The sequence below is a fragment of the Heptranchias perlo genome, chromosome 16 (genome assembly GCF_035084215.1).
Source record: "Heptranchias perlo isolate sHepPer1 chromosome 16, sHepPer1.hap1, whole genome shotgun sequence".
Lineage (NCBI taxonomy): Eukaryota > Metazoa > Chordata > Chondrichthyes > Hexanchiformes > Hexanchidae > Heptranchias > Heptranchias perlo.
Genome location: NC_090340.1, coordinates 22,101,646 through 22,228,257, shown reverse-complemented (window position 1 = coordinate 22,228,257; position 126,612 = coordinate 22,101,646). Strand labels below are relative to the sequence as shown.

Genomic DNA, 126,612 nt, shown 5'->3' with positions numbered 1-126,612 from the left:
TACCTCTAAATTACATTTTCAAGATGACAAAACTGAAATTATTTCTTTACAGTAAAGAGAATCAAGAAAACTTCAGGATGTCAACGGAGTACCTGAGCCATACAGACCAAGATCAAAGATTCAATTCCCCCCTTCTGTTAAATTAGCTTACGTCAGTTGGTATAGTTGTAGGAATACTGCAGTTATCCTCAGTTAGCAAGGGTTCCTGCTCCCAATTGCTATCCAGCAACGACTGACCGAGACAGACATATCTATCTCTCACATACACACAGGGCAAGAACAAGCTTAAGATTGACTGTAATGCCCTCTACGGTCAAAGAGTCTGCTGATACTTAATCAGCAAGGCATTACATGAATAATTGCTATTTGAGTTAGGAATGAAGGAGAACTGGCAGTTGGGGATCTCCATCCCAGCAGAGTCACGAAGGAGAAACTTCTCATGACAATTCCAAGGGCAAAACAGGACTGAAGCCAAAGTGATCCACAGACTATTTCAATATCAATGCTATACTGAGTATTTTCAGTCTCTTTCACAGCCCAATACCCATCAGCTCATTTTCCAATCCCATTTTCTTCTCTCCCCTGAAAGCATTGACTACTTGCTGGGATGCAATTCCATGGATCGTGGAGGCCTCTGCTACATCACCCAAACCCAGCAAACATTGGAAAGCTGTTCAATTGCAGGTCTGCACTGCTGTAACCAGCTGAGTTCCTGACAGAGCAGAGGAGGTCCTTAAATCTGGAGTAGATCACAACTTTATAAATTCCCATTCATTTTCCACTTGGCACAATTCATCAACAGATCAATTTTCATGTACTGTTGAAACTATATTGTTTTCCAAAACAAAAAAAAATGAACAATTGATAAGGAATGTTTATCAATCTTGACTGAAGAATGAACCTGCATTATATGGCCTTACATCCTCACCCCATCCCAAAGCACTTCACAGCCAATGGATTACCTTTGATGGGTACTTAGTTTTGTAACATTGCCTGTCTCCGCCCTTACCTCAGCTGATATGCTGAAACCTTCATCCAAGCCTTAGTTAGCTCTGGACTTGACTATTCCAATGGCCAGTCTCCCGTCTTCCACGCTCCATAAACTTGAGCTCATCCAAAACTCTGCTGCTCGTACCCTAACTCACACCAAGTCCCGTTCACCATCACCCCTGTGCTTACTGACCTACATTGGCTCCCAGTTCAGGAACACCTTGATTTTAAAATTCTCATACTTGTTTTCAAATCCCTCCACGGCCTCGCCCCTCCCTATCTCTAACCTCCTCCAGCCCTACAACCCTGAGATCTCTGCACTCCTACAATTCTTGCCTCTTGTGCATCCCCGATTTTAATCGCTCCACCATTGCATTCAGCTGCCTAGGGCCTAAGCTCTGGAATTCCTTCCCTAAACCTCTCCACCTCTTTCTCCTTCTTTAAGATGCTCCTTAAAACCTACCTCTTTGACCAAGCTTTTGGTCACCTGTCCTAATATCTTATGTGGCTCAGTGTCAAATTTTGTTTGACAATCGCTCCTATGAAGCACCTTAGAATCATAGAACGGTTACAGCATGGAAGGCGGCCATTCGGCCCAGCTAGTCCCATTCCCCCGCCCTATCCCCATAGCCCTGCAAATTTTTTCCTTTTCAAGTACTTATCCAGTTCCCGTTTGAAGGCAATGATTGAATCTGCCTCCACTCCCACCACAGGCAGTGCATTCCAGATCATAACCACTCGCTGTGTAAAAGTTTTTCCTCATATCACCTTTGGTTCTTTTGCCAATCACCTTAAATCCATGTCCTTTAGTTCTTGAACCTTCCACCAATGGAACAGTTTCTCTCTATCTACTCTGTCCAGACCCTTCATGATTTTGAATACCTCTATCAAATTTCCTTGCAACCGTCTCTGGTCCAAGGAGAACAACCACAGCTTCTCCAGTTTATTCAAGCCTTTGAACGTTTTACTATGTTAAAGGCGCTATATAAATACAACTTGTAGTAGGCAAATGTAGGCAATTTGCATGTAGCAAAGTCAACAATCCATCATGTCTGTGCCAGCCGAAAAAGAGCTAACCAGCTTAATCCCACTTTCCAGCACTTCGTCCGTAGCCCAGTAGGCACTTCAAGTTCACATCCAAGTACTTTTTAAAATGAGTGAGGGTTTCTGCCTCGAGCACCCTTTCAGGCATTGAGTTCCAGACCCCTACTGCCCTCAGTGAAAAAATTTCTCCTCAGCTCCCCTCGAATCCTTGTACCAATTACTTTAAATCTATGCCCCCTGGTCACTGACCCCTCTGCTAAGGGAAATAGGTCCTCCCTATCCACACTTATCTAGGCCCCTCATAATTTTATACAACTCTGTTCCAATGAAAACAAACCTCACCGATCCAATCTTTCCTCACAGCTAAAATTCTCCAGTCCTGGCAACATCCTCGTAAATCTCCTCTGTACCCTCTCTAGTGCAATCACATCTTTCCTGTAATATGGTGACCAGAACTGTATGCAGTACTCAAACTGTGGCCTAGTGTTTAATACAGTTCTAGCATAACCTCCCTGCTCTTATATTTTATGCCTTGGCTAATAAAGGAAAGTATCCCATCTGCCTTTTTAACCACCTTATCTACCTGTCCTGCTACATTCAGGGATCTGTGGAAATGCATTCCAAGGTCCCTGTGTTCCTCCATACCTCTCAATATCCTCCCATTTATTGTATATTCCCTTACCTTGTTTGTCCTCCCCAAATGCATTACCTCACACTTCTCCAGATTGAATTCCATTCACCACTTTTCTGCCCACCTGACCAGTCCATTGATATGCAACATGCAGTTTTGCTGAGACTCGAGAGCATTCTCAATGCTATTTATATACTTGGAAGAGGCCAGTCTTGGTAGCAATGAAGGCTAGTGCTAGCTCTTACAGCATTTCATTTATAACTCAGCTTTCAGGCACCTCCATGGGATCCAAGGTGAGGTAGCCAATTGGATACAAAATTGGCTTGACGACAGAAGACAGAGGGTGGTTGCAGAGGGTTGTTTTTCAAACTGGATGCCTGTGTCCAGCGGTGTGCCTCAGGGATCGGTGCCGGGTCCGCTGTTATTTGTTATTTATATTAATGATTTGGATGAGAATTTAGGAGGCATGGTTAGTAAGTTTGCAGATGAAACCAAGATTGGTGGCATTGTGGACAGTGAAGAAGGTTATCTAGGATTGCAACGGGATCTTGATAAATTGGGCCAGTGGGCCGATGAATGGCAGATGGAGTTTAATTTAGATAAATGTGAGGTGATGCATTTTGGTAGATCGAATCGGGCCAGGACCTACTCCATTAATGGTAGGGCGTTGGGGAGAGTTATAGAACAAAGAGATCTAGGAGTACAGGTTCATAGCTCCTTGAAAGTGGAGTCACAGGTGGATAGGGTGGTGAAGAAGGCATTCGGCATGCTTGGTTTCATTGGTCAGAACATTGAATGCAGGAGTTGGGATGTCTCGTTGAAGTTGTACAGGGCATTGGTGAGGCCACACTTGGAATACTGTGTACAGTTCTGGTCACCCTATTATAGAAAGGATATTATTAAACTAGAAAGAGTGCAGAAAAGATTTACTAGGATGCTACCGGGACTTGATGGTTTGACTTATAGGGAGAGGTTAGACAGACTGGGACTTTTTTCCCTGGAGAGTAGGAGGTTAAGGGGTGATCTTATAGAAGTCTATAAAATAATGAGGGGCATAGATAAGGTAGATAGTCAAAATCTTTTCCCAAAGGTAGGGGAGTCTATAATGAGGGGGTATAGATTTAAGGTGAGAGGTGAGAGATACAAAAGGGTCCAGAGGGGCAGTTTTTTCACTCAAAGGGTGGTGAGTGTCTGGAACGAGCTGCCAGAGGCAGTAGTAGAGGCGGGTACAATTTTGTCTTTTAAAAAGCATTTGGACAGTTACATGGGTAAGATGGGTATAGAGGGATATGGGCCAAGTGCAGGAAATTGGGACTAGCTTAGTGGTATAAACTGGGCGACATGGACATATTGGGCCGAAGGGCCTGTTTCCATGTTGTAACTTCTATGATTCTATGATTCCATAATGTGTCTTACTGCTTTCAGAGTCTGAGCAATTAAATACAGGCTGCACTTTCCTGTGCCCTTACACTAGTGAACTACCATATCGTTTGCTTCACAGTTCCTGTCACTCACTCCTGACAAGCCTCTGAATGGGACATAGGTAACTTGCAGAATGCCCTTGCATTACTGCAAGCCTATGAATAATATACTTTTTGGTCTTTACTAAATCAGAAAATTGACTAAACACACAGTAGCAAAGTAGGAAGAAAATAGGAGCTTATCTACCACAGCTGTGACTAATTATTCCTCATTAGTGAAACAAAAGCACTGAAAATGATTCCGTTCCTTTGAAGGATGCTCATCGAGTACTGCACGAAAGAACATTGCAGTTTCACCTTCCAGTCACAAAAATCTGCACTCGTACCTCTTACAGCTGGGTTAATGATAGAGGCATCAAACTGGCCCCAGTTTAGTGCAGGGAAACACAGCCTGGGTTCCACTTGTGGTTGGTTCTCCATCACTGCCTGTTAGAAGTCCTTGTTTGTGTATATTGGGCAAGGAGAGGATCAAGCTCAGCTGTGATGTCCTTATGGTTGAATATGGCTGACATCCACTGTAGACACACACATAATCCACTGGGACAACATAGTGGAGTCATTTGGATGGTGTGGGTGGATTACAGTGCTCTCATTGTTATCACAAACTGCGTTAAATGAAAGCAGACACCAAGAAAACTGGGACCAAAAAGGTCATGGCAAAGTTACAGGGCTTATTTTAACTCTGCAGTTGAACTTTTTCCTGAATGCAGTAACTAGTCCTCTCCCAGTCATGATGGGCACAATTTCCAAGTTGTCACGAAGGGGTTCCAACAGCAAAAGCTTTCTTCACAACCACAGTTTTGCAAGAGTAATGGAAATCAATACAGTTTGAAATTTTAATGACAACTGTGATAAGGTACTGGACTTCAGCACCAGGGAAGGTAATTGTGACTACCTGGTAGAAGGTTAATTTCTGCTCATAACAGATTATTCAGTAGCTTGTTTTTACATGGGAAGAGAAGGGTGAAAAAAACTGATCAAAATTACATGCTTACTTTTAGCCAGAATAGTCATAAATGGCACATCCTTAGTTCATACAAAATATTCATTCTAATAAACAGTGGAAGTAAATCAGGATGTTGTACATGTTTTGTCAGATAAAATATACAATGGGAAGTTCAATGGGAATGGATCTAAACACCAATACATTAAATGCAGAATTGGGTGTGAAAATGTCTTGGGACTCATCATTAATGCACATTTTACTTTGTCTAATAAATGTGTCATAAGCCTTTAAACATGTTTTTCTGTATTCAAATTTTATTATGCAAATAATTTTCTGAAACACCAGTTGTTCTGATGTTTGACAACGGGCAAAGAATACCATTATCTGTTTTTTTTTGTACAGTGGTAATAAGGAATGTTGTGAGATTTTCCAAAGTACTTTTAGGTGCAGTACAATATGATCAAGAGTCAACCATTTAAATTTGAATTTGCCACCAATAAAACCCAACATGACATACCAAACTAATCCAAAATGGCACTACTGATCCATTTTCAAGTCCACTTATTCAACAATTGTTGCTCAAACTGGTTCATATAAACTCCCAGCAAAACTTGCCATATCCCTTTCTTGGCCTTCAATTGTGAGAATTCTTTCAACTGCACTGCATTCAAAACATCAGACACAATTTCATAATTCATTACTCTAGCAAGTGCGTTTTGGGTCTGATATAAAATATGGGGGGAAAAAAAAAACTCAATCTGTTGCATTACAAAACATGGCAAATGCAATCATTAAGATTAAAGATGGATGAAGAAAGTCTTCTTGCATCAGTAAATCACGCACTGTTTCATTAAATAAATAATTTATAATTTTGCTATCCACAAGGCTTGGTTCTGTAGACAGATTACAAATGTTTTTGTGACCAACAAAACAAAACTTGCAAAATATGTTGATTACCACAGATGTTTTATGTTTAAAAAAGTTCAATGTTCTTTGGAATCATCAGATCTCAAATTCTACCAATTAATTTGGCAATTCATGCAGTTTTGAATAGTTCAGTCTTCCATGTGTTACTTCTCCAGCAAAAGTTGATACTGCTATTCTTTTGTCACATACCTGGGGCCTTGTGGAACACTGCCTACAAAAGTAAACATTTCTGCATAATGGAAAGATGAAAATTTCTCTCATTATTCACAAACACTTTGCTTCTAGATTTGTTGCTGTTGCATATATCCTTGGAGTCGTCTTTAGCCCTTCAGAGCTACTGATGTGTTGGACAGTGTACCAGACTGATGCCAAATAAAAGTAGTATGGTGAGCACCACCTTGTTTTAGTCAGAGGGCAAAAAACAAAACAAGTGGATCTCTTTATTCTTGAAACAAGCTGGAATTTGCATCTTTAAAAACGTAGAATCTTTTTGTGCTCATCAAGGTGAGGGATGTTAAGTGTTGAGGATTGGAACACTTTCCATTTCAGATACCCAATGTCCGTGTCAAGCACTCTCAGGTCAGGTATTTTATGTTTAGATGCAGAGTAAAGGTTGCTCTACACTGCCCCAACAATGTGCCTCACCCCCAACAATGTACCTCAACCCAACCTCAGAAGAGCACGCTACTGCAGCAGTATGACATTTTACCATTTCCCACAATAGCCATCCTGTGGCATCTGTGAGATTACCAATTTAGTGCTAAAATGCAGCCAGGTTTGTGCTGTGGGTCCATGTGCATTAGGAACGTTGCTGAAATTGCCCAAACTTGTTCCTGTGGAATCTATGCCAAATTAGCCCTTTTTGGCTATTGGAGTAATACTAGTATCCACACACATTGCATTTTGGACGGTACATGTCCCAGCTGGAGTGTTTTCATTTGTTAGCACTTGGTGCTGATGTTGATCAGAACAGGTCTTAGAGGCAAAAGAATTCAGGAAATGTGTGAAATCAACCTGACCCGGGTCTTTATTTCTTGACGACACAAGGGACAGGTGTCCAGTTGCAAGGCACATTCCATGCATAGGTCACTGGTAAAAAGATAGAAGATCAAATGTTAAGTTAAGCTTTATCAAATATCCAGGTGACCATTGTAGAACCACACAATTATTCCAAAATTAGTTTATTCTCATTCAAAACTGTATATTTGTAAATTAAAACATGAATACACATCACAGAATAAAACACTACACTGCCCCTATGATTAGTGCCATTTTATCCATCCCAGCACAAATAAAAGTGCAAGTTTTGGGAATCAGCAAGTCCACTTTCCCTATTTTCGTAGTTTCTTCTGGAGGTACCATCATAGAGGACATCAATGGGCAACCTATAGCTACAAGAACTTTGGTTCAGCCAACAATTAACTGCATATGAACAGCTATATAAAATGAATAGTGTTCCACAGGGAGGTGGGTCAGTTCATAAAGCTATACTGATGGTAATCTTTTCAGGTTGCTATAGCTCCTGGGATGAACATAGAGGTCCAGCTCAATTGTTAAGAACTCTTGTAGGGCTGTTCCAGTCAAGTCAGTCATTGGCTTAGACAGGACTAAAAGCTTGTTATCCCTTCAATGTCGTACAGGCATAAAATGTATCAACCTCACCCAATCCACTGATCTGCATGATTGTGGACTGGACTGAGTCTTGAAGAACTGATGAGTTTTCTTTTACAGTCTGCTTAACAGGGGTTAAATGTTCTATCACTGCATATGATGTTAACAACTGACAAAACGGCCTTTTAAAAAAAAAATTCCCATTCCTCCAGCTATTATTGCTACTCATTTGCGCCCGAATAGATCAGGTGCAATTACTAGGCCACGGAGCTGCAGTTCATAACTGAAGAGACTTTGCAGCCTTTATAAAGTGGAGATGCTGAACACTTGGTCATCTTCCTTCACTTCATGACCTCCTTGGCACTTAATAAAATAAACTGCAACTTATGACTCAGGTTCAAACCCCACACAATTTCCTCTTGTTAATGTTAGAAATGTGTGGTTCTGCTGAGAAGAGTTTAAAATAAAGTTCAGACATACATTTTATTGAAGGTGGAAATTTTTCTGTTTATCTCACAATTATCTCCAATTTCTTAAATGGGTTTCCAAAGAAATTAAGACTACTATATGCATATTAACCCCAAGAGGAAACACTGCAAAAAACCACGCTTGTACACAAGAGCTTTTATTTACACACAAAACCTGATGTAAATATGATTTACAATGTACACTCCAGTGAAGTAGTTAGCAAGCCATCAAAAGGCTTTTATTCTTTGGGAGGTGGAAGGGAGTTGCCCAATAAATTTTAATCTATTTTGAATTGACGAGTTTATTGTGGGAGTTGGTAAAGGGATACATTGGCCCAGAATTTACTGTGAAAATAACAGGCTAACAACGCTCACCATTATTTATGCACAAATTGGACAGCAACTTCCAGCGAGTGCATATTTGCAGTTAAATGCAAAAATCCAGAAGTTGCTGTTCGAGATGCGCTGCCCCTCCATCAGCTTCACGAAAACAGCCTCTCATTGTCTGACTCACCATTCCAATACATTGAACGGTGTGATGTTCCTGTACTTACGTGGTAGATACGGACTAAACTCACCACAAAGTTAGGGCTTGTCCATTCCAGTCTAAGCACCCTTTTAACGGCATGATAAGCCTTAATTACTGCCAAACAACCTTTCTGGACTGAAAATTAACTTTTACAAGTGTGGAGTCTCATTCCTTCAGCTTTTAATTGTTGTTGGAGATTTAAAAATTTAAATTACTTTTTTTTTAAAAACTCCAATTTTTTTTCCCCTCTCTCAATCCAATCTTTCTTTCTCTATTTCACTTTCTGCACTTGATTTGACATTGTATTCACTATTCTAACTTACACTTCCTGGTTCAGACTTCGCTGCTCATTAAAGATTCTTCAATTTGATTGGTTAAGTTGATATACAGTTGCTTGTGCTGTTCACTAGCCCCAGGTGCCCTGTAGAGGGCGCTCCACTACTTGGATCTCGAACTTACAACACAAAAGCTCATGGAACGTATATGGGCAAGGGCAAGGGCAAGGAACAGCAGGCACCGTTGGTTTGCCGCTCACAGTAAATTCTGCCCATTAACATGTGCCTCCTCATACAGATTACACCACAATATTTTTCCCCTAAACCAAGTTCCTTCCCATAAACTGATGGGCTACCCTTCACTAACAGGTATGTGATGTCTTGCCCTATTTAAGGGAAAATCATTCAAAATACATCAGGCAGTGTCCAGTGAATTAACAGACACTACATACTAGTAATCAAAGATTACTTAGCGACATTGCCAGATCACTTCAGCGGAGGAATGAGCCATCAGAAATTTGGGGACAGATATATTAATTACATGTGTTCAGCATGCTAAGGGGTAAACAGCAATGGTTGTGAGCAGCAGTGATTCAGAATCTGATTTAGTGAAAAATCCAGTCCAAATTGGGACAGGGTTGCTTTTGTTTCTGGTGCATACGGAGAGAAAATTGTAATGTAAATGTTGACAGAAGTCAATTTTACAGTTAGTGTTTAAGTGCATTAACAAGAGGTAGCTAAAGCGGTGTGCGAGGAGGAAGATCTTTGAAACTTTTAGCATTGGTCTATGCTTAAGAGGATTTACATCGAAACTACAGCACAGAAACAGGCCATTCGGTCCAACTGGTCTATGCCGGCATTTATGCTCCACATGAGCATCCTCTCTCCCTACTTCAACTAACCCTTCTATTCCTTCCTCACTCCCTCATGTGCTTATTTAGCTTCCCCATAAATGCATCTGTTATTTGCCTCAACTACTTTTTGTGGTAGCACGTTCCACATTCTTGCCACTTTTTGGGTAGTTTCTCCTGAATTCCCCACTGGATTTATTAGCAACAATTTTATTTCGGTCATCCCTCAGCCTGCTCGTTTTTAAAAAGAGTCCCAGCCTGTTCAGCCTTTCCTGATAAGGATATCCTCTCAGTTCTATCATCCTTGTGACTCTCTTTTGCACTCTTTTCAATGCCTCTATATCCTTTTTATAATATGGAGACCAGAACTGTGCACAGTACTCCAAGTGGGGCCTAACCAAGGTTCCATACAAGTTTAATGTAACTTCTTCGCTTTTCAATTCTATCCCGTTAGACATGAACCCAGTGCTTGATTTTCCTTTTTTAATGGCTTTATTAACCTGCGTCGCTACTTTTAGTGATTTGTGTATCTGTACCCCAAAATCCCTTTGCTCCTTTTTCCATTTTAGATTATTATTCAAGCAGTATGTGGCCCTCATATTCTTCCTACCAAAATGCACCACTTCACACTTATCTATATTGAAATTCATTTGCCAATGACACACCCTTTCTACAAGTTTATTAATGTCCTCTTGCATTTTGATGCATTCTTCCTTTGTATTTAATGTGCACATCTGAATGTACATCAGTGGAATGCTTTTAAATATCAATAAAATTCTGAATTTAAAAACAAACAGTCAAAAAGTGGGAAAGAAAGTAATTTTGTTTGTGAAAAATAAGGTCAATTAAGAGCTGGGTAGATGCTGCCAGAGTTGCATTCATTATCTTTGTATCTAATATCTACGTGGAAAAGAGCAGTACCAAGCCACAACATATGGTTGTACATTTAAAAAATCAGGATACTTTTCAAAAATGTTTGTTTTAAAATTAATCATGAGAATTGTAGAAAGAGTATCTGAGAGTCAAGAAGCAATCGTCATAGGTCAGCCACTACTACTATTTTTTTTAAAAAATACTGTACTTTGAGAAAAGATGTTATTTACAAGCAGGCAGTGGCAAGAAAGAGTCAGGAAGCACAAATAATCGTGCCCATGCATTGAAGATGCTTGGAAAAAGATTTCGAAGTTCCTCCTAAAATCAGCAAACTTAACTCAAATCCCTTTCCCTTTGAGGATTTTGGGCCTTTGTCTTTTAAGATACGATGCATAATATGAATTAGCATCACTTTTCCACTGCCACAAACATGCCCTCCAAAAAATTTCATTTATGCCACTTAATCTGTAGTAGGTGGTTACAAGAAGCAAATAGGCCAATGTTGTACAACTGATCATTGAAGCAACACATGTACAGTGCACAACAGTCACCAATATTATTTGATAGGGCCTCTCTCTTCTGGGAAAGGCAGAAGGGACAATTGCTTGGAATAATGCAAAGAGCTACCATCATGAGGACAGTATCCAAAATACTGGAAAGTTATGAAAATCCTACAAAGGGCAGTGTTTCAAATCTTAGGAAAAAAAATTCAGACTTGCAGTCTGATTCCATAAATAATGCATACATTAGTAATTACATAGGATGGTGGCTTACATCAGTAATTTTCAATTTGCAAACAAGAAACTCCAACCATGGACAACTATCATCACAAACAAGCACAGAGATGCTTCAGCTAAAACAAGACTGCAACATACCTATGTCCACATGGTCTAAGTTCTGTATCAGCCATCTCATCACAGCAGAGTGTGCAGCAGTTTTCCCGTATGCTCACTTGTTTCAATAAAGCTAGACGTCTGTGCCTTAAACACAACACAATTTTGTCTGTTTATATATTATACCAGATCTCAATTCACCCACATTTCTAATGATTACACCCATATATATGCATGCTGTTGAAGGCCCGAGCATAAAACACCCAATTGGTTATGAAAATTTAAGAGAGATCATTTTTATAATACCATAAGACCTTTAAATGCAGCATAATGCAGTAAGGTTTTATGTTGGATATTGAATGTACTCACCTTGGAAGAATGATTTTTTCTTCTGGCGAGAGGGAGGCATATTCATTAAATGTGCTGAATTTGACGGTTGGAGGATACTTAAATGGTTTTGCTCCAAAATTAAACTCACACTGTTGGTAAGACATGAAACTGGCAGCAGCAAAGAAGCCAGATCTGCAATTAAATACAATTAAAAAAGTAAAATACTAAGCCGCACTCAATATGTGGCCTGTACAATTTTGGAAATGGTTTCTTCTGCAATAAGATGCCAAAACAATTTTTAAAAAGCATACTATGTATATATAAAAAAAGTATTGTCCTTTTTAATGGTGATATTTGCATTTTGATGTTGATAGGACAATAGCTCATTAAGTTTAAGGAAAACAGGTGCTGACATTTTCAAAAGGAGACAACACAAAGTCAACTAGAATTTCTGACTTCACCCAAAACTGTTGTAACTGTAGCTCTTCAGTGGGCTGACAAGTCTGAAAACACTGGAACAAATCTTCTAAGTTCAGAAATTGGACAGCCTACAACGCTGGTAGATGAAGTAGAAAAGCAGTGGACCCAATACCCTAGGGTATGAAGTCATCATCCTGCCACAGGCCTTCAGACTTCAACTTTGGACTCTATCATATTGTATCCTCCCTGTCCTCTGTTTATAAGGACATGTTTTGCTTGGTTTAAGTTAATCTAATAAATTAATGATGTGGAGATGCCGGTGATGGACTGGGGTTAACAATTGTAAACAATTTTACAACACCAAGTTATAGTCCAACGATTTTATTTTTAATCCCACAAGCTTTCGGGGGCTTTCCCCTTCCACACCGCCTGAGGAAGGGGAAAGCCCCCGAAAGCTTGTGGGATTAAAAATAAAATCGTTGGACTATAACTTGGTGTTGTAAAATTGTTTACAACTAATAAATTAAGGCATGGCAGAGCAGCTCAGACCGGTTGAATACACAACCCGTGCCATGTGGGAACTCCAGGATGCTTCCCATGTCCTGGACAACCACATGTGCAGGAAGTGTCGTCAGCTGGTGGAGCTCGAGCTCCGGGTTTCGGACCTTGAGCAGCAGCTGGCGTCACTGCAGTGTATCCGCAAAGCTGAGACTTTCGTGGATAGCACGTTTCAGGATGTGGTCACCCCGCAGATTAAGAAAGTGCAGGCAGAGAGGGACTGGGTGACCGCCAGACAGACAAGCATGACCAGACAGGTAGTGCAGGAGTCCCGAGGGCATCTCACTCTCCACCAGTATTCAATTCTGGGTACTGGTGGGGGAGAGGGTTCCTCTGGAGTGCAGCCAGAGCCAAGTCCAAAGCATCATGGGTGGCTCAGCTGTACAAGGGTGGGGGGAGAAAGATCGAGAGAGCAAGTGATAGGGGATTCTGTAGTTAGGGGAGCAGACAGGCGTTTCTGCGGCCGCAATCGTGATTCCAGGATGGTATGTTGCCTCCCTGGTGCCAGGGTCATGGATGTCACTGAGCGGCTGCAGAACATTCTGAAGGGGGAGGGTGAACAGCCAGAGGTCGTAGTCCATATCGGTACCAACAACATAGGTAAAAAGAGGGATGAGGTCCTGCAAGCAGAATGTAAGGAGTTAGGAAATAAGTTAAAAAGCAGGACCTCAAGGGTAGTAATCTCAGGATTATTCCCAGTGCCACGTGCTAGTGAGTATGGGAATAGGAGAATAGATCAGATGAATGCGTGGCTGGAGGGTTGGTGCAGGAGGGAGGGACTTAGATTCCTGAGGAGTTGGGATCGATTCTGGGGAAGGTGGGACCTGTACAAGCCAGACAGGTTGCACCTCAACAGATCCGGGACTAATATCCTTGTAAGGGGGTTTGCTACTGCTGTTGGGGAGGGTTTAAACTAGAGTGGCAGGGGGATGGGAACCTAAGCGGGGAATCAGAAGAGAGTAAAGTTGAGAGAAGCAAGAGAGGGGAGGACCCAGGGGAAATTTACAATACAAATAGTTGTTCAAGAACAAGCGAAGGGGAAAAGCGTAGCGCAGCAGAAAGTGTACTTTAGACACTACAGATAAAGTGAAAACTAGAAGGGAGAAAGCAATTAACCCAGCATCAAAGCTGAAGATCAAGCTAGGGTGTGTGGCCCAACTAAGAGTTCTATATACAAATGCATGGAGTATAAGGAATAAATTAAATGATCTACAGGCACAAATTCAAATTGGAGGGTATGACATGATAGCTATTACTGAGACATGGCTGCAGGATGGTCAGGATTGGGAACTAAATATACCAGGTTATAAGGTCTGCAGGAGAGATAGGGAAAATGGAAGAGGGGGAGGAGTAGCCTTAATGATTAGAGATGAAAACACTTCAATGATAAAGGGGGATATAACGAGAGGTAAGCAGCCAACAGAGACCTTATGGGTTGAATTGAGAAATAGGAAAGGATCGAAGACTATAGTGGGAGTTGTATATAGGAGCCCTGGCAGCAGCTCTGAAGTGCTAGATTGTATAAATGCAGAGATTAGACAAACGTGTAGCAAAGGCATAGTGGTCTTAATGGGGGACTTTAACCTTCACATAGATTGGGAAAAGCAGACCAGCAACTGTCAGAAAGGTAGTGAATTTCTTGAGTGTGTCCGGGATAGTTTTCTACAGCAGTATGTCCAAGAGGCAACAAGGGGCAAGCCATACTAGATTTAGTAATGAGTAATGAACCAGATTTAGTTAACAGCTTGACTGTGCATGAACATCTAACCAATAGCAATCATAACATGATCGAGTTCAAGGTAGTGTTTGAAAGGGAAAAAAGTGAGTCAGCTGCTAAGATTTTAGACTTGGGTAAGGCAGCCTTCAATGGGATGAGACAGAGACTGTCCGCAGTAAACTGGGCAAATCTGTTAATGGGTAAAATGACTGATGATCAGTGGGAAATGTTTAAAAGAAACATTTAACGTCATAAAGAATCTGTTTATACCCCTGAGGGGCAAGAACTCTACTTGCCAAAAAAAAGCCATGGACAACTGAAGAGGTAAGGGACAGTATAAGACATAAGGAAAGGGCATACAAAAAGGCAAAAAATGTCACAGATCCTGGCGAATGGGAAAGATACAAAGATCAACAAAACAGATAATAAGGGCTACAAAAAGAGAGTATGAAAAGAAACTTGCAAGGGATATCAAAACCAATACGAAGAACTTTTATAGTTATATTAGGAAAAAGAGGGTGGTCAGGAGCAGTGGTGGCCCCTTAAAAACTGAAAGTGGGGATATTGTCATTGACAATGGGGAAATGGCGGACATGTTGAATAATTACTTTGCGTCAGTATTTACAGTAGAAAAAGAGACGACCATGCTGGAAATCCCAAGAAAACTAATATTGAATCGGGGACAGGGGCTCGAAAAAATTAACATAAGTAAAGCAACAGGAATGAAGAAAATAATAGCACTAAAGAGTGACAAATCCCAAGGAACAGATGGTTTCCATCCCACGGTTTTAAAGGAAGTAGGCGAGCACATTGCAGATGTCCTAACTATAATCTTTCCAAGTTCTCTAAACTGGAAAATTGCACGTCACTCTGCATTTTAAGAAAGGAGGGAACCAAGGGAATTATAGACCAGTTAGCCTAACATCTGTTGTGGGGAAAATGCTGGAGTCTATAATTAAGGATAGGGTGACTGAACACCGAGAATTCTCAGTTAATCAGAGAGAGCCAGCATGGATTTGTGAAAGGTAGGTTGTGCCTGACAAACCTGATTGAATTTTTTGAAGAGGTGACTAAAGTAGTGGACAGGGGAATGTCAATGGATGTTATTTATATGGACTTCCAGAAGGCATTTGATAAGGTCCCACATAAGAGACTGTTAGCTAAGATGGAAGCCCATGGAATCGAGGGAGAAGTACGGACTTGGTTAGGAAGTTGGCTGAGCGAAAGGCGACAGAGAGTCAGGATAATGGGTAGGTACTCACATTGGCAGGATGTGACTAGTGGAATCCCGCAGGGATCTGTCTTGGGGTCTCAATTATTCACAATATTTAGGCATAGAAAGTCTCATATCTAAGTTTGCCGATGACACAAAGATTGGTGGCATTGTAAACAGTGTAGATGAAAACATAAAATTACAAAGGGATATTGATAGATTAAGTGAATGGGCAAAACTGTGGCAAATTTTTTTTTTAAATTCGTTCACGGGATGTGGGCGTCGCTGGCGAGGCCAGCATTTATTGCCCATCCCTAATTGCCCTCGAGAAGGTGGTGGTGAGCCGCCTTCTTGAACCGCTGCAGCCCGTGTGGTGAAGGTTCTCCCACAGCGCTGTTAGGAAGGGAGTTCCAGGATTTTGACCCAGTGACGATGAAGGAACGGCGATATATTTCTAAGTTGGGACGGTGTGTGACTTGGAGGGGAACGTGCAGGTGGTGTTGTTCCCATGTGCCTGCTGCTCTTGTCCTTCTAGGTGGTAGAGGTCGCAGGTTTGGGAGATGCTGTCGAAGAAGCCTGGACGAGTTGCTGCAGTTCATCCTGTGGATGGTACACACTGCAGCCACTGTGCGCCGGTGAAGGGAGCGAACGTTTAGGGTGGTGGATGGGGTGCCAATCAAGCAGGCTGCTTTATCCTGGATGGTGTCGAGCTTCTTGAGTGTTGTTAGAGCTGCACTCATCCAGGCAAGTGGAGAGTATTCCATCACACTCCTGACTTGTGCCTTGTCGATGGTGGAAAGGCTTTGGGGAGTCAGGTGGTGAGTCACTCACCGCAGAATACCCAGCCTCTGACCTGCTCTTGTAGGCACAGTATTTATATGGCTGGTCCAGTTAAGTTTCTGGTCAATGGTGATCCACAGGATGTTGATGGTGGGGGATTCGGCGATGGTAATGCCATTGAATGTCAAGGGGAGGTGGTTAGACTCTCTCTCTTGTTGGTGATTGTCATTGCCTGGCACTTAAGTGGCAAGTAACATTCATGCCAGACAAGAGCCCAAGCCTGGATGTTGTCCAGGTCTTGCTGCATGCGGGCTCGGACTGCTTCATTATTTGAGGGGTTGCGAATGGAACTGAACACTGTGCAATCATCAGCGAACATCCCCATTTCTGACCTTATGATGGAGGGAAGGTCATTGATGAAGCAGCTGAAAATGGTTGGGCCTAAGACATTGCCCTGAGGAACTCCTGCAGCAATGCCCTGGGGCTGAGATGATTGATCTCCAACAACCACTACCATCTTCCTTTGCGCTAGGTATGACTCCAGCCACTGGAGAGTTTTCCCCGATTCCCATTGACTTCAATTTTACTCGGGCTCCTTGGTGCCACACTCGGTCAAATGCTGCCTTGATGTCAAGGGCAGTCACTCTCACCTCACCTCTGGAATTCAGCTCTTTTGTCCATGTTTGGGGCAAGGCTGCAATGAGGCCTGGAGCCGAGTGGTCCCGGCGGAACCCAAACTGAGCTTTGGTGAGCAGGTTATTGGTGAGTAAGTGCCGCTTGATAGTACTGTCGACGACACCTTCCATCACTTTGCTGATGATTGAAAGTAGACTGATAGGGTGGTAATTGGCCGGATTGGATTTGTCCTGCTTTTTGCGGACAGGATATACCTGGGCAATTTTCCACATTGTGGGGTCGATGCCAGTATTGTAGCTGTATTGGAACAGCTTGGCTAGAGGCGCAGCTAATTCTGGAGCACAAGTCTTCAGCACTACAGCCAGGAAGTTGTCAGGGCCCATAGCCTTTGCTGTATCCAGTGCACTCGGCCATTTCTTGATATCACGTGGAGTGAATCGAATTGGCTGAAGACTGGCTTCTGTGATGGTGGGGATATCAGGAGGAAGCCGAGATGGATCATCCACTCGGCACTTCTGGCTGAAAATGGCCTTTGAGGGAGTGCAGCGTAGGTTTATTAGAATGATACCCGGACTTCAAGGGTTAAGTTAAGAGGAGAGATTACACAAATTGGGGTTGTATTCTCTAGAGTTTCAAAGGTTAAGGCGTGCTCTGATCGAAGTTTAAAAGATATTAAAGGGAACAGACAGGGTGGATAGAGAGAAACTATTTCCGCTGGTTGAGGATTCTAGGAGTAGGGGGCCCAGTCTAAAAATTAGAGCCAGACCTTTCAGGAGTGAAACGAGAAAACATTTCTGCAAACAAAGGGTGGTAGAAGTTTGGAACTCTCTTCCGCAAACGGCAATTGAGCTTAGCTCAATTGCTAAATTTAAATCTGAGATAGATAGCTTTTTGGCAACCAAAGGTATTAAGGGATATGGGCCAAAGGCAGGTATATGCAGTTCGATCACAGATCAGCCATGATCTCATCAAATGGCGGAGCAGGCTTGAGGGGCTGAATGGCTTACTCCTGTTCCTATATCTCTCAATCTTTGCCATACCTATGCAACCTGAACTCCCTCTGTCCATTTGTGTGTCCATTTTCGCAGTCACTCAACGCTCAGCTCATTTTTTTTTTATTCGTTCACGGGATGTGGGCGTCGCTGGCAAGGCCGGCATTTATTGCCCATCCCTAATTGCCCTCAAGAAGGAGGTGAGTCACTCGCCGCAGAATACCCAGCCTCTGACCTGCTCTCGTAGCCACAGTATTTATATGGCTGGTCCAGTTAAGTTTCTGGTCAATGGTGACCCCCAGGATGTTGATGGTGGGGGATTCGGCGATGGTAATGCCGTTGAATGTCAAGGGGAGGTGGCTGGACTCTCTCTTGTTGGAGATGGTCATTGCCTGGCACTTATCTGGCGCAAATGTTACTTGCCACTTATGAGCCCAAGCCTGGATGTTGTCCAGGTCTTGCTGCATGCAGGCTCGGACTGCTTCATTATCTGAGGGGTTGCGAATGGAACTGAACACTGTGCGATCAGCATTACTTCTATCTTCTTTTTTCTCCCCTCGACAGCTCTTGGGCCATTCTCTCCCATCTCCCCCCTTCCAGTCACCCTGTCGTGCCTCGTTTTATTTCTTCCCCAGGGTTACTTTGTCCCCTCCCACCAATCCCGACTCCTCTGTTGCTATCCCAGGCTTAAAATCACTTGGACAAGGCCACAGCAAACCCCTGTGCACTGGCATTCTGCAACCCCAACTGCCCCATTCTCCTCTCTCGCTGACCTTTCTGCCCAGCACGACTGCAGGGAACTAATGTGGCGAAAATCTTTTCCGTCCTGCTCACCCCACCCCTCTGACACTACAACTATCACCGCCCTCTCCACATTTCCCTCCAGAATGTCCATTCACTCCTGAAAAAAGACCTTATTGTGAATTATTGTATTGACATCCTGGCTTTAATAGAAACCTCTCATCGGTTGTGACACCTACTGAAGCCTCTCTGCCTCGTTACACTTTCACCACCTGCCCTGGCTAAACTATCATGGTGGTGGTGCAGCCCTCATTACAAAATCACACCTTCATCTTTCTCCCTGCTCCTCTGGTACCATCTCCTTCTTCGAATACCTCACCTTGTTCCACCTCTCACCTCCACTTTAAAATCCTGGTTCTTTACCTCACCACCTCCTAAGCCCCACCCTGGATTTCTCAAGATATCCTCCCTCATCCTCACTGATTTCAATCTCCATCTCAACTCAGCTTGCCATCTCTCCTCTGACTTCACTGTCCTCCCACCAATATTCACGGACACCACCTCAACCTTGCTATCATTTGTTTTCTCTACTCCCCTGGTCTCAATCACAGACAAGGCCATCTCTTATCACTGCTTTGTATCCCTTACCACCCACATCCCCTTTCCAAACCCACTTCCTTCTGTATCCACCCCTGGAAAAACCCTCCGCCATGTCAATTAGAATTGCATTTTCAAGCTGCAAACTACCTAGCCTTTGGCCCTCCATTCACCACAACACTTCTGCAGCCATTAATCTGCTCAACCACTACCTCTCCTCCATCTTTCATGCCCTAGTCCCATAAAACTTTTACTCTCACCCATTCTGATAATTCCTGCTGTTATGGCCTCCCATCTTTGCTCCTTCAAGTACAAGGGGTGCAAACTTGAGCATATCCAGAGCTCAACTGATTTAGCCATCCATTACTAGATCTGCCTAGACCACATCAAGTACTATTTGGCCTCGCTCTCCTCTACCAAACTGCCCACTAATCCAGGATCATCCCAGAAAGGAAAGATAACCTCTGTCTTATTTTCTCCCCTATCAATCATCTCCTTAAACCCCTGTCCCTGCCCCCTTCGCCCTCCTTCAAACAAGTAAGAGGAGCTCATGGACTTTTGACAGACATCTATTAAGTTCACTCTGCTGGTTCCCCCCTTTCCCACCAAGCTGAAGCTCTCCCAAGCTGCCCACTTCCCTAGCCCTGCACCCATGTCTTTCTCGAACTCCTCTCCTATTCTATTCTATTCTATTCTTGTCTCATGCCCTCTCATAGACGCACTTCTTGTTTCCTTGATTCCATTCCCACTAAACTGCTCACCACTCAACTTCCCTTCCTGGCCCCCATGCTAGCTGACATTATAAATGGTTCCCTCTCCTCAGGTACTGTCCCCCTCCCTCAGCAAACCTCAGTCATCACCAGCCTCAAAAGTCCCGTCCTTGAAGAGCCTGTTTTTGCAAACTACTGTCCCACCCCCAAACTCCTATCTCCTCCAAAGTTCTTCAATGTGTGGTCACCTCCCAAATCCATGCCCCTGCCAGAGGTAGAAAAAGACTTCACAACCTGGGCATCATACTCAACCGAGTTGAGCTTCCAACCCCATATCCTCTCCATCCTAAAAACTGCCTACTTCCACTGCCATAACATCACTTGCCTCAGCCCGTATACTGCTGAAACCATGTCATTGTCACCTTTAAATTGGACTATTTTAATGCTCTCTTTGCCAGCCATCCACCTGCCACCCTCCCGCCACCCTCAATAAACTTCAGCTCATCCAAACCTCGGCTGCCTGTATCCTGTCCTGCACCAGGTCCTGCTTGCACATCATTTACCAATGACTTAGATGAAGCAATAGAGAGCCGTATATCCAAGTTTGCCGACGACACTAAGTTAAGTGGCACAGTAAATAGTCTAGATGGGAGCAGAAAGTTGCAATGGGACATTGATCGATTAAGTGAGTGGGCAAACGGAGTTCAATGTGGGGCAGTGAGGTCATCCACTTTGGACCCAAGAAAGTTAGATCAGAATATTTTCTAAATGGTGAGAAGCTAGGAACCGTGGGAGGATCAGAGACATTTAGGGGGCCATGTACAGAAATCAATAAAGCCACGGATGCCATCTCAGTTGAGATATGTTCAAAGGGAGATAGATGCTTACTTCAGAAATAAGGTTATTTAAGCATCTGAAGCAAAAATGGCAAGAAGTTGGGATGAAAAAGGTAGAACTGCCATAGCTAACAAAGTGACAGGAGGAGGCTCTACTAAGAACACCCACATACAGCACCTGATAATGGTCTTCAATTGCTTCCAAAGAAACTCCAGATACAATTTTACATGGGACAGAATACATTATATTTAATAAACAGTATCTGTAAAAAAAAAAGCAAAAACAAAGCAGTACTTGGCATCTCTCCACAGAATCGTCCAGGTCCTGCTTCATATATCCAGCTTCCCCATATCCTTCTAAGGATGGAAAGAACCATCACTCCACCTTCCCACAATTGAGTCCCTCAGAATTGTTACACTCTAGTTTCTGGAGTTCTAACTTCACCGGCTTTCAGCTGGGCTGCTGAATGCAACACTGACATGGCAGCAGAAACCAATGTTTGAGATATAGATGTGAATCCTTTTTTAAAATGTCATCACACCAAGTAGATTACTATCATCAATACACAGGTCCTTCACAGTATTTTAAAGCTAACTGCAATTATTTTTTCTACTGGGTTTATTCCATATTATTTATACAGGCCTAATCACTCAACCCTTATTATGCAAATAACCATTTTATAAAGGAATGCTGAGCAAATTAGAATATGTCTGAAGAGCACATCAAACATTTTGGAAACTATTCCAATTAACTTCTTATATTGCTTTCAATTTGCTGTTGGTTTGTAGACTTCAAACAATTATACAACTCACAAATCACTTTGGATTGTAAACAAAACACTGGCAAAAATCATATACAAAAGTATATACAAAAGCTGGAATATGTTTGAGATTTTCAATTTCTATTCAATTAAAAATATTTTAAGTGCAGTAACCTGCACAGAAAAATATATTACTTTGCTATCTGGAAATTTTCTGCATCAAATCAACTGATATGAATCAAGATGTCTGATAAGCGATTAGTATATTTTAGCTTAGAATTTCACTACTCTAGAAGCAGCTGGTTTTATCAGGATCAACTCAAAGCAGTTCTTTCCAACAATGTACTTACGTGGCTGATGAAAAGACTTGCTTCTCTGGGGGTAGCTGGTTTCCATTAAGATAGAAGATCATCACCTTCTTATTCAAGTCCAAGAGAAATCCTATTGTGTCCCCTGCATGGAAAGAAAGAACAAAAAACTTCCCAGTTAAAATCTAAACAATCATAAAATACTGGTCATTTAGAATTCACAATGGAACTGTGTTTAGCACAATTAAACAGGAGTGAAATGAGAGTTATTACTCAATCATACTTCAGGCTCAAGTTATATAGCTCTGGGTCACAGGTGGCTTATTTTCCAGTAAAGCCAAGTCCAGACGTGAAATTTGTCTGAATCCTCTCCCACCCCACATGTACTTAAAGTCACTACAGAAAAAACCTATTTCCCATTTCATTGTTTATGGGCAGAATGGGGGACTGGCTGTGATATTTAGTCAAGATATAATCAGCATTTAAATCTAGCCAGTTCCTTTTAGGTCACTATTCAGGTATTCATTGTGGGAAAGTCATCTAAATAGGTGCATCCCATGATCCTTTGAAGACTAATTGCTGAGGAACATTTCTGCAGATTGGCACCTACTTGTAAATGCCAGGCTAATGTCCTTTGGGAGAGGCCAAGTTATCAAGTTCAGAGCAGTTCTTTTAAAAAAAACTTTTGGACCTCTGAAGTGTGATGGACATACAATGTACTCAAAAATATATACATTCCTACATTCTACTTTACCTAGATTAGTGCTTATCCTTATAGAAGCAGCACATTCTCCAACTTACTGGAAGCAGTGCCACGTGAAATTGATTAAAATGAGGCACTGAAAAATAGTACAGAATATCCTATTGGGTAGAGTCTTCCATCCTGCCATCAATTTTGTTCAGATTGATTAGACAGGTTATTACAAACAGAAGATGCAAGGGCTTATGAGAGTAATCAAAACATTTAAAATGAAAGTCAGCTAAGTTTGCAAATAAACTGGTACTTTTATTTCAAATTCTGTAGCTTTAAGCTTGTATAATCATTTTGTTATACCCCAACCAGTGCAAATAAACATTAGTATAACGTTTTTGCAAATTGTGAAAAAAGTAGTCACATTTACAGCTGATCTTCACACTTCTACATTTTGTAGTCATTAACCCTTAGGCTACCAACATTCATAGAAGGGACTGGCTCTCCAGGCTCGCAGCTTAAAAAGTTTATCGCTCATTAACCGCAATACTGAAACAAAATACAAACCACTACAGATGCAACTATCTTAAATCTTCAATGAGTTTTCATACGTCAGCACACGGACAAGTGCAGCACTGGAAGGATTAACCTTTTTAAAAGGATAGGAACATTTTATCCTCAACACTATGCAGAAGTGGTTTTATGCCGTTTCTTTATGAAATCCTCCTCTAGAAGGCATCAGCTTCTTGCTGGTTATTGCTCCATGGGTGGTGCCTGCCCTCATTTTGTCCAAATGGCCATTATTCATTTCCAAATCTCGATAACGAATGGTGGGGGTTATTCTACAATGGTACTTTCACAGCCAAGCCTGATCCCTTTATCACCCAACATCCACATGCGTACTTCCAGCAGGGCTCATTAGATAGCAGTCAGTAGCAGAAACCTGGCTGACTTTGCACCTCACGATCCAAGGACACTGAGCCAACTGTAACACCCCCACCGCTGCCATGATTGACCAGTATAACTCAGCACAGGTCAAGGATAGAGCTTGGGACCTTTCTGGTCTGCTTTGGTCAGCTACTTATTGACTTTAAAAAGCACATGCAGAAATGTTTCATTATATTCCAATTTTAAAATTAGCAAATGAGATGAATTAAATCCCACTTTTTGTAGTAATCAGAAGTTGAAAGCTACAAAATAAAATTCAGTACATCAGGCTGTGCAGAATTCAACACTGTACAGTACCTTCTTTCCAGCAAGGGTGGATGTGTGGTTCACTTCTGGCATTGTACCAAATCAGCTGCCGGCAGCCATCATATGCACATGAGTATTCATCATCTCCAATCCCATAACCCTCCTTTAAAAGGAACATACACAGTTAGTAACTAAAGTCCACTTTTAAAATAGTTTGTGGTTGTTTCAGTGTAACCCTGATAAAAATCCTGAAAATATTCGATACCTTTACTAAAAGAACAGGAACAAAATGTTTAATGTATTAACTTACCAGGAAATTCAGCACTGAAAGAGTTCAACCAGCTAAATTTATTCAGTGTAATAGTGCTGATTGTATGCAAATGACCACAGATTGTCACTTTGACTGCATTATCTTATTTTAAAAAAAAAGGACTTCCAATGTCTCAGTGAGCTAATCCAATAGCTGAGTTACACAGACCAGGAACGTTCCAGGTTAGATTGCTGCGTTTTAGGGAATTTGCTGATCTCAATTGGAATGGTGTAAGGGAACTGAAATGCCCCCAGGTAAGAAAAAGAAGAATGATGAAGTTTACCACTCCTAACTACTATCCAGCTACCCTTTCTGGAAGTGTGTGTGTGGATGGTCAGGATTGGATTATGTACAGATATGTTGTGTCCTTCCCTGCTACAACAATTTGCTGACATCACTTCCCTTGCAGTCAAATTATCAACACTCAACAAACAAAAGTACTTCAGTTATTCCACATTTTATGAATTGACTCACTACATTTCATTTATTGGAATTTAGTGATTTGTATTGACATTTAAAATTTACAAAATGTGAAACAAGAGTCTTTGGTTCATATTTTTTTTTTGATGAAAAAGCATTTTGATAACTTACATGATTAAGAAACTTGCTATTTTTGGTCGCCCAACCAATCTGCATTACGCCAGAAGTAATTACAGTTACTTCATAGTACCATACTCCAGAATCTACACAGAACGTACACCGGACACTCTCAAATGAAGATGCATCACATCGAGCCTGCATGAGAATAAACACATTGAATACTCAATTTATGCAATAATCCTGACAAGATTCAGGCCTAGGATTCTGTGCACTAAATCCTAGTACGAGCAACACTGGAATTCAAAAGTGAGGAAGTGATGCTTCAGTTGTACAGAGTCTTGGTCAGACTCCATCTGGAGTACAGTGTTCAGTTTTGGGCACTAAACAACAAGAAATATATATCGGCCTTGGAAGCGATACTGAGCAAATTAACCAAAATGATATCAGGACTTAAAAGGGCTAAATGAGGACAGTAGGCATAATCTTGGTTTGTATTGCCTTGACTTTAGAAGGTTACGGGGTGATCTAATCGAGATATTTAAAATGATAAAGGGATTAGAAAGGAGTAGGTGCAGGCAAACTATTTCCCCTGGTGGGAGAATCCAGAACAAGGGGGGCATAATCTTAAAATTAGAGCAAGAAGTGAAATCAGGAAGTAGGTTTTCACACAAAGGGTAGTGGAAATCTGGAACTCTCTCTGCCAAAGGTCTGTGGATGCTGGGTCAATTGAAATTTTCAAGACTGAGATCGATAGATTTTTGTTAGGTAAGGGTATCAAGGGATATGGAACAAAGGCGGGTAAATGGTGTTGAGATGCAGATCAAACATGATCTGATTGAATGGCGGAACAGCCTACTCCTGTTCCTATCTTTCTAAAATACAACCAAGGGGTCACCCAAAAGTCACATTAAAAAGTAAGGAATATCAAGTTTATTTTGCATGGAAAATTGTTCCTTTCATCACTTCAGTCTCTGCCTCTCTCTTCTCCTTTAAGACACTCCTTAAAACCTACCTCTTTGACCAAACGTTTGGTCACCCGTCCTAATATCTCTATATGTGGCTTGTTGTCAAATTTTATTTGATAATCACTCCTGTGAATCTCCTTGGGACATTTTACTATGTAAAAGGCACTATATAAATGCAAGTTGTTGTCTCTGTGTAATTAATTACTCCAGACCCACAGCAATGTGGTTGATTCTTAATCACCCTCTGAGATGGCCTAGCAAGCCACTCAGTTGTCAAACATAGAAAATAGGAGCAAAAGTAGGCCATTCAAAATGATCATGGCTGATCGTCTAACTCAGTACACTGTTCCCGCTTTTTCCCCATATCCCTTTAACATCAAGAAGGAGATAGATATATTTCTTAAATACATCTAATGACTTGGCCTCCACTGCCTTCTGTGGTAGAGAATTCCACAGGTTCACCACTCTCTGAGTGAAGAAATTTCTCCTCATCTCAGTTCTAAATGGCATACCCCATATCCTGAGACTGTGACCCCGCATACTGGACCCCCCCAGCCATCAGGAACATCCTTCCTGCATCTAGTCCTGTTAGAATTTTATATGTTTCGATGAGATCACCTCTCATTCTTCTAAACTCGTGAATATAGGCCTAGTCGACCCAATCTCTCCTCATAAGTCAGTCCTGCCATCCCAGGAATCAGTCTGGTAAACCTTCGTTGCACTCCCTCCATGGCAAGGAGTCCAAAACTGCACACAATACTCCAGATGTGGTCTCACCAAGGCCCTGTACAACTGCAGTAAGACATCCCTGTTCCTGTACTCAAATCCTCTTGCAATGAAGGCCAACATACCATTCGCCTTCCTAACTGCTTGCTGCACCTGACTGCTCGCTTTCAGCGACTGGTGCACAAGGACACTCAGGTCTCGTTGCACCTCCCCTTTTCCCAATCTATCACCATTCAGATAATCTGCCTTTCTGTTTTTACAACCAAAGTGGATAACCTCACATTTATCAACATTATACTGCATCTGCCATGTTCTTGCCCACTCACCCAACTTGACTAAATCACATTGGAGCCTCTTTGCATCCTCCTCACAGCTCACATTCCACCCCAGCTTTGTGTCATCTGCAAACTTGGAAATGTTACATTCCGTTCCCTCATCCAAATCATTGATATATATTATGAATAGCTGGGGTCCAAAGCACTGATCCCTGCGGTACCCCACTAGTCACTGCCTGCCACCCGGAAAAAGACCCGTTTATTCCTACTCTGTTTCCTGTCTGTCAACCAATTCTCAATCCATGCCAGTATATTCCCCCAATCCCATGTGCTTTAATTTTGCACACTAACCTCTTGTGTGGGACCTTATCAAAAGCCTTCTGAAAATCCAAATACACCACATCCACTGGTTCTCCCCTATCTATTCTACTAGCTCCCGCCTCAAAAAACTCCCCTAGATTTGTTAAGCATGATTTCCCTTTCATAAACGCATGCTGACTTTGTCCAATCCCGTTAATGCCTTCCAAGTGTTCCATTATCACATCCTTTATAATAGACTGGTGGCTCACCACCACCTTCTCAAGGGCAATTAGGGATGGGCAATAAATGCCGGCCTTGCCAGCGACACCCACATCCCATGAACAAATGAAAAAAAAAGTGTAAAGTTTGATGACTAATTTTAGCTTGAATATCGTCTGACACCATGGTGTTTTCTGCCTTTTTAAAATGGCCAGGAATGCATGGTGGGCAGTCTGTGTAATCTCCTGGTGAAATCTCACAGTAAAAGTACAACTTAAATGGTGTGGCACATTACTCAAACTCTCAATTGTATCAGAAGTATGCCTGAGAACTTTTTTCTTAAAAACTTGAGTTGAATTGGGAGACAAAAATGAATTCTACATTTTAGTATTCGCAACAAATAATGCATTTCAAATGGCAATTTGACCAAAATCTAGATGTCATATTATGATCTCACAGACACCCCCAAGGGACCCTAGTGCCTCAAGGGTACAAAAAACACTTTTAAAGGAAATAAAATGAATTTTACTGTATCCCAAGGCAAATAAACACTCACCTCTAGCCCATCTGGTGAAATTTTGAGGTATTCACTAACATCATTGCTATTCAACATAGCATTAATGTGGTTGAGATTTACTTTCTCGTACGTGAACTGCCTTTTCGGTTTTAAAACTGCATTAAAAAAAACAATTATTAGCTTTAAAAGGAATAGTATCCACAAGCATTATGCATTCTTCAGATCAGTAGCAAGGATGTAAAGAGTCAGACTCAATGCTAAACTGTGTCTATTTATGATGTGGAGATGCCGGTGATGGACTGGGGTTGACAATTGTAAACAATTTTACAACACCAAGTTATAGTCCAGCAATTTTATTTTAAATTCACAAGAAGGAGGTAGCCTCCGAAAGCTTGTGAATTTAAAATAAAATTGCTGGACTATAACTTGGTGTTGTAAAATTGTTTACAATGTGTCTATTTAGACAGTTGTGCGCCCACAGCTGACATTTAAGTGTATTTTGTGGCAGTGAACTGTAGTGTTGTATAATTGCATTTTACATCATCTAATGTAGTTGCTTTTGATATTTACTTAATTATATTACTTAAAGTTAGTTACAAACTACAAGAACAAATGCAACTGCGAGAACAAACATAAATGTGAGAACAAAGGAATTGGAAGAACAAATGCTTGTTCTCAGTGCTTATCATTCGTAAACAGATGACAAGCCTGCAGGTGTTTGCAAAACTAACCAAAATCAAAGGAAGCGTGATGAATAAAAAGAATCACTTTGGACTGCCTTGCCCAGACAGGGAATCCCCCAACGCCACTAGCAGCTGGATCACTGAAGGGAACTTGCATCCGAAGCCAGTGAGTTCCCAATGCCGCTGATAGGAGGGTTCCAGGTCAAAATAGGTGTTTGTGAGTGCAGATTAAGTATTATGATGATCATGCTAAGCAAGTAAATGAGCTTTGACTAGTAAATTTGTTGGGACTAAATAAGTGTTGCTTTACAAGACAGAGTGGTCTGGTGTAGTTGTCTTTGGGTCCAAACTAGGGTCACAGCTGAAAGCTGGATTCTCAGGACCCCAAATTATAAACTTAACTATTTCATATCCTTGATGTATTGGTGTTTATGTACAGTCAGCAGATTCCCCTTACATAAGTATATTCCTTTCACAAATGTATCACAACTGCACTTTGACACCTTTCACAATAGTTCAAACTCATCACGGATTGGTCCCTGCAGTCCATTTCTATATACAGAAATATTGCCAATGACCCATACTGTCCCCATTGTTGCCAGCAGTCTAAACAAGAGACTAATTCTTAACTATTGAAAAAAAACACTTTTGAAAAATTCCACTTCAGTTAGCCGACTCCCAGTAGGTTTATTCAAACAAAAATTCCTATTTAAAATTTAAGCTAAGCACCTTGAAAGCGTAGATCTCAGTAGTTTCATCAATGGAAATTTCCAGGTTTAAAACTTTCTCTGCAACTTTACAAAATATACTTGGAATTATATGAAAATTACAAGTCCTGAACTTTAACATTCTAAGTGGGTGGGTGGAAAGAGTTGAGAAATAGGACAGGGCAGACATCTGCTCAGAAGTTACTTCTGATTATACTGGTTTTCACATTGTTCTGCTGCACTAAAATGGCCATTTCACTGTTACTGCAAAACACACTGACTTTTTAAAAAAAAAGTCATCTTGTTGCTGTGACTACAGGCTTTCCAGAACAGCAGAAAATTAATAGTGGTCATGATTTTGCTTTTTGTACACCTGCCACTATTATTTTTTTTGGAGAGGGGGCAAGGGGGGAGAAAATACACATGAAAGAGATCTGATCTTGTGGTTTTTAAATTATCAGATGACTACGCCACTCATTGGTTGGAGAAAAAAGCCTTCCTTCAATAATGGCTGGTTACAGATTTCAATTAGAGTTCAAAGAGTCCTAAAACTTTTATACTGCAGTGTGTGTTTGGGGGGGTGGGGGGGGTGATGGCGGGGAAAGAGAGGAGGAGAAGAGGTGAAGGGAAGAGAAGCAGGGGAGTTGGGCCAACTGTTCTGATTTAGATGTAATACTGTGCTGGCCTTATGGTGGTCTATTGCTACTGAGTTGCAATTAAACACAAGGTTTTGGAAGAAAACATCTTAACATTACAATTCAACACAGACAGACAATCTTACTCTTGTTACATCAGAGTCAACATGGTTTTATGAAAGGGAAAGAGTGTTTGACAAATCCATTTTTTTTTAAGGGTGTAACTAGCAGGGTAGATAAGGGGGAACCAGTGGATGTAGTATATTTGGATTTTCAAAAGGCATTCAATAAGTTGCCACACAAGAGGTTGTTACACAAGATTAGAACTCAAGGGATTGGGGGTAATATATTAGCATGGATTAAGGATTAATTAATAGACAGAAAACAGAAGGAAAAAACGGGTCATTTTCAGGTTGACAGGTTGTAACTAGTGGGGTTCCACAAGTGCTTGGGCCTCAGCTGGTTACAATATATATCAATGACTTAGTGAGGAGACCGAGGGTAATGAATCCAAGTTTGCTGACGATACAAAGCTAGGTGGGAAAGTAAGCTGTGTGGAGGACACAAAGAGTCTGCAAAGGGATATAGACAGGTTAAGTGAGTGGGCGAGCAGGTGGCAGATATGAGGAAATGTGAAATTATCCACATTGGTAGGAAGAATAGAAAATCAGAATATTTTTTTAAAAAGGAGAGAGACTTAGAAATGTTGGTGTACAGAGGGATTTGGATGTCCTTGTACACGAATCACAGAATTAAACTGCAGGTACAGCAGGCAATTAGGAAGGCAAATGGTATGTTAGCCTTTATTGCAAGGGGGTTGGAGTATAAGAGTAAGGAGGTCTTGCTGCAATCATACAGGGCTCTGGTGAGACCACACTACAACTGTGTATAGGTTTGGTCTCCTCACCGAAGGAAGGTGATACTTGCCTTAGATGGCATGCAATGAAGGTTCACTAGATTGATTCCTGGAATGAGGGTTGTCCTATGAGAATGGGCCTATATTTTCTGGAGTTTAGAAGAATGAGAGGTGATCTCATTGAAACAAAATTCTTAGAGGCCGTGACAGAATTGATGCCGAGAGGCCGTTTCCCCTGGCTGGAGAGTCTAGAACTAGGGGTCATAGTCTGAAGATAAAGGGTCGGCCATTTAGGACCGATGAGGAGGAATTTCTTCACTCAGAGGGTTGTGAATCTTTGGAATTCTCTACCCCAGGAGGCTGTCGATGCTCAGTCGGTGAGTATATTCAAGACTAAGATCAATAGATTTTTGGACACTAACGGAATCAAGGAATATGGGGATAGGGCAGGAAAGTGGAGTTTAAGTCGAAGATTAGCCATGATCTTATTGAATGGTGGAGCAGGCTCGAGGGGGCCTTATGGCCTACTGCTGGTCCTGTTTCTTATGTTCCCATTACCAATGATCATGGGATAGTATTTTAAAGCTGTATGACCCCATGATTTGATCAAAATCATTAGGATACACAAACACTAACATTTCAAAATTCAAGATGTTAGGAAGTGGCTCTTTTCCCAGAGAATAGTGGACCCATGGAACAAGCTTAATGTGGTGAATACTGATTGCTGAATTCCTTCAAATGAGAGCTGGACCCATGTACCGCTGGGGCAGAGATCACCTAGTACAAAAGATAGGTACTGTATGACATTATTCAGGGACAGAGTGGTCTCCTGGATTAGTTGCCATCACCTAAGGGGTCAGAGAGGAATTTTCCAGATCCCCCCCCCGCCCCACATAATCGACCTGGGTTTCCAGCTGGTTTTCCACCTCTCCCAGGAGATTACACAGCTTTCAGGTGGGGTGGGCAGTGTATAATAATTTGATGCACAAAGCATTGCAGTCGTGTGGGACAGGCAGGATGGACCAGTGGGTCTTCTCCGGAGCGTGGCTGTTCATAAGATGCAGCAGCTTTCAAACTGTTCTATTGAATGCTCTGGGTTTAAATTTCTTCCTTTTAAAATGTATATTATCAGAATTCAGTTCATGGCAGTTGGAGGGGGACTGGGGAGAGGGGATGCCATTGGAGCCAGAAATGTAATTATGGTCATCACTGGGGTAATTTCTTGAAATTAAGATCTTCAGATTCATAGCTTCCACTCATACCCCAGGAATAAGGATTGATAACTTTGCACCATGCAGTTTTACTTAAAGTTGCCAGTATATTTCTCAGGAACCTTCATAGGCTGTAACGTCACTAAAATTACAAGTATTCCATTTGAATGTTGCCAGTGACAATCAAACAAAAATCACAAACTTACACAAATTATCCAGGCTCCACTGTGCACAGAAGCCAACCTGTCGTTTCAGGTAATCTGTGTGATTTATCCAAGACTCCAGCATAAGTAGTTGATCACTAATACATGACTCAGAGACTGTTAATTTATTTTCACCTGCAATTAAAAGTTGCATTGTATGAACAATTACCTACTGCTGAAAAGCATTTAATTTAAGTAATAAAGGCGCATGCTTTACCCACTTGAACACTTACATTTGACAATGTTAGTTACATAAATCAGCTCTGAATTATAAAAATAAGCAATCAGAATTGCAGTTTTCCAACTTTTTAAAAACTAACAAAAATCACACATTTTACATCAATGGCAATTACAATAGTTTAAATAATTAAAGGGTCAGAAATTGCTTCTAAAATAACTGAGCTTAGCAGCCCTCACCGATATTAATGGTGAAATCAAAGCGCAAATTCCGGCAGCCGCGCATGCACAGTCAAACGCGGAAATCCGGAGCTTGCTCTTCCTGGTTTGGTGGTGATCTGAAAGCTTAGTGTTAAAAGGACCTCACCGGCTGCAATCAATAGACTAGCGCAAACTTGCTCGCCTGCCCAGCTCGAAACGAACTAATCTTGCCACAAAACAGGTATGCTGAAATTTTTTTTTTTAAGGTTATAAAAAGTTTTAACAGCATGGTAAAAATATTAATGACTGCCAAACAACCTCTGGCAATGAAAATGAAAATTAAAATGTGGAGACTCATTCATTGTGATTTTAATAGTTCGACATAGAACATTTTTAAAAACATTTTATTTCTGTCTTTTAATTCGATATTTCTACCCTCTCTTTCGCTTTCTTGAACTGTTTTTACAATTGATTTTACTGTTGTCGCTTTCATTTCCGGGTTTTGACCTTTGCGGCTTGTCAAGGATGCTGCAATCGGATTGGTTGAGGGGAGAGATCCTCTCATCAGCCACATAGGTCCTAGGTTCGTGGGAGTTAACTTTGGACTGTTTTCCCATTAGAGGAAGTTCCCGCAATAAAGACCGCGGATACAATATGGGTAAGTTAGTACGTAAGGAGCGGCAAGCACGAGTCGTTCGCCACACACAGCAATTTCCCGCCCAATATTTTGTATCGGCGTGCAACTGAACACTAAAGATTTGAAGTAGTGTTCCTTACATTTGGTGCCACCAATGCTTAAGGCTCAGATGTTTGGTTCTATATAAGTTTAACATTTCTGATCGCCAAACTTAACTGGACCAGCCATATAAATACTGTGGCTACAAGAGCAGGTCAGAGGCTGAGTATTCTGCGGCGAGTGACTCACCTCCTGACTCCCCAAAGCCTTTCCACCATCTACAAGGCACAAGTAAGGAGTGTGATGGAATACTCTCCGCTTGCTTGGATGAGTGCAGCTCCAACAACACTCAAGAAGCTCAACACTATCCAGAATAAAGCAGCCCGCTTGTTTGGCACCCCACCAACCACCCTAAACATTCACTCCCTGCACCACCGGCGCACAGTGGCTGCAGTGTGTACCATCCACAGGATGCACTGCAGCGACTCGCCAAGGCTTCTTCGACAGCACCTCCCAAACCCACGACCTCTACCACCTAGAAGGACAAGAGCAATAAGCACATGGGACCACCACCACCTGCACGTTCCCCTCCAAGTCACACATCATCCCGACTTGGAAATATATCGCCGTTCCTTCATCGTCGCTGGGTCAAAATCCTGGAACTCCCTTCCTAACAGTACTGTGGGAGAACTTTCACCACACGGACTGCAGCGGTTCAAGGCGGCGGCTCACCACCACCTTCTCAAGGCAATTAGGGATGGGCAATAAATGCTGGCCTTGCCAGCGACGCCCACATCCCATGAACGAATATTAAAAAATTACAAAAAGGATATAGAAGCGCTGGAGAAAGTGCAAAATAGATTTACAAGGATGATACTAGAACAGTGAGGGTATAACTATCAGGGAAGACTGAACAGGCTATAGCTCTTTTCTCTAGAAAAAACACTGAGGGGTGACCTGATAGAGGTCTTCAAAATTATGAAGGAGTTTGATAAGGTAGAAATAGAGAAGATATTTCCACTTGTGGGGGGAATCCAAAACTAGGGGCCATAAATATAAGAGTGTCACTAATAAATCGAATAAGGAAATTAGGAGAAACTTTTTCACTCAGTGGTGAGAATGTGGAACTTGCTGCCACATGGAGTAGTTGAGACAAATATCATAGAAGCATTTAAGGGGAAGCTAGATAAATACACGAGGGAGAAAGGAATAGAAGGATACGGTGATAGGGTGAGATGAATAAGGTGGAAAGAGGCTCGTGTGGAGCATTAACACTGACATAGACAGGTTGGGCTGAATGGCCTGCTTCTGTGCTGTAAATTCTACACATTAATCATCTCATTTGGACTTAAATTCTTATATTGGTTATAAGTAATTACATTACTCTATGCATTTTGAGGTACCTGCATTTTAGTGAAATATGACCACCTTTGCAACAAATGCAAAATCAAAAATACATTGTGTCGACTTGGTAACAGTCATCTTCAAGTCAGATCATGGGATCAAGGCACTCTAGTACTTCATCATATAATCCAGGCTGAGAAAAGGTGTGCTACATTGTTGGAGATCCATCTTTTGGATGAGATGAGAAACAGCATCTAAAAAGTCAGCCCTATGGTTTAAGATCCCATAGAACTTTGAGAGCAAGTAACCATACAAGAGAATGGTTGGATTGGATTGTTCACACTGAAGGCTGTAAGTGTTGACGGAATGGGAGTAGATAGCTGCCATTGGCTGCACTCCTATAATGTAAAAGCACCGAGAGAGCAAGCATTTCATCTGTTTCCACTTTAGTGGGATACATAGCTGAACTATGAAGAGGAAGCCCAAGAATTTGCTGCTGCTTAACAGGATATGTAAGAAACAGGGTGTTATACATAAGGAAAATGCCTGTTTTGTAAAAGTGCAGAGAGGAAAAAAAGGACTATTTGGCATCAGGACAATGCAATTTTCTGTTGAATCCATGAAGAAAACTACATCAAATTGGTCCTAAAGGACCACAGCTGAAACATTAATCCATGATTATCACTCGGGTCCTGACTGAACTGCTGCCAGTTTGTAGCATTCAGATTTTTATTTGCTGTCCAGCAATTGCTGTTTTACTGATCAAAGACTTGTAGCTAGAAGCTACAGATGATCAGCTTTCGTTGGACATATTCTTGGAGGTTTGATCTCACAGCATTTGATCACTGTTTGCAAATGTTATTGCATTTAGCTTAGTTGAGTATCTCAGTACTCTACTATTCCTAAGATAATTAAGATAATTAAGCTATGGTACATAAGATTTTTTTAAAATAAAGTAGATGCACAATTTGGACAGAAATGTTTTGGAATCAGATTGGAACTCCAGTACGAATCATTGCTTTTTGGATAGGAGGGTTAAGAGAGAAAATCAGGAGGAAGAAAATAAATCAAAAGGTGATATAGATTATTGGTGATGCAGCACATTAGCACAACGATAGGAGGCTAATTTGCAATCATGATTTCCCACATAGAGTTCTCAACTGTGCTGTTGTATGCTGACAGCTGGTGAGTGGAGGCCTGGCACTTTCTTAGGGAGGTGAGTGGGTATTTCATGGCCAACTCTCATTTACACCCCAGCAGCCAGCTATGGGTAGGCAATGGCAAGCCTCAGTGTATCCTGTATGGCACAGGAAGGCTTCAAACAAGAAAGGGTGGAAGGAAAGAGTAACAATTTGCACCAAAAATTTTTTTGCCCCCCACAGATTAGGTTTAGGCTTAATTCGTACGAGTGTTAAGAGTTCCCACAGTAGTTTATGACAAGCATATAGTTGCGAATCTCCTTTAACTAATTACCATAAATACATCATATGCACTGCAAGAAATAAACTAATTATGATGTTGGCTGACTAAATTTCCAGTATGCCTATCTGACGCCACTGCAAACTGAACATAGTTAGCTGGTCCTGTTCCATGCCGTAACGTCGCCAGAGGTGTGAGGTCATGGGGCGAAACCAGCTACCATGAAATTCCAGGGCGCTTCTGGGAGGCAGGGAATGCCTGAGACAGCCAGACTGGCTCCTCGAGTGCCGCCAGGTATGATGGTGGAATAGAGAACTGCAAGTAGAGACAATAGAGGCGTGCAGACGCAAACCACAAATACAAAGTACTTTTCTCCCAGGTTGCTATCAGCAATGCCCGGGAGTTGCAACCCTCAATTCTGGAAGACTCCTGGATTGGCAACCCTACTAAACTCAGTTACTTTATCATAAGGATTCTGACAAAGCAGCCATGAAACATTTCATTTTTGAAGTAAATTTCTATTTTGATCACTGAATGGTAGTGAGTTAATAAAACATAGGAAGGTAAACAACGTAACAGTAAATTCACATTTTTTTTAACACAAGATTAATCCTACCACTACACCAAAAAAAAGGTTACATTTATATTTAAACAGAAACTTACTTGTTTGTGCAAACTTCTCCAGGGCAATAAGGGAGAAAAGCATGACCGTGGGGTGAGACTGTGCACTCTGTAATATTAACAGTCAAACACTAAATATAAATTTACACAGGTTATATTGTTATACCACACAGATTGGTTTGAAAGTGCAATTTTAAAATAAGACATGCAAAGAAACAACAATTTGGACTTTGTGGATCATGTAGCATGCTATTATCTTGACAAAGGAAGTGCAAGGAGACAATACATTTTTATAGCTTGAACTGTGCATGGTCTTGAGCATAAAATTACACTAGTTCTAAGACTGTGCCATGTTTACCCATGTAATATTGACTACACTTCAAAACTAATTAATTGGCTCTGAAGCACTTTGGGGTGTCCAGAGAATGTGAAAGGCACTATATAAATGCAAGTTTTTTTTTAAAAAACTTGCTTGGATTAAAGGGGTAATGCTAATTAACTCAATTTGAATACTTGCATCTATTTAGTCATAGTCATAAAAAATAGAACCAAGCTCTAATGGTTTGTACTCAAGTAGATATTATTCTTAAATACTTTAGAAATCAAGCAGGTGAAAAACACTTGCCACATAAATACTGTGGCTACAAGAGCAGGCCAGAGGCTGGGTATTCTGCAGCGAGTGACCCACCTCCTGACTCCCCAAAGCCTTTCCACCATCTATAAAGGCACAAATCAGGAGTGTGAAGGAATACCCTCCACTTGCCTGGATGAGCGCAGCTCCAACAACACTCAAGAAACTCGACACCATCCAGGACAAAGCAGCCCGCTTGATTGGCACCCCATCCACCATCCTAAACATTCACTCCCTTCACCACCGGCGCACAGTGGCTGCAGTGTGTACCATCCACAGGATGCACTGCAGCAACTCGCCAAGGCTTCTTCGACAGCACCTCCCAAACCCACGACCTCTACCACCTAAAAGGAAAAAAGGGCAGCAGGCACGTGGGAACACCACCACCTGCACTTTCCCCTCCAGGTTACACACCATCCCGACTTGGAAATATATCGCCTTTCCTTCATAGTCGCTGGGTCAAATCCTGGAACTCCCTTCCTAACAGTACTGTGGGAGAACCTTCACCACACGGACTGCAGCAGTTCAAGGCGGCAGCTCAACTCCACCTTCTCAAGGGCAATTAGGGATGGGCAATAAGTGCTGACCTTGCCAACGACTCCCACATCCCACAAACGAATAAAAAAAAAGACTGCCCACGAAAATTCTCCATCCTGTAATAGATTATAGCCTTACAGTTTAAGTTAATCAAATCTCAGCTTCAAATGATAAAATTACTCAAACTTTCTTCTTTGGAGTTTAGATCAACTGTAGCCTCTGACTGAATCATGGCTTTTATGTTTACTTAAGGATATTGGTTAACATGTCAACAAATCTGCTGGAATGATATTCAGAGGCACAAGTCAACAGGAAATGGTGTGGTAGAGGAACAAGATACACTAATATGTATTTTTTATTTTTACCATTCATCCTGTAACTCTATAATCACTTCTACCAGCAGTTTTCAGCAAATTAGTTTTGAAAAGTGTCATGAAAGGTGTGTGATAGATAAAAAATATTTACATACATACTTCAAAAGACACACATACTCCACACTAAGGCAACAATGATATTGGAGGCTCTCCTACCCAAAGAGTTGAGAAAAAGAGTTCCAATGATTGCCTAAACATCAAGAGGATCTACAGTTGCATTCGTATTTTTATTATTGCTGTTTAGCTGTATTAATTAAAGTTATTTTTTTTTTAATCGATGCAATATTCACACACAGGTGCAGATTCTAGTTACTTGTCCGCTAAATATTTATTTAGCACTTGAGAACTAGTGCCTTGTAACAACCAAGCCAATATCAAATATAGCCCCAAGAACTAGGGCATTGCTCAATCCAATGAATTAAAGATCATGCAAAAGTACAATTAATCAGTTACTGAAGTGCAAGGGAGGAGCGCAATTTTAGATGGATCACGTCCAACTCCACTAGGGGAATCAAGTGGAACCATCACCTTACTGGGAAGAATCAGAAACCACTGTTGTACAAAAGCTGCTGTGATTCAGTCCTGAATCCTGCTTAAACCTGACTACAACACAGTTGACACATTGGCTTGATGTGGACTGCATGCAGTGTTACCAGAGTGCCTGAATGCAGTCCAGTAAATCACTGACAATAGCTTGCAGCTGAAAAGATTCTGAACACACTGCACCACTGAATTTGCTTCAATAAAAACAAGCCTGGGGTGCTGAAATTAAATGTCAGATAAACAGACAAACAGTATGTTGGAGGAGTTATCAATGTTTAAATTTAATTCTTGACAACACGTCCTTTCCTTCAGGTAGCCATCAGTACTTCAACATAAATGCTTTAAACCGCTTTGTACAATATAGACCAATGAGTAATCAGTAGGTAATTTTAAAACATAGTACCGTGCACAGAAATGAGAGAAATCTATTCCACTCCCCACAATTAAAACAAATAAAGCAGAAGCAGTCCAATTTGCAGTATGAGTGATAAATGGAAGTTACTAAATGTAATATATAAATTTAAACTATTACTTTTGCACCAGCTTTGCAAATCACACAGGACAAGTGGTCTTGCACACCAGTTTTTTTTCCTCAGTAAGGTTAGGCTTCCTATCCTTTCACTCTATGACATGATGCGGCATACTGCACTATTACATTGCAAGGACCATAAAAAGGCATATTTTTTCCCTTCCATGTTTTGGAAGCAAATTGTTACAAAAAAAAAACCTTCAGAAATGGCTGATTTAATATTATTCTTGATGCTAAAGGGCAAAGTAGAACCAGAGTCACTTACCTAATCAGCAATATAATTTAACAGCAGAGGCATTCAGCCCATCATGTCTGTGCTAGCTCTTTGCTAGGAGAAGTCCAAAATTAATGACTGGCTCACACAAACCCCACTATTCAACTATAAGTATTTAAAATCAAAGTATTTATAAAAATGTAAGACTTCAATATGGTACTGAATTGCTTCTGCACACCCTGGTCCAATTATCCCAAGTTCTGATTCACCTGAAGACTATACTTGGTCTTGAGTCCTTGTGTGCAATTAAAACGGGAACTTGACTAGTTCTTACTAATTTTTAACCACTAATTCTGCTCCCAGTCATCCTCATTTTCCCCAATTCCCTTATCTATCCTGAGCAAAGGCAGTTATTTCTAACAAACCAAGCTTGAGGAGAGAGATTTTCTCAGGACAGGACTCAGATGTGTTGCACCGTAAGCTAAAATCATTCCTTCTCTTCCCACCCACTTCTACTGCAAGAAGTTTCAAGGGGAGAAATAGAGTAGTTGTCAAAAAGTTACAAAAAAAAGTTCATGTGAGTTCTAAAGCTCATGAACAAACTCTTCCATTCTACAGGCAGAATTCTCCATTTAAGAATTAGTTATTGTAACCGACTATCCAAAATTTGATGATATTCTCCTTTCTATCAGCTCTATAACTATCAGCCCATGTCTTTCTCTTCCATACAATCTTCACCCAGCTAAAAACCCAATCATCTTATGTTATAATCAGTCATATGGCAGGCATGCCCTACACAATACAATCTTCAATTCCAGTCCATCACACAGTATTCCTTGTCCTGATTTCATTAGCACCGATTTCTTTATTCTCCCACGTTCTCCTTGAACAGTACATTCCAAAAGCACCTTGTGTACCTCGACCAAAGGCAGTTGTCACCACCATGCAGAAATGCTAACTGATAGTGTCTTTCACATCTCACAATATAGCTTCAGAAACCATAGCACAAAATTTTAGTCCAGGTACTTCCATCATCATTCTGAACTTATTGGATCACTCTTTCTGCACCCAAAATTCTCATTTCAGAAATGTTTTGAATCATCTGTAATGTTTGTTACTACAGTAACATACTGCATATGCAAAAAAAACCTCAATTTTTCTACAACACAGCAATGATTTCCGCAGTAACACTGAATGTGATGGAATACTTACAGCAGCTTTATACTGCCAAGTATTTAGAATTCTTTTGGAAAATGATCACTAAATACTCACTCGAGTTTTATACCCACTCTCCAGTGGAGTAAAATGCAAGACAGCTTATACTAGCATTGCTCACAGCATGTCAGATGATACTCTGTTTAAAGGACAGAAGTGTTCTACATGTAATTTTGGCTGCTAAGGAAGAGTTATGTTCCTTTAAGATCACAAAGTATAATTATTAAGTAAACACATGTTCAGAGCAATTGTTGTTTAGTCAGAAAACTTTGCTGGTTGGTAAATGCTTGTAAGTTTTAATGTTGTATCCATTATTAAATTCCAGACATTTATCTGGGAACTTGGTCCACTGCAAACAGGGATTAACAATTTGATCAAAGTGCAGCCCAGATAACACATCCCATCAGTTTTAAATAAGCTATAGATATCATCCAAAAGCACAAAGGTCACAAATCAGAACATTCATATTTGATCTTATGATATAAAATATCTTCCACTTTTCCCATACTATGAGGCTTATAGGTGACAGTAATAATAGAAATACCTATATATTTGACTCTCAACAATTTAATACATCTCCAGTACTCACCAAACTCTCCAGTAAATATTCCAAGGTCCCTGGGCTGAGAAGACCTATGCTGGCAGGACCTGTAAATGATAAGAAGTTTTATTAGAGAATCTGTACCTCTGTCGCAAAAATTTATGGGTCGTCATTGGAAACTAACCACAATTGCTCTTAAAGTTTGAAGAAATGTACACTGTTTAAATTTCAAAAATTGCTAATTTTTGCTGATCTCAGATCTGCCAATGCACTGGACAAGAACCAAGTACAATTCATAATTTTGGGTTATATTAGAATCTTCCCTTCCCATGGCACACGCCTGTAAGTAGGCGCACAACTTTGTCACAAGTCAAAGCTGCACTTATACTGCTCAGCTTCTTCAGAGGTTCTACAATACCCACTGCAACTCCCAATGGTGTAGCAGTCTTATTTATATATTTTTTTCTTTTACAGCACCAGAACCACACAAATTATGCATGCAACAGAAGGAAAGATTGTGGGGTTCAAAACCCCTTTAATAAAGGAGGGAGAGAAAAAACGGGGAACTACAGGCCAGCTAGCCTGACAGTCGTCAGGAAAATGCTGGAATCAATTATTAAGAAAGTAGTAACAGGGTACTTAGAAAATCATGATACGGTTAAGCAGAGTCAACATAGTTTTATGAAAGGGAATTTGTATTTAACACATTTATTAGAGTTCTTTGAGGATGTAACTAGCAGGGTATATAAAAGGGAACCAGTGGATGTAGTATATTTGAGTTTCCAAAAGGCATTCAATAAGGTGGCACATAAAAGCTTGCTACACAAGATAAGGACTCATGGCGTTGCGGATAATCTAATAGCATAGAGGATTGGTTAACGGACAGAAAAGAGTAGGGATAAACAGGTGATTTTCAGGTTGGTAGGCTGTAACTAGTGGGGTGCTGCAAGGATCGGTGCAGGGGCCTCAGCTATTTACAATCTATATATTAACGACTTAGATGAAGGGACAGAGTGTAATGTATCTAAGTTTTCTGACGATACAAAAAGGTAGGTGGGAAAGTAAGCTGTGAGAAGGACACAAAGAGTCTGCAAAGGGATATAGACAGGTTAAGTAGGCAAGAAGGTGGCAGATGAAGTATAATGTGGGGAAATGTGAGGTTATTCACTTTGGTAGGAATAGAAAAGCAGAATTTTTTTTAAATGGTGAGAAACTTTTTAATATTGGTATCCAGAGAGATCTGGGTGTCTTTATACAAGAAACACAGAAAGTTAGAATGCAGGTACAGGAATACAATTAGGAAGGCAAATGGCATGTTGGCCTTTGTTGCAAGGAGGTTGAAGAACAAGAGTAAGGAAGCCTTGCCACAATTGTAGAGGGCTTTGGTGAGACCTCACCTGGAGTACTATGTAGAGTTTTAGTCTCCTTATCTAAGGAAGGATATACTTGCCTTAGAGGCGGTGCAGTGAAGGTTCACTAGATTGATTCCTTGGATGAGAGGGTTGTCCTATAAAGGAGGGATTGAGTAGAATGGGCCTATTCTGTCTGCAGTTTAGAAGAGTAAAAGGTGATCTCATTGAAACACAAGATTCTGAGGGGTTGTTTCCCCTGGCTGGAGATTCTAGAACTAAGAGGCATAGTCTCAGGATAAGGGATCAGCCATTTAAGACTGATGAGGAGGAATTTCTTCACTCAGGATTGTGAACCTTTGGAAATTTCTACCCCGGAGGGCTGTAGATGCCGAGTCATTGAGTATATTCAAGGCTGAGATAGATAGATTTTTGGACTCTAGGGGAATCAAGGGATATGGGGATAGGGCAGGAAGGTGGAGTTGAGGCCAAAGATCAGCTATGATCTTACTGAACGACGGAGCAAGCTCGAGGGGCCGTATGGCCTACTCCTGCTCCTATTTTTTATGTTCTTAACAAAAAGACATTTGAAGGAAAGGATTAACTGTACCCCTTTTAAACAAAGGCATCTGAAAACCTGCAAACACAGTAATGTAGTAAACTGTGTTCTCACAAATCCTGTTTTCCCTCAATAACGCTGACAGCATTGGAGAATTATGGATTTCGGGTTCAAAGACATTGTACTGCAGATAGATATCTAGATTAAATAAATAAGCTAGATGAATAATACTGAGCTTAAAGGGTTGTCAGGCTTTTGGAAACACAGCAGGGGGGTATTGTAAGAGAAGGCAATAAGGGCATACATCAAAGGCTTTGGATCGGGAAAGAAATGATAGGTGAGAAAAGGCATGAGCCTCTAGGATCATTAGGGATGTCTGTGTATAGAAATTAAAGGAGCTGGGGCTACCTCTACAATCTCTGTTTACAGCCTTTCATGTAAAGGAGCCTTTTACATTGCATGGTTCAAGCACATGGTCCTTTCTACATCAAAGTGTCTTCAGTCACATGGTCAAAGCCTAAACGGTCAATCATTGGGGTATGTTAGTGATTGAGGCATAGTAACAGGGAGCAATTGGACAAAAAATGACACTCCCCAGTCTTATGTCCAATTGGTAAAAACAATATAAAAAGACAACTTCGAGGACAGTCTCTCCACCACATGGCAGTCACAAGGAACGCAAGCTGCAGTCAAACATCATGCAGACAGAAGAGGACAGAGTACTGAAGAGCTGATCAACCCCAGGCCTCGATGAGCAAAATCCTTGGTTTAAAGGTTGCACGTGTATTAACGATTTGCCTGATGTGTAGGAATTAATAAGAGTGTTATTATGTAATGACTTAAGTGTATAATGGGATTTTATAGGAGAGTTATATGTATGGTTTGATTTTGCTTCACGAATGCTCGTATGAATAACATTAAGTAATTACTTTTGATTAATGTAACTACCCCAAGGGTGACTTTCTTTGCTTGACTTTTTGTTCAGTGCCGAGAAGCACAGGAAATAAGGAATACCCTACAAGATTTGTGTTTTAAAAGAAAGCAAGTGTCTTTGCAATCTGTTCTTCAATGAGAGCAGCTTTGAAAGTAGAAAAACACCCTTCAGCAAATGGATTAGGCCGTTCTTAACATGCCCTGCTCTCCTGCAGCACCAATTCTTTTATTCATTAATGGGACGTGGGTGCTACTGGAAGGCTGTCATTTATTGCTCAACCCTACTTGCCTTGAGACAGTGATGGTGGGCCTTCTTGAACCGCTGCAGTCTGTGTGAAGGTGCTCTCACAATGCTGTTCTTGTTATTCTTTGTAGGGGTATAATATAATCGAGTGGCTTGTTAGGCTATTTCAGAGGGCAGTTAAGAATCAACCACGTTGGTGTGGGACAGGAGTCATATACACGTTTCCTTCTCTAATGGACATTAGCGAACTAGTTGGGTTTTCACAACAATCTGGCGGCTTCATGGTCACTTTTACAGATAATCAGCTTTTTATTTTGGAATTTTTGTTAAAAACGGAATTCAAATTCTCAAACTGCCATGGTGGGATTTGAACTCATGTTCTCCAGATTATTAGTCCAGGACTCTGGATTACTAGCCCAGTAACATAACCATTACACTACTGTACTTAAAGTATGCTGCCAATCACTATCCAATGCTTCATTCACCTGGCTATTATTCATATTAACCTAGGCTGTCAGTGTCAACAGGCACTCTCAGAGAACATTACATCCAAGACTGATTCTTTTTGTCACCAGATGCCACATGTGCACTTTCAAGCAGGACTCAATGGCCAAGAATCATGAACAGGATCGTTGGCTGATTTTCCCTCTCCTTAGCCCTGGGCAGTTTTATCAAATCTGGGATCTTTCGATCTGCATGGCTGACAGATACACCACCCACTGTCTTTATCCACCAGACCGCTGGGGGAAGTATGACTGTTTTCACAAAAAAAGTCCAGTGTTTGAAGACTTGCAAAGTACAAAAATCATTACGGTGATTGTACCTATGGAAGTCAACAAAATTATCCTCTGCCATCCGAGAAAAAGGTAGTAATAGTAAATGTGTTGCTTTTGAAAACCAATTTTGCTCATCAAGATTCCCTTTCTTTCTCTCCTCCCAAAAAACTGACTAGTAATTTTAATTGTGCTTGTGGGATTTTCACAGCAGCTGCTACTAGGCAAACAATTGTTGAGGGATACTAAGATATCACTTAAGTCGGACATTATTTTGGGAAAGCTGATAATTTGCCAAACTCTATCCTTCAGTTATGAATATTTACAGTGCAAGTCAGCGACCCCTGACAGCCCCAAGATAGAATAGTCCCTGCACACCTCACTTTGCTACCTCTTCCGCCCAGTGTACGGTCACCTGGCTACCTCTCCCTCTTGAGACCATTCTGATGAAGCATTGTTAATATACTCAACATGAATACATACTGCACCAGTGTGTATGCCTGCAAGTATCATGTGCACAATGTACAACTGCATCAATATGTAAAGCAGTATACAATTTAGACTTGAAATGCATGAGCATTATGTAAGGCAGTCATGATAGCATGTGATCACTGCACTAAATGACTTTAGTATCCACTATGCTACAATCGAACCCCCCTTTTCAGGTAGATCAGACGTTCTGCACTTCCACACTGAAATTTTCAACTTTCATATCTCAGCTGGTGGATATTCGGCAAATCACCTGCGCATGAGTGGTAAGAGGCTCAGTAATCAACACCAAGAACATTCAATTTTGAACATCAGCTTAATTCAGTGCTCCACTCGTGCCTTGTCCAAAAGTTAAAACCTAGAGACTACTTCACAGTAAGGCACATCTCTGCAGGTCTCATGAATTTGGTTCTTTCCCAACTTACTTTCACAGATCCTTCAGATGCTTCTCCTTTCATGGTTCTGTATGCCACAAATTCTTAAACATTCTGATTACATAGTAACTGGGCATACGTTACTGTAAAATATCATTGTGCTTATGGAGGTAATCTTAAGGACAATTCAAGTACATGTGGTAATGTTGTGTGCGCTTGGTCCAGAAAATCCAAAAAATTTAGGGAAAAAAATGTTCGCCATACCTGCTAGCTTTTCAGCCAGGCATCCCAGTACTGCAGTGGTGTTGCGGTGTTTAGCTGGATTGCAAGCATCCTGCTTTGCTAGAGATGCACTCAAATTCAACATTTCTGACAGTTTCTGTAATGCATCCTAAAAAATAGTTTAAAAATATCAAACTAGACAGCGTATTATCACATTTGCAGGGAAACTACAGAGGGGTGCAAGAACTATAGAGTAGTGATAATGGTGGGACTTCAACTATCCCAGTATAGACTGGGATAATAATAGTGTAAAAGGGCAGAGAGGGAGGAATTTCTGAAGTGTGTTCAGGAGAACTTCCTCGATCAGTATGTTTCCAGCCAAACAAGGAGGAAGGCATTGCTGGATCTGGTTCTGGCAAATGAGGTGGGTCAAGTGTCAGTGAGGGAACAGTAATCATCGTATCATAAGGTTTAGATTAGTTATGGAAAAGGACAAGGAACAATCTAGAGTAAAAATATTTCATTGGAGGGGGCTTTTAGAAACAATAATCCAGGACAAAATTAATAGTCACTTGGACAAATATGGATTAATAAGAGGAAAGCCAGCAGGGATTTGTGAAAGGCAAATAGTGTTTAACTAACTTGATTGAGTTTTTTGATGAGGAACAGAGAGGATTGATGAGAGCAATGCAGTTGATGATGTGTATATGGACTTTCAAAAGGCGTTTGATAAAGTGCCATAACATAGGCTTGTCAGCAGAATTGAAGCCCATGAAATAAAAGGGGCAGTGGCAGCATGGATACGAAACTGGTTAAGTGACAGGAAACGGAGAGTAGTGGTGAACAATTGTTTTTCAGACTGGAGGGAGGTGTACAGTGCTGTTCCCCAGGGGACAGTACTAGGACCACTGCTTTTTTTGATATATATTAATGACTTGGATTTGGGTGTACAGGGTACAATTTCAAAATTTGCAGATGACACAAAACTTGGAAGTGTCGTAAACAGCAAGTAGGATAGTGATAGGCTTCAAGAGGACATAGATGGGCTGGTGGAATGGGCAGACGCATGACAGATGAAATTTAACGCAGTGAACTATGAAGTGATACATTTTGGTAGGAAGAATGAGGAGAGGCAATATAAACTAAATGGTACAATTCTAAGGCGGGGGGGTGGGGGGGGATGCAGGAACAGAGAGATCTGGGGGGGTGGGGGGGGATGCAGGAACAGAGAGATCTGGGGATATGCACGCAAAAATCTTTGAAGGTGGCAGCACAGGTTGAGAAAGCGATTAAAAAAGCATTTGGGATCCTGGGCTTTATAAATAGAGGCACAGAGTACAAAAGCAAGGAAGCTATGTTGAACTTTTATAAAACACTGGTTCGGCTACAACATGAGTATTGTGTCTAATTCTGGGCACCACACTTTAGGAAAGATATGAAGGCCTTAGAGAGGGTGCAGAGAAGATTTACGAGAATGGTTCCAGAGATTAGGGCCTTCAGTTACGTGGATAGACTGGAGAAGCTAGGGTTGTTCTCCTTAGAGCAGAGAAGTTAAGAGAAGATTTGATAGAAGTGTTCAAAATCATGAAGGGTTTAGATAAAGTAAATGAAGAGAAACTGTTCCCATTGGTGGAAGGGTCAAGGACGAGAGGACACAGATTTAAGGTGAGTGGCAAAAGAACCAAAGGCAACATAAGGAAAATCTTTTTTATGCTGTGAGTAGTTATGATCTGGAATGCACTGCCTGAAAGGGTGATGGAAGCAGAATCAATCGTGGCTTTCAAAAAGAAATTGGATAAGTTCTTGAAAGGAAAACATTTGCAGGGCTACAAGGAAAGAGTGGGGGAATGGGACTAACTAGATTGCTCTTACAAAAAGCTGGCACGGGTTCAATGGGTCGAATGGCCTCCTTCTGTGCTGTAACCATTCTATGATTCTATTTATTACTTAATCTCATGTTAAAGTCAAATAAATCTTCCACATCAAAACACAGCATTAAATTCCATGGAAAACTTTGCTGATTGATTAAAATCCAATAATATCTCAGTCCCTTCAAGTCATTTCCAAGCCGGGGGTATTCCCTGCAAAATAAAGGAATTTATGCAGAGAGAAGTAGTAAGGATAATGGCTGCTTTCTTTTCTAAAGTCATCCCATTTTGTATATAGTTTGATTATTTTCATGTTGGTATTTTGTCCTTCATTCTCCTTTTGTATACTGTTTTCATTTGGACAAGTATTTTTTTTTAAAACCTGTAGGTAGCAGTCTACATGTGGTATTTTAACACCGGAGGTGAAAGGAGAGCAGGGTGGGCATCCCAAGCATTCTTCAATAAGTAATATACTGCAATTCAGAGTTAATAGTTAGACATGGCTAACTAACATACAGAATAAAACGGAGACTATGGCTCATAAGACTGCCTGCTTACGGAAACTAGTTTAGCCTTGAACACAAGGCAGGTATTGGGTGGACAAAAGCCGCAGCTACAACAACCCCCTTCCCCAGACCCGTACAGCATAGGTTAAGTGAAAACCTGTATTAACTAGCGCCAAATGATACCACACTTTGTAATTAACATAGGAATGATGCATAATGGGAAGAGGAAAGAAAATGGAAATATACATTCAAGTATCTCACTACAAACTGTAGAAAATTGATATTTGATTGATGGGAGCAAGGAGGACAAAACTTTCAGAACTATATGGGCCAGAATAATGCTGCTGAAATGCATCTTACATTTGTAAAGCTTCAATCTTAAAAGTTAAAGGAATATTCCTGGCTATGTTGAAAAAGGATAAATTGCAATGGACTATAATTGGCTTAAATCAAGTTTACACGTTGCCCCACCACTTCAAAAAAAATTGACGTAACTTATGAACATATATGTAGTTTGCCTCAGGCTATTGTGCCATCTGATATGCCAGTCCCATAGTTTCTTTTCCATCAACAGGGAATGCAGGAACAGATTCCAAGGAGCTGGTACATTAAATGACTAATCTATATATGTCTTGTAGGGTGGAAAGGGCTTTTGAGACGTTTAAAATGTACTGAAAAAAATTTGTAAGTTCCCCATTTTATTCAATGTTGCCTGGAATATGTTTGAAAACATCTGGATTCAATATTGATTTGTTATTCATTCAGAATGCTCCAAGCAAGTTGTTCTGAAATATATTACAATACTGCAGATAACTGTACCCCTCTACTTCAATATTTTGTAGGTCTCATCAGTGTTTATATATAAAGTTTTCTTTCTTTTAAATAGATCATGGTATATGATATTAGAATGAGTCAAAGTTATTTTTAAAAGGCAAAGACAGACAATAGCATTGGTCTGGAATATGATGTACCACTTACTTTGGTTGGCAGCGGACACTCATCGAGCAGTAAAGTAATGACAGCTGGCCCTAATGGATCTTCCAGAGGAATAACTCTAATCAGGGACTGTACTACTTCCAGCCAACCTTCATCTGTCACCAAGAAAGAAAAATGATTAGATTCAGTTTGTGTCAGCTAGGTTTAAATCAGTGAAGTATTAGAACATACATGCTAATCTTCAGAAAGTTCTCACTTTTACCCCACAAGTAAGATTGTGTTTAGGTGGTGGGTAGCTAGAACCTTTTAGTTGAATCTTTATGCACCCCAGAGAGCCTAGCATCTAAAAATATCACTATTAAAAAAGGAAATAATTTAAATTTTTAAAAATCTGAATGGTAATACATTGCATCAAGTGGTGTATATTTGTTTTGAATTCGGCTTTGATACATCTGGCTGTAATAGCTGTAAGAGCCAAGTAAAAGTAACAGTTGGTCCTCACTGTCCCACCCAGTTTTATATCAAATTACATCATTTGTCTGACCAATGCAAGATATCATCCACCTCAATTCTGCACCATGCAGTGAATGATAGCAACACATGAAAGACGTTCAATTTTAAACTCAAAAGCAGAACACAGATCAGAACGACTTCAGGACTAAACTTTCTGACAGACATTTACAATTTTCCTCTTTTACTACAGCAAACCTCTCAGAAAAGCAATCTAAATAGGAATTTCACCAAACAATCCATCAAATACAATCATGGTACAACATTACAACAACACAATTAGCTAAATTACATACAAAAATCAGCACAGCCAACTGGCCAGACAATCCCTGTTTTTAAAATCAAAAAAGCGGTGACAATGCAAGCAAATAACAAAAAGATCATTGGAATGTAGCATCTTGTTGCTTTGTACCAACATTTCAACTACTTCTCCATAAACAGACTGATGAGGACAGACACAAGCTGATAACACGATGTCCATTACTCCCTACTGCACAAATTACACATGAAAGATTATGAATTTATTAATAACCAATTGCTGCAGTCAGCCGACATAAATTACAACAACAGAGATATATCTGGGCACACATGGGTCCTTACTGTTTAAGTGAGCATCTCTCTTTCAAAGAAAACCCACTAATGTTTAAATATTAAAAGTTCAGTCTCCTGTGCTGGAGAAAGATCACTCACATTCTGTGTAAATGGATTACTTAATTGTATGAAAAAACATTAAGTATTCACACCACGGATACCTCATGCAATGTATGCAACTTGTTACTCCGCTGGTTCTCAGCTAGTAACCACCATCTGCAGCACCACCCACCCCCCATCCCCCGCCTTTTGCAAAAAATAAATCCCCACCACTCGCTCTCTAATGCAAGAATAATAAGTTTCAAATCTATAGCAACGTTTATGAAACAAGTGCTAGCCTAGATTATCAATCTGTTTTCCCAGACATTGTTGGTGTGGTTCCAAATTTATCCTGGCTTTGCAAGTCATGCACCAGATTGCCTCGGTGACAAGGTTTACAGATTCTTCTAGAAGCAACACACAAATTTTGCTTCTTATACCCGCTACAAATTAAGATCTGAATGTGTTTCCACACCATCAGGAGCAGAATCTATGCAAGGGCAGTCTGATCAACTTACACTACAATTGTAGAGTCAGTAAAAGGCAGTTTTATTTCATGTCAGTACTCGTTATATTTTTAAGTGACAAGTTTAGAATTTCTGTGAAGCAGAAGCTGGAAATGCATGTTTAGTCATGGGAAGAATGTGACTTATCCAAAACCAGCAGACTGGATCCAGTAGCATGGTCAATATGTGCATGGCTAGGGAACGTGAGCAGCACGTGGAGCTCTAGCTTCACTTTAGTGTACAAAATGTGAAGCTTAGGGCAAAACACAAAACATATCAAGTATCATATGACAGGCATGAAGGAAGCCCAGTAAATACAGTCATGATACTGTAGCAATATAAATAGTCTTGCACCTTTCCAGCTGCTCCCTGTAGAGGCAGTCGTGAATAAACGAAGAAGCCCAGTGATTTACTGCCTAGTAAACTTGAAAAAAAAAACCTGGTACTAAATTTTTGTGGGTGGATTGGTTGGGGATACTGCTGAATCTTTGCATAAACCACGCTACTTCTGGCTGTAGAGTCTCAATCAATTTCAACAATTTGCAGGAACAAACTATACGTGTCAATAAAACAAGGTCTGAAGCTCTCAGCTCCATTGAGTCATGAATGCCTCTTACATGCCAACATACAAAAACATAGAAAAAGACCATCAAGTCTGTCCTGTTCTGGCATGTTGCAACTAGGCAACACAACCACCAATGCTCCCCACCTACCAGCAGCCATGTAATCTCCTGATAGGCAATAAAAGATTATGGGGAAAAACTGGGACATTATCCTCTGACCCCCGAAGGCGATCAAAAGACTTCTTGGAGATAACAATGACCACAAAGTAAATTACCCAACAACCCACATACCCTTTGTACTCAACAATATCAGCAGCCTGCAGGAACTTATCCAGTTCACCTTTGAATGTTTGCAGGGAATCTTCATCCATTGTTCAATCCAGTAACCTATACTGTACCTGTGCACATTAATGTGTGAAAGGATTTGAAAAAGCACTTGACCTACTGTATTTCAAAATGTTTCTACCACCAACTAAATTCAGAATGTGTCAGATACTCACTTTTTTTTTAAAATCTCTTCCCATCATTACAAAAAAAATTCCAGTTAGCTGCAGTGGTACAACCTGCTACATACAACAGGTACAGAAGCTCTGTAGAAAACTAAAGACTATAAATTTAACTGAAAATAAAGTCCAATTGGCTCTTGTTCTCCCAGTATGCATCATCTAATACACAAGTATTTTACAGCAGGCCCACATGTGCAGCCATTGTTTATTCTGATATTTATATGTTTATTCTCTCATAGCATCCATTCCTCTCATTATTTCTCTGTGAAGCGCATTGAACAGTTGTTATGTTAAAGATGCTATATAAATGCAAGCTGTGATAAATTACGACATAAATGTACACACCCCCTAACGGCATTAATTTTACTTAACAGTTCTGGTGACAAACCACATGAGTGAAACTAGTTTCAGAGATGAATTATTGCCTAAGCCACTGCCAACTATTTATACTGTGCAATATTTTAAACAAATTTGATTTACATGGTGTCTAGTGTGAACACAATATTGATGGCATAACATAGTTACAAGGTAGACAGATGTGGCAGCAAAACCTGAAGTTATCTCACAGCAATTGGCACCACCCATATGCTCGTTAACACACCAGAATTGTACAAAAAATAACTTTCTCCACCCACCCCCTCTCAAAAAAACCTCATATCATTCACTTTGCTACAGGTTCATTCGCTAGCCATAACTACCCCATTGAATGCTCATATATTATCCACACATCCCTAGATATCCTTCTACCTACAAAATCTTTGACTTGTGATCAAAAAAAATTTTTTCTCCTGTATCTTCCCACTCCCAGCATCATAAACATTGTAGATCTAAGATGGGATGGAGATATGTTCCCAGGCCTCAATTCCTCAACATGACCAGTTATTGGTAAGTTACACAGTAATATCAGGGCAAATGGATGCATCCCAGGCTAAGTACCACCCATCCTCTGCTTAGTGTCTCCTTAATCTGGCATGGGTGAGAATCTGTGCCTGGAACTCTTATTCCAGTTATCCTCTGCACACTTACACCATCACCATGCCTTCCTAAGCAAAAACTAATGTCACTCCTCTCTTCAGCCCACTCAAAAAAGGGGCACATGGTATAAAGGGAATACTTTATAATTTGCTATTAAACAAACTTCACCCAAGGGACATAGGCCACTTTCACTACCACCTCTTACATCCATATACACAAATGTAGTGCAAATTATGTAATTAACAGCTTATCATTTTGCAAAAAACCCTACTTCACAACACCCCAGCAGTTTTAAGGCAATCTGTTTATCAAATGTGGAATGAGATTAAAAAAACAAACTTCATCAATGATATTTTACACAGAATGAAATTGCAGGTAGTCCATTCACAACAGTGTGCTGATCATGGCTTTAAAGAGTTACTGTGCACAACGTGGTGTGATCATGGCTCTATGGAGTTACTGAGCTTATCAGTATGGAGGAAGCAATTTAATATACATGTTGAAACTAAATTACTGAAGTGTATGGATTGATCGACTGACATTGATTCATGTATGTCATACTGTAGTTTAGCTAGTTCCTATGCAAGTTCCCCAAGTTAAGCCATTCTTTCTAAATTCTTTATTCAAAATAAGAACAGATGAAGATAATTATTCTGAAAATAGTAAATTAAATTGAATTGAATTTCTGTCGATTGGTTTCATTTCCTTCAGTTCCTCCCTGAAAGTACTGATGCATGCTGGGGTATAGTTCTATGTGGGCAGTCACCATCTGTTTCCTTGCTCAAGTGACTCATCTCCTTGGGTCAGCCTAGACAGTGTCACCACGCTGTTCAATTATGGGCGGTATCACAAACAAGCCCAATGCCGTCTGCACCCAACTGGTATATATGTGCAGGGTTAAAACTGAACTTGGGAACTTTTGAACTGTATGGCTCAGTAACACATGACTTAGCCACTGAGCTAATCCATCACCCCCTTCAACCACCAAATGAAAAGATATGCAATGCAATTGTCACTGTTGAGTCAATTAAATGAATTACCTAAACTGCTTACATGATTGGGCCTTTCTTCCCCCCACCAGAATAGAGGTCATAGGGGACGTACTCAAAATTATGAAAAGGCTTTGAGAAAGTAATTAAAGATTGCTTCACTATTCATGCTCTCAAAACAGTTTCATAATTTTTTCCCTAGTTGACAAATTGTAAATGAGGATATATAAACTCGATTATTAAAAAGTTAATGGGGGAGGGAGGAATTTAAAAAAAAAAAATAGGCACGTTATTAGAACAGAATGTTTTGCCACAAGTGGCTATGGAGACAGAGGCCACAGCATTATTTGAAAAGGAAGCATGTAAAAGGCATTGGGAAAAGGCAGGGAACAGATAGCTGCTATTAAGGCTATTAATGAGCCAAATAGCTGTAATATCGATTCCATGATATGAATGTGAAATTTAGGGTTGACCTTAAAGTTATAGGACCATAGATGATGGAAAATCTGAAATTAAAACAAAACAAAGAAAATACAACCATATTTTACAACTGAATTAATTTAATCACCTCTCTCCTAGCTAAATGCAAGCAAGCCTAACCTTAAGGTACATTGATAGTTAGTACTGTAAACAATGTTACACTTTTTTCATACACAGGACTGTTGGTTACATTACTTCAATTACAGTTAAAATTTAATCAAGATCAAAATATAGTTTCATTGTGGTGTAATGGAAACTAACCAACTTCACAATTAATGGAAGCTGTGCTACTTGCCGTGTTACTGACTGGAATACAAATAATCTGTATACACTGTTCAGTACACATTTATATTCCAGTTTAGTAGTCTGTCAGCTATAAATGTAATCTCAGTGATATCTTCATATCTCTAACCATTTAAAGATAGATTAGGTACACAATGTTGACAGACCACTTGAAAAGGTGCAGGAAACAAAATCTCCAAATTGCAGCTGGTAGGTTTTCAGCCACTAGAATTAACAAAACTGAGGAATTAAGCACTGCATCTTCAAGTACGAATTTCATTATGGACTGCTGATTCGACCAGTAAGAAGCAGACCAGGGCATAGCAAATGAATTACCTAAATTCATAATAGAACGGACTATTGCAAAGAAGCATACCGACAACTGGACAATCAGGAACACTACAGACGGTTACCCGCAGATCCGACCAAAGAACACACCCACCAGCTCAACAAACTGATCAAGACTTTCGATCCAGACCTTCAAAGCATCCTACATGCTCTCATCCCACGTACTCCCTGCGTGGGAGACTTCTCCTGCCTCCCAAAGATACACAAAGCCAACACACCCGGACGTCCTATCGTATCAGGCAACGGAACCCTGTGTAATAACCTCTCTGGATACGTTGAGGGCATCCTGAAACCAATCGTACAGGGAGCCCCCAGCTTCTGTCGCGACACTACAGACTTCCTACAAAAACTCAGCACCCACGGACCAGTTGAACCAGGAACACTTCTCACCACGATGGACGTCTCGGCACTCTACACCAGTATCCCCCACGATGACGGCATCGCTGCAACAGCCTCAGTACTCAACACCAACAACAGCCAATCTCCAGACGCCATCCTACAACTCATCCGCTTCATCCTGGATCACAATGTCTTCACCTTCGACAAACAGTTCTTTACCCAAACACACGGAACAGCCATGGGGACCAAATTCGCACCCCAATACGCCAACATTTTCATGCACAAGTTCGAGCACGACTTCTTCACTGCACAGGACCTCCAACCAATGCTATACACCAGATACATCGACAACATTTTCTTCCTATGGACCCACGGCGAAGAATCACTGACGAGACTACACGATAACATCAACAAGTTCCATCCCACCATCAAACTCACCATGGACTACTCCTCAGAATCGGTTTCTTTCTTGGACACACAAATCTCCATCAAAGACGGGCACCTCAGCAACTCACTCTACCGCAAGCCCACGGACAACCACACGATGCTCCACTTTTCCAGCTTCCACCCCAACCACGTCAAAGAGGCCATCCCCTATGGACAGGCCCTGTGAATACACAGGAACGCGATGGACACCTACAGACGCTGAAAGACGCCCTCGTAAGAACGGGATATGACGCTCGACTTGTCGATCGGCAGTTCCGACGGGCCACAGCGAAGAATCGCATAGATCTCCTCAGAAGACAAACACGGGACGCAACCAACAGAGTACCCTTCGTCGTCCAGTACTTCCCCGGAGCGGAGAAACTACGCCATGTTCTCCGCAGCCTTCAACATGTCATCGATGACGATGAACACCTCACTAAGGCCATCCCCACGTCTCCACTACTCGCCTTCAAACAGCCACCCAACCTCAAACAGACCATCGTTCGCAGCAAATTACCCAGCTTTCAGGAGAACAGCGTCCACGACACCACACAACCCTGCCACGGCAACCTCTGCAAGACATGCCAGATCATCGACACAGATACCACCATCACACGAGAGGACACCACCCACCAGGTACGTGGTTCATACTCCTGTGACTCGGCCAACGTTGTCTACCTCATACGTTGCAGGAAAGGATGCCCCGGAGCATGGTACATTGGCGAGACCATGCAGACACTGCGACAACGGATGAACGGACACCGCGCAACAATCGCCAGAGAGGAGGGTTCCCTCCCAGTCGGGGAACACTTTAGCAGTCAAGGACATTCAACCACCGATCTTCGGGTAAGCGTTCTCCAAGGCGGCCTTCGAGACACACGACAACGCAAAATCGTTGAGCAGAAATTGATAGCCAAGTTCCGTACCCATGAGGACGGCCTCAACCGGGATCTTGGGTTCATGTCACGCTACACGTAACCCAACCAGCAGGAAAAAAAAGTTATCTGTTTTTAATACAACTGGACACTCTCTCTCTGGTCTCTTTCTTTCTTTGTATAATTTGACACCTTTGATTGGTGTGATGGTGTCCCAGCCTAACATAAGATATGCGATTTGAGAACCTCATTCATTCACTCACCGGACGAAGGAGATAATCTCCGAAAGCTTGTGATTTTCAAATAAAACTGTTGGACTATAACCTGGTGTTGTAAGATTCCTTACATTTGTCCACCCCAGTCCATCACCGGCATCTCCACATCATAGCAAATGAGACATTTTCCTCCTACACCTGGAGCCTGGGGACAAAAATTCCTTTCAATCTGTGCAACTTACTTTGTTTAAACCAAGGAATTACTGTTCAGTTACACCATCTTTCACTTTAAGTGCTGCGTCACAGATTAACTACTGCAATTCCCCACACAGTGAAATTCCAACTGTAGTGAGGCGATGAGAGAAAGCCCTGAATGGGAGAATGGAGCCTAAATCATCTTAGAGTACTCACTCCTCCACAAGACTAGATATGGAGTCACATTGGTCAAGACCATGTCTGTCAGCTCAGTGTATAAACCTACAAGAGGCATATGATTTAATGAACATGTTCAACAGATTTTAAAGTTACTATTTATATATACACACAACAAATATATCTCCAATAGAGTGGAGTTTAGCAAGGACAGAGAGGGTGAATGTGAAGGGTGGGCCTCAGAAGACTGCAAGCAGGGAAGCCAATGAGCAGGGTATTGGCAAGGTCAATTGTCAAGATGAAGATGGCATGGATTAGTGTTTCAGAAGGAGTGGGCAAGAGATAGAGGCAAGAGCAGATAATGTTCCTCTAATTGGAGATGTTAGAAACTGTGTTGCAGACTTGAATTACACTGCACAATTAGACCAGCAGGAGACAGAGGAAAACAGCTAACAGCTCAGAGTCACCTGGAGTTGGGGCCAGTGTGGACGAAACTCACCCAATCTGAACATTACATATGCCTTTTTATTGGGATTTCAACTTTCAGATACTGCTAAACCATCTTATAGTTTTTCTACTTCTGGAAAATAATGGCAGTTGGTATGGTAAATAGTCTATTATAATAGTAGGTACAGGACAGGAGGAGGCCATTTGGCCCATCATGCCCATACCAGCTCTATGAAAGAGCTATCCAATTAGTCACATTCCCCTGCTCTTTCCCCATAGCCCAGTACATTTTTACCCTTCAAGTATTTATCCAATTCACTTTTGAAAGTTACTATTGAATTTGCTTCCACCACCCTTTCAGGCAGTGCATTCCAGATCATTACAACTCGTTGGGTTAAAGAAAATGTTTCCTCATATCACCTCTGGCTCTTTTGCCAACCTTAAATCTGTGTCCTCTGGTTACTGACCCTTCAGCGACTGGAAACAGTTTCTCCTTATTTACTCTGTCAAAACCCTTCATGATTTTGAACACCTCTATCAAATCTCACCTTAATCTTCTCTGCTCCAAGGAGAACAACCCCAGCTTCACCAGTCTCTCCACATAACTGAAGTCCCTCATCCCTGGCACCATTCTAGTAAATCTCTTCTGCACTCTCTCTAAGGCCTTGACATCCTTCCTAAAGTGTGGTGCCTAGAATTGAACACAATATTCCAGCTGAGGCCTAACCAGTGATTTATAAAGGTTTAGCATAACTTCCTTGCTTTTGTAGTCTATTCCTCTATTAATAAAGCCCAGGATCCCATATGCTGTAACAGCCTTCTCAACATGTCCTGCCACCTTCAAAGGTTTGTGTATGTGCACCCCCAGGTGTCTGTTCCTGCACCCCCTTTAAAATTGTACCATTTAGTTTATAATGCCTCTCCTCATTCTTCCTACCAAAATGTATCACTTCATAGTTCACTGCGTTAAATTTCATCTGCCATGTGTCTGCCCATTTCACCAGTCTATGTCCTCCTGAAGTCTGTTACTATCCTTCACATTGTTTACTGCATTTTCAAGTTTCGTGTCATCTGCAAACTTTGAAATTATATCCTGCATACCCAAGTCCAGGACATCAAAGAGAGCAGTGGTCCTAATACTGACCCCTGGGGAGCACCACTGTATACTGAAAAACCATTCACCACTATTCCCTGCTTTCTGTTCCCTAGCCAATTTTGTATCCACGCTGCCACTGTCCCTTTAATCCCGTGGGCTTTAATTTTGCTAACAGATCTATAATGTGGTACTTTATCAGATGCCTTTTGACAGTCCATACACACAACATTAACCACATCACCCTCATCAACCCACTCAGTTACTTCAAAGAGCAAATTAGTCAAACACAAACACAATTTTCCTTTAACAAATCCATGCTAACTTTCATTTTTAAGCCCATACTTTTCTAAGTGCCAATTAATTTTGTCCCAGATTATTGTCTCAAAGTTTCCTCACCACCGTTAGGCTGACTATTGAATCTGTTTCCACCACCCTTTCAGGCAGAAAAATACTAATTGGTTCATATCATTCTAACTTGAATGATAAAGGTAGAATGTGCTTCAGAGATTTCATGCTCAGCTAATCAACGTCCAACTGACACTACTGTTAAACTGAAAATCAAAATCAAACTATTATTGTATAATCCTGAATAACTTATCACCGGTTTTAACCCAACGGCAATCCTCAATTTTTTCCAATGGAAATCAGCGCTATAATAAACACTTGAGCAGGATTCAGCTGGACACAACAACTGAATTCAAGCAGAGGCTAATTTAAAGAGAACCTATTATAGTGCGAATCCCGCAAGACGTATGCATTTGTTGCCTGTTAAGACGGACCGCCATCTGCACACAAACTGCAACGAGCACGACGCAACTGCAGCCAGGCAATGTGCGGAAAGATGGCAAGTAAGAGTCTTGCTCTCTGAAAACAAAACTTCAAATTATCGATGACCTGGACCATTAAGGAAATCAGTGACATTGAAAAGAGGAAATGTCTGGTGACAAGGACGTAAAAGGCACAGAACGGAGGATTTTTTGGATTGGTTAACAAGATAGAAACAATCTACGCTGTTTAGTTTGTTTTTAAAAACAGAATAAAGCAGTGTTCAATTAAAATTGGTTGTTTTTCTGATGGCAGCAAATCACCAAACGCTACTATAGTGAAAACACTGATAACGATCTTTTCTGCTGGTCCCAAAGGGGGTTCGTTATAGTGACGTTCAACTGTGTATATCAATTCCATATTCCACACTCACAGCTATCCTGTATGAAAGTACATTAGTGCGGTGGTTACATTACTGGACTTGTAATCTAGATGCCTAATAGCCTGGAGAACACTAGTTCAAATCATCGCGGCAAATTTGAGAATTTGAATTCAGTTTAATATCTGGAAGTGAAAAGCTTCCAGATATTAAACTGAATTCAATAAATGTGATCCTGAAGCTGTTAAGATCGTCTAAAAACCCAACTGGTTCACTAATGTCCTTTAGGGAAAGAAACCTGTCGTCCTTACTTGGTCTAGTCTTCATGTGACTCCAGTCCCACATCAACGTGGTTGACTCTTAACTGCCCTCTGAAGTGGCCCAGCAAGCCACTCAATTGCATCAAACTGCTACTCGGTGGTTCAAGAAGGCAGCCCACCACCACCTCAGGGCAATAAATGCTGGACTTGTCAGCAATGCACACTCAGAATAATTTTTTTTTTTAAATTGTCCATGAACACCCCAATATCTCAGCAAGGCATCAAACGGTCAGCTGCCATGTGATGGCAATGTTCCATCCATGACCTATCCAGTCAGCAAGGGTGTGGGAAGGTCATTATTTACTTCAACCATTTCACTCAACTACACATTCTCACCCAGATCATCTCTCAAGTAAAATCTGCTACATTAACATAGCATATGCCACAAAAAAAAAACAGGTCACTTCACTTACAACTAAATTTACCCACATACAGTATTGTTTTAAATGTTATTGCCCCTTCCTCAAATGCACAGACTCATACACAGGCATGATTCACATGCTGTATTAGCATTTCAGTACATTACCCAAGAGTAGACATTCTTCATGTGTACAGCCAAGGAGTGAGTGTTGACAGGCTATTTGGTGATTTAAGGTGGAGAGCATCACATTCAAGCTTGATCCTGTTCTCACCGGATGACCACCGATACGTGCTTTTCAGCAGGAGGTCAGAGGATAGCTATCAGGTGCAGAAACCCTAGCTGATTTCCCCCAACTTCTTAATGCAGAGTCTTGTAACCTGCACGGAAGCCCAGTAGAGATCAACTGCTTCAAACCCAGGAACCTTCCAGTCTTTATAGCCTAGCAGCACACTAGTAATATTATTTGATCACTGATTGAAAGGAACTTTCCTGAATGCGATACCATCTATCCCACTGTTTTTTTTTAAAAAAGGAATTAAATTTTCCAAATAAAAACAAAGGCACAAAAACTAAGGGATATTTGAAGGTTATGCTCAGCAACTACGATTCCCATAGGAAACTGATTGCACTTTAATTGGCACCAAACCTAATAAAGGAAGCTAAGGTTACTATTGCTGTAACATTGTGCTATTGCTCCTGTACAAAGGTTACCCTGGAACACTGTTTCAAAGCAGCTCAGATTTCTTGCTTAAGATTTACAGAACTCCAACTTAAACTCTGGCAGAATGATTTATCATTTTCTCTACATAAATGCTTAGGCAATAAAAAAAGATGCAATGCTCCCATGACAGAGCTTTAACGTTGGGGGAGGAAAGAGAGAATGCAGGGCAATTAACAGGATCTAATGCAAAATCTGTAACTGTATTTTGTTTCGACATCAAACTGAAATTTGTACAGTATATTCTAATGCCAGAAAGGAATGCTGATTTGAAGCATATTGATTACTATTTAGGAGTCAAATGCTTAAGTCACATTTGGTAGGCCTTCTATTGCAACTGAGGACATCCAAAGCAACTGCCTTTTCTAAAGGTCACTCAATATTGGGAACTGCACTTTTGTAGCCTTCTGAAATATGTGCATACAACTGCAGGTATGTTAAATTTTATGAACACCATTTAACTACTCTATGCTCACATTTACTGTTTTTTTTCCCTAGGTCCATTTTGTTAAGATTTCCAGCAAAACAGGGGGCTTTCAGTGATATTTAAAGGATACAATCTGTAGACAAATTTTAATCATTCCTAATTGTATGCTGATATTTCTGAATGAATGTGTAGCTTTGGCTGTTGAAAATTAAGAGCTGTATTTTGCGTTGCAACCAATTTATATACTTTGGTAGTTTGGAAGCGTTTTTAGCAAGTCCAAAAATTGTCCTATTAAAAAATGTGCTTAAAAAAGGCTCTCTCCAAGAATCAAGTTTAGGATGCACTGCAGCACTTTTCAAACCTGCAACTTAAAAAGACATGAGCAGCAGGTGCATAGGGATACCATCACCTCCAAGTCACACACCATCCTGACTCGGACATATATTGCAATTCCAGGATTTTGATCCAGCGACAGTGAAGGAACTCCTTACCCAACAGCATTATGGGAGCACCTTCACCACACGGACTGCAATGGTTCAGAAGGTGGCTCACCACCACCTTCTCAAGAGCAATGAGGGATGGGCAATAAATGCCAGCCTTGCCAGCGACAACCTCATCCTACTGGTGGGGAAACAAAGATTATCTCAGGGTACTGGGCAAGGCAGGGTTTGAGGTAAAAACCAAGGCACTTATAACTGACTAACCAGTCATTCCACCTGCAAAGAACAAATGGCAACAACAGGATTGGAGACGGCTGTGACGCAGCTCTCCCCCCCCCCCAATCCATAAACAAACAGCCTGACGACAGACTGGCATCTCATGAAAAATGGCAACTTTGGCAAGATAACAGAGCGTTTCTGAGACCCATTAAATTGTAATGCAGCACGAGTCAGTCAGCAGCTGCACATGAAATCCGGAATTCCTTTGCAAGTCAGGGGGCAGGGAAGAAAGCAGGACAGTGAAAAACATCATGGTGAAGCCCAATTCTGTCCTGATTCAACATCAACACTTCCCAGGAGGGATAATGAATAACAAACAAAGAACCTCTCCTCCCTAGGGTTCAAAACTGGAACCTTCCTTCTCCACATGGCTCAATGCGACAAGCACATACCTTCTGAGCCATTCAGACATCGAATAAGATTTCCAAGGTTAAAGGCGTAAACTTTTATTCTATGATACTTCAATTGTAATTTGTTTTACCATCTTCTCAAATTGAATACAGAATCACCTATTTGTAGTACTTATGGCTGAAATCCTGGTCACCAAAACCAATTTGCACAAAAAGTGTGCCAATTCCAATTGCTTTCACTGATCAGTTGTACTTGATTCCCATGTTGCCCTGCAGTGCAGACAGGCACTGAACAGCTGATCAGCTTCTCACCCTCTCCCAATGGCACTTTTAATATTGACTAACTATAATTTTTTTTTGGTGCATGTTTCAACCCAAACTGTTGGTAGTTAGTGCTGAGCAACATTCCACTTCAGTGTTGGTATGGGATTAAATATGTACCCCCCCCCCACCCCCCAACAAAAAAAACAAGATATTAAAATCAATGCAAAAGCCCTGATGGCACAACAGCCTAAGAGAAGCTGAACAACAGTTGTACGTGATTTCCGCATATGCACTCTCAGTTGATTATAGTGATCAATTGGCTATTGGCCAAAATTGATTAGAACCAGATTCTATGGTTCAAGCTGTTCTATCAGTTTCCAGTCAACCATAGGGAGGTGAGTGACTGAAGAAATAAAAAACAATTGTGTGTTACTCTGTACCCGGTGATCACATAGAACTAGGATGAGTCTGCCAAAATTCACCAACATCCAGTCACAAGTTCCACTATCAGCAAAGATTCATAAAGCTGACCTGGGACATGACACTAAAACCCAAAACTGCTACTTCCCGACAGCCTCCCAAAATAGAATCCACAATCGTAACTATGATGGTGTAGAGCGCCAAAGATCAGTAATGCTTCATAGAACAAAAAGAACAAATGGAGAATCAATGAAGACTACTTGTGTACTTAATCAGGTTCAGAGCAGCATCAGTGGCTCGCTCACTTAGCCAAGAGAGCCTCAAGAGAAAATACCACCACAAAAAAAATGGACGGTCACTTAAACCAGATGTCGCTGATCCCCTAAGAGCTTCACTTTGTGTACTGACAGCAATAGAAGCACCAAATTAGTTATTTGATCTCCAACTCAGATTGTAACAAGTTAGCATCTTATTTTTGTTCAGTCTATTTCTTACCTGTTTCTGCCATTTCGTGCAAGGTGATCATTGAATATGGAGGCTCTTGATCACTAAAAGAAATAAAGAAGTTATTCAGCATATTTTACAGATTCACAGGTTAATTTTCTACCACAAAAAAAACAACCTGCAACAATCACAGTAATGTGGAATTTGAAAAAAAAGTGTAATTTACCAGTGACACAGGTTCTACTTAAATTTTCAGTTGCCTTTTTGTTCATTTTCTTAAAATTGTGTATTATACAAATTAAGATCAACTGCACTTTGCAACACACAAACCTTACCATAGCTGAGTACAAGCAGGTACTTTTCACCTATCCAAATTTTCTCAGCAAAATAGAAATGATTTTAATTAGAAAAGCCAACATAATCAAAATAACTGCAAGCACAATGTGACTAATCTATTAGACTTTACAGATAGTCACATTTAAAAATAATAATGCAAACAATTTTTGCCTACATGACCGAATGGATGCATTCATCACTGCAGCAAAAAGTGCTCAGGAATTAGAGCATTTGCCAAGTGTTACTGTGGACCTTTCAAATGCCATTGTTGAAAGACATTTTATATATTAAGATGTGTGCTTTTCAAAAATTCCCCAAACATATTAAAAAAAGGAAGGAAACTGCAGCATTTTTGCCACTTTTCTTTTTCTAGACAGGCTGGCTAGTGCAGTATGACAGCATTAGATCACGTAATTGTCTGGTTATAAATCTGTCCACTTGTTACCTAAGTGGATTTCCCCTGTAGTTTCCTTCAAGAACCTACCATAATGGGCTTTCTCCTGCTGATCAGTTTATCAGCTTTAACAAGGTCTTAAAATACATTGTATTCTCTATGGTGTAAAAGGAAAAAGTCATCCAGTGACAAGATTGGCAGTGGAGTTACAAAGTTTATCAATAGTCCATTTGTAAATTCTGCAGCTAATGGTGTTCAGTTGCCAAAGGAGGTTACTGGATTATCTGGAAGGGATTTTCAAATTTACACTATCTAAGCCTATGTTTGCTGAACAACTCAAGAAATGTCTACAGACCAGAGGAAAAACACTTCCTTCCTATATAGTAATGCTCCCAAATGTTGGTTCCACGGTAGCAATGGCAAAAGCTAAAGGAAGTTGACTGGGTGGGCAAATTATTGGAAAAAATTCTGAGGGATAGTATAAATCGTCATTTAGAAAGGCACAGATGTGTTACAGGAAGGTTGTGTCTGACTAACTTGACTGAATTTTTTGAGAAGGCAACAAGGTCGATGAGGGTAACGCATTTGGTGTCATCTACATGGATTTTAGCAAAGCTTTTGACAAAGTCCCACGTGGCAGACTGGTCAGAAAAGTAAAAATCCATGGGATCCAAGGGAAAGTGGCAAGTTGGCTCAGTGGCGGGAAGCAAAGGGTATTGGTTGATGGGTGTTTGTGTGACTGGAAGGCTGTTTCCAGTGGGGTTCTGCAGGGCTCAGTACTAGGTTCCTTGCTTTTCATGGTATAGATCAATGATCTAGACTTAAATGTAGGGGGCATGATTAAGAAGTTTGCAGATGATACAAAAATTGGCCATGTGGTTTATAGTGAGGAAGAAAGCTATAGATTGCAGTAAGATATCAATGGACTGGTCAGGTGGGCAAAAAAGTGGCAAATGGAATTCAATCTGGAGAAGTGTGAGGTAGTGCATTTGGGGAGGGCAAACAAAGCAAGGGAATACACAATACATGGGAGGATAATGAGAAGTGTAGAGGAACAGAGAGGCCTGGGAGTGCATGTCCATGGATCCCTGAAGGTAGCAGGACAGGTAGATAAGCTGGTTAAGAAGGCATACAGGATACTTTCCTTTATTAGCTGAGGCATAGCATATAGGAGCAGGGAGTTTATGCTAGAATGGTATTAAACACTAGGCCACAGCTAGAGTACTGTGTACAGTTCTGGTCACCACGTAGCAGGAAAGATGCAATTGCACTAGAGAGGATACAGAGGAGAATTACAAGGATGTTGCCAGGACCGGAGAATTTTAGCTATGAGGGGAGATTTGATAAACTGGGGTTGTTTTCCTTGGAACAGAGGAAGCTGAGGGGAGATTTAATTGAGGTGTATAAAATTATGAGGGGCCGAGATACAGTGGATAGGAAGGACCTACTGCCCTTAGCAAGGAGGTCAATAACCAGAGGGCATAAATATAAATTAATTGGTAGAAAGATTAGGAGCGTAGTTGAGGAGAATTTTTTTCACCCAGAGGGTAGTGGGGTCTGGAAGTCACTGCACGATAGGGTGGTCGAGGCAGAAAACCTCATCGCATTGAAAAAGTACTTGGATATGCACTTGGGATGCCGTAACCTACAAGGCTACAGACCAAGGGCTGGAAAGTGGAATTAGGATGGGTATCTCTTTTTCGGCTGGCGCAGACACGATGGGCCGAATGGCCTCCTTCTGCACCATAAATTTCTATGATTCTATCCCCTCAATTCTGAACAGGTGTGCAAGATATATAAAACAGAAGAAAAGTAACAGCATTGAGATAGTAACACTTTCAAATAGAATTTTTTTTGCACTTTCAAAAACATTAGCCTTCACATCAAAAAGCAAAATCTATTCACTGAAGAACAGCATCATTAGACATTGAATCATATTGCATATATTTTCACCTCTTTTATCCTCCCCTGGACGTCCTACTGGGACACAGATCTATAGGTACTATGTACTCTTACTCTCTAACAGAAGAGACCACAAGCCTAGATAGTATGTTTCAGCAGGCTATTGTCTTCACCTTATGTTCATACTTCAGCAGGAATAAGCAGAACAATTTCCCCTTCCTTAACCCAGAGGTGCCAAATACAACTGTATTGCCTCTATTTCAGCTACGATGATGTAACAGTACAAGGAGGTTTTTATGTCTCACCTACTCACTGCCTTAATTAAATGAGCCAGAATGATGATATACTTGATAGCAGATACATTACAGAAATAAAACTTTAGTTGCCAGGATGCAGAACAGCAAATAACTACAGTACTTTTAGTAATAGAATTTTGCAAAATATTATCCCCCTTAAACAAATATCAATTTTGGCACCATAAAATATAGAGCAGAGTATAATAAACTGAAAATAAAGAGACCCAGAGGAAAAGGATAGGTCAAACATGCATAGTGTTGACAATTTAATTGAAAATTGTGTTTATTTTAGATGTACAGGGTTACATTATAGTAATAAAACCACTTCTGTTTAGGTAACTATTATTGGGTCATCCTACAGAAGGGCAGTAGAAGCTGTTCATTGCATTTCTGTAAATTCGCCACACTGAAAGCTTGAAATAACGCAGTTTTTGCAAATTTAAATTACTTCAATTAAAATCATGTCTATTCAGCCCAACAACTTTCAAATTGGTGGCCTTGGGATGTTTGTTCACCCTCCCCCCACTCTTCCAATATTTCAGCATGACAGAAAACTTACAAAACCTTATAGCCTAGAAAGATGGGAATTTCCATGGACCTGTTGATAGTCTGAGGATTCCAACAAAATTGGTATCAGATCAAAAGAGCTGTAAATTTTAAGATTCCAGAAACTGATATTTGCATTGAAATGAAGCACAAACATTCTACAATATTAATTTGACATATCAGCAAAATATTACTATTTGGTAACAGAATCAATGGCTGAAAATAATTACAAGCACATTACCAGTCTAATTTGCAAATTGTTGCACTGAATAGATAAGTGACTTAATTAGTTTTCAAAACCAACTAATATTTGAAACCTGCAAAACTGTCTTACTTCATGCTTTCAATGTAGAGAATTTACAGAAATGCATTGAACATCTGTTACTGCCATCTGTAGCATGCCCCAGTTTTGAGTCAGCATGCACTACGGCAAATACAATAAACTTAACACATCTGTTACTTAGCTGACCCAAAAAAAATCACCTGAATTGCGATTAATTTCCTACTTTATAAATTATTACAATTTACTTAGTCTTTTTGCACCAACAGCAACTACTAGGATCAAATTTATAAGAATGTGTCCTTGTTGCAATTTCACCTAATTATGCCACCAAAAAAAATTCAACACATCATGAAATGTTCCTCCTCCAGTTGACTTTAAATGGTTTCCTCCAACACTAAGTGCGCTGGAGGCAACAAAACTATCCACGAAAAGGTAGTTTCACTGTATGCCACCAGAGTAATATAAATTTCTGACAATAACTCTCTATGACATTGTACTACCCCATAAAGATTAATACTTTGTGGTAAAACTCAACCGAGGATCCTATATGGGTACGTATTAATTTAACAATTGTGAATGCAAATATTGTAATGTATGCATGTGGGCATTTCTAAAGTCATTGTAAACCCGTGTAATATTGATTGGAGAATAAATAATGTAACTTTTGCTCTGTAGTTTAATCCATTTCTGGATTTATAAATTTCATACAGCACAGTATTTCACACATTATAAAAAAGACAATAGTGTCCCGTGGATATTCTACACCTGGTTAAGTAATATTTTTCTGAATCGGTCAAAATATTGCTTAACAGGTGCAAAATACCTATTACAAGTTTCAAAATACTTCATGTGTGCAAAAATTATATCCTGCAAACTTTTAGTTTGGAGATTACAAGGCACAAATGCTGTGAACAGATCTCCATTTGCAGTTTTGCTGCAATAAAGCAAAAAAAACTTACAACTCCCAAGTAGAATCTGATTTATCACTTTATCCTGTCAACAGAATTTTTAAACATAGCATTTACATTCCATTTAATTTCTCTCCCACATCACTGCAACTTTTTTTAATTGCAAGATTACCATTTGTGACAAGTTTCCATAGAAAATAAGTTACATTGCTTAATATGTTAATCTGCAAGAAAAGTTGCTTTGAAACTGGTGGCAATAATTCAAAATCCTAAATGGTAAAATAGCTGTTGAATTCTCAGAACTCATTTTGTAGATTCAAGTTTTTTTTTGGAAGATCAGTTTCAGGATTTTATTTAACAGATCTACAGTTCATTTTTAAATGAATGGACAATGCCTCCCAAATTAAACTGTTAGGCCACCATGTGAGGTTTTAATGCTTTGCCCAAAATGTTTGACCAACTGCAAGAGGCAAATCACATTTTTTTGTTTGGCACCCCAGATAAGTTGAAAATAAAGCTACAGCTGGCCTTAATGCCTCTCGGAGGTAGAAAAGTCAGTCAGGCTTTCCACTTCACAACACTATACAATCACCGTACTAGAAAAAGTGTGAATGTATGCCCAGTTAGGCTACAGCTTAGCTGCAATGCTTTCTACAATTGAATAACCCGCTGACACTGTGTCCAGGCTTACATATGGAAAATGGCCTCAAAAAGGTAGTTCCAGAGCAACATCAAGCTTCATTTCCATCAAGAGGGAAGCAATAAGATAAAATGTTAAATAAAAAACAAGTGCAGTTTCTTGTCCCACATGCATCTGATCTACATAATCAAACAGTAACCACCCTCTTCCGTAGGTAGGCTGAGACAAACATAACTTTTGTTTTTAATTCCTTTTCTAAAAAGGGGGAATGTTAGACATGTAGAAGTATTACTGTAAATTTAAAGTTAGTAGCAGTTTGAATCAGTTGGTGGCACTCTCACTGGAGTCAGAAAGTAGTGGGTTCAAATCTTACTCAATCTTCAGCACATAAATCAGGGCTAACACTCAAATGCATTAATGAACAAGTACTCCATTTCATCCTTTCTGCTGAAACATTAAACGGAGACCCCCACCTGCCCACTTCTAAGTTTCAGGAGAAAAAAAGATGCAATATCATTATTTGAAGAATGGTAAGTTTGCCTAGTGTTGTGTCCTGACAAATATTCTTCTCTCAACCACCAAGAGCTGATGAAATCATTCATCCAATAACTGTTATATTTGCTGCCACATTTGCTTACACAAGACATTCCAATTCAAAGTAACTCATTGTTTGTAAAGCAGTTAAAGACATTTGAGGTAAGGCACTATATTCTACAAATGTGGGAAGTGAAGTGTCACATTTTAACTTTTTTTGAAAAAAGTCACTAGCATCACACATTAAAATCACCTTTACAATCCATGCATATGGGTCAACATTTCCCAAACTTACATTTTTAAACTATAATTATATTATATAAAGACACTGTTATAATGATGTCTGTGTGACATTATAAACACTTCCATGTGCTCAATATAGCCAAGGTGCATCACTTTGTAGAATCTGCTTCAGACAAATATATTTTACAGCACAGCAAGGTCATAAGTTCGAGAATCTACAGACCAGAAACAGGCCATTTGGTCTGTGCTTATACTCCAGACAAGCCTTCACCCACCTAATTACCTCTTTCCACCCTGCCCCTATATCCCTCTACTTCCATCTTCCTCATCTATGCATGAAGCCTCTCCTTAAATGTACCAAGATTATCTGCTTCAATCACTCCATGCAACAGCAAATTCCACATTCTCACCACTGTGTGAAGAAATTCCTCCTAAATTCTTTATTTGATCTGTTCTTGACAGCACATCACCATACAATAACAACCAGAAAAAATTGGAGAACTATAGATAACCTGACTAAAACAGCTGTTTGTAAATCTTCCAAGGGAAAAAAAGTAATTGTATGATACAGCACTTTATAAATCTGCAACTGAAGACACAGCAAAGATAACATTTAAAATAAAATGCCGTTTCCACTACAGCTACACAGTTGCAAATTTACAGTGAACTAACGAAGTGCCATAGCATCACTAAACTGTGAAGCACTATAATTTAGATCATGAAAAATTTGCTTTAACTTCCTTGTTACTAACTAGCCGACTGCAAAATATGATTCATAAGATTGTTAGTGGCGAACAGGGTGCCAACACAGCGGATAAACTCGATCAGACCTGAATGTGATCCTAAGTATAAACGTGAAATTCGTGAACATGCTACAACCTGTTGGGTGGGGCCACTTATTTAATTCAGCAATTATGAATCATAACCACTACAGCTCGGATGTGGCAATTTCAAAGAAATCGAAAACTGTGTCAATTTCCACATCACGTTGTTTGGACGTCTTCAGTTTTCCCTTCACGCTGTTTCCTCAACATGAAAAACTAAGAATTTCAAACTGTCACATGAACTGGTTTTGGATAAAAACTGTGCACTGTATTACGACTGACAGTCCACATTTTTAAAACTCAAAAAATGGAGAAATTGCACGTCTGGGTAAAGGTTCTCTGACAACACAATACACTGAAGGATACTCTTCAAAAAGTGCCCAACTTATGACGGTGTCAGGCCGCTCTGGTTTAGAACCGAAGTGGTTGAAGTTGATGCAGAATCAATGTGCATTTTGTAGGCTTCCAGACTTTTCCCGTGAGGCAAAATGAGAGCAGTAAACGGACCGGGGACATGTCGGTTGCGGCATACCTTGCCGGGGGGGGGGGGGGGGGGGGTGAGTGCAGGAGGAGGAGGAGGAAGATGTGGAAGGAGGGAAGCCCGAACGGGCGGCAGAGAAATGCCACTTACTTGTCCACCAGTGTGCGTATGACAGCCAGCGTATCCAGCACCAGGCCGTCCACGTTCTGCTTCTTCCTGCGAGGTTCGTGGGGGCCCCGTCCCCTCCTGGGCGGTCTCACCGGGTCCCGGGAGCGGCTCCTCGGCTCGCCCTCCGCGTTATTGTGATGATGGTGAAGGGGATGATGATGGTGGTGGTGGTGATGATGAGAAGAAGAAGAGGACGAAGGGGGAGGCGGGTGGTGACGTTCGGCTTGTCCGAGAGCGACCGGGGGGCCCGGGTTCTCGTCGACGTCGCTGTCCTCCCGGCACACGCAGCTGTTACCCATCCGGCCTGTAGCGTTGGCCGCAGCGCCGAGCGGCTCTGTGGAAAGCAGTAACCCTCGCACCAGGCTCCGAGTCGCGTGGAATACGATCCAGGCCGCTACGATCATCTAGGAAGGCTCCCGCCGCGATAGGGTCACCATCCTCTCCCGGGCGCCGCCTCTCACTCCCGCTCTAGCCGCGCGCACCGCAGGCAGGGCACCAGGCCGGCCGCCATCTTAGCTCCGCCACCGAGACAAACGGCCTGAGCGCCGCCGCCGCCAACATGTTTTATAAACAACAACAACAACAGCAGCAGCCGCCGCCTTCCCCCCGCCGCTTCGAACAATACCGATCACCAACTCCCCCCCTTGCTCGGGCCGGCTGCACTAGTTCCCGGCCGGCACGGCACGGAATGTCGAGCCCGGCCCCGCAAGTCCCGGGACCGGTACCACTACCGCGCCGCTCGTGCCTTTGCTTCCACTTTGCCTCGCGCCACAGCCGCTTGTCACGGTTTATTTGGAAAAGGCCCGCGCCGCTCCCCGAGCCTCCGCCCGCTCTGATTGGCTGCAATTCCTGTCTCGCTCTCTCTCGCTTTCATTCCCCCAGGGGGTGGGGGGGGGGAGAAGAAAGAGCGCGCGATGCGCCTGCGCCAATTCTTTAAAAGTTAATTTATATAAATTCAATCTCTTGGGGTGTTTTATTTTGTAATCCAACAACGCGGAAAATCAATTTTTTTTTGTAATGATGAGGCAAAGAAAAAATAACTTATTAGTTTGGTTTGGGTTGCCGCCCGAGTGTTCCTATTTTTATATGTTTTAGGACCTTTCTATGGCGGCTCCAAGAGACTTCACATTCCGTCACTTGATGGCGTCACAATCAGTGTCCCCCCCTCCAGGCTTCAAGAGAGGTGTTTTATTGTAATTTTACACAGCTCTCTGATGTACAAGTACTGACACAATGCTCCTCCTGCATTATGTGGGAAGTCATGGATGCTACCAGTGTCCCTGGTGACCATGTGTGCAGGAAGTGTGTCCAACTGTAGCTACTGGCGAACCGTATTTTGGAGCTGCGGGTGGATTCACTGTGGAGCATCCGCGATGCTGAGACTATCGTGGATAACACGTTCAGTGAGGTGGTCACACCGCAGGTAAAGTTTACGCAGGCAGAAAGGAAATGGGTGACCGCCAGGCAGAGTAAAAGGACTAGGCAGGTAGAGCAGGAGTCCCCTAGGGCCATCTCCCTCTCAAAACAGATATACTGCTTTGGATACTGTTGGGGCAGATGGCTTATCAGGGGAAAGCAGCAAGAGCCAAGTTTGTGGTACCACGGGTGGCTCTGCTGCACAGGAGGGGAGGAAGAAGAGTGGCAGGGCTATAGTGATAGGGGATTCAATTGTAAGGGGAATAGATAGGCGTTTCTGCAGCCGCAAACGTGACTCCAGGATGGTATGTTGCCTCCCTGGTGCAAGGGTCAAGGATATCACGGAGCGGCTGCAGGGCATTCTGGAGGGGGAGGGTGAACAGCCAGTAGTCGTGGTCCATATTGGTACCAACGACATAAGTAAAAAAAGGAATGAGGTCCTGCAAGGTGAATTTAAGGAGTTAGGAGATAAATTAAAAAGCAGGACTTCAAAGGTAGTGATCTCAGGATTACTACCGGTGCCACGTGCTTGTGAGTATAGGAACAGGAGAATAGACAGGATGAATGCGTGGCTGCAGGGATGGTGTAGGAGGGAGGGATTTAGATTCCTGGGACATTGGGACTGGTTCTGGGGAAGGTGGGAAGGGTTGCACCCGAGCAGGACTGGGACCAATGTCCTCGCGGGGGTGTTTGCTAGTGCTGTTGGGGAAGGTTTAAACTAGAGTGGCAGGGGGATGGGAACCTGAGCAGGGAGTCAGAAGGGAGCAAAGTTGAGAGCAGCAAGAGAGGGGACGACCCAGGGGAAATTTACAATACAAATAGTACAAACAGTTGTTCAAGAACAAGTGAAAGGGAAAAGCATAGAGCAGCGGAAAGAAAGTGTACTTTAGGCACTACAGATAAAGTGAAAACTAGAAGGCGTAATGCGATTAACCCAGCATCAAAGCTGAAGGTCAGGCTAGGGTGTGTGGCCCAACTAAGAGTTCGATATACAAATGCATGGAGTATAACGAATAAATTAAATGAACTACAGGTTCAAATTCAAATTGGAGGGTATGACATGATAGCTATTACTGAGACATGGCTGCAGGATGGTCAGGATTGGGAACTAAATATACCGGGTTATAAGGTCTACAGGAGAGATAGGGAAAATGGAAGAGGGGGAGGAGTAGCCTTAATGATTAGAGATGAAAACACTTCAATGATAAAGGGGGATATAACGAGAGGTAAGCAGCCAACAGAGACCTTATGGGTTGAATTGAGAAATAGGAAAGGATCGAAGACTATAGTGGGAGTTGTATATAGGAGCCCTGGCAGCAGCTCTGAAGTGCTAGATTGTATAAATGCAGAGATTAGACAAACGTGTAGCAAAGGCATATTGGTCTTAATGGGGGACTTTAACCTTCACATAGATTGGGAAAAGCAGACTAGCAACTGTCAGAAAGGTAGTGAATGTCTTGAGTGTGTCCGGGATAGTTTTCTACAGCAGTATGTCCTAGAGGCAACAAGGGGGCAAGCCATACTAGATTTAGTAATGAGTAATGAACCAGATTTAGTTAACAGCTTAACTGTGCGTGAACATCTATCCAATAGCGATCATAACATGATCGAGTTCAATGTAGTGTTTGAAAGGGAAAAAAGTGAATCAGCTGCTAAGATTCTAGACTTGGGTAAGGCCGACTTCAATGGGATGAGGCAGAGACTGTCCGCAGTAAACTGGGCAAATCTGTTAATGGGTAAAATGACTGATGATCAGTGGAAAATGTTTAAAGAAACATTTAACGTGATACAGAATCTGTTTATACCCCTGAGGGGCAAGAACTCTACTTGCCAAAAAAAACAGCCATGGACAACTGAAGAGGTAAGGGACAGTATAAGACATAAGGAAAGGACATACAAAAAGGCAAAAAATGTCACAGATCCTGGCGAATGGGAAAGATATAAAGATCAACAAAGGGTCACAAAACAGTAAGAGCTACAAAAAGAGAGTATGAAAAGAAACTCGCAAGGGAAATCAAAACCAATACGAAGAACTTTTATAGTTATATTAGGAAAAAGAGGGTGGTCAGGAGCAGTGGTGGCCCCTTAAAAACTGAAAGTGGGGATATTGTCATTGACAATGGGGACATGGCGGACATGTTGAACAATTACTTTGCGTCAGTATTTACAGTAGAAAAAGTGGATAGCATGCCGGATAATCCCAAGAAAACTAATATTGAATCGGGGATAGGGACTCAATAAAATTAACATAAGTAAAGCAACAGTAATGAAGAAAATAATAGCAGTAAAGAGTGACAAATCCCCAGGAACAGATGGTTTCCATCCCAGGGTTTTAAAGGAAGTTGGTGAGCACATTGCAGATGCCCTAACTATAATCTTTCAAAGTTCTCTAGATTCAGGAACTGTCCCTTTAGATTGGAAAATTACATTTGTCACTTCGCTTTTTAAGAAAGGAGAGAGAGGGAAACCAGGGAATTATAGACCAGTTAGCCTAACATCTGTTTTGGGGAAAATGCTGGAGTCTATAATTAAGGATAGAGTGACTGAACACCTTGAGAATTTTCAGTTAATCAGAGAGAGCCAACATGGATTTGTGAAAGGTTAGGTCGTGCCTGACAAACCTGATTGAATTTTTTGAAGAGGTGACTAAAGTAGTGGACAGGGGAATGTTAATGCATGTTATTTATATCGACTTCCAGAAGGCATTTGATAAGGTCCCACATAAGAGACTGTTAGCTAAGATAGAAGCCCATGGAATCGAGGGAGAAGTACGGACTTGGTTAGGAAGTTGGCTGAGCGAAAGGCGACAGAGAGTAGGGATAATGGATAGGTACTCACATTGGCAGGATGTGACGAGTGGAGTCCCGCAGGGATCTGTCTTGGGGCCTCAATTATTCACAATATTTATTAACGACTTAGATGAAGGCATAGAAAGTCTCATATCTAAGTTTGCCGATGACACAAAGATTGGTGGCATTGTAAGCGGTGTAGATGAAAACATAAAATTACAAAGCGATATTGATAGATTAGGTGAATGGGCAAAACTGTGGCAAATGGAATTCAATGTAGACAAATGTGAGGTCATCCACTTTGGATCAAAAAAGGATAGACCAGGGTACTTTCTAAATGGTAAAAAGTTAAAAACAGTGGATGTCCAAAGGGACTTAGGGGTTCAGGTACATAGATCATTGAAGTGTCATGAACAGGTGCAGAAAATAATCAATAAAGCTAATGGAATGCTGGCCTTTATATCGAGAGGACTGGAGTACAAGAGGGCAGAAGTTATGCTGCAGCTATACAAAACCCTGGTTAGACCGCACCTGGAGTACTGTGAGCAGTTCTGGGCACCGCACCTTCGGAAGGACATATTGGCCTTGGAGGGAGTGCAGCGTAGGTTTACTAGAATGATACCTGGACTTCAAGGGTTAAGTTACAAGGAGAGATTACACAAATTGGGGTTGTATTCTCTGGAGTTTCGAAGGTTAAGAGGTGATCTGATCGAAGTTTATAAGATATTAAGGGGAACAGATATGGTGGATAGAGAGAAACTATTTCGGCTGGTTGGGGATTTTAGGAGAAGGGGGCACTGTCTTAAAAATTAGATGTGGAGATGCCGGTGATGGACTGGGGTGGACAAATGTAAGGAATCTTACAACACCAGGTTATAGTCCAACAAATTTATTTTTAAATCACAAGCTTTCGGAGATTATCCCCTTCGTCAGATGAATGAGTGAAAAGGTTCTCAAATCGCATATCTTATACTAGGCTGGGACAGCATCACACCAATCAAAAGGTGTTGTTGTTATTCAAACAGGCCAGTCACGGAGAACAGCACGTCCCAGTACACTGGATATACATTGTGTCAATTACACAGACAGGCAGAAAGAAACCCAAAATGGCAGAGAGAGAGAGAATATTAAAAAACATAATTTTTTTCCCTTTTTTGCTGGTGGGGTTACGTGTAGCGTGACATGAACCCAAGATCCCGGTTGAGGCCGTCCTCATGGGTGCGGAACTTGGCTATCAACTTCTGCTCGACGATTTTGCGTTGTCGTGTGTCTCGAAGGCCGCCTTGGAGAACGCTTACCCGAAGATCGGTGGCTGAATGTCCTTGACTGCTGAAGTGTTCCCCGACTGGGAGGGAACCCTCCTGTTTGGCGATTGTTGCGCGGTGTCCGTTCATCCGTTGTCGCAGTGTCTGCATGGTCTCGCCAATGTACCATGCTCCGGGGCATCCTTTCCTGCAACGTATGAGGTAGACAACGTTGGCCGAGTCACAGGAGAATGAACCATGTACCTGGTGGGTGGTGTCCTCTCGTGTGATGGTGGTATCCGTGTCGATGATCTGGCATGTCTTGCAGAGGTTGCCGTGGCAGGGTTGTGTGGTGTCGTGGACGCTGTTCTCCTGAAAACTGGGTAACTTGCTGCGAACGATGGTCTGTTTGAGGTTGGGTGGCTGTTTAAAGGCGAGTAGTGGAGGCGTGGGGATGGCCTTAGCGAGGTGTTCGTCGTCATCGATGACATGTTGAAGGCTGCGGAGAACATGGTGTAGTTTCTCCGCTCCAGGGAAGTACTGGACGACGAAGGGTACTCTGTTGGTTGCGTCCCGTGTTTGTCTTCTGAGGAGGTCTATGCGATTCTTCGCTGTGGCCCGTCGGAACTGTCGATTGACAAGTCGAGCGTCATATCCCGTTCTTACGAGGGCGTCTTTCAGCGTCTGTAGGTGTCCATCGCGTTCCTCCTCGTCTGAGCAGATCCTGTGTATTCGTAGGGCCTGTCCATAGGGGATGGCCTCTTTGACGTGGTTGGGGTGGAAGCTGGAAAAGTGGAGCATCGTGAGGTTGTCCGTGGGCTTGCGGTAGAGTGAGGTGCCCGTCTTTGATGGAGATTTGTGTGTCCAAGAAAGAAACCGATTCTGAGGAGTAGTCCATGGTGAGTTTGATGGTGGGATGGAACTTGTTGATGTTATCGTGTAGTCTCTTCAGTGATTCTTCGCCGTGGGTCCATAGGAAGAAAATGTCGTCGATGTATCTGGTGTATAGCGTTGGTTGGAGGTCCTGTGCAGTGAAGAAGCCGTGCTCGAACTTGTGCATGAAAATGTTGGTGTATTGGGGTGCGAATTTGGTCCCCATGACTGTTCCGTGTGTTTGGGTAAAGAACTGGTTATCGAAGATGAAGACATTATGATCCAGGATGAAGCGGATGAGTTGTAGGATGGCGTCTGGAGATTGGCTGTTGTTGGTGTTGAGTACTGAGGCTGTTGCAGCGATGCCGTCATCGTGGGGGATACTGGTGTAGAGTGCCGAGACGTCCATCGTGGTGAGAAGTGTTCCTGGTTCAACTGGTCCGTGGGTGCTGAGTTTTTGTAGGAAGTCGTACAGGGTACCCCCAGCTTCTGTCGCGACACTACAGACTTCCTACAAAAACTCAGCACCCACGGACCAGTTGAACCAGGAACACTTCTCACCACGATGGACGTCTCGGCACTCTACACCAGTATCCCCCACGATGACGGCATCGCTGCAACAGCCTCAGTACTCAACACCAACAACAGCCAATCTCCAGACGCCATCCTACAACTCATCCGCTTCATCCTGGATCATAATGTCTTCATCTTCGATAACCAGTTCTTTACCCAAACACACGGAACAGTCATGGGGACCAAATTCGCACCCCAATACACCAACATTTTCATGCACAAGTTCGAGCACGGCTTCTTCACTGCACAGGACCTCCAACCAACGCTATACACCAGATACATCGACGACATTTTCTTCCTATGGACCCACGGCGAAGAATCACTGAAGAGACTACACGATAACATCAACAAGTTCCATCCCACCATCAAACTCACCATGGACTACTCCTCAGAATCGGTTTCTTTCTTGGACACACAAATCTCCATCAAAGACGGGCACCTCACTCTACCGCAAGCCCACGGACAACCTCACGATGCTCCACTTTTCCAGCTTCCACCCCAACCACGTCAAAGAGGCCATCCCCTATGGACAGGCCCTACGAATACACAGGATCTGCTCAGACGAGGAGGAACGCGATGGACACCTACAGACGCTGAAAGACGCCCTCGTAAGAACGGGATATGACGCTCGACTTGTCAATCGACAGTTCCGACGGGCCACAGCGAAGAATCGCATAGACCTCCTCAGAAGACAAACACGGGACGCAACCAACAGAGTACCCTTCGTCGTCCAGTACTTCCCTGGAGCGGAGAAACTACACCATGTTCTCCGCAGCCTTCAACATGTCATCGATGACGACGAACACCTCGCTAAGGCCATCCCCACGCCTCCACTACTCGCCTTTAAACAGCCACCCAACCTCAAACAGACCATCGTTCGCAGCAAGTTACCCAGTTTTCAGGAGAACAGCGTCCACGACACCACACAACCCTGCCACGGCAACCTCTGCAAGACATGCCAGATCATCGACACGGATACCACCATCACACGAGAGGACACCACCCACCAGGTACATGGTTCATTCTCCTGTGACTCGGCCAACGTTGTCTACCTCATACGTTGCAGGAAAGGATGCCCCGGAGCATGGTACATTGGCGAGACCATGCAGACACTGCGACAACGGATGAACGGACACCGCGCAACAATCGCCAGACAGGAGGGTTCCCTCCTAGTCGGGGAACACTTTAGCAGTCAAGGACATTCAGCCACCGATCTTCGGGTAAGCGTTCTCCAAGGCGGCCTTCGAGACACACGACAACGCAAAATCGTCGAGCAGAAGTTGATAGCCAAGTTCCGCACCCATGAGGACGGCCTCAACCGGGATCTTGGGTTCATGTCACGCTACACGTAACCCCACCAGCAAAAAAGGGAAAAAAATTATGTTTTTTAATATTCTCTCTCTCCCTGCCATTTTGGGTTTCTTTCTGCCTGTCTGTGTAATTGACACAATGTATATCCAGTGTACTGGGACGTGCTGTTCTCCGTGACTGGCCTGTTTGAATAACAACGACACCTTTTGATTGGTGTGATGCTGTCCCAGCCTAGTATAAGATATGCGATTTGAGAACCTTTCCACTCATTCATCTGACGAAGGGGATAATCTCCGAAAGCTTGTGATTTTAAAATAAATTTGTTGGACTATAACCTGGTGTTGTAAGATTCCTTACATTAAAAATTAGAGCCAGACCTTTCAGGCACGAGATTAGAAAACATTTCTACACACAAAGGGTGGTAGAAGTTTGGAGCTCTCTTCCGCAAACGGCAATTGATACTAGCTCAATTGCTAAATTTAAATCTGAGATAGATAGCTTTTTGGCAACCAAAGGTATTAAGGGATATGGGCCAAAGGCAGGTATATGGAGTTAGATCACAGATCAGCCATGATCTTATCAAATGGCGGAGCAGGCACGAGGGGCTGAATGGCCTACTCCTGTTCCTATGTTCCTATATAGTCTTCCCCATGTAAATGTGCTGTTAAAGATTGTACCCTATGATTCACCACTTGGAGGGTCTGCTCCCAAACTTTTAGCCAACCATTAAGAAAGAAGACTTGCAAATATTTAAGTACCTTTCATATCCTATAAACCCTTAACAGCCAATATAAATTACTGCCTTGAAGGGAGTGACATTTGTGCTCAGCATGATCCAACAAATGAGATAATCAATTTGTTTTGGTGGTGTTGGTTAAGGAATGAATATTGGCTCGGACCCCCAGAGGAACTCCCTGCTTTTCTTTGAACAGTATAACAGGATTATTTACATCTGCCTGAACAGGTAGGTTTATAGGAACTCAGTTTAACCCCTCATTCAAAAAGCAGTACTCCAACAATGTTGCACTCTCAGTACTGCACTGAATTGCTAGCCTGGATTATGTGTCCAAGTCCTGAAATGGAGCTTGAGCCCACACCTGTGTCAAGCAAGGGTACTACCAAGTGAGCTAAAGTAACATAGAGTTCACATAGAATGTACAGCACAGAAACAGGTCATTCAGTGCAACTGGTCTATGCCAGTGTTTATGCTTCACATGAGCTTCCTCCCATCCTACTTCATCTAACCCTACCAATATATCCTTCTATTTCTTTCTCACTCATGTGTTTATCTAGTTTCCCCTTATATGCTATTCACCTCAGCTACTCCTCATGGTAGTGAGTTCCACATTCTAACCACTCTCTGGGCAAATAAGTTTCTCTTGAATTCCCTATTGGATTTATTAGTGGCTATTATATTTATGACCCTAGTTTTAGTCTCCCCGACAAGTGGAAACATCTTCTCCACGTCATAATCTTAAAAACCTCAGCCTTCTCTTTTGTCAAGAAAAAATCCCCAGCCTGTTCAATTGTTCCTGATAGATATAACTTCTCAGTTCTGGTATCATCCTTGTAAATCTTTTCTGCACCTTCTCCAGTGCCTCTATATCCTTTTATAATATGGAGACCAGAACTATGCACATTACTCCACGTGTGGTCAAACCAAGGTTTGATACTGCTTTTCAATTCTATCCCTCCAGAAATGAACCCCAGTGATTTACTTTTTTCTGGCCTCATTAACCTGTGTCTCTACTTTTATGTGGAGATGCCGGTGATGGACTGGGGTTGACAATTGTAAACAATTTTACAACACCAAGTTATAGTCCAACGATTTTTATTTGAAATCTACAAGCTTTCGGAGGCTTCCTCCTTCCTCAGGTAAATGTTCAAGGCAGGGACATTCAGCCACCGATCTTCGGGTAAGCGTTCTCCAAGGCGGCCTTCGAGACACACGACAACGCAAAATCGTCGAGCAGAAATTGATAGCCAAGTTCCGCACCCATGAGGATGGCCTCGGCCGGGATCTTGGGTTCATGTCACGCTACACGTTACCCCACCAGCGAACAAAAGCTATCTATTTTTAATATAATGGGTCATTTGCTGGCTTTCTCTGCCTTCTCCGCGCGATGTTTCTGCCTCTCTGTTTTTTTTCCTGTTTGTTTTTTTGTTGAATGTGTATTCGGGGGTTCTGTAGGTGACACCTCTCTGTCTGAACACGATGATTGCCTTGGCAACGGGCAGTTGCAGGGGCAGTCTGTAAACACCATGTATTGTTCTGTAATGTATAAATGCGTAGGCTTCAAGGAGCTCCTGAACATTTACCTGAGGAAGGAGGAAGCCTCCGAAAGCTTGTAGATTTCAAATAAAAATCGTTGGACTATAACTTGGTGTTGTAAAATTGTTTACAATTCTCTACTTTTAGTGATTTGTGTATCCGTACCCTTAGGTCCCTTTGCTCCTCTACCCCATTTAGACTCTTATTTTCCAAGGAGTATGCGGCCTCCTTATTATTCCTACCAAAATGCACCACCTCACACTTAGCTATATTGAAAATAATTTTCCAATTATACACCCATTCTGCAAGTGACATCTTTGTATGTTTGCTCACCTGGTGAGCAGGCCAAAGGACTTGCTAGTGGATTTCCTCTTGTGTTTAGCTAAATCAGTTATTCACAAGAGTGTGTGATCACCAGGCAAGGTATGCCTGACTGCTTGCCCAGGTTTAGAGCTTTAGTACATGCCCTGGTGTTCCTGGAGTGCCAACATGCAGTGGATGCCAGTTCTCTTAGGCCTTTTGATACTGATGGGTACAGTACTTTGAATTGAAGCATTCGAGTTTGGAAAAACCAGTGCTGAGCCAGATGTGTTTTTCTTTTAGTTGGCACCTCTAATTCAGGATGTTCCAAAGGACTAGTTCCCATTAAAATCAATGTAGCCACCATGACATACAGGGACTATCTCTTCAACTATTGTCACTGGATTGCCTCGGTTGGGGATTCTAGATTTTGTCTTTGGACTTGTAAGTCGCAATAATGACATCCACACTTATACAGTGCAGTTAACATAGCAAAATATCACAAGGTGCTTTACAAAGGTGGATCAGAAACTGAGTCGGAGTCAGGAAGAAGGTTTGATTGGAGGTGTGATCAAAGAGGCAGATTTTGAGGAGGCTTCTGAAAGTGGAAAAAAATGTGGCAATGTCGAGGGATTTAGTAAGTGAGTTACAGAATGCAGGATTCTGACAGCTGAGGGTTCTGGCATCATTGGTGGAGTGGAGGAAGGGTTTGTTTGTGGGAGATCTCACAATCGACCAGAGTCCAAAAAGGGACGAATGTGAGCTGAAACATAGGGCTAAAGGAGGTTATGCAAGGTCAATTAATAGATTATTTTCTCTATAGCCTGCTGTTTGATGTCAGTAATTCAATATCTATATATCAAGGTAATGCAATGTTGTATTGCTGGTACGACTATGTTAAATTACATCGCAAAATACGGACCATTATACAAGAAAGCAAAATGTGATCCGTAGAAAAAAAAATAAACGTCCCTCCATTTTTAAAATATATATATTACTAGTCGATCTCCCATGGCATCGCACAGGGGGAGTAAAGTCCAAGTGCAGTATTCAGGCCGAGCAGGGTTAGAGAGTAGGCCTTAAACACTTAAAAAAAAAAGCCAAGCTGACCTGTAACTGATCTGAGCATTCATTTCAGGAATTCAGATTGATTATACCTTGTAACCTTAAAGGGTCACACTCCTACATTGTTATGTACATGGTATAATGCTCCTGTCATTATTTTTTTAAAAGCATATCCTCTCCTTTACCATGAGCAATGCCATGGGAGATTCACTAATATATTAAAATTATAATTTTAAAAAGCTAAATTTATATGTAGTGTGGAACTAACACAAACAGGATAGCTGAAATTGGATGATTATTTGTTGCTCAGGAACCCCTTTATGATCGGTTTTTCATGAATCATTGCTTCCTGTGTATCTTTTGTAAATAGATACTACAATGAAAACATAGAATGTTACAGCACAGAAAGGGGCCATTCATCTCACCAAGTGTGCACCAGTGTTTTCTCCACATAAATCACCTAGTCGAATCCTCACTCCACACACACTTTTTCCTCTTTTTCATGCAACGATCTAATTTCCTTTTAAAATAACTCATGAACTCTAATCCCACAACTAGTTTGATGTAAAAAATTCCATCATATAACCATTCTTTCTGTAAAGTCATTTGTTTCTGATCTAATTTTTAATTCCATTTGTGTTTATTATAAACTTGTGCCCCCTCATTACCATCTCATCAACCAATGGAAACAATCTATCACTATTTAGGCCATCTTAACTCTTCATAATGTTGAAGACCTCGAGTCGGTCACCCCTTAATCTTCTTCTTTGTGGTGAAAAAAGCCCCAATTTCTCGTCTCTCTTCATAACGGTAACCCCTTATCCCTGGTAACACATTAATGAATTGATGCTGCACCTTTTCCATTGTTTTTATAGCCTTCCTGTAACACGGGCCTAAAACTTTAGACAAAACTGCGACTGACACTTCACTAAGTTTTTGTACAAGTTCAACATTACCTCCTCGTTTTTGAATTCTCTGTCTCTCGATATAGAACCAAGGATCCGATTTGCTTTTTTTGTAACAGCAACAACACTGACTAATTAAAAACTCTCCCTGAAGTATTTAAGAAGAAGAAAGCAACTGTTACCTCTGGGAAATTGGAAGGATCTTGACACAAAAATGTTGATTGTTTTTATACCTGTTTTAACTGTTATTTACACAATGACTCAATTGAAATATACACATGCTCTTAATTTCTTCATCATTCTGTTCTTAAACTACAAAATAATTCCTAGGCTCTGCCAGCAAAAAAATCAGAATCAACATAAAGTTTATCCCTCCCCAAACTAATAAAAAATTGAGATACTTATATAAAGAAATTGCATCTGGCGTGCACTTCACCCTTGTCACACCTACTTCCTGTTATCACAGGTGTAGATACGATCAAATGTGGTTGTGATTAGGCTTAGCCATGATTCTCCCAACAGTTAAATAGTCTGTCAGTATTCATTATTCAATTTTACATATCAAAGCTAGTCACTTGGGCGAGATAAGGCTGTCAGCAGTCAAGGAACTATACTTCATCATGAGTCAGCACCGTCAGGAGAAGAAGGGAAACAATTGGAAAAAAAAGTAAACAAAAACCTTCTTTTACTCTCACATTTTACAGCACACTCGTGGTGAAGCAGAACATTCAGTAATAAGCTGTAGACTATCACAGTTGTGAATGATACCTTCACAGCTTACATGTCCAAGGAGCTATTCGATCTCAACAGCCATGGGGTAAGATCTTATTCAACGGCTTGTTATTGACCAAAATGGTATGCCCCCCCCACCTTGATTTTTGTGTGCTGTTCCGGGGACTGTACCACAAAGGACACATCCTGGCGTTGGAGGGAATAGAAAGAAGAAAAAGGCAGCTTAGAGGTGACCTTGTTGAGATATTTAAGGGAATAGGTAAACTGGATTCCAAAAGTGATGTTTAATATTAACCAAGGCTCTACAACAAGTGGATTTGGATTCAAGCTTAGACAAGAAAAAGTAAATAGGGTGTTAACATCATTTCCTCATGCAGAGGGCAGTGTTTCTATGGAATACCCTCGGCGAGAGGCAGTGAAACTGGAGGATGTTACAAATTTCAAGAGGGTGATGGATGAATATTTGGCAGAGTATTGAAGGGTATGAGTAATAAAATATGTTAGGAAGTCTGTGACCTTTGAGGCTGGCCTTATGGGTGAAAATGATCTTTCCTGATCTCATACAGTCCAGTATTCTAAGGATGTTGGGATGAATTGGGCGGGAAAGGGTTAGCTAAGTGTGCCTAGCGATGTGTTATGGGGAACCGTGGTCGCTTGGGACTGACCTGATTGCCTTAGGGAGACAGGGAAGATTTTCCAAGAGTTTTACTTGAAATTGGCCACGGTTTGTTTTCTCCGTTTCCCGGGAGTTAGAGTCGGTAGTGACTGGGGAGAATGGTGATTTTTTTTTGCAGTTCTACACCTTCGCTCTAAATGTCATTTTTGTTTCTTTCACTTTTAATACAACAGCAGTGTAATATGATTAAAAAAAAACACGTTATAAAATAAAATACATAATCTTTGGTTCTGCTGAAGTTTTCAATTTTTCAGTGATTTTTAAAAAAAAATAAGCACGTAACCAGCTTGTAGCAGGTGCCTGATGCTCCAAGGTTATTTGGAGTGATAAAAGTGATCATATTATCACGTCTATCTTTGCACCACATGCTTGCAGGTGTCCTCCATTCAGAATCTCTATTGAAGCATATAATTTTTTTTAAAATGCAGTTTTATAGGTCAGGACTTGCAGGGTTTGTAACAGAATCCCGAGACCCACAAGAAAAGCTCTCAAGCATCCACATTCAAAGTTTGCATGGAGAGCAGATTTGTACTGTGAGGGTTTTATCACATATGTGTGCAAACAATTCTCGCCTCTTTCTGTGTTGACTCATATGCTATTTTTGTGATTATAATTGAACCAATTTATAATTGATATATAACAGATGATAATCCCTGGTGTTTGTTAGGATTGCAAAAGCATTTTTTTCCATTTATATTTTTTCCATGCAGAACAACAAGTATATGTGGTATAAAATGGTTAAATTACTTTTATATAGGAGATGAAGGGGTTACCAAAAATAGACTACTGAATGACAAGAGTAAATAACTCTGGCTCCTCCTTGTCTCAGTGGGTAAATGCACTACTGTGAAATCCAGACCAAATTTTATCCAAGGTCAGAGCTGTATTCCCTGATCTCAGCCAAGACAAAGATTTGGGCATAACAATTGGTCTCACTGAGCTAGGGAGGAGAAGAGTCAGCCAGGGTTCCCATTAACAATTGCAATTCTGTGACTCCCGCTAGAAAGTGGGGATGGCTGGAGAGAGGAACTTCTCAAAGATTTGTTTTGCACTGATTATAATTAAACCAGCAGCCAGTGGCAGAGCCAAAGAGGTGTGACTACCTCCTCAACATTGTTTCACCGCATTTGGTAGAATTTGATGTGCATCAGATCGGTGAAGTCACCCCCTAGTTATATTGCAGCTTTAGTGCTGATACAATCCAAACTCATGCCACATCAACAGAGAAACTGCCAAATAATGTAAGATGCAAGGATATTTGTGGGAGATACTTAAAGCATAAAAAATGTAGTATACAACATCAACACAGCACCAGAAACAATATTTGACAGGCCTTACTTACATGGCAGAGCTCCAGACAGGTAGAGGAAAAGTACGTGACATCAATGGGAAATGTTTACCACAGATACTTGTGCAGAGGTATTCAGCCACTACCAGAATTATGTTTTATTCCATGTGTCTCCTGAAAGCACGATTCAGAAATTAAACTTAAGTTCCCACGTTAGATTGCTGCAATTTTCCTTTGACTTCTTTGTATTGCTATTCAATAATAATCCAATAAATAAATAAACAGAAGAAGATTTCTCCTCCTTCGAGCCATGGAAAATTATAAATTGCAAAAAAAAAACAGGCACACGCCTGGCCATTGGATCACTGTAACCTCGAGGAGCACAAACTTCAAGTTCCCCCCTTCACCACCACCCCCCCAACACCATTTCAAACCAAAAAGTATTTCTGTGAAGTTTATAATATGGCAACAAAGTTACTGTAAGGAAACTGCAAGCTAGGAGGGCCAGGGTTACAACTAATTAAAAACACACACAACCTTCAGCTCTTGTGGTGGGTCATTCTCTTGGCCAAAGACTAATGTAAGCACCACATGGGACCTCAAAGCCTGGTATCTTAAAATAGCAATGGTTCTGCAAATATATCTTTGGGAATACCATACCCCATCCGCTGTAAAAATAAATGGCCCAGAGTCACAAAAAAGTAATATGACACGATACAAAACTGAGGGACTCATTTCGTTCAACAGCATGGATTCTGTACATTAATGTAAAGCAATGAAATCTCTTTATACACTGTCTATTCTGAATTGAAATGGAAGCACAGATCTATGCTAAAGCTAATTTACATCTGATTGTAAGTACATTTATCTGTAAAATATGCCTATCTCTGAAGACTTTCTTTGGCCTATTTTCTTCACTCTCCCTCTCTTGCTGATGCTGTGGTACTGTTCCACTGGTACCAGACACAGGCTGGTATCTCACCCAAGGCTTCATTCTTCATGTGTTACTCTAGTATCACAGCCGAGCCTGTACTCACCCAGTGCCCACAAATGTGCACTTTCTAGCAGAGTTACTGGGCTGAAATATGGAGGCAGAATGCTGGCTGATTTCCCCCTCCATAACCCAGGGATACTGAGGCCAACCGTGCCATTTCCCCAGCCGAGATCAGCACAAACCAAGAATCAAACCTAGGACCTTCTAATCAATATGGCTCAGTACCACACCAGGCAGTGCTCTTATCCCGCTAAACCATCTGTTTAATTTATATTATTCCAGTTTGATTTTGCGTTTTTTTTCTTTTGAAGAAGAAACATTTCTAATTTACTGATAGGCAAGGGGAACAGTGTCAATTGAAATTACATGTTCCTGAGGTGTCTGCCTGGCCTGCTTTCTGAGAAATGCGAAAATACAGTGTTACTAATTAACTCTCAGTAATTAGTACAAAGTAATTACATTTGGATAATTAGTTTTGAAAGAAATTAGATGTGTATCCGAAGGAGAAGTGTGCCCCTATAATGTTCTGTAAAACCGATGACAATTTAGGTTAATAGGCAGAAGCCTACTTATATTATTCCAATTTGATTTTGCGTTTTTTTTCTTTTGAAAAGAAGAAAGAAAGGACTTGCATTTATATAGCACCCTTCACAACCTCAGGACACCCCAATGCGCTTTACAGCCAATGAAGTACTTTTGCAGGGTAGTCACTGTTGGAATGTAGGAAATGTGGTCGCCAATTTGTGCACAGCAAGGTCCCACAACAGATAATGACCAAGTAATTTGAATTAGTAACGGTGGTTGAAGAATAAATATTGGCCAGGACACCAAGGCTGAGTGAGTTCAGCAGGGATTTGAACTCAAGGCTTAACTGACCTCAGTCCAATGCTCCACCAATTGAGTTACCAAGCATTCATGTCATGTTAGGTAAGAAACAAAATGTTTCAAAACTATTGCAATCAGAAGAAAATGCCGGTAACACAACTAGTCATCCTCGATTTTATACAATCATACATGTTTAGAAACATGTTAGATATTGGTTGTAGAAGGCCAGCTGTACAATATAGTAATGCTCAATGAAGTTGGCTTATTTATTGGCCTAAAAAAAAATTGCAGTAATGCTGGAGGATATTTCTGGGGGTTTTTTTTGGATGGCCCTGCAACAAAAATACATTTTTTGCCTCGGTAGGCTCATATAACAAAATCTATTTTAAATAGCTCGGCGTTAAAATGGAGATTTCTCCTTCATTAAATACAAAATGGTGGATTAGCGGTTCTCCATTTGTAAGACGTCAGCATGGTTGTTGTTTGCGATGCAGCAAATAAAAGTTCTCTTTGATGGGTGTGGCAGTATGGTTAAAATGTTAACGTGCAGCATTCAACGGACCACAGTGTAATTTCTAATAATTGGCATGCATCTTGTGGAAATCCCAGGAAATAAAACGCAACTGTCACATTATTATTTACCAAGGTGTGAAAACTGTTCACATTTTTTTTTCTTGAAAGCAATCGCTTGAACTTAAAAAGGAACAAAATCCCGAAAAAGTAGGTTGTGCAACAGTGTTACGGGTCTGCCGTAGCTATCTTCCTGGGTGTAGTAGCTTCAGTCAGTCCCATAAGCAGTCTGAGTATCTTATTTTTATGGTAGTTGGGTCACAATGCTCTACATCTACTTGTATATGACAAACGGTTTCATATTCTCCATACATATGTAAGACTTATAAAGCTGCAAAAGCAGCCGTTATGTATTTAACACCAGAGACTGTTGTTGCCAAACTCCTATGGGCGAGAGTTGTAAATACTGAGATGCAACTGCCTGGGACCTCAGCTGCTGGCCCCACCAAAGTTCAGGGGGCATGGAGAAGACCATCCATTTTAACAAGATTGGTGAACACCCACTCCACTAGTGGTGTATCCAAGGCTTTTGTCTGCCAAAGAGGCTGAAAAGCCTGGCGGAAGAGTGGCCAAGCAGGGTGGAGGCTGCTGGGTTCGCCTCCCATGATGTATCTCTGAGCAGCCTCCACTAGCTCCTTTGTAAGAGGGCCACATTAAAGTTTCCTTTAAAAATACCGGTCCTCTTCTTGGTCCTTGCCATGTGAGTGGTAGGTGGGTAGTCAACCAGGTGGCAATGTTACAGGAGCGTGGGGAGATGATCTGCTCTCAGGCTTCAGGCAATGAAAATCTTCAATCATCCACCAGCAGGTGTGCTACAAAAATCTAGAGCTGACTTACTCTGATTCTCCCTTGGAGAATGCTCTGCTTCCACTCAGCTCCTCTCCCTCTTACCATTGATGAGAATGGAAACTCAACCTGGCGGTCTTTAACCCTCCATAGCTTCACTCTGGAGCCACTGAACCACACAAGGCTATAGCCATATTTTTTAAAAGAAGGAAGATTTTAATGGTTGGTTGATATATATAAAACATCTGACAATGAGGATTTTAAGGGGTTCAAAGAAGCAGAAGAAACCACCAGTGGTTGTTATCTCACAATTCATCTGCTCACGCACAATTTCAAAAGGAAGTTGGATTTTGATGGTAGAAATTCACAGAATTTGGTCTCAGCGTTTTCAAACGAATTGTCAGAATCAAAACCTCCGAATGTGCCTGAAAATTCCAGCTGAAAATGTGTGTTGGCATGAGGAAGCACTGGTCTTTCCTGATCTACTGGATGGATTGAATTTGGCATCATTTGGAATTTAGAGCAGGAAGTGCTTACCTAAATGACCCAAAAAATCTGCTTTCACTCTAACCTCTGAAGAGCAGCCCAAAGTACACGAGTGCAACATTTCCACTCCTCACTTTGGCCACCGTTGCACCACCTCTGAGTGAGAGTGCTAATTTTGTGCCACCTGATAGTGAATTATGGGCTGTTTTGTCCGGTGAACATGCCCAGTAGGAATTGAATTGAGATTGCCCAAACTCATTTCACTTCTGAGCCTTATAGTCCTAAGACTAAGGAGACATAGATCTTATCAGAATGAATTGAATTCCAGATTTCAGAGGTGAAAAGGCAAAATATTACGCCCAATCACGCCCTCACCCCTCAAATTATCAGAGCCACTGATTTATGACGATTGAATTCTGTTTTTATTACATCAAAGCTCTGCAGTCCTGCCACATCCAGTCGTGAATGGTGGTGGACAATTAAACAACTAACGGGAGGAGGAGGCTCCGTGAACATCCCCCTCCTCAGTCAGCACGCAAGTGCAAAAGACAAGGCTGAACCACCTTCAACCAGAAGTGCCAAGTGGATGATCCATCTTGTCCTGCTCCCAAGATCCCCATCATCACAGAAGCCAGTCTTCAGCCAATTCGCTTCACTCCATGTGATATCAAGAAACGGCTGAGTGCACTGGATACAACAAAGGCTATGGGCCCCGACAACATCTCAGCTGTAGAGCTGAAGACTTGTGCTTCAGAACTAGCTGCGCCTCTAGCCAAGCTGTTCCAGTACAGCTACAACATTGGCATCTACCCGACAAAGTGGAAAATTGCCCAGGTATGTCCTGTCAACAAAAAGCAGGAGAAATCCAATCCGGCCAATTACCGCCCCCATCAGTCTACTCTCAATCATCAGCAAAGTGATGGAAGGTGTTGTCGACAGTGCTATCAAGCGGCACTTACTCACCATAACCTGCTCACCAATGCTCAGTTTGGGTTCCGCCAGGACCACTCGGCTCCAGACCTCATTACAGCCTTGGTCCAAACATGGACAAAAGAGCTGAATTCCAGAGGTGAGGTGAGAGTGACTGCCCTTGACATCAAGGCAGCATTTGACCGAGTGTGGCACCAAGGAGCCCTAGTAAAATTGAAGTCAATGGGAATCAGGGGGAAAACTCTCCAGTGGCTGGAGTCATACCTAGCTCAAAGGAAGATGGTCGTGGTTGTTGGAGGCCAATCATTTCAGACCCAGGACATCGCCACAAGAGTTTCTCAAGGCAGTGTCCTAGGCCGAACTATCTTCAGCTGCTTCATGAATGACCTTCCCACCATCATAAGGTCAGAAATGGGGATGTTCGCTGATGATTGCACAGTGATCAGTTCCATTCACAACCCCTCAGATAGTGAAGCAGTCTGTGCCTGCATGCAGCAAGACCTGGACAACATCCAGGCTTGGGCTCATAAGTGGCAAGTAACATTCGCGCCAGACAAGTGCCAGGCAATCACCATCTCCAACAAGAGAGAGCCTAACCACCTCCCCATGACATTCAACGGCATTAACATCGCCGAATCGCCCACCATCAACATCCTGGGGGTCACCATTGACCAGAAACTGAACTGGACCAGCCACATAAATACAGTGGCCAAAACAGCAGGTCAGAGGCTGGGTATTCTGCGGCGAGTGACTCACCTCCTGACTTCTCAAAGCCTTTCCACCATCTACAAGGCACAAGTCAGGAGTGTAATGGAATACTCTCCACTTGCCTGGATGAGTGCAGCTCCAACAACACTCAAGAAGCTCAACACCATCCAGGACAAAGCAGCCCGCTTGATTGGCACCCCTTCCACCACCTTAAACATTCACTCCCTCCATCACCTGCGCACCGTGGCTACAGTGTGTACCAGCTACAAGATGTACTGCAGCAACTCGCCAAGGCTTCTTTGACAGCACCTCCCAAACCCGCGACCTCTACCACCTAGAAGGACAAGGGCAGCAGGTGCATGGGAACACCACCACCTGCACGCTCCCCTCCAAGTCACACATCATTCTGACTTGGAAATATATCGCCATTCCTTCATCATCGCTGGGTCAAAATCCTGGAACTCCCTTCTTAACAGCACTGTGGGAGAACCTTCACCACACGGACTGCAGCGGTTCAAGAAGGCGGCTCACCACCACCTTCTCAAGGCCATTAGGGATGGGGCAATAAATGCTGGCCTTGCCAGTGACGGCCACACGCCATGAATGATTTTTAAAAAAGTAAAAAAACATGGAATTTTGTGAGTGTCATCAGCACTTTCCCTATTTCTGTCCATTTAGAATTGGGACCATAGGTTTATTGTGATGAATGAGTTACATTCTGCTGGGGATCAAATTCTGCAAATCTGTCCATTTCTCCATGAAGACTGTACATCTTGCCTTACTATAAAACTGTAAGCCTTGCCCATAATACATATCCAGAACAGCCTGAAAAAAAACATACTTTGTGTTCTCTTTCATTGAACGCAATGCACAAGAGGGCAGAACTACTGTACATTACTTTCTGATAAGCAATATAATGCTTCAATTATTTTCATCAGGAAAAAAGGAAAGTATACACAAGCTTTCTGCCAAGGAATACCTAATGAAAAAGTGGGTCAAAGAATTGAATTAGAAATTTTTGAACTTCTTCACGAATAACTAAAATATAAGAATAGTTTTATTTTGTTTACTCTGTTTAAGAACACTGTTAATTAAAGGAGATAAGGTGTCTGGCAAGTCTCTGTCTTAATTACACAGAGGTGGTAGCGAACCTTTGGCTTAGTGGTAGCATTGTTGCCTCTGAGTTAGAAGGTACAGGGTTTGAACCCCGCTCCAGACAGTCCTGCTAGTGGAGACCAGAGCTCCAGCTCTGAATTCTGGATTGACATCCAGCGGGCTTATTGTCTGGTAGATGTGCGTGCGTGCCCCCCACCTACCCCACCTCTTCGTATGGAATCGTGGAAGCCCATAAAACGTTCCTGCCGTATAGGACTAACCACCCTATCGGCTGGTATAAAGATGGTTACAGCCATGGAACGAGCATTCACGTCGCAGCCTGTCAGACTGCCAATCACTACCTCATACTGTTCTCCAAGGGAAGAATGTAAAGATACAAAAACAACATTTACACAGAGATGAGGATGCAGTAATGTGACATCAGATCAACAATCATGACCTTAGTTTCAATAAAAACTGAGATTTGAATGTGAAAGCTGCACTTTTGCAGAAAAAGTAGCAACTGCTGCAGTACAAACCTGATCCAGCAGACAGCATGGCTGTGTAACAAAATATTTTTTAGACCAGGCTGTTCCAGGAAATGAACCTGCCTGAAAATTCTCCATTGAAGGGACCCCCACCATCCCCCCCCCAACCCACCTTTTCAACAGCATTTCATAATTCCGCAAATATATCTCTAAATCTACCATTTAATTAATCATCAGAACACCAAATGAAATTATTTGTACAGATGTTACATGAAAGAAAAGTTTTAAATACATTACTTACCCCGATAAAATGGAAATAAAGTATCACCAAGGACGCAGCAGGGTGCTCTGGTAATGCTAAGAGATGGATGTAACATGGATATTCTGAAACAACTGTTGGAAACAATCAAAGTCATCAAGACCATGACACTTTGGTATTATGTACTCAGCACCAACGTATCAGATAACAACGATAATGCATTATTCTGAGATCTAAGACATTTACTTCAGCGTGGCTTCTTGAAGGCAACTAATCCAAAAAAGGGGGGAAACATTGTTAACCACTGACTTAACTTACAAATAATTTACTCCTTACGTAGCCATTATTGGAATCTTTACTGCATCCATAGAGTTTAAAGAGTGAACAGTGTTTGAGAAAAGGCACTACAAGCCACAGTACAGGGAACATCATGTTAATGTCCTGGCATAACCATGTGCTGGTGTACAAATCCCTGGTTGGCAAAAGGAGTTACTGACTGTGTAAGTAAAAGTGCTGTAAATAGCATCATTTATTACCCACAGCAACCGGTAGAAATATCACCATTAATCCGGAACCAGGATAAAAACACTATGTTCAGTTGGATATTTTTTCTCTTTTCACTGTGTTTGAAAATTGTTGAGAGCTGTGATCGGGGACAAAGTCTGCTATTCCTTGAGTGACTAGATTACTGAAAAGAGAAAAAGGCTTACATTTATATATGCCTTTCATGTTCTCAGGATGTCCCACAGTGCTACACAGCCAATAAAGTACATTTCAAGTGCAGTCACTGTTGTAATGCAGGAAACGTGGTAGCCAATTTATGCACAGCAAGGTCCCACAAATAGCAATGAAATAAATGACTAGATATTCTGTTTTAGTGACGTTGGTTGAGAGATAAATATTGGCCAGGATACCGGAGAGAACTCTCCTTCAAAATAGTGCAATGGGATTGTTTTTGTCCACCTGATAGGGCAGGTGGGGCCTCGGTTTAACATCTCATCCAAAAGACGACACCTCCAACAGTGCAGCACTCTCTCAGTACTGCACTAGAGTGTCAACCTAGATTTTGTGTTCACATTTTTGGAGGAGAACTTGAACCCACAACTTTCTGACTCAGAGGCGAGAATGCCACCACTGTGCCACGGCTGATACCTTAATAAAGGGATATCTAATTTGCTCTTTTTTGCACCAATGCTGCCTATTGCACCAGCAACTTGCAAATGTGTTTCTCACATTTAGGAAGATGTCTTGGGAGATTGTACAACAATGAGGAAAGGGATACATTAGAGCATACAGAAAGGAAAGAGAAATAGAGAGGTCAGGATGGAGAAGTGAAGGTCGGGTCAAAGAGAAAGTTTTTGAAAGCAGGGAGGGAAACGGCAAGGCAGGGGAACTGGGTACAGAATGCCAGAGGGCAGGAGTGTAATTAATGGCTGAATGAGTAGTCACCAACAGTGGAGCAGAGGGAACAAAAGTTGAGGGGGAATCCAATCTTAGAGGAGCGGAGGGTAAGTGCAGAGATGTAAGGCAGGAGGATATCAGAGAGGCTAAAACCTTTGGGCAGCAGGGAGGTAATGAGGTAAAGGTAGGTGTCATTGCTTCAGCCATATGAGATAGGCACCTCTCACAGGATTCCAGCCGTGCTTAACAATGGAAATCACCAACTAAGTGGCCCGGCTATTTACTGCACATTGCTGGTTACTAACTAACATGGTCACCATGGTTAAAGTCCACTGTTTAGTAATATTTAAATTCAGATACTCAAACCTTTTTGTCCCCCCAATTTTCTCCCCTCCTGAGGTGTTGACTTCTTGTGGGTACACTTCCAGTGGCCCTAGTTTCCCTCCCCCCCCACCCCCATCCCCCATCACCAGCTCAGGGGTTCTGAGGCCAAATGTCATGCCCTGACTACGATTCTGGCTAAGATCAGCTAACTCAGCGCAGGCTGGCAATTGTCGGTAATGGGACTCTTTGCACCAAATCTCTGACTTGCCATAAATCGGCTGTAAGTTCATGCAATGGAAATTCATCCTCCATTGAAAATCCTCATCAGCTTTCCTCCTTTGGAATTCCTGTAAAATTGTGATAGATGGTAGACTAGGAAATTACATCATGAGAGAAAAGCACAGTGAGAATGGACATTAATTGCCGATTATAATCTCGGGAGGGAATAGAGTGGTCACTGTGTGGTTTGTATGGTTCATATCGATATATTTTTGGATCTGACTTGGTACCAGCTGCAACACTGATGTTTAGTTCCATTATAATCTTGTGCTTAGCAACATTTGACTCAACAATATTAAAGATCCTGTGCTCTCAACATTTCTTTACCTTGTCCCTTTCTTTTAAAAAAAGTAAATAAGTAACATCTACTAATCAATGATTTTCCTTTGTTTTTCCTTTTAAATTTTTCAACGTGAGTGCGCAGTTATTTTGGTCCTGCAGTAATCCAAGGGTCATCATTCACCAGTGAGCCAGTGATGTTTGTTTTTCACCTCCTGCCCCAGTTTTCTCCCCCTCCTCTCGTGGGGCAGTTCTACAAATGCCAGCCACTCTCTGAAATCACACTCAAGTGCACATTCTATATGAACCAATCCAGATAGTGGACGTCGACAGGGTATTCAATTATGAAGGGCATCAGAGTGTGAAGTGTCAGCTTGGCTCAGTGGTAACACTCTCACCTCTGAGTCAGAAGGTTGTGGATTTAAGTCCCACTCCTGACATTTCAGTGCACTACTGAGGGAGTGCTGCATTGTCAGAGGTGACGTCTTTTGGATGAGGTCCCTTCTGTTTCGATGGACATAAAAAATGCCGTGGCACTATTTGGAAAATGAGCAAGGTCATTCTCTATGTCCTGGCCAACATTTATCTCTCAACCAACACCACCAAAACAGACAAACTGGCCATCTCATGGCTGCTTATGGGATCTTGCTGTGTACAAATTGGCTGCTGCCTTTCCTTACATTACAACAGTGATCGCACTTCAAAAGTACTTCATTGGCTATGAAGCACATTGTCTTGAGGACAATGAAAGGCGCTATATAAATGCAAGTCTTTATGCTTGACATGACAGGAGTGAGCCTTGGCTGATTTGTCTCCTTCTTATTTCAGGAGTTGAAAGGCTAATTGTTGTACCTAACAATCGTACCAAATGAGATCAGCTTAACTCAACACAGAATTGGTGATCTTGCTGGGACTGTATGGTTTAATACCACACTGAATAGTGCATTCATCTACTGAGCCAATTGTGTTTGTTACTGTGTTATGCACTGACAGTCAAATGGTTGAGGCTGGGTGAAGGACAAGCGTGCTGTACTGACGTTGAGGATCAAAGGTGCCTTTTACATCATTTTGGAGTGTACTGTCATCCTACTTTCAAGCCAAAGCAACTGTTGAATTTTGAACCTTTGGAAGTTATGCAGTGAATGGAAAAGTAAGATGCTGACCTGGGGACAGTACTGCATTAGGGGAACAAACACAGCAAAGCAAATAGGCCCGTCTGAATGTGTCTAGTTTGAAATAAATACAATTATCTGAAGTCTTTAACTATCGACCAAAAAAGCACCCCCTGCAGGAATTCATACAATTATACCACTATGTTGTTTGTAGCCTTGAAAAAATGTTTCCATTTTTTAAAACAAGGAGTTACATGTTGTAAAAACAATAGTCAATATATCTTAAACCATATAAAGAGTATTGGTCAAATGACATCAGATGAATCTTTAACTCCTCTCTTTCAACTCCACATCAGAAATTAAGGTTGGAGATTTACCTTCCATATCTAAGGTTTATTTCATGCCTAAAGTAGAGCTTGTTTGATCCAGTTTACATTAGCTGGTTCACACCATATTATACTCCCCATGGATGAAGTATCCTAATGGTTATAGTACTCGATACTAGCCTAATAACCCAGTTCAAATCTCACTATGGCAAGTTGTGAAGTTGGATTTTTTAAAGATCTGTTAAATTTTGGTCTAACACTAGAAAAATGACAATGAAAGTTGCTGGATTGATACAAAAACCCAACTGGGTCAGTAAAATGCTTCAGGAAGGAACCTGCCACCCCTACATGCACTGGCCCATATCTGATTGACTCAGCGCAATTGGGGATGGGCAATAAATAACTGCCTTGTCAGTGTTGCCCACATCCCAAGAACAATTTTTTTTAAAGTTCCCCAAAGCAAAGCAATCACAGCAGGAATCCTGCATACCACTGAGTAAATGAGATAATTCTCTCTCTTGCCAGATTCATCCCAAAGTCAGATTCAGGCATCCATGAACTAACATCAATTTATTACACAATTATAACATGATTAATACCATCATAAAATTAAGTATTAAGAAGTACATGAAATATTTGAGTCAATATTATTAACTGATCTTTACAGGCTCAAACATAGCTTTAATGTATCGCAGCAATTCAGCATCAGCTAAGCTTCACTCATACAGCAGGGGGTTGCAATGAATGTAGAAGAATCAGTTGGCCAGGTTACAAGTTACGTGACTGGCAGGTTAATAGTTTGAGCAACACGTCTAGCTAGATACATTAAAAGTCTATTTCCGTGCATAACTGATCAGTTCCTAGTTTTGACAGTATATTGTAGGAGTTCATACAATATGATCCTTCTGGATCAGCCATAGTAGAGATGGGTGGACCTGCCTCCCTCTGGTCACTTGTATTCGCCTCTAGGGACACCAGCAAGGTCAGTTTCCATCTGCACCATGGTATATTTTTCTTCTTCCGCTGTCTGCTTCTCTTTCTGGTAGATCTTGTACTCTACTTTGCACATACATGATGTGGAGATGCCGGTGATGGACTGGGGTTGACAATTGTAAACAATTTTACAACACCAAGTTATAGTCCAGCAATTTTATTTTAAATTCACAAGCTTTCGGAGGCTTCCTCCTTCGTCAGGTGAACGATGTGGAAACGATGTCATTTTCACATCGTTCACCTGACGAAGGAGGAAGCCTCCGAAAGCTTGTGAATTTAAAATAAAATTGCTGGACTATAACTTGGTGTTGTAAAATTGTTTACAATTGCACATACATGTGTAACAAGGCTTCTCTGGCAGCACCTCCTAAACCCATGACCTCCACCACCTAGAAGGACAAGGGAGCACCATCACCTTCAAGTTCCCCTCCAAGTCATACACCATTCCAACTTGGACATATATCGTCGATCCTTTGTTGTTGCTGGGTCCTTACCTAACAGCACTGTGGGAGTACCTTCACCACACAGACTGCAGCGGTTCAAGAAGAAGGCCCACCACCACCTTCTAAAGGGCAACTAGGGATGCGCAATAAATGCCAGTCTTGTCAGCGACGTCCTCATCCTGCGTTCGAATAACAAAAAAAACTGTGCTAACTCTGTCTCTTTGTTCTCAGAGACTTGAACTGTTACTTACAGGTGATAGACTTAAATTGCTTGCCTATATATGCCTAGACTTAAACTCTTGAACTGTCACCCTTACCACCTTGTCGGCTTAGAAGACTTGCATTTTAAGTATTTCTGAACTCTTCCAAGATTTCTTCAAAGCATGCCCAGACTTTCCTACTTCTCAACCTTCTGTTCAACCTTCTGATTTGCATGTGAAAGACCCAAGGGTGATTGCACTTGGGAAATGTTTAGATCTCAGGAGCAGCGAAGAGGAAAATCAGGTGGAGATTGTTGACCTCCTTCCTTCTAAGGTTCATCACAATACGTTTCGTGTAACTACAAGACACTTAACATTGAAGTATATGGAACAGACTTTATTATACAGCATGGGCGATCAGTCTATACAGTACAAGGGTAGCAGTGGATTTCTCTCTTTCCATTTGCTCTACTAGCCTTGGAAATCCTCCTTATATACCCCAGTTGTTTACTTCAAAAGTACATTTCACAGATAAGTAGACTTCGGACTTCTAACTCTTTCATGATTTAGCTGTTTCCGGAAGTTCCCAAGGACAGCTTGTTTACCCAAATTGTAACAGACATCCACGCTATACCATGGTTAATTGATCCCTCCGCCTATGTTTATTACACTAGTCACCAAAGTTACACATTAATTACTCATGGTCAATGTTGTTCCAGTCACATATTTCTTTGCACAGGCGTTCCTTGCAGATGATAAGGAAATATCTAGAGTGGATCAGAACTCATCGCCACCTTGCTCACAGGTAGCAGCCTACGGCTCCATCTCTCCTTTTATCTGTAGGCAGCCTGCTGTCTCTTCGACCAGTTATGGTTTATACAGTTCAGTTTGATAATTAACTCTTAACTCTCCAACATGTCCAACAGAGACCTGTTACATCTGGTCTCCGCCCCTACTGTTGTGCTCTGGAGTTTTCTGGGGCTTCCCAAAGTTATATCACTGGGCCTTGACCTGAAATGGATGCAAGCTCCATGTTGGAACAGTACTGTAATAAGTTGGGAAAGGATGTTTCCAGCTTCCCGCCTCACTTTCCTTATTGGCTGACCATTGGGTGCCCTGATGGAAGGGCACCCGAAGAAAAGTGGCAATAGGTCATGCACTGGGGTCCCTGTGGACCAAAGGGTCTGCGGAGAACTTGGGATCAGCCCTAAGATTAATATATGAGCCAGGTAATTGTACAGTTTTAAGTTTCCACCATTTCCGCCCAACTGCAAGAAGGCCCCGACGCGGGCAGCCAAGGACACAGCTGCAGGTCCCTTAGACTGAAAGTTGTGCTCCTGTTTCCTGCCCTGCCTTCCAGCGCCAGGCCCAGCTAGGAGCCAGGCGTGTGCTGGGAGTGCACCCATTCCATGAGAACAGCCTGGGACAGAAAGCTTGAGTGCACCTACCTTCTGACAGTCCCAGCATAATGTCTGTGCCTATCAGGGACCCAGCAGAGATCCCAGAGGAAATTTACCCACCAGTCTTTCATACGCTGAACTTCACAAAGCAAGACCACCTTTCTCACCTATTTGGAAGTCTGACCAATCAAGATCATTCATTTTATTGCAAGGATTCATCTTTTAGGTGTCAATCACCTCACAGAAACACCTGAGAAGGAGCTATAGTGAGCAATCTTTAATTATGAAATAAGAACTAGGCTTGTTTACTAGCTGGTTACTCCTTTCACTTTCCTATCTTTTAAGTAACAACAACTGAAAAACACTGGATAAAAATGACATTCCTTTGAGTCCCTCCCAGTCTTAGTTATCTTGTCTGCGCAGAGTAACTTAAATGTTATCTCTCGGTTTGTGGCCTTGACAACTTAGAATTGCCAGCTGCTGGTTCTATGCGTCCTGTGTACTGTCTGAACATCCCAGAATCATAGAATCATACAGCACAGAAGCAGGCCATTCAGCCTATCGTGCCTGTGCCGGCTCTTTGAAAGAGATATCCAGTTAGTCCCACTCCCCTGCTCTTTCTCCATAGCCCTGCAAATTTTTCCTTTTCAAGTATATATCCAATTCTCTTTTGAAAGCTACTAATGAATCTGCTTCCATCACCCTTTCAGGCAGTGCATTCCAGATCATAACAATTCGCTGCATTAAAAAAATTCTCCTTATCTCCCCCCTGATTATTTTGCCAATTATCTTACATCTGTGCCATCTGGTTACCAACCCTCCTGCCAGTGGAAACAGTTTCTCCCTATCTACTCTATCAAAACCATCCATAATTTTGAACACCTCCAATAAATGTCTTCTTAACCTTCTCTACTCTAAGGAGAATAATCCCAGCTTCTCTAGTCTCTCCACATAACTGAAGTCTATCATCCTTGGTACGATTCTCGTAAATCTCCTCTGCACCCTCTCCAAGGCCTTGACATGCTTAGCAATAACTCCTTCTATTCTCCCAGAGGGCAGCAGGGTGTTTCAAACACCATTTTAGGGTCATTTTTCCTACGGGTCCTTCCCTCTCTTGCAAAGACAGGAGCTCCTTGTGATCCTTCTTTACAAGACTCCATAAATCATAGGATCCAGGGCTCACCTTCATTGTATGTATAATACAAAAATATAATAAAAATAGCTACAAAGTGGTAATGAAATATCAGATGTAGAAAAAGGGTGAATAATACAACACAAGTCTATACCTGGAATACTTAGGTTGAATAGTCCAGTTAATTCTGATCTGCAATCAAAAAAAAGATATGAGTGAAATCGCATAACATATAAAAGGATTATATTAGCAACTATATAATAAATCAACAGGGTCCTTTTCAGAGAATGACATTTCTCAGACAGATTCCAACCTGCCAGTGGAGCTAAAGTTAAAGTTTATTCCTTTAGTTGAAAACCTCTTGTTCCACTTCAGATTATGGCTATTGGCTACTTGACTTGAGCACATAATCTAGGCTGACACTTCAATGCAGTACTGAGGGAGTGTTGCAATGTTGGAGGTGCCGTCCTTCAGATGTGTTATTAAACTGGGGCCCTGTCTGCCCTCTCAGGTGGATGTAAAGATCCCATGGCACCATTCGAAGAAAATCAGGGAGTTCTTCCAGGGTCCTGGCAAACATTTATCCCTCAACCAACACCACCAAAAAAAAGATTTTCTGGTCATTTATCTCATTGCAATTTGTGGGACCTTGCTGTGTGCAAATTGGCTGCTGCATTTTCCCACATTGCAACAGTGATTACGCTTCAAAGTACTTCATTGGCTAGGAAACATGTTAGGATGTCCTGATGTCATGAAAAGCACTATATAAATGCAAGTTCTTTCTTTTCATTACTTGAGTCATTAGAAGCTTCATTTTAAAACATGGTCCACTACTTATTGTGCAATTAGGTACTTTCACATCAGGTAACTCGCTGATTTTGTTATACACTTGCTAGTGTAGGCCTCACATGGGGAATCTCAGCTATTTATTCAAAAGCAACACTTGCTAAAAACAGTTAATTCAGGAGACACACTTGCGATGTCCTGAATGGTGCTCTGGAACATTGCCATATGTTGAAGGATTGTGACCGAAGGTCAGTTCTTCTAACTGCACACATCAAATTTCCTGCCACGGAATTCATTGCTAAACATCTTTAAGTTTATAAAGTAATCCCTCTCCCTGCCAGGGACAACATCTCCAAGGACTCTATTTACCACATTGTCACTTAATTACTGAGAATCTCCCTTTAGAGCTTAAATCTTGAAGTGTCCTATGTCACTGGTTCTCATCATCAGATCACCAAATTGTCCTGGAAACAATTAAAGATTAGTGAGACACATCTTTTATGGATGCGAAGATTAGCACTGGGTTCCTCAGAGCCATTCACATAGCCGGCACAGGCACGATGGGCCAAATGGCCTCCTTCTGTGCTGTAAATTTCTATGTTTTTATTGTTCTATTCTGCCATTGTTGCCTCTCCTTCCAAAAATGAGGGCACTGTGGCCTGTTGCATAATGAGGAGTCGTGGCTGCATCTTGGATAACAGCCACTGCCATGCACAGTGAAGTCTCTGTGGTCAGATGTCACCTGCACAGTATTTGATGCAAGCAACCCTTTGTGTTTATGTAGACTATGGGATTGATGTGACAAACCCTTGTGCCCACAGGGATGCCACCTTTGGTGCCTGGCATTTGAGGGAACCCCCAGTGAAAGCTCTGCGCTGTATCCAGCTGATGCCTCCTCTCCATGGGGAAAGTGATGAAGGTGTTGCCCCTTGCAAACATAGCGTTTCTCACTTGCTTGATTCATGCATAAAGTGGCAGAGGTCCCCTGGTGTGACTTGGATGGATCTGGTAACATGAAAGCTTCATGCTTTGGAAGCCTTCACTGGTGCAGGAAGAGCAGTCCCTGTTCTAAATATTGTTTGCAGGACATCCTGCAGCAGATGGTACAACACTGTCAGCCTGTCTCATGAAATGCAGATGGTGAAGGTAAGTATCCTCTGATATACTCAAATACACGTGGTGGGCTCCAAAAGTGCAGTTCCTAAGGTTATGACAGGTACAGAAAAAACACCATAGGCATCATTACTTCAGTATCTGTTGTCCCCTAATAAACTCCTCCTTCTCGCCTCAATGTTACAGGACATTTGGAACCCCCAATGGAATACCCACATTGTACAGTGTGATTTAAATGCCAGCAGCAACCCAATAAAATGAAGGAACATTGTGCCAGGAGAAAATAACATTAATATGGAGGACTTCCAACAAAAAAAGCAAGGGGAGAGATATATTTAGATGGAAATTCTATCTCAACTAATGCACGAAGCAAAACACAGCAAGAGGTAATTGAAAACATTAGAAAAAAGAAAAATTTACACCACAGAAACTACCATCTCCATTTCAAAAGCCTTCTTGAGCAAGCCAGACCCTGGAACATTTTCATGTGTCCGACCTCTATGCGTAAGGCTTGTGCTGTGCAAGAAGTTTCATCTGAGATGCAGAATTCAGTTTGGACTTTGCCACAGGCTCATTTTTTGTGCCCAGATCGCCTGTTGGAAAATCGGGCACCCTGCAAATTGGCCTTGAAAGGTCAGGCACCTGATTTTATGACTTTAAGCCCGCTGCCAATGAGGCCCTGCATCACTAACAGGGCCTCACAAAATTGGGGCTACAGTCTTTTGAAAATAAATTAATAAAGTAGTCCCCACATTCATCATTGATTTTATAGACTAAAATTTCAATTCTCTTCAATGGGATGTGAGGCTCCTTGAAGTTGCTTTTGAACATGTTTTTGATATTTCAAGGATCTGTGATACACGCTGTGTGGTTTAAAGTAAACAAGGACATTTGCAGCTTCCTATGAAGTGAATGGAAAGCAAAGCTTAGTAATTATGTTACTGCACAATGGCATCATCAAAATATTGTGTCAAGGGTGTTCAAGGGAGTAGGAACAAACTTTTGCCCACACTGCAATCAAGATTGTTATATGTTTGATTAGCTGGTTTTAATGCACCAGCTGGCCAATAGAAGTTCACTCAGTGGTAGCACTCACGCCTCTGAGTCAGAAGTTTTTGAGTTCAAGTCCCACTCCAGAGATTTGAGCACAAAATTTAGGCTGACGCTCCAGGGAATTCTGAGGGCGTTCTCCACTGTCGGAGGTGCCGTCTTTGGGATGAGACGTTAAACCAAGGCCCCGTCAGCCCTCTCAGGTGGACGTAAAAGATCCCATGGCACTATTTGAAGAAGAGCAAGGGAGTTCTGTCCAACATTTATCCGTCAACCAACACCTAATATAGATTATCTGGTTATTATCACATTGTTGTTTGTGGGACCTTACTGTGCGCAAACTGGCTGCCGCATTTCCTACATTACAACCGTGACTACACTTCAAAGATCCTTTGTTGGCTGTGAAGCACTTTGGGATATCGTGAGGTCGTGAATGGCGCTATATAAATACAAGTTCTTCCTTCCCTCCTTCCCTCCTTTCTTTCTTTCCTTTCCTTCTTTCTTTCCTTCTTTCCTTCCTTCCATCCATCCCTGGAGAAGAGTTGTGTTTATGGGGAAAGGCGAATTGTTTTTAAATGCTGTGTAGAGGCATGGTTGAAATGTTTCACCACTGATTGCACAAATTCAGGCAAAGTGATGGTAAGGCTGCCTCACTTTACTTGTATCATGGCTCTTTATAACAATGTTGAATATGGGCCGTGAGGTAGTAGCTCTGGTGACCTGTCTCTGAAACTGTCCACACCAATGGTTAGTCATTAAAGCCAAAGTGGTGCCATCAGTAAAATGGATTTAGGTGATGACGCTGAGGTTGAACCATGAGAAAAATAAGCAGTACAAGTGCCACCTGTAAGAAGATCCTGGAGCCGTAATTGAGTCATAGATCCCAGCTGCTGTGTGCCACACTGATGAGAATCTAATGATGACACATACACGCAGAGAGATACGTGCCCCTTCGTACATGGTGCATTACGATGGGAAAATAAAATTAACATTTAAAAAGAATTCCTAGTGACTTCTTGGCCCTATTTGTCCTGGTTTCATGAATTAAAGGGATAGATGGACGTGAACCTGAAGATCTCTCAATTGACCAAATTCATTTATTTGTGAATAAATCTGAAACGGCCTCATTTGAGTCACTTTGGATTTTCAATCTGGTTTGCACCAATTCCTAATTTGAAAGATCTGCATTTATATAAAGTCTGATTTAATTCCCGAAGGGAGCGGAAGGCAATCCCGCGCAAGAATGTGAGTCGGAGGCCCGACAGATTTTAACCGTCGGGCCTCGTTTGAATGACACCAATCATCTGCTCGGCCATTTCTAGGGGAAACTGGCAGCTGGCCGGCTGGGAAGGATGAAAATTGGGCAGCCTGGAGGCCGCCAGCTGGCATCAGGAGCAGGCTGCCGGCAGCAAGGTAAGTCCAAGAGGAAGCGGGGGGTATTGTAAGGTTCTTGCGACTGGGTAAGGGTGGTGCCCAGGGCAGCAGAGACCCTAACTTTACTTGTGGGGCCAGGAGGAGCAGAAAAGTTTCTTTAACTTACCCGAGCAGCCCTTGCTCGCTTCCTGACAGGTTCACCTGTATGTCATGGAACCCCGATTTGCATTTATTAATGGGGCTCCCGCTGGACTCATCCATCGTCAAAATCAGCAATGTTAAAATTGCTGATTGGCAGAAATGGAGTGCGAAATGGAGCCGCCCCATTTTAACTGCTCCTCAGCTCCGTTCCTGCCATTAGGGGAGAGTTAAAATCACCCTTATAGTGTTATCACAACTCTCAGAAATATCCCAAAGTGCGTCACATCTAATAAAGTGCAGTGACTGTTGTAGGTAAATGTGGGAACCAATTTGTACACAGCAAGATTCGACATCAGCTACTTGGATGAATCTGTTTTTGGTGGTTATAGTTAAGGATACCAGGAGAACTCCCTGCTGTTTTCTCAATGTCCACATAAACCAGGACATCGCTGCAGGAGTTCCTCAGGGCAGTGTCCTATGCCCAACCATCTTCAGCTGCTTCATCAATGACCTTCCCTCCATCATAAGGTCAAAAGTGGGGCTGTTTGCTGATGATTGCACAGTGTTCAATTCCATTCGCAACCTCTCAGTTAATGAAGCAGTCCATGCCCGCATGCAGCAAGAACTGGACAACACCAGGCTTGGGCTGAAAAGTGGCAAGCAACAATCGCGCCAGACAAGTGCCAGGCAATGACCATCTCCAACAAGAGAGAGCCTAACCACCTCCCCTTGACATTCAACGGCATTACCATCGCTGAATCCCCCACCATCAACATCCTGGGGGTCACCATTGACCAGAAACTGAACTGGACCAGCCACATAAATACCATGGCTGCACGAGCAGGTCAGAGGCTGGGTATTCTGCGGCGAGTGACTCACCTCCTGACTCCCCATCTACAAGATGCACTGAAGCAACTCGCCAAGGCTTCTTCGACAGCATCCAAAACCACGACCTCTATCACCTAGAAGGACAAGGGCAGCAGGTGCATGGGAACAACACCACCTGTATGTTCCCCTCCAAGTCATACACCATCCCAAATTGGAAATATATCTCCGTTCCTTCATCGTCGCTGGGTCAAAATCCTGGAACTCCCTTCCTAACAGCACTGTGGGAGAACCTTCACCACACGGACTGCAGCGGTTCAAGAAGGCGGCTCACCACCACCTTCTCAAGGGCAATTAGGGATGGACAATAAATGCTGGCCTTGTCAACAATGCCCACATCCCATAAATGAATAAAAAAAACCGCACAAGAAGTCAGATGAAGCCTTGGTTTAACATCTCATCTGAAGGATGACACCTCACTTCCTTTTCAAAAAATATACTTTATTCATAAAATTTGCAGCAATACATACAATACAGTTGTCATATCTCATTCCAAACATACACAATACAGATTATACAATTTGCAGGTTACATCAAGTACAGTTCAATGAACACATTGGACATAATTACAGTTCATGACACTCTAGGTTGCCTCATTGCATCACAATCAATACAGGTGATTCATTACAGATTCATTACAGGTACATTACATTTCATTACATCAATTTGAATTTTACATTCTGCCTGAGGGGTTTTTCCCTGATTTCAGCCCCTCGGTATACAGTGGCGGGAAGGCTCTAAACGGTTGCCTTTCCCCACAGAGCCTTTGCAGCAGCCGCACCCAGCCTCAGGGTGTCCCTGAGCAGGTAGTCCTGGACCTTGGAATGTGCCAGTCTGCAACACTCGGTCGAGGACAGCTCCTTGCACTGGAAGACCAGCAAGTTTCGGGCAGACCAAAGGGCGTCTTTCACCGAGTTGATGGTCTTCCAGCAGCAGTTGATGTCCGTCTCGGTGTGCGTCCCCGGGAACAGCCTGTAGAGCACAGAATCCTGTGTTATGGAACTGCTCGGGACGAACCTGGACAGATACCACTGCATCTCTCTCCAGACCTTCTTTGCAAAGGCACATTCCAGAAGGAGATGGCTGACGGTCTCGTCTCCACCGCAGCCTCCTTGGGGACAGCGCGCGGTGGCGCTGAGACTCCGGCTGTGCATGAAGGATCTGACGGGAAGGGCCCTTCTCACCACCAGCCAAGCTAGGTCTTGGTGCTTGTTTGAAAGCTCTGGCGATGAGGCGTTCTGCCAAATGACATTGACAGTTTGCTCGGGGAACCAACCGACAGGATCCACCATCTCCTTTTCCTGCAGGGTCTCGAGGACGTTACGTGCGGACCACTTGCTGATCACCTTGTGGTCAAAGGTGTTTTTCTGCACAAACTTTTCCACGTAGGACAGGTGGGGCGGAACGGTCCAACTGGACGGAGCATTCCGTGGCAGCGTGGCCAGGCCCATCCTTCTCAATTCCGGGGACGGGTAGAACCTCAGCACGTAGTAACACTTTGTGTTTGCGTACCGAGGGTCTATTATTATCTTGAAAGTTGTGGCCTGCATTTCAAAATTTTATTGAAAAAAAGCACACCAGGTAGGTGGGATTTGGGTTCGTACCTTATAGTCACTGTGATCTCCTGGAACTTGTTTTGGTCACTTCAGGGGGTTGAGAGGAATTTCCCAGATATGTTTGCCCTGAATTGGCCTAGGTTCTTTTAAGCTATTTTTTTGCCCCTCACAGGAGATTAGATGACTCCTAGTAGGAGGGAACACTGGGAGTCCTGGTGCATTGTGGTGCCATGACTGTTTAGAACAGGCTCAATGGACCAGCTGGTCTTTTCCTGTCTATCTTTTTGTATGTTCGTATCAAAATTCCAAACTTCACATACCACTATATTCAGCACCTTTTGATTCTTGCATCTTTCATTGTTGCACTGTGCCACAGAGTGGTAGGACAGTAGAATTGCACCCTTGTTTTCTCATTTAGAGGGGGAAACAGACTACATTCACAATGATATTTTATAATTACAAATACAAAAAGGTCTTGTCATGTGCAACATGTCTGGATGAAAAAGAACAGCTTATTGATTAAATTCCTTTGTAACAGGAATGGGTATTCGAGTATCAATCAAGTGAGGATGATGCAGATTTCTTTATATCAAATTTGAATAATACAAAATTTAAACACACCTGTGACTTTTATGTCAAATATTGCCAACTAAACATTATTTCTGTAAGGATTTTTGAAAGTGTGTAAGTTTCGAAAAGTTTTGTTGTACATTCATTCTTGATGCCGTATCACTGGTAACTGTTCCACTGTAGGCAAATAAAATCCATCGCATTCTGATGAAGATTTTACGGGAAGTGTTGAGAATGGGAATCATGCTGACTGGCTGGAAAGAGGTGACTGCATTGCCAATTTATATAAAAGAATGGCAGGATAACTCAGGAAGTGTAGACTTGTGAGTTTATAGAACCAACACCACTAAAACAGATTATCTGGTCATTATCACATTGCTGTTTGTGGGAACTTGCTGTGCTCAAATTGTCGGCCGTGTTTTTCACATTACAACAGTGACTACGCTTCAAAAGGGCTGTAAAGTGCTTTGGGACATCCTGTGGTCATGAAAGCAAATCTTCCTTTCTTTCTTTCTTTCTTTGTCATTGGGAAAATAATAGAAAAGTATCCTGAAAGAGAGATTAGCGAGGCATCAGGATAAATGTAATAGGTCAGGAAGTAGTCAGCATGAGTTTACAGGTGGTAGATCTTTCTTGGTAAAATTACTGGGATTGTTTAAGGATATAACTACATTAGTTGACATGTGTTTAAGGATATAACTACATTAGTTGACACTGTAGATTTGATATACCTAGACTTAAGTAAAACATTTGATGCAGTACTACATAGGAGATTACAAAGTAAAAAGTTGCAAAACAAGGGAGAAGCTTTGAAGTGGAAAACTAACGGGTGCATCAGAGGATGCAAAGTGTAGTTATTAAGGGAGCAGCTTCAACATGGAAAGAGGTGTTTTGTGGGGTAGGTTATTAGTAGAGATTGTCCTGGGGCCACTGTTGTTTTTGATAATTTGTAGGAAGGCATTGTAACAAAACTCTCCAAGTTTGTTGATTATCCCAAATCGAGAGGAATCGTTAATAGAAAGGAAAAAGTGGACCAGTTGCAGGGGGATCTGGATAAATTGGGGCATTGGGCCAAATGTGTTGCCTAATATTGAAAATCCTGAAGCTGAGGAAGGGAAACAAATAGCAGGAGCCCAGAATAAATGGGAACAGTCCACGGATGCAATATGGTAAAGGTATTCGTGGGAGGAGGGAGTTAGTGCAAAACAACATTAAATCGTTAGCACAATGTGCAGAGGAGGTAAATAGGATTTTAGGATTTATAGCTTGAGGGATAGAGCAGAAGTGCCAGGAAGTGATCATTAGTTTGCACAAAGTCCACCTTTAGTGTTGTGTATATTTCTGGAATTGTATCACAGGGGGACATCCTAGCCATGGAGGAAGTACAAAGAAGGGCAATTAAGTTAATAAATGGAATTGGGCACCTGAGTTTTGAGGACTGAGCACAGGCACTAATGGATGTTTACATTGTTAAAAATGCAGCTTAAAAGTGATCTTATTGTGGTATTAAAAATCTTAAAGGGAATAATCTGGATCCTAGAGCAATGTTCAATATTAACAGAAGCTCGAGGACAAGGGGCTATGGATTCAAGCTTAGACAGTTTAAGACTTAACTTCTTTACGTAGAGAGCAGCCAATTGGCTCCTCAAGAAGGTAATAGAACTGGAGGATATTGTAAATTTCAAGAGGGTGTTGGATACATTTTTGGCAAACAGGGTTATTGAAGGGCATGAAAATAAAGCAAGGTATGAAATCTTTGGAGATTGACCCGATGGATGGAAATATTCATTGCTGCTCTTGAACAGCCCTCTGTTCCTATGGACGTTGGGGCAAATTGTCGTGGTGGTCAGGGGTTGGGGGGGGGGGGGGAGTTGTGGAGATTAGTTGAGTATGTCTAATGATGCATCATGGGTTACCATGGTTTCCTGGAGCTTGTTTGATTGCCTGAGGGAATTAGGGAAGAATTTCCCAGAGTTTTTCCTGAGATTAGCCACAGATTTTTTCCTGTTTTTTTGCCTCTCCTGGGAGTTAGCAAAACCAGCAATTGTGGAGGGGGGTGCACATGGTTATTCTGTCAACACTGCATCATTGCCAGTTTAAATAAACCCAAAACAGCAGTTTATATACACATACATTTTAAAATCTCACCTTAACTTTTGGTACTAGAATTGGTAATTTTGTGATTCACTACTAATCTCCTGATTAAAATAGATGATTAAAAAGTTACATTTATTTGAAATGGAGTTGCACTCATGTGATCCTAAAATTTGAGTGTGTGACAGGTTTGTGTGATCTGCCCAGTCTTCAGGTGCATTCCTCCCACTTCTAGTCTTACCTTGTTTCCTTGGCAATGCCTGTCCCAGTGACAGCTCCAACAACTTGCAGTCCTATAGTGTTCCACATGCAAAAAGATGTCTCAAAGTGCCTTAAGTTCATTATTATGCCTGTCATTCCTGCATATGTAGAGGATGAATCTGGTGTTCTTGGCTAACTGTATAAAAATATGAATATTAAAAATTCTGTCCAGAGAAATTAGGATAAAAATATAGTCTTCAGCTGAAGCACAGACATAATTCAGTCCTCAATACAAAGTCATAAGCGCTTAATATATAATACAGTCTATTAAATGTCTTGATCTTTGCAGAGCGTGTAATTACGACATGACGAGTTTACACTGGCAGTTTCTGTTCTAAACAAGAGCATAGGAATTTATAACGGAAAAAGTTGACAGTGTCCGCATTCTTAAGATTCTTAATATATTATGTAGGTTATTTATTGGTACTTTGAACAGAATACCATCCTGCTATGAAGCTAAAATTAACTGTACTATAAAAATTATGAAAAGGGTCATTTCACTTATTTAAATGTTATCATTTTAGAAACACTTAACCAATGTGCATTAATAATAATTATTCATATATAATTCTTAATTTGTGTAATTTAAATAGATATCCCATGAACAGACAGAATGTGAGTGCACTGAATGATTCAACATTGTTTCAAGTGTCTGTGAGAGAACAGCAGCGCCCGGAACTTTTCGACAGGCATTAGAAGTGGAGGTAAGGAGTTGTGTGTGAGACGAGAAGCGGAGCCGGAGAGGTGAGAGTGCGGAGCCCGGCCTGTGGGGCTGTTGATCGCTGTGTGTCGAGGGCCGGGAGTTCTTGGGTCAGTGTCCGGTTAGTTTGAATGTTGGTCGGGCCCGGGCTGTGGGGGATGAGTCTGGGGCCGGTTTCTTTCCCCGGGTTCATCTGCCTCCTGCGGCCGGAACTCCCGCAGTCGCTGCAGGGAGACAGCCCGTCCCCGGGATCCGATTCAAACCCATTAAGTTAAATGTGAGGACGGGTTTTCTTTATCATTTAATCAGGGCGGTTCGAGTTAATTCCGTGGGTTTAATATTCGCCGCCAGACCGACTGTAAAATCTACAGTGACCATCGACACAGCATCAGTTCAGCGGCCCTTAATGTTCTCACTGCATTGTATCCACCAGGAAACGTGACCTTCATTGCCCAGGTAAAAGGGAATTGGCGATGTCTTAACCTCTGAGACCCTCTTACCCGTCCCGTACCCCCCCCCCCCCCCCCAAACAGTTGCTCACTCCAGATGAGAAGCTCACAGTATTGGGAGATGTGACCACAAACCTGCTTCATAGACTTGCATAGCACAGTAAATTGGAGCAAAAGCAAAATACTGTGGATGCTGGAAATCTGAAATAAAACAAGAAAATACTGGAAATACTCAGCAGGTCAGGCAGCACCTGTGGAGAGAGAAACAGAGTTAATGTTTCAGGTTGGTGACCTTTCGTCAAAACTGGTGGATTTAACAGTTTTTAAGCAAGTACAGAGCCAGGCAAATGTGCAATGAGACAGACCATCTCCTCCCCCACGGTGATGACCACAAACTACAATGGGATAAGAAAATTCAGAAAGTTCTTTTTACCTGGCTAATAATTTCTAGACTAAATAATGGGTATTGTTCACTACTGCTATTGATTTTTGAAGGTTATATGGTACGATAGATTTTTCTTAAAATCATGCTCCAGTGAGGACTTCAGTTGGTTACTGTGGGGGTGTGTGTATGTATGTGTGTGTATATATAAAAATAAATAAATGTTCAGTATAGAACTATCACTATCTCCATAGCTGAGTGTGTAGTGACTAAAAGAGGTTTAGTTCATGCAAGAGTCACAGCCCAGCTTCTGATGACTTTTGGGAAGTATTTTCAAGTGCATCCTCTTACTCCAAGGGAGAAAATTGGAAGGATCGTCACCCTGGGATGATTTTTTTTATATCTCCTGAGTTGTAAGTTCTGGAATGAAGCTTTGTTGTAGCAGCTCTCTTGCTTCTTTACTCTTGGCCAGACCTATGCAATGCTGGAAATCCACATGCAAATGGTAGAAAAATTGTAAATTGTGGGGAACAAAAATAAACTGGTTAAGTTGCCTAAACATTTTCAAATGGCTAAAGCTTCCCATGTCTGACTTGACTTAAATTGATTTAATTTGATATACGAGATATAGGATGAGGACAATGTCACTCAGTTTTCAGTGAAAGGTATTGGTGCTATTTCAGTACACTGTTTGTTTCAATTGCTAAGTTCAGTAATGGATTTTGCCCTTTCAAACATAGATTTTGTCTGGAGAGAGCATTTTGAGTTTTAAACAGCTACGTGAGGTAGAAATGCTGATAACTGCAGGTCTGTCACTTCTGGTGATGATGGAAGCAGTTTGAAGTAATGAATTAAGATGATCAAAAATCATTAAAGACTATTGGCTTCACTAATTTTACACTACAGTTTGGGCAGTTATATCACAGTGTAATTTAGAATTGGTTTCAGTATGGGACAGTTTTCTGATAGATTAAACTGTTGTTGTGGAACTTTAAATCTAAACATAGATATTGTTGGAAAAAAGAGATTCAACCTAAGAATAATGTATGGAATAGGAATTTCTTTTTGCAAACTTTGGTCAGTATATTAACAGCACAGCTTGTCTGTAAGAAGAGATCTAATCTCTAGTGCTGTCAATGACTAATTTATGATGTCGATTTAAACCTCTCCATAAAGAGAGCCTGTCCTAAATGTGGTGGTGGTCATAGCAGGTAATTGTTTGTCCGGCATTCTTCATCTGGTTAAAAATGTTACTGTTTAAAAATGTTACTGCTTTAACATGTTTGAATACAGCAGTTTCTACAAAATAGCAGTTATTGCACTGAAAGTTTGAACATTATTGTTTATTATCTTGTACTATCCCTCCCATTCATTTCAAAGCACATTCTCCTTTATTGATTTCTAGTGGTTTGGTGATTGCTTGGCCAAGGAGATGACCTGTTTTTGATCCCTTTCTTAAGTGGTTGTTCTTCATGTCTGAGCCTGAAGGGTGAGAGCCACTGGTCTTTTCAGGCAGGAAGACAGCAGGAGATCACAACTCAGCCCATTTCTGTTTTTGTGTCTCTGTGTTAGAAGGTTGTGGATTCATGCCCTGCTCCAGAGCACATAATCCAGGCAGACAGCTGGTCCAGTGCTGAGGGAGTGCTGTACTATCAGAGGTGTCCTCTTTCAGATAAGATGTTAAATTGAGACCCTGTCTGCTCTCTCAGGTGGACGTAAAAGATCCCATGACACTATTCGAAGAAGAGCAGGCGAGTTCTCCCGGTGTCCTGGCCAATATTTATCTCCCAACCAACATTATTAAAGCAGATTGTCTGGTCATTTATCTCATTGCTGTCTGTGGGACCTTTCTGTGTTCAAATTGGCCTATTGTATAAAAATTGCTGGTCTGATAGTGAGTAAAATCAGTCAGAGAGATCAGAGGTGAAGAGAAATGACACATAAGACACTGTACAATATTGTTTCCCTGCAATACAACAATGACCGCAGTTTAGAAGCGCATCATTGGCTTTGAAGTGCTTTAGGATTTTTGCTAATGTTTGGGAGATTGAGTTTCACAGCTGTCCGTTGTTCTGTAAAAATGTAAACGAGTGACCTTTTTTATATATTTTTCCTTTTACCCATATATTTAATTTTTAACCCGCACATTTTTGAAGCTGAGAATACACAGCCAGGATAGTATGCACCAATTGGAGGTAAGTTTGTGGTATTTAGCAGTACTAGGGAGGGGGAATGGAGTTAATCTGCACTTGGGGACAGTCCTAGACTTCAGTAGCACTGGGGGTATTCACAGAAGCAGGAGGCAGCATATTTCCTTTAAAAGTAATTGTTTTCCTGCCCAGAAAATTTGCTCCTTTTAATATGTTTGATCCATAAACTACCAAAGCAACAGATTTTAAGAACAGTCCATCATATTTATCTGCAGAATAAAACTTGCTTTTTCCAAATATCTCTACGGTATTCAGTAACTTCGGTTTATCAGTTGAATTACCATTTAAAAACTTCACTAAATTTCCTTTTGGCTCTTCACACATTTTAGTTTGTTGTGTGAAACATATGTATCCATTAAGCAAATTTAATAACAGGCTAAAGATTACAGATCCAGTAAAGGACACTTGCACCATAATTACTGTGGATAGTGTGCAATGGAGCAAAGGCTCTTTTTGACAGAAATTGCAAATGACTTTGTTGAGTTTCCGAAGACTAGATTGGTAACTGTTGTCTTTCTTCTTTGAAGATAATTGGGGTTGGGGGGGGAGGAATCTTGCAGAGAGTAAACTATACTACTCTGAGAAATACTAGGGCTGTTCCTGTAATGTACACTGTTCTTGTGTAGATGTTTATCAATTGTGTGTTGTGCAGAAACAATTGTTTGTGATTTTAAACTACCATTTTCCACAAGGCTTGTGGTGTACTTCACCTATTGGAAAAGCCGACTCTTAAATTAACGACGAGGCAGTGAGTACAACATCCTGAATATTAAAATATATTGTTACGTCGATAGCAGTTACTGAATGTTCTGTCCACTGGGAACTCGAGTGTGGAAATTTCAAATGTTTTTTAAACCACACCGGGAGTATGTTACCTTTTCACTTTTAAAAATACTTTAATCCAGTTTTGCCCACATAGCTTTTTTAGCTTAATGTAAAATTGAGGTCTTATTGTAATCTCAGAGTAAGTTTAAGCCCCACCTCAGGACTTGCGTACATAATCTTCAGTACAGTACTGAGGAAGTGCTGCATTGTAGCAGGTACCATCTTTTGATTGAGGTATTGTCAAGGCACCGTCTGTTCATGTGGCTGTTGAAGATCCCATGGCACTATTCAAAGAAGAGCAAGGAATTCTTCTGCTGTTCTGGGTAACATTCCTGCCTGAACCAACACCATAAAAAAAAACGTATTAAATGGTCATTCATCTCTTGCACTGTATGGGACCTTGCTGTATGCAATTGGTTGCTGAATTTTCCTAAATAACAACAGTGACTCACTTTAAAATAATTCATTGGGTATGAAGTGTTTTGAGGTCTGAAAAGGTGCTGTGTAAATGCAAGTTTTTTTTTCCCCAATTTGTTTTACTTCTATCCTGACCGGTCCAGACATTTTACACACTCCCATTATGTTTGCTAGAATTTCATAATTGTTTGGGAGTTTTTTCTGGTTTTTAGTTTGTACATTGCAATATTGAAGTAGAAATGTGTTTTCATATTTGTTGCAAAGTGTTATTCTTTGTATTAAAGTTGCATCTATTGGTGTCCAACTTTATTGCTCTAGATACACAGCATTTTAGGTTGATACAATATTGTTCAAGGCCATTTAAAAACTAAAAACTAGCTCGGTGATATCACTGAGGGAATGCTGCATCATCGGAAGTGGCGTCTTTGGAATGAGATTCTGCTTACGGTAGTGAGTGGCTGAGCCATGCAGACCATGATGGTTTGAAGTTTTATCCTTGGTCTGTGCTGTCATTTAATCTCGGCTCGGGCGGCAGCAACAGGTGCTACGATTCGCCTCAGTGCCTATTGGTTGGTTAGGAAGGGAAAAATCATCCTGGCTCCCTGATCCTGTAATTTGAAAGCTAATAACTTTTTTAAAAAGTTGTGGAGCTTGATGTTTAAGCATTAGTGTGAATGCTGTACAGTGATGCACGGAAGGATTTTCATGTCATTGCTTTCAATTAGAATTTAAAAATATTTATCCTTTATTTCAGCTGCCTAGAGGGACACTCTGGTCCCACGCAACAAAACTATTATGAACAGATCTTGCCCTACATTATTGTTGTAAGGAATCTTACAACACCAGGTTATAGTCCAACAGTTTTATTTGAAAATCACAAGCTTTCGGAGCTTTCCTCCTTCGTCAGGTGTGTGAAGGTTTCCATAAAAGCACCGCATAGATAGTCACAGAACAATGCCTGGTGATTACAGATAATCTTTCCAACTGCCTGTTATCACACCTCTGCATGGATGGTGTTCAGACAGGAGAACATTACACCCAAGACCACTGAATACACAAGCGGTCAGATTACAGAGACAGAGAGAGAGAGAGACAAAGAATGGCCTCAACCGGGATCTTGGGTTCATGTCACGCGACATGTAATCCCACCATGGGGGGGAAAAAAGTTATCTGTTTTTAATACAACTGGCCATTCTCTCTTTCTTTCTCTCTCTGTCTTTGTCATCTGACCGCTTGCGTATTCAGTGGTCTTGGGTGTAATGTTCTCCTGTCTGAACACCATCCATGCAGAGGTGTGATAACGGACAGTTGGAAAGGTTATCTGTAATCACCAGGCATTGTTCTGTGACTATATATGCGGTGCTTTTATGGAAACCTTCACACACCTGACGAAGGAGAAAGCCTCCGAAAGCTTGTGATTTTCAAATAAAACTGTTGGACTATAACCTGGTGTTGTAAGATTCCTTACATTTGTCCACCCCAGTCCATCACCGGCATCTCCACATCATGGCTACATTATTTATAGCATCACACAACAATCACTTCAGTGTCCATCCTTTACTGATAGATTATAGTTACAAGTGCTTCACCTATTTATCCCTTATTGTAATACCACCATATCCTTCTCAATCAGTCCATCATCCACATTGGATATGCTTCAAGCGACGTCATTCTCTAACTGCACAATACTTGCTGTAATCGGCACAAGTCAAGCTGGTTGCCTCAGTAGAGAGGGAAAAATGGACCTGCCACATTGGCGGGGTAGCTCAGATTTTCACACTGCTAAGAATGAGCTGGAACTGTATCTGGTTAGGTGACAAGATCAGTGTGATAATGTAAAATTTACAGTAGTCTAGTTCATCCACCAGGTGGAGCTAGATTGTTGGTCTTTTAATAAGTCTTGCCATACTTCACAACTTTTAAAAATGTAGACTACCATAAATCAAACTTTTACACAGCGATCTCTATGAGGTGATGTGATGGTTTGTGATGTGATTTGCTATTGCTTCTATTTAGGTTTTGTTTCCATTATGACAGTGGCATTGAGAATAGCAGTCCTGTTGTGTTCATTCACTTTGGGGAAAAAATCAAACATATTTGAAAATTTCTAAATTAAATTTCACTTTTGAGATGACTGTGCATTTGGGGGTCAGAAAATCTTTAGTGTGGTGGGATATGTCCATTCTTTCTTTTTGTGTGAGACAAAAAACTGCTTGGGAATTCAACATTTCCCCACTGTTGAAAGAGAATAGATGGGATTAAAGTTAATTAACTTGATCTATGAAGATTCTGAAGGGGTGAATAATTACATTTTGGAAGGAATTTTAATAGGTAATATCACAATTCAGCTGTAACTGATCATTCTGTGATATAATTAAGAACATAATGTTGAAAATAAAACACCTAGACCGTGCTCCATTGTACAGGATTGACCTTGAACTCATTGACGCCAATTTTGAAAATGTAACCCTTTCACCCCCAATTTTATTAAAAAAAACTTTTTTAAAAAGTCAAGAATCGAAAAAGGACCATTTGATCTATTGAGCTTGTCCCTCCAGTAATTAGTTCACCCAAGCCAGCATCTTGAACTCCTGTTCAGGCTGTGATCCAATCCCTTCCATATACCAATCTCAACCTCTTGTTTTCTCCTAACCATAGATACCCCCCATCCCTCCTCATCCCCACTTTCATCGTCTTATGTTGCAGAAGATCCCCATTCCCACTTCCAATATGTTGCCTCCCACCTTCCTAAGTATTCTTGGTCTTAGAGGTCAGGTTGGTATTGAGTAAACAAACATATCTGAAAGCTGCACAGAGACATTGGAGACGTACAAAAGAGAATGCGGAGGAGAGATTCGAAGAGTGCGACTGAGATAGCGAGTCAGACAAACACCTCAGTGGGAGAGGTTTGTGACAATCATACAGACAGCATGAAAGAGTGGACAGAATAAATGACACAAAAATAATTAGTGGAAAAGAAGTGAGATGACAATACAGAGAGAGAGAGATTTTTTTCTGTGAGCAATACCAGTGGAGATCAACTAGATTAGAATGTACTTGTCGACCTCCCATGGGGCAAGTCGAGACCAAATGCGTTGTTCAGGTGAAGTGTTAGAGATCAGGGAATAATTGGACCAGGGCACACAGACAGAATTCAATCCCCATTTTAAAGTTATACATTGTCATTTTTATATTATACATTATAAATTCCTATGGCCACATTTAAAATCAAAACTGCTCATGCAAACTTGTCATGCTGTAACTACACCGTCATGTCAGTGGTGAGACAGCACTGCCTATACTGGGGAAGGTGTAATTATAGCATGACAAGTTTACGTGGGTAGCTTCCATTATAAATGTGGACATAGGAATTTTATAATAGAAAAAATTAATAAATGTGCGTGGACATAAGATTTTTAAGATAGATTGTGTGTTACATGATATAATATTCTTGTCAACTTGTTTGATTTACTATGAGCTGTGCAATGGCAGATTCGTATAGCATTCTGTCCAGTGCACCTTTTTTCCCTCACACTTTAGGCGTCAAGCCTGTAGATGTGCATATTGCTTGGTCACACTTTGACCTAATTGGTTCAAATTTCATATTTGGAAAAATAGTGACATCACAACTGAACAGGTAGGCAAAATATCCATCAAACACAAGGCAAAGTAGATAAACTTTGAAAGAGAAACCACTAAGGACCTAAGAAAACAATAAGTCAAGCACAAGCAGATAGTAAAATCTACCAGTGAAGAGAAGCCAAACAAATCACTTTTTTAAGCTGCAATCTTATGTTTTCCATTAAGCCGAGGATTCCCTGCTGAACATGAAGTTCATGTGGAATCCTGTGGCAATTGAGAGATGTTTTATATATGTGGGATGGGCAGAAGTTTTGAAGTGTGCTCAAACAGTGGCCCATTTTTTAGCCATATCTGATCATTCAGGAGAAATCTAGCATTTTGGTGTTGACAACCTCTTTGATCTCTGATCATCTTTTGAAGAGAGGCTTTTTAAAAATCATAACACAGCATAAGTCAATCAAGCCAAGAGACAGACAGGAGGAAAAAGCATCTTCTGCCCTGGATATTTGGACGAGAGACAGAGACGGAGAGAAAGAAATCCTTCGATGAGGTGGTTACACAAGATTCGGGCTCATGGGATTGGGGGTAATATGTTAGCATGGATTTAAGATTAATTAACGGACAGAAAATAGAGAGTACGAATAAACGGGTCTTTTCGGGTTGGCAGGTTGTAACTAGTGGGTTGCCGCAAGGATCAGTGCTTGGGCCTCAGCTGTTTACAATATATATCAATGACTTAGATGAGGGGACCGAGTGTAATGTATCCAAGTTTGCTGACGATACAAAGCTAGGTGGGAAAGTAAGCTGTGAGGAGGACGCAAAGCGGCTGCAAAGGGATATGGACAGATTAAGTGAGTGGGTGAGAAGGTGACAGATGGAGTATAATGTGGGGAAATCTGAAATTATCCACTTTGGTAGGAAGAATAGAAAAGCAGAATAGGTGAGAGACTAAGAAATGTTGGTATTCAGTTGGATTTGGGTGTCCTTGTACACAAATCATAAAGTTAACATGCAGGTACAGCAAGCAATTAGGAAGGCGAATGGTATGTTGGCCTTTGTTACAAGGGGGTTGGAGTATAAGAGTAAGGAGGTCTTGCTGCAATTATATAGGGCTCTGGTGAGACCACACCTGGAGAACTGTGTACAATTTTGATCTCCTTACCTAAGGAAGGATATACTTGCCTTTGAGGGGGTGCAACAAAGGTTGACCAGATTGATTCCTGGAATGAGAGGGTTGACATATAAGGAGAGATTGAATGGAATGGGCTTATATTCCCTGGAGTTTAGAAGAATGAGAGGTGATCTCATTGAAACGTATAAAATTCTTAGAGGACTTGACAGGGTGGATGCTGAGAGACTGTTTCCCCTAGCTGGAGAGTCTAGAACTAGGGGTCATACTCCCAAGATAAGAGTTAAGTCAGTTAGGACTAAGAGGAGGAAAAATTTTTTTACTCAGGGTGTTGAGAATCTTTGAAATTCTGTACCTCAATGGGCTGCGGATGCTCAGTTGTTGAGTATATTCAAGACTGAGAGCCATAGATATTTGGGTACTAAGGGAATCAAGGGATAGGGTGGGAAAGTGGAGTTGAGGTAGAAGTTCAGCCATGAACTTATTGAATGGTGGAGCAGGCTTGAACGGCCATATGGCCTACTCCTGTTTCAATTTCTTTTGTTCTAATGTACATTGACGTAACATTCCCTGACGTGGTCTTGTGGATCGTGTCATTCTTTGTAACTGAACAGAAATTGTACTGATTGTATCAAGTACATTTCATCTTACTGTTCTGTATGTTTTGCCTACCATAGTATTGAGAAATACCAGAGACATGAGCTTGGAGCTGTTCCCTCTGTGCCAGGAATGAGAGTCTTTTGCTTATAGATTTATTAGAGGAAATAATATTCACAGACAACACGCATGATAATGCAAAAGCTGCGGAAGTCCTCACGTTGCAGTCGCTGAGGGAAGTGGCAGGGTGGTCAGCCCTGGGTCTTCCTAACTTTGGGTTATAATGGTCTCGCTATTATCTCTCAGCTGAAAGGCTATTACATCTTATCCTGCATTCTGTAAATTTTACCCTTGGTTTATACCAAATATCATTAGCTCATCATTCCACAGATTTGGTATCAACGGGTGAAAGTTCCATAGTGAGTCTCAGGACATAACAAAAGCTGTCTTGTCTCCTTACATGTACAGAAAAGGTAAACATATAGTCATCAAACATAGATTTTTTTTATTCGTTCATGGGATGTGGGTGTCACTGGCAAGGCCAGCATTTAATACCCATCCCTAATTGCCCTTGAGAAGGTGGAGATAAGCCACCTTCTTGAACCTCTGCAGTCCATGTGGTGAAGGTTCTCTCGTAGTCTGTTAGGTAGGGAGTTCCAGGATTTTGACCCAGTGACGATGAAGGAATTGCGATATATTTCCAAGTCGGGATGGTGTGTGACTTGTCGAGATATGTGCAGGTTATGTTGTTCCCATGTGCCTGCTGCATGTCCCTTATCTACCAGAAGGTTAGAAATACATAAATAACAAAACAACTATCTGAATGACGATATCAATTATCTCAGTGATGGTGTAAATTTTTGCCCTGTGAAGCACCTTGGGACATTTTACTACATTAAAGGTGCTAAATAAATGCAAGTTGTTGTTGACAAAGGTACCAACCTCCCAAGAGACATATACTAGCTGATCCCTTGTAACAACAGTCTGCAAGTACAGTAAGAGAGGCAAACATAGATACAGCTGAGGAGAAAAGTGGTGAGATGGGAAGCATTTGGATTGGAATATCTCAGAGCAGATCTTAATATTTTGAATTGTTACACTAGCTACAATTGTTTTATTTATGTTGAAACTCTGAACTAAAGAAAGACTTGCATTTATATAGCATCTTTCATGACCTCTGGATGTCCCAAAGTGCTTTACAGCCAATGAAGTACTGTTGAAGTATAGTCACTGTTGTAATGTAGGGAAAAACAACCATGTTCAGGTGAACAATAGCAAGTTTTGGAAGGAGTACACTCTTCAAGTTTGGAGGGTGGTTTTGAAGAAAAGACCTGAATTTAAACATTTAAGCAGAATCTGTTGTAGAGTTATTTGATGAAGAAGATAAGATGTTAATTAGTATCATTTTGTTAAGTTCTATATATTTTTTGGCTTTCACTATAAAGCCTATACCCTAAACCAGTGGGTAGTCAAGATAGAAGACCTATTCTGCATCTTGCATGCAGAGATTTGTTTGTTTATTCAATTGTGATATGAGTGGAACAAATTTATTTTCCAAGAACCAATCGAAAAACATTTTACTGTCTTGGAGAGATCTCTTGCAAGCTTCTCTGCAAACTCTTTCAATAGAGATGCATACTCCTGCTTTCTCCCCCTTTTTGTGATAGCATGAACTCTGACTCCCCATAGTTATTTCAGGGGGGTTCTGCTAAATATATCTAGACATGTTGCATCCAGTGAGCATCAGTCATAATCAACATGTCACACTTGTTACAGGTGTCAAACAATTTAAAAAAGAAAGAAAAGCCAATCATTGACCTGGAGCCTGAAATTTGAAACAGCTTGCATTTATATAGCAACTTTCATGTAAGGTGATGTTCCAAAATGTTTCACAAGAAAAACTGATGTTGAAATTAGGAGGGGTAACCTAAAAGAGGTGGAGAGATTTAGGGAGAGAATTCCAACTTATAAATAATTTACTGGCCTCTAATTGACTTGAACAATTTAAAAACAGTTACAATTACCTAGATTGCCAAAGAATGTAGTTGATCAGTGCCCTTAATAGAGGCTGGGGTAGCAGCTAAACATCACAGCCATGCTCAAAACACCTGACTAGCTATGAGCAGTGGCACAAGATCAATTAGTACCGAATAAAGTTCACAACTGAATGCTAATGAAGTAGTCAACAGAAAATGGAACAATGTACTTTGCTCACTCAAGTGTGTAACAAAGGACATAAGAAAATGATCAAACTAAAATTTCTCCTTAATTCCTTTAACAAATATGTTTTAAAACTATATTTTGTAAGTTAAACTGTATGAATGCATTATACTGAGTATTGTCAGTAATCTGCTTGACAGCTGAATTCTCAGGTGTTTGAGTGGTTGGGGAGGAGAAATTATTTTGTTTAAGCACATTCCTGGGGAGGAGGTTGAGGTATCTGTTAGGATTTGGATGTTGCCTGCTGAAGAAGTCCCAATAAAACCTAAAGTGTGCTTCCATTTATAAGCTACCTCTGCAAATTTCGAAGTTGCCCAGATATGCATGATACAGACATGTAGCTGAGGCTGTGATTTCCCAATGGTTAAATTCCCCTATCACATTGATAATTAGACAAGATATTGTGAACCCGGTGCTGTGCTTTTTATGGTACATTAAATGTACATTGTAATAATCTGACTGGATTTACCATAAACTCCTTATTCTTAATCTAAAATGACAATTGCCTTTGTTGACAATATTTAATTTGATTGTCATCTTGTTGTAGTTCAGATTCTTAACCTTTGTCTCGCAATTTATTTCAAAAATAAAATCTTTGAATACCTCGTGAGGACTTGGATAGCATTGGCTTTTCTCTTTTTGTGAGGTAGAAATGTAATTGTGTTTCATGAAATTAATTTTATATTGTTTGCCTGTACAAATGTCACTGAATTGCAGAATTATTGTTACTGCACTAATCGGCATCAGGGAATTTGTGCAAGGAAGAGTTGTTTTTCTGTATCTGTATTTGGTGTGACTTCTCTCAAACAAGTGTGTGATAATTACTAATTTAATGACCGCTCTGAATGTAAAATGTGTACATCGCTATAAATGAGGCAGTTGGAGAATACAGGTTTCTACCCCTTTTACTTTAGTGAAGAGGGAAGTTATCTCACAATTGTTAACGTTTCTTGACATGAACTTGTTTTAACGACAGGATTCATAGGTGCAGGAGTAGGCCATTCAGCCCTTCAAGCATGTTCCACCATTCAATTAGATCATGGCTGATCTGTATCATAAGTCCATTTACCAGTCTTGGTTTTGTAACCTTTAATATCCTTGCCTAACAAGCAGTAGGTGGTTGGAGGCATAGGAAATGCATCCAGGCTGATTTGGGAAATTAGAGATCAGTTATAAAACTTTCTTTTGAAAACCTGGGATGCTTAATGTTTGCAAGAGGCACAGGAGCAAATGAAATTCAACCAAAAATATGCAAAGAAATGAAGAAAAATAGAGATGGGGGATCTCATTAATACAGGAGTAATAACAGATGATTGGAAAAGACTTGATGTTAAAAGGTCAAACACGATCTTGAGAATTATAAGCTGTTTGTTTGACATCTGGTAAGAAAAACATTTCAGTTTATTATAAAAGGGACGGTTGAACATGTAATGAGAATGAAGGATTACATCCTAAGCCTAAATGGGTTTATTAAATACAGGTCGCGGCAAGCTAATTTATTGAATTATTTCAGAATGTTAATAGAGTGGCTGGGTAGGGTTGGATAGCTAGAATTTGAAGGCAACGGAAACTTGTAACTAAACTGAAATGATTTGGGATCCAGGATGATTTTGTATCTAGCCTTAAACAATAAGAAACAAAGGTAATGGTTATAATTGGAGAGCTGTAACCATTGGAGTAGTCCGTGTTCTAGTTCCTTGAACATCTATTCACAATGTTTGTCGATGACCTTGATGAAGATGTTAAAAGATGCCTAAATTTACAGATGACACTGAGTTGTGTGGGCGTGCAGGATGCATCAAGGAAGAGGATAAAATTCAGAAATATCTGTAGAGACCTAGCAACTAGCCAGATGAATTATAAATTGTATTTAATATTGAGACATGTATGTAATTGATATTGGTAGTAATAAGTGCAGATGTGTTTAAAAGGTAACATGAGTCAAGGTAAAGATTTAGGTTTAATAGATGACTGTACATTGGAATTAAGTCACAGCATATAAATAGATTTGTTGATATACAAGGAATTGTTGACGATATGTAAAGTTCTAGTGCCTATACCCTATTTAGGTGGGGTGGAAAGTGTTGACCTCGTTCCTTCTGTGGTTCACGATGACCTGTTTCGAGTAAGCACGAGGCACTTTATAGTGGAG

At 41.4% G+C, this 126,612-nt stretch overlaps 3 protein-coding genes across 10 annotated transcripts in view; 1 reads left to right on the top strand and 2 right to left on the bottom strand.

Annotated features, from left to right (window-relative positions):
- Positions 1–4,968: 4,968 nt before the first annotated feature.
- Positions 4,969–72,552, bottom strand: rspry1 (ring finger and SPRY domain containing 1). Its single transcript, XM_067997791.1, has 14 exons — positions 71,628–72,552; positions 64,142–64,194; positions 49,407–49,519; positions 46,097–46,223; positions 41,160–41,218; positions 36,570–36,636; positions 32,093–32,224; positions 27,834–27,949; positions 24,844–24,987; positions 23,994–24,105; positions 22,100–22,202; positions 11,828–11,980; positions 11,501–11,605; positions 4,969–7,108 (listed from the first exon to the last, which is right to left on the bottom strand). Exons 1-14 carry the CDS (start codon positions 72,047–72,049, stop codon positions 7,012–7,014), a joined length of 1,803 nt encoding a protein of 600 aa, XP_067853892.1. The 5' UTR covers positions 72,050–72,552; the 3' UTR covers positions 4,969–7,011.
- Positions 72,553–107,892: 35,340 nt separating this feature from the next.
- On the bottom strand, positions 107,893–113,329 carry LOC137333578 (uncharacterized). Its single transcript, XM_067997782.1, has 3 exons — positions 113,234–113,329; positions 111,930–112,085; positions 107,893–110,143 (listed from the first exon to the last, which is right to left on the bottom strand). The coding sequence occupies exon 3, from the start codon at positions 109,016–109,018 to the stop codon at positions 108,206–108,208; it is 813 nt and encodes a 270-aa protein (XP_067853883.1). The 5' UTR covers positions 109,019–110,143; positions 111,930–112,085; positions 113,234–113,329; the 3' UTR covers positions 107,893–108,205.
- psme3ip1 (proteasome activator subunit 3 interacting protein 1) overlaps positions 112,562–126,612 on the top strand; it is a 92,998-nt gene continuing 78,947 nt past the window's right edge. For 2 of the 8 annotated variants that reach the window (XM_067997788.1, XM_067997786.1), the window contains exon 1: positions 112,777–113,105. The gene's annotated coding sequence lies outside the window, so the exon portion shown is untranslated. The other 6 variants (XM_067997787.1, XM_067997785.1, XM_067997790.1 and 3 more) reach the window with 5 other exon arrangements.

Bases quoted from the DNA above. Each gene is read 5' to 3' on its own strand.
- rspry1 (XM_067997791.1), bottom strand. From the start codon at position 72,049: ATGATCGTAGCGGCCTGGATCGTATTCCACGCGACTCGGAGCCTGGTG. The intron at 41,219-46,096 runs GTATGGCGAACA...TATCATTTACAG, and splicing joins CCTGGCTGAAAAGCTAGCAG to GTCCTGCCAGCATAGGTCTT. The intron at 36,637-41,159 runs GTGAGTACTGGA...TTAATATTACAG, and splicing joins AATATTTACTGGAGAGTTTG to AGTGCACAGTCTCACCCCAC.
- LOC137333578 (XM_067997782.1), bottom strand. From the start codon at position 109,018: ATGCAGGCCACAACTTTCAAGATAATAATAGACCCTCGGTACGCAAAC.